The sequence below is a fragment of the Pezoporus flaviventris genome, unplaced genomic scaffold (genome assembly GCF_033815535.1).
Source record: "Pezoporus flaviventris isolate CSIRO_AGI_PZ_B2104156 unplaced genomic scaffold, CSIRO_AGI_Pfla_v1 ptg000154l, whole genome shotgun sequence".
NCBI classification, from domain to species: domain Eukaryota; kingdom Metazoa; phylum Chordata; class Aves; order Psittaciformes; family Psittacidae; genus Pezoporus; species Pezoporus flaviventris.
Window position 1 is genome coordinate 54,947 of NW_026892702.1, and position 137,067 is coordinate 192,013.

The following is a 137,067-nucleotide window of genomic DNA, read 5'->3' on the forward strand; positions in this document are numbered from 1 at the left end:
CTGACCTGAACTAGCCACAGAGATATTCCAGACCACAGCATGTTATGACCCGTATAGAAACTGGGGGAGTTGGACGGAAAGGACCGTTTGATGCTGGATCAGGCTGGGTATTGGTCAGCGGGTGCTGAGCAATTGTATTGGGCAACACTTGTGTTTTCTGGATTTTCATTTCTTTTTTTCTGTTGCTTCTTAGTATTATTATAATTTCTGTTATTGTTGGTATTATTTATATTATCACTGTATTTTACTTGCTTTCAATTATTAAACTGTTCTTATCTCCACGTACAGGTTTTCTATTCTTCCGATTCCCGTCACCGTCCCACCAGGGGATGGGCGAGCGGCTGCCTGGTGCTGAGTTACCAGCTGGGTTTAAACCAGGACAGAGGGACGCTCCAGTTTGCCCTCATCTGCCCTTACCTGGGGCACACGGTGTGTGGGAAGGGAATCTCCTTTACACAGACACCACAGGAGCCCACACTCCCTCAGCCACTCTGCTCACTGTGGTGATGCAGCCAGAGAGGATCCAGGCATGCGGCCGCTGGCAGAGGAGAGGGGGCACAGACACAGGCACACAGAGCGCAGCTTTGCTGAACGGGTTTATTGATCATGAGAGGGAAATGGCCCAGGGCTCCCCAGGGCTCAGGTGGGGTCCTCCAGGGACGACCACCTCCTCATGCCGCTGGAGGGGGACACGATAAGGATGTCACCACCACTTCCGGTCCTGAAAAACAGATCCCAAAATGAAACAGTCGCCCATGGTGTCTGCTGGCACATGAGAGGGGCCGTGTCCCCAGTGTCTCTCTCTGCAGAGACCTGGGGAAGGAGAAGGGAATTGGAGACCCCAGTAAGCCTAGGATAGGGCTTGGCTCTTGTGAGATCCATAGGGCACCCAGAATCCCTTACAACAGGATGCCTTGAAACCTCCCGGAGCCCTGCCCAGCCCTCACGGTGATCCTGGGGGTCTGCATGGCACCAGAGCCCTTGCCTGTCCGGCACGGTGATCCTCTGGGTCTGCTGAGCCCCGCTGAGTGCAAGGAAAGGCAGCTCTGTCCAGCTTGCCCTGGCACATGGATCATGGACAGTCCCCTCTGTTTCCGTCTTCCATACCCAAGCTCTGGCCACCCCTGAGGGCTCAGCGATTTCCTGGGTCTCAGAATCCCTTGTGGGGCTGGAAATGCCCTGATGCTGGGATGCCCTGCTCAACTAGACACGAAGACCTACAGCCAGGCGTTTTTGGCGGAGAAGCACCTCGAAAGGAACCTGGGGAGAAAGGGAGGGTTAGGGACACCCTTGGGTGCACTGGGGTGTACTGGCAGGCAGGGAAAGCAGTGAGCAATGGGGTCCTTGGAGAAGGTGCTTTCAGGGAGAAATTGGGTATGTGAATTTGTACGGTGGCACAGAGAAAGCAGTGGGGATCCTGGGGAAGGGGCCCACCTGGGTGCATGGCCGTGTATTGGGGCATCCTGGGGTGCTCTGGGTTGTAATGGGATGGATGGGAGTGCAAGGGGGACCCAGGGGAAGGGGGCCTCCCTGGAAAAACACTGGGGTGTGGGGCTGCTCTCGAGGGTTGTAGTGGGATGCACTGGGCTGCGCAGGGGCACACTGGGATGTCCTGGAGTGTTGTGGCCGTGAGGGGAGCATCTGGGGACAGCAGAACTCATGGTACCTACCTCAGGCTTCTTCCCTTCCTCTATTTTGATTTCCCCCTGTAGAGAGACCACAAAAGCTCACTGGTCACTGGTATGTCCCAGTACCAGCAAGGGACCAGCAAGGGATGGGAGGCGCAAACTGCCATCTAGTTCCCCAGACTGGTTGCCCTCTGAGTCCACCCCAGTACTTACATTCAGGCTATCATCTCCACTTTCTTCTAAGACTGCCTGGGAAAGAGAGCAAAGAGCTTGTCCGGATTGGACCTTGGTGGGGCTTTGTGTGGGGTACAGGGGTCCCCAGCCTCCCCAGGCCCATGGCTTCCATCTGGTCTGAGCAGGAAGATCCCTTCTGCTCCCCCCACCCCATTGCTCCAAGTTGCACCTGGGATACCTGTTCATGCAGTGACCAGGGGTGAGGACAGAGGGAAGGACAGCCTGGGGAATTAGGGATCTCCAAAGGGGATGGGATGACTGGGACGCAAAGACAGGGCACTGGCGTGAATTAACCATGCTGATGGCGTTGAAGGGACAGGACTGTATGGGATGTTAATGTCGGGTAGAGGAATTCAAGTGCGGAAGATACGGGGACTTCAAGCGTGGTGGTTGGTAGAGGCAGAAGGACGACTGCAGAGGACCAAAGTGAGGGGACTGGGAGAGTGTTTGGGAGCTGGGGTTCAAGGAAGTGTTTTTGGGGACATTACCACAGTGGACAGGATGAAAGGCAAAGGACTGAGGGGGGCGACGTCCCAAAGGCATTGGGAACGATCAAAGGGAGGGCATCTGGGGACCCTAGGTAGGATAGAGAGGAGATCCCAGGGAGGAGATGCCTGAGGGGACCAAAAGGACGAAGGGGCCCAAAAGGGAGGGGTGTGGGGGCACCGAGAGAAGGAATGGGTCAGGCCCTCCTAGGGCGACCTCCATAGGTCCGACCATTCAGGGAAGAAGCTGGGCTCTGGGTATCAGGAGCTATACTGCGCGGAAGCTTGGGAACAAACAGAACTGTGGAAGGCAGAAAGCTGCATCACCTGGGGCTTCTCCCTTTCCTCTTGCTTGGGAAAGGGAGAAGCCAACTCAAGGGGTTTCATGCTCACCACTATGATTTCATCCTGCAGGGGAGCTGATATCTTGCAGCCAAGACCTGTTCCCAGCCTTGAGCCCCTCCACGAGGCACTGGGGACTCACCTGAGCATCTGCTGGGGTGCACAGCAGGATGGTGAAGAGCAGGGCCATGCTGAGCACTGTGACCTTCAGGTTTCTCTGCGGTTTGGTGAGTCCTGGATGAGGCTGGAGAAGGTGAGGGGCAGATTTATCCCTCCCAGGACTCCTCCTTGCCCTCCCTGAGAGCTCCCAGGGCAAAGCCAGACTTGGCAGAGACACCAGACCTGGCAGCAAGCCTGGCCTAGGCACAGAGTCACCCCTGCCTCCAGCATGGCTTCAGCCACCTTTGCTGGCATCAGTCCAGCTTCCTGCACAGGGCATCTGGACATGCAAGTGCCCAGGCATCTGGGGGTGGTGAAGGGGAACAAAGGACCCCTGACAGCCAGGCGTCCTATGGTGTCTGCTCACTGCTCCAACACAAAAGCACCTTCCAACAGCCCCCAAAGCCAGATCCCCCTATCTCCCAGTGCCCCTCACCTCCCAGCACTACCATCTCCCAGCACCGCCTGGCATCAGCTTAGGACGGTAGCTGGGACACGGCCTAATACAGCCAGCAGGTCATGGATCAGCATGGGGAAGCTGACAGACGCTTCTGCGCAAGAGCCCTGTGCATTGCCCACCCCCCTTCTGGTGGGCCGTGGCTGAAAGCATGGCTTGCTCTCCCAGCAAGCACTGCGAGCAATCGGCATCTTTTTTGTTTTCCTCCCACAGGAGCCTTTTCACAGAGGTGGAGCTGGTGAAACGCCTTCCTCAGTCCACTCCCAGCTCATCCTCTCCAGGGCCACCCAAGCGTCATGACAAGGCCACAGCACTTGCAAGTAAGCTCAGCACTGGTTCTTGCTGCAAAGTCCTTGGGGTGAACTCAGAGCGCTGCACTGTGCCAGAAGTCTGGCAAAATGTCACAAGTGGCTGGAGAAATGCAGGCTGCTCTGCTCTTCACCCCAGAGAGGTGGTGCCTAGGCCTCGGTGCTTGCCTCCCTGCAGGGAGCCAAAACGCTCTTGGCTGAGCATCCTGGAGAAGACACCGCAAGACAGAGGCCTAACTTTTCCCTGGTTTCTTTGCCCAGGGACGGTCTTCAGCCTTGTTTGCCATGCGGCAGGTACCCTTGCATCCCTGTGGAGATACCTGCTGATCGTGTGTATCTTCACTGTGTACATACTGCTTGTTTCTGTAGTTAGGCTTTTGGGGAGGGAGCAGCCTCATGCTGCAGGGGTCAGGGTGCAGGGAGGGAGCGGGTGAGAATTGGGTTGTGCTGCCGGCTGTGCTTCGAGCAGTGGGGACTGGGAAGGGAGGCGCAGTCCCCAGCAGGCCAGGTTCCAGAGGGTGTCTTCTCCCTTCCCGTGCCTCCAGTCTCTGCAGGAGCCCTGGTACCAGCAGTGAGCCTCAGATGCCTACAGCCACTCCTACCCACTTTTGGAAGCTTGTTCCTGAGCAGGAGCAGGGCGGGCAGGGGGAGAAACGTCAATTGCACCGTCACACTTAACACCTCAGTTTTCTTGTCACTCTCTTCACAGAACACGCACAGAGCCTTTGCGCACATCAAACTTATTGTGAAGAGCAACTGGGGAAACACGGCCTACACCTGCATTTATCGAGTGCAGGTTCATGGAAAGATGGAAGAACAAGAAAACCTCAGCTGAAACCAGACAAGAAAAAGAACACGAATAAAAAAGAGAAATGGGGGAGGAGGGATAAATGGTTTGTCAGATCAGAGTGGTGTAGAGGATCTGTCTCTAAAGTAAGGTGTGCAGGAAGGTCCATTGGGGGATGGGTAGCAGCACCCGGTCACAGGGTACAGGGCAGCCTGCAGGCAGCGGATGTGGGTCACCCACAATCCTTGGGACAGCTCCTTGGGGCTGCCAGGGGCTTGTGAGCTTCCTCTTTTAATTTCCCAGTAGCGGGGCTGGAGAAGCATTGGATTCCCCAGTGCACCATCAAAGGGGTGTGTGTGATGCCTGCCTTCTCCCGGGGGTGGTTTCAGGGGTGTGCAGCCAGCTGTGCAGCCAGGGGTACCGCGGGTTGTCATTCCAAGTAGGGTCCCTGCACCCCAGGGGCTGCGAGTTGGAGCAGCCTGGGTGAAGTCATCTCCCTGCTGAAAGAGCCAACGCAGGGCAGCTGAGACCAAAGCTGATGGACAGGTGAGATCTTCTGAAAAGCTCTTTGATATCTCGTGTGAATTTCATTTGACACAACAGCCCCATATGCGCTCCTGCCGTGTTTCTCTTTCCTTACTGCTGGAGGGCAGGACTGGCTCTGCCAGAGCCCCAGCAGAGCCCCCTCCTTCCAGGGACACCCTCAGCCTGCACCAACCAGAGCTCATGGAAGGGACCTGCCAAAAGTCTTCCTGAAACCAGAGAAGAGGCAGATTCAGGGTGCTCTGTGAGAAATGCATCAGGTTTCACCCAGAGAATTCTCCCCTAAATTGTCACTGTCTTTTCCCTTTTGGAAAGCCCCCCATAACAGGTTCTTGCAAATATCCAGTGGCAGCTCCGTCACCCATTTCCTCCTTCTGCCATTTGCAGGCACGTGGGAGCTGCAGCTCTTGGATGTCTGACTCTTCCTCGGCATCTACCTGACTGTACTCCTGGGCAACGAACTCCTCATCACCACCACAGCCTGCAACCAGTGCCTTCACACCCCATGGACTTCTTCCTCCTCGACCTCCCCCTGCTGGACCTGTGCTCCATGTCCACCGCTGTCACTAAAGCCATTGCCAGGTCCCTCTGGAACACCAGGGCCACCTTCTTCCTGGGATGTGCTGCCCAGGTCTTTTTCTTTCTCTCCTCAAACGCACACGAGTTTTATCTTCTCACCATCACGCCCTACAACCACTATGTGTCTATCTGCCAGCCCCTGCATGACGGGACCCTCCTGGGCAGCACAGCTTTTGTGTCCACAATGGCAGCAGCTGCCTGGGCCAGAGGGTTCCCCAGTTCTCGGCTGCACACTGTGGGACTTTGTCACTTCCCTCTGCTAAGGCAATGCCCAAAGGACCAAAGCTGGGGGGGCAGAGTGGGTTCCTGTCCCCTCTCTGCCTGTTCTGGGGCAGTTCTGCCACTTTCCAGAAGCTCTGGGAGAGCTTGGGAGCCCTTCCCTGAGGCCATGTATGAGGAGATCGGTTACAGCTCAGCATGGAAGAAGCAGGCAAGGTTCAGTTGCCCATGTTCAGTGGCTCCCCTCCATGGGGCACATCTGCCAGGCTTTTCCCCCTTACTCCCTGTCCTGGGTTCAGCAGTAGCAGTCATTTTTCTCCTTCTTGGTAGCTGGTGCAGTGCTGTGTTTTGACTTTCGGCCTGGGAACAGAGCTGATAGCGATGTTTTGGTTTGGCCAAGGAATTTGTGAGCCTCATGCTCTGCCAGGGAGGAGGGGAAGCCGGGAGGAAGCAGAGACAGGACACCTGACCCAAACTGACCAAAGAGGTATTCCATACCACAGCACGTCATGCCCAGGATGTAACTGGGAGTTAGCCGGAAGGGCTGGGACTGCAGGGTGGGAGGAGGTATGGGTCGGTGCTTGGTCGGGCCTGGGGGGTGAGTTATCGGTTGGCTGGTGGTGAGGTGATGTATTCTCTTCCCTTGTTATTTCCTTTATCATTGTTGTTATTGGTGGTAGCAGCAGTGATCTGTGTTATACCTTAGTTACTAAACTGTTCTTATCTCAAGCCGTGGGAGTTGCATTCTTTTCGATTCTCCTCTCTGTCCCTCCGGGAGTAGGGGGAGAGCAAGAAGGGGGGGGAAGTGAGTGAACAAGCTGTCTGACTGGGTTTAAACCACGACACTCCCCCACCCATGGCTGACCCCCTGCGCTGGGGTCTGCGGGCAGAGCAGCAAGGTCCTGGGCCCAATGTCCTGGGCCCTTCATCTCACCAGTTCTTCCTGTCCAAGCCAGGGACAGCCCCTGTCTGTGTGCTCCTGCCTGCTGTGTGACACCTGAGGGTTGAGGGAAGGTCCAGTACCAGGGCAGCTCTGGGAGACCCGTTGAGACAGGGCTTGTCCCAGGGGAGCAGGGCGAGTCCTGAGCCCTCCTCCCACTCAGCCTTTTCTCTGTGGGTCCCCCCAGCAGCGAGCACAAGCTTCGTCACCAGAGCACATCCCATAACATCACAAGGTTCCTATTCAAAGAGGTCCCCGACTTCCAAGATTCTAGGAGTCTTTCAGACTGTAATTTGCGATTCTCTCTCCTTAACTGTTGGTGTTCCGGGGGACTTGTCTGTGGCATTTAACCCATGGCAAAGGTCATGCAGAGCATCTGCGCTTCTGGCTACACCCTTCAGAGAAGCCACCTGTGTGCACTGCAAAGGGGAGTGTTGAGATGGGCTGTGTCCTTGGCGAAACCCCTGTTCCTGCGGGACACACAGCCCTGCCTGGGAGAGAGCATGTAGAGAAGGGCTGTGCTGCATTCACAGGGCAGTGTTTAGCTCCACTCAAGTGACATGATGCTCTCAGAGCTCTCTGCCTTGCTCACGCTGCTCCTCTCCCTTCGTCCTCACCTTGCTGGGTTTTGGCTGCGGCACAGACATGGAATGAAGACAGACAGTCATCCTCAGCCATGCACTCCCCCTTGCACTGCAGCTGAAGGCAAGAGACCAGCTCTTTGGGAGTGTTTTTTATTAGACTCATATTGGAAGTAGTAGAGGAGCCATGCAGAGGGAATGTCGGAGGCCAAAAGAGAGAGCAGGTATTCCAAAACTGAATACAAGAGACTGTATAAAGTGTCAGTGTTCAAATGTCTCCTTCATTCATCTTTTAGAAAAAGAAGAGGCTACTTTATATTAAAACACGGCTCACTGTTGCTCTGTGGGAAGGCATATTGACCCTTGCAGGAATACGAATGACTTGCCAGCATGTAAAAAAAATCAAGCCATTTCTAGAACTGCTCACTGTAATTTTATTTATGTCAGAAATTCCCAAATTACTCACTTCCAGGGTAACTGCAAGACATACCTCCTCTCTGGATTTTAAAGAGAAGTCTGCTGAGGACAAGGCCTGCTGCATGCAGTATGTTTTGGAACGAGGTTTTGGTTTTCCTCTACTTTTTGTTATGGAAGCTGCTGCTCTTTAGCAACAGCCCTGCTGAATTCCTCACCCTAGGGACTGGTGGTGAAAACACAAACCTAACTGGAGATCCTCCAGCACTCTGGTTCTACTACAGTGCTCAGAAATAACCAAAAGACAGGGTCTACAGCAACAAGAAGAAGAAAAAACTGATAAATTAATCCCTCTGGGTAGCCTAAATAAGTGTATAGCAGCATCCTTTAACAGCATGGTACAAGACCTCCCACTGGAGAAGATACATGCTCTCTATGAGCCGTTGGCTGAGCAGAGGAATTCCAGCAAAGCATGTTTTGTCAGTTTGGGGGCATCAGTAAGATGTAGCTTCTGTTTTCTTCACGCTCAAAAGTCCAGTCTGTGAACCTGTGCCACAAGCTACACACAGCATCATATCTAGAAGACATGTACCTTCCATTTGGAACATCTGGATTTCTCCTTTAGAATTAAAAAAAAAAGTTATCTCTTTTGCTGGAGGAAGTGTTGTGTGGGGGTATTTTCTGAAAGACTGCAAAGCACCTCAAACCAAAACAGCAATTGTCACTTACAGGAGTTAACCCTGCAAGCCGTGTGCACTCTGAAGGGTCCAAAGGAAGGCTATTGGCTTTATCCTAGCCCAATTTCAGCATAAAGTAGTAATGCAATATTAAATGAAAATGGTAACTGCAGTTACCTGAGCAAAACTGTTTTTTTGAGATACCAGCTCCTCTACTTTACAGGATTTAAGCTCCCTGCTTAGCTTGTCTGGAATGTTAAAATATTGTAGTGAAGATAAAAGGGAAAAGGAAGATGTTAGAACCAGGGTCATGTAAGATAGATAATGTGTATTATGATATGATAGAAATGTGTATTATGTGTGAGCAACCATACCGGGAGCTATCCCTCTGGTGGTTATGTAGCATGTTACTTTAAATTCCATTAACGTCTGCTATTTTTTCCCTGCCCCTCTCAGGGCACAAAGCGAAGAGTGCTCAGACTTCAGTATTTTGTCTCGCTTCCTATGCTTAATGTGGGATACTAAACCGTTTGTGTTGCAAATTACTCCCTGAATCCAGCATTATTGATTTCTTTTCTTTCTTTTCAACGAAAGGCTTAATTACAGAATCTGTGAGTTTCACACACACACAAAATAATTAACTTTCATAGGACTTCCGTGAGATCAGCAGGCTGTGTTACGATCTGAGGTTCAGGGAGATTATGCCACTTAGAGGTACTCACTACTTTTGAAAGCCTCTTTTGGAGTTACTTGATGTGGTTTCAGCAAGTAAGAATGTTTTATGTTTGCCGGCAGGTAACTCTGAGCACATGAGTTCCACAAATCACTTCCCAGGCTGTCAGAAAAGTCATCTACACAGTGAGGTGCATCCACTGATAAGCCAGTGCCTCCTGGTGGTGGTCGTTAGGCGGACGTGAGGATGAAGGCCTGTAGTTCCTCTTCATCACCGCGAGTAACCTCTTGCTTTCAGGCAGATTCAATAGGGTTTCAGCTCCTATCCAAACCTCAGGTTGGGTACAAGCTGGTTTTATGTATCTTGAAGCAGAAACTTGTCAGGTTTGCAAATTTTGTTACTCTGGCTATCTTTTGTTCCTTTTCTTTCTAAAGATACTATTTAAACAAGAATGTCTTAAATATTAAGCTATGAAATCTTATCTACTACAATTCTGCCTAGCAGCTGTAACTCCTACAATTCTGCTTCACCGTTCTTGCAACTTTGACTCCTACGGTTCTGCTTCACCAAGCACAGCGACTGCTTAAGCAAGCAGGCACAATGTTAACCCTTTATTTCCCGGTATCAAATCGATTGGAACAGCTGTATGGGTCTGGTACACTGGCAGCGTGGTCAAGGTTGAGCAAGTCGGCCAGGAGAGCTGCGAGAGCCTGCAGAAGAGACAAGGACCGCTGGCGAAAAAAGCAGGTCAAACGGCTGGAGTGAGCACGGCCAGCCTCGCGGTTAGACCTGCTGCTCCAGACGGTACTGCCGCGGCCGCGAGCGCAGCCCGGCCGAGCTTCGCGAGAGCAGTGCGGGGGGGGGCGGCGGCGCAGGGTGGCTACGCGAGCCTCCCTTTAGGTCCCAGCTCCTGGCGGGGCCGCCGGGGTGTCCACGGCAACGCGCGGGCCATGCATGATACGGGGCCTGCCACGGCACCAGGCGGAGTCGGGAGTGTTGTCGGGGGCGCAGCTATGGTCGCCGACGCGGGGCGAATTTACGCTCTGCCGGCGGCCAAGGGCACGGAAGAGGCGAAGGCGGCTAGCTGTGGCCACGGCTCCAGGCAGGGCCTGCCCCGCGCGCCGGGGACCGGCGAGGTACGGGGTGCTGGTGCTGGGCTGCGCGGAGCGAGCGCCGGAGGCTCTGCCTCCCGGGTACGATCGTTCCGCGGGCCTGGGACGGCTGTCGGTGATGCGCCGTGACCGCGTGTATCCTAGCGTGCGTTCGCTGGGAGCCCTGCCCGCCCGTGGGCAGGCGAGGGGTGGTCTGGAGGCCGTGCTTCCTCCTTGTAAGGAGAGCGGCTCGGATGCCGGCTTCCCTGGGCTTTCTCTCCCTGCTCGCCCTGTACTGGTGCCAAGCCAAGTTTTCGCTTATTCTGAGTAAGGCAAGAGCTTTCAGAGCGTCCGTGTGATGTCTGAGAGCACGTTCAGCTGTTGAATCAGCCCTCGCTGCTCTTCCTGGTGTTCCTGTCAGTCCGTGGCTGGGTTGGTAACATGTCCACTGTGAAAATAAAAACAGCTCCACGTTTTCACAGTAACACCCTCTGTGCTCTCCCTTGGACCGCTGAGTCTGTCCTCAGTCCCAGAGATAACGGTAAATGGTTCCTGTGAGTGCTCTTATTAGCACCATAATGTTCTTTTGTTTTAAGCCAGGGGCACTCACTCCTTTTATGCCACAAAGTGCCAGGACTATGGCAGGGCTGCACTTTTTGATTATTTTTAATGCAATAGAAGAAGTGAAGAATTGAGATTGTTATTTAAATGTTTTTTGCTTTTAATTAACAATTTTTGATCGATTTATATAAAATATCTTCCAAATGTTTGGTTTTGCTTCAAAGTGGTGAATACCTTAAGGTGTTTGTGACTTAAATAAATGACGATCAGATTTCAGTCAGGTACAGTCAGGTGAGCAGGTTGGTAGCTAAGGTTTTCTTCACTGAAGAGAGGGGGTTATGGACAACTTTTTTACGGAGCATCTGCCACTTTTGTACAGTCCAGCACTTTGTTTACCTATGGTACAAAATTTCATCAGTGCTTTCTACGGAAGGGTGAAAGTGACAGTTCTGGAGCACTTTTAAAGCAAGTGGTGTGTAAAGTTTTAATAATCCATTCACTTCACATGCGTCTGACAGTTGAAGATTTTTACCTTTTGTTTTGAATGCAGAATGCTCAAGGTGCGTTGGCATACAGGTCTTTATGACAGCTGTTGAGTGATTGAATAGATGTTGGTTTATCCTCTGTCGTTTAGCAATGAGAATATGAACACTGAGATACATCTACTGAAGTAGTATGAACTACTGATTGCTATGTGATGGAAGAGCTTCTAGAGAAATTGGTAAAATCTTGGCTGGGCTTTGAAGACCACAGCTAAAGTGAAGTTGAGACTGTGCCCAGTCTTCACTGTGTAACAGATTCATCCTCTTCACGTGTCAGTTGCCTGCATCTTGTTAGTCCTGCTCTGTTGCAGTAAGAATGCGATTTCACTTATTTTTGTCCTACCAGTTGTATCATTCTTGTTGTCTTGTCCTCTTTTGTGGATTACAGAGATATGTGGGAAAGTTGTACGTAGGCCACTGCCACAGAAACGGGATTTACTACTGGCCTGATGGTTCCAAATTCACAGCTCTTTATCTTGGCTGTGTAGAAGGCTATGGGACGCTGGAATGGAAGGATGGCAGAAAATTTCAGGTAACTGGGAAATTGCTGTGCTAATACTGCAATTCCCGTGCCTTTCAAAGTCAGCAGTGTTTTGCTTTGGTTTGGTTTTTTTATTTATTTTTTTTTCGAGTCGCTCCCTTAGTGTTTTAGTTCTTTAGAGCAAAATTGTCATGCTTTGATCTGCCATGATTTAGGATGCTATTTCAACAGCTTAGCTTCTGCTGTACTCCACTTTTCCACGGGGAAATGTTGAAGGAGGTGATAATAGGATCATTTGAGCTGGAAAAGGCCCTTAAGACCATCAAGTCCAACCATTAACCCAGCACTGCCATGTCCACCATTAAGTGGTGTACATCCGTTAAGTGCCACATCTACATGTCTTTTTAAATACCTCCAGGATGGTGACTCTACCACTTCCCTGGGCAGGCTGTTCCGAGGCCTGACCGCCCTTTCAGTGAAGAAATGTTTCCTAATATCCAGACTAAACCTCCTGTGGTGCAACTTGAGGCCATTTTCTCTTTTTACTCTGCAAAAGAGACCAACCCCCACCTCACTACAGCCTTCTTTGAGGTAGTTGTAGGGAGTGATAAGGTCTCCCCTGAGCATCCTTTTCTCCAGGCTAAACACCCCCAGTTCCTTCACCACACTTGTGCTCCAGGCCTTTCACCAGCTCCATTGCCATTCTCTGGACCAGCTCCAGCACTTTAATGTCTTTTTTGTAGTGAGAGGCCTGAAACTGAACACAGTATTTGAGGTGCAGCCTCGCCAGTGCTGCCTGGGAAAGTTTCTTGTTCACGTATCTAATGTATATAATTTTGGTACTTATTCTCCTTCTTTGATGAAGAGCTTATTTGTTAGACAGTACTCTCAAAAGGCATATTAGGATGCCAGCAGTAAGAAACTGGAAAAGTACTGCATATTAGAATGCCAGCAGTAAGAAACTGGAAAAATACTGCATTTTAGGAAACTGTGAAGATAGCACTCTGAAGTTTCCAGGTAGCTGGTTGGCTGTTGGGCATCATTTTCAGCCCTGATGTTGCTAGTAGAAGCTGGAAATCTTGTTTTCTAAGATCGTGCAGTCCTTCTTCATTTTCCTAAGAGGTATAGCTGAAAAGTCCCAAGTGTAGGAGAGCAGTGCCCACCTGTTCCTGCTGATCCCTGGGTATCTCTGCAATTCATCAAATAATCTAAAACATAGAGAGAAACAATGTAAGAGTCTTTGCATTTAGAGGATCAATCAACACTGAGGAGACATCAACAAGTCTTTGCATTTAGAGGATCAATCAACACTGAGGAGACATCAACAAGGACACAGCATTCTTGCTCAGTGTTGATAATGTGGCATTAATTACAGATTCAGGAGAGCTTTAGTTTGGGTATATGATGTAAAATCTAAAGCTAGGGGAAAAAGAGAGACACTTCAGATCATAACCATACTCAGAATTTTATGCTTGCCAGCATATTCTGCCAGTGATAGTGCTTTTCTCCTACTCGTTTATCTTTGTAGCTAAACAGTTCAGTGTGACGTTGCTGATTTTTGCTCCAAATGGCTGTTTTGAGGTTGTGATAGCTTCGTGTGAACCTGTCTTGAGCCATCTGTGGACACTCAGAGATCATCTAATTAAACTATGTACTGAAGTACCTGGTTATTTTTCTGTCTTGGATTATCCAGCACACTGCAGATACATTGATGACAGATCTCAGAAGGAGTATATTTCACTTGAGGAAGACCCATTTCTCCATAGCTATAAACATCTCCCTTTTGATGATAAGGATATTTTACCTGAAGGAGTCTTTGCATATTCCCTTAACATGGATCATCTTGCTTTGACTCACTCCTTCCTGGAAGAGTGTGATGCTCTGTATTTTCAGAACACCTGGAAGCTTTCTGAGGAGGACCCTTGGCATGTTAGAATGCAGATGCATGTGTATAAGCACAGGTAACTGTTGATGGTTTGTTTATTATGTGTGGGTTTTTATCAGTTACTATCCATGGGTGTTCATTATTTTCGAATTTGCGTTGCAGGATAAAAGCTGCACTCCAGATTGGGTTTTGTGGCCTTGAGATTACAAGTTGTCAATAAGGTTGTTTTTTTTTTAAAAAAAGGAAGCAAATAACGTATTCACCTCTCAATTTATAGATTTTATTCCTTTAAGTTAAAGGTTAGGTTTCTCCTGGTCACATCTAGAAAAATAATCCCATTACTCATTACCAAGTCAGGGTTTGTGGAAGTCCAGTTTTGAAAAGAATTGGGAGTCAAGGGCTGTGGAGACCTGTTCTGATCTTCGCTGTCCTGAGAGTGTAGTCTTGCATGGAAATAAAAATACGGAGAAGCATAGTGCCAGGTTTTCGAAAGTACTGAAAATGTGGCTGTTGATAACTCGCTGTGGTTGTCTTGACTCTTGTTCTTCTTCAAGGCTATACAAAATACGCTGTAACAAAAAAGTCTACAGCCAGTAGAACTGCCAACTGCACATCAGTTTTTATGTAGCTTGATACTTGTATGCGGAGATGCTTTTTGAGCCCACAGAGTATTTCCTTATTTGCTTTTCTGATAGGAACACAAGCTACATATGTATATTTTATAGTCAAAGCAGGCGATGAAAATTAAATCATAAACAAATGTCATGACTCTGCATGCTAAATTGGTTCATAAAAACACATGGAAGTTACATTTTGTTTTCTTATCCATCCATCAAACATCTAAAATACTTTTAACTTGTCTACATAAAAGCTGTATGCTACTGCCAGCACCCCATTAATATAAGCAAGCTCACACTATCTAAAATAGCTCTTAAAATGATAGCTAGCCTTATTTTCCCATCTTGCTGACCAGCATATTTTATTCTTGATGCATTTTCTGTAACTGCAGTAGTGGTCTGAGAGTACCTGGCTGCTTAAACGGAGTCAGTCAAATGGAGTTCAGTTCAGATGTCAGCTTCATTCTCAGCGGAGCCCGCAATGCTTACGGGCCTCCACGCCCCAGAGAACTTGCCTCGGAGCAGCTAATTAAGAAGGCAGCAAGAGGAGAATATGATGGGGTCTGTTTGATTCTGAGGAACGGGCTTGCTCATCCAGACGTAGCTGACAAGCGTGGATACACAGCACTTGCTGCTGCAGCTGCAAGATTCTAAGCATGACTCTTTACCACATGATAAGAAAATTCCTGGGGTAGTAGGCTGGATTAAATTTTTCTCTTGTTTCTTTACATAGTACGAAGGAATGTTCAACAAGCAGGAAAACCAGAAAAGCGGTGTGGCATGAGTAGTGTCCGTAATGACTGGTATCGTGCCAACCCCTGTGGTGAATAAATAACCTAAAAGAAGCCCTTCAGTAAATATTAGCAGTGATTTCGAATGCCAGGTTTGATTTCAGGTTGTGATTATGCGGTGTTACGTTCTTGGATGTGACTGTGCCCTTATTATTTTTTCTCCTATTTGAAATCAGATGCACACAGAGTTGTTTTGGTTTTGCTGAAAAGTGGTGGTGGCTGAAGCTATGCGTGTACAACTCCGATTTCTGTCGGAGGGGGATGCAGTCTCTCCCCCTGCCTTTTTTCTTTGTTTTGCTGTCAGCTGTACTCAGTATTCACTGTAAATGCCAAGCAGAAGCTAGATAATTTCAAACGCTGTATTTCTCCTATAGCCATCTCAGTCATTTCTAGTCTCTCTGTGCACGAATCCTCGATGAATTCCTGCAAAATCCATTAGTTTAAAATTAACCAAAAAATGTTCTGTTCTGAACCCTGTAAGACATTGAGCTTCTGTTTTGAGGAAAATATAAATGTGAATTAGACAAACAGTGTAGAGCATCATTACCTCAAAATTGTGTTGTCAGTTCTGTCCATGTCCCACGCTAGAAGTGTGTGCAAATATGGATGTTTCCCCTCTACAGGTTCATTCCCATAATGCTGTTGTCAATCTTCTTCTTCATAGTGGAGCTGATGTGAGTAAGTGTAGTGATGAAGGATTATCTGCTCTCTCCATGTGTTTTATTCTCATTTATCCAGAAGAATCTTTTAAGGGTAATACTGCTGAGAGGAGCTTGCACAGTTACAAGGTTTGTTTACTTCTAATCTAAAATAACAGAATCATAATGCATTATTTTGTCAACCTGTAAGCTTGCTTTTAAAATTTACTGTATATACTCCCTAGGACAAACTCAGAAGTTTAATACATTTTGCACTCTGAGACTGCAGAATAATCTCTGCTCTCACTGCTGACTCCTAACTCGAAGGAACATGCCCCTGTGCAGTTAGTTACAAGCTTACTCAGCAATTGAAATAAGGCACTGTGTCCATAGCAGAATGCGAGGCTATGCTGGCGAGGTGTTTAACACGGTGAGGATGCAGTGGGAGAGTTAATGGGAATTACAAAAGTGTAAGTAGAACAGTAGGATGTAGGTGATTCTCCTGGTGCTAGGTAACCTTGCTGGCATCATGGAGGTGGCTACTAAAAAGCAATTGTTCTGTCAGAAGTCTGCTGATGCTTGGGGAGTACTCAAAAAGGAAGAGTCGTATCCCTAACCTTTCTTCTGCCACAAAATGAAACACCTGCTCTTGCTTCCTGTGTAGGAACAGGATATGAATTTTGTAAGAGTACAAACATGGGAATGGGAAAGCAATGAAAGCAAGGATGTCGGGAATCACCAGCCAGGATGAGAAAACGGCTGAAAAAGGGGTCTGGGCAGGAACTGTGTGGTCTTAGAAGTGTTTCAACGTAGTCTAGAAATGGAAAGGGTGCCTCTGGGACTTTCGCATGAGGTTAGACAGATTAGGCCCATGCTTCGAGGAAACTTGTTGGAAATTAAGTCCCAAGTAATCCTTGGTTGCTCTGAAGTCACTCTTCCAGTGCCAAGAGTATGATCATGTGATCATGCGAAACACTGCTGAAGTTGCAAGGCAATTATGGGAAAGGGAGAAGGGGAGTGAGAGAGAGCTGCTGCTGGAAACTGCACAGAAAATCAGTGTAGAGCTGGTAACTCTCATAGTACTTTCTTTTTTTTTTTTTAATCTTTAAGTGGACTGAAAAATCAGAATCCTCAGAAACTGTCAGTGATGCTGAAGGCATAATGTCAGAGTAAGTCTCATGCGCTAGGAATGGGAGACCAACTCTCATAAATGGTTTTGCAAAAAGGAGGTAACATTTTTTCACATATGTCACATAAGCGTGCATCCATTGCAAGGAAAGATATTTTTTGATTGTTTAACTGTACAAATCTTGCTTTCAAGTAGAAACCACTAATTGTTTATACACTCTAATGTGGCTCATGGCAGCAGCGACAAAGATTATAAGTTGAAAAATGCAGTTCAAGCAAAGGACATCGTGCTTGAGCAAGACGTCTTGTTAGAAGAGTGTGAAAAGCTTCTAAATATGCCATGGACACTTGCAGTGTAGTGCAGAGCTGAGGAAGGAGAATATATTTGTTTGTTACTTGAAGTCTTGACTGCATATGAACTTGCTTGTTGTGTTCTGCAAGTGTCTGTTCAGCAGTGATAACTGAAACGTAGGCCAACTGTTTCGCATCTGTGGATCTTTGAAAGGGGCACTTTTTGCTTTGCTTACAGAGCAGTCACCAAAGATGTCAAAATTTTTGTGTGGGTTTTATGGCAGTGTAGGTCATTTTGACATCTCAAAACCCCCAGACTGAAAGTTCATGGTTGGCCTTCTGACCTTCATCCCTTACTTGTGCCACATTTTACTTTTGTGGCACATCCTCCCACCTCCCATGATTCTTGTTGTCTGAAATAGTGTGCATACTGCATATCGTTCATTGGAATATAGAGATCCGCTGAATGTAGGGCTTGTGGGTAAAGCAGAGTTACTACAATACCTGAAAAGATGAGTATACCGTGAGAACACTTTGTGATGCAATTTCTGGGTGATATCCAAGTATTGGTGATATCCAAGTGCTGTTTGCTTTATTTTGTTGGGGTGTCAGATTCTTTTGTGTGTGTGTGTGTGGATAGTTTGCCTCCATAGAAATGCAGATGGCACCTGGAATATACTGTCCTAATCTAGCATAGCTCCAGTGCCAGCTTTTGTTTAAGAGAAACACTGTACCTTTGTTTTGTTGGGATGGATGGGTAAATGAAGTTTACTTGAGGAAAGAAACTTCCAAGCAGTCTTTGATGGCAGGAAGGAGGACTCTGTTTCTTTCATTAAACAATACTAAGATTAAATGTTTTACAAGTCACATGTGAGATGGGTGAAGATGCAGAGAACCTTGCCTAGCTTCTTTTATCTGTCCCCATGCTGCAGCTTTTCATGACTGCAGAGGATGCTCTTTGCATGCCACTGCTTTAGTTTAGAGGGCTGAGATACACTGACTGTACCATCTCCTCTTCAGGTCATAATATTGTTGCCTGCTTGGGGTATGACAGTTGTGATGTGGTCCTAAAAACTGCCATGTCTTCCCTCTGCTAAGTGACAGTTATAGTCTATTACCTGCAAGCCATTTTAGTCCACTAGCTTTTAGAGTTTTCTTGGAAAGTGCCAAGATGTTATTCTGGTATTTTCTATGTCAATTCTAGACGACAGAAGAGATGGGAAACAATCCAGCTACTGCTTCGTCGAGGTGCAGATCGCAGCGCATCCTGGGCCCCACCACACCTCCTGTTCTTTGCTGTTAAAGGTGCAGATGCAGAAGCAGTGGAACTCCTCTTAAAAAGGGGAGCCAGGTCTGATGTGCGGCTTCCATCGAAGGTTTTACTGAATGGTAATTCATAATAATGGGATTCTAGATGTGTACTGCAGCTTCAGTGCCCTACCGTAAAATATCTTGCACGTCAGAATCAGCTTTAGAACGGCCAGAAAGCTGTTTAAAGCAATTATCCTATTCAAAGATTTATTTTTTTTTTTTTAGTAGAAAGAACTCAAAGCTCCTTACTGTCCAAGTATTTTTTTCTTATTATGTTTTCTGGTTGCCAAGCTTGTGAGTGGTTGAGGAATATTTGCAAAGCTGCTCCTCACGTTGGTTACAGCTGTTGTGATATTTAACAGGCTAAGCGTCTGGGGCCTTTAGTATTCCACAGTCTTATAAGTCCGGGCTCTAGATTTCTGGTGGCCATTCTGAGGCACAGCATATGGGAAGAGTGAGCTTGGATTATTCTTAAAATACTATTTATCACTACTTAAGTGCTGCTTCTGGTAAACAGGAGTCTTAATGCTATGTTTGTGTTTTCAGTTAGGGGGGTTAACTCCTCTCCACATGGCTGCCTCGATTCCTGGGGAGGAAGGGGTCCAGGTAACCCAGTACCTCCTGCATTCTGCCCCAGATCTTAATGCAAGGGCAGAAGATGGAAATGAGATAAATGGTCCAGACAAGGTATGTTGCTTTTTGAGCTCATCTTTCAGCTCTTGAAATTCAGATTGCAGAGGACCTGAGCAGGCAGTTGAGATTACTGCCTGCCTGTTCTTATAGTGAAAGCTTTGCATTTCACTGAAAGAACCTTAAAAAAAAAGAAAACCAACCCCCCCCAAAACCCCCAAACTAAATTCACTTTGAGGTCTATTGTATTAAGTTGTAAATAACACATCCTTCTGGTGCCCCAGAACACTCTGCTATCATGTCTTTTATATAAGACAGAGTCTTATATAAGACAGAGGTTTCTTATGTGTAGTCCAGTACAAATCATAAAATCATTGAATCATAGAATAGTTACGGAAAGGACCTGAAAATCATCTAGTTCCCCCCCCCTGCCATGGGCAGGGACACCTCACCCTAGATCATATCACCCAAGGCTCTGTCCTGATTTCATCAGGTTCCATGGGCTTGCGCACGTTCAGGTTCTTAAGATGATCTTGAACCTGATCCTCTCCTACAGTGGGCCTAAGGTCTTCATTCTCACAGTCCCTGTGTCTGCCTTCCAAGACTTGGGCAGCGTGGTCAGAGCACTTGCTGGTGGAGACTGAGGCAAAGAAGTCATTGCAAACCTCAGCCTTCTCGAAATCCAGGGTAGCCAGTTCTTCTGATAGTTTCTGGAGAGGGCCTACATTATCCCTAGTCTGTGTTTTGTTTGCTCCATACCTATAGAAGCCCTTCGCGTTATCTTTCACATCCCTTGCCAGATTTAATTCTAACTGGGCCTTAGCTTTCCTAACCTGGTCCCTAGCTTCCCGGACGATGTCCCTGTATTCTGCACAGGCTGCCTGTCCTTGCTTCCACCTTTTATAAGCTTCTTTTTTCCTTCTAAGTTTTCTCAGCTGTTTCTTATCCACCCATGGAGGTCTCCTGGCCTTCCTGCCACATTTCCTTCTAGTCCTTACACAACACTCCTGAGTTTGTAGGTCAGGATACAAGCATCCCTTTCCTCAAGCCGGTTGATCGTTGAATATAGACCAGCAGTCTTGGGCCCTCCTGCCCTTCAGGGCTTTATCCTGTGGAACCTTACTAAGCAGGTTCCAGAAGAGGCCAAAGTCTGCTTTCGTGAAGCCCAGGGCAGTGAGCTTGCTGTATACCCTTCTTACTGTCCTGAGGATCTCAAACTCAACCATCTCGTGATTGCTACAGCCAAGGCTGCCCTGGAGTATCCCTTTCCCAACCAGCCGCTCCTTGGTGAGTACAAGATAAAGCATGGCACCTCTCCTTGTTGGCTCCTCTATTACTTGCAAGAGGACGTTGCAGATGCAGAGGATCACCGTGCCGGACAGGCAAGGGCTCTGGTGCCATGCAGACCCCCAGGATCACCGTGAGGGCTGGGCAGGGCTCCGGGAGGTTTCAAGGCATCCTGTTGTAAGGGATTCTGGGTGCCCTATGGATCTCACAAGAGCCAAGCCCTATCCTAGGCTTACTGGGGTCTCCAATTCCCTTCTCCTTCCCCAGGTCTCTGCAGAGAGAGACACTGGGGACAAGGCCCCTCTCATGTGCCAGCAGACACCATGGGCGACTGTTTCATTTTGGGATCTGTTTTTCAGGACCGGAAGTGGTGGTGACATCCTTATCGTGTCCCCCTCCAGCGGCATGAGGAGGTGGTCGTCCCTGGAGGACCCCACCTGAGCCCTGGGGAGCCCTGGGCCATTTCCCTCTCATGATCAATAAACCCGTTCAGCAAAGCTGCGCTCTGTGTGCCTGTGTCTGTGCCCCCTCTCCTCTGCCAGCGGCCGCATGCCTGGATCCTCTCTGGCTGCATCACCACAGTGAGCAGCGTGGCTGAGGGAGTGTGGGCTCCTGTGGTGTCTGTGTAAAGGAGATTCCCTTCCCACACACCGTGTGCCCCAGGTAAGGGCAGATGAGGGCAAACTGGAGTGTCCCTCTGTCCTGATTTAAATACAGCTGGTAACTCAGCACCAGGCAGCCGCTCGCCCATCCCCTGGTGGGATGGTGGTGGGAATCGGAAGAATAGAAAACCTGTACGTGGAGGTAAGAACAGTTTAATAATTGAAAGCAAGTAAAATACAGTGATAATATAAATAATACCAACAATAACAGAAACTGTAATAATTTAGGGGAGAATTCTCTGGGTGAAACCTGATGCATTTCTCACAGAGCACCCTGAAACTGCCTCTTCTCTGGTTTCAGGAAGACTTTTGGCAGGTCCCTTCCCTGAGCTCTGGTACTTTATGCTGAAATTGGGCTAGGATAAAGCCAATAGCCTTCCTTTGGGCACTTCAGAGTGCACACAGCTTGCAGGGTTAACTCCTGTAAGTGACAATTGCTGTTTTGGTTTGAGGTGCTTTGCAGTCTTTCAGAAAATACCCCCACACAACACTTCCTCCAGCAAAAGAGATAACTTTTTTTTTAATTCTAAAGGAGAAATCCAGATGTTCCAAATGGAAGGTACATGTCTTCTAGATATGATGCTGTGTGTAGCTTGTGGCACAGGTTCACAGACTGGACTTTTGAGCGTGAAGAAAACAGAAGCTACATCTTACTGATGCCCCCAAACTGACAAAACATGCTTTACTGGAATTCCTCTGCTCAGCCAACGGCTCATAGAGAGCATGTATCTTCTCCAGTGGGAGGTCTTGTACCATGCTGTTAAAGGATGCTGCTATACACTTATTTAGGCTACCCAGAGGGATTAATTTATCAGCTTTTTCTTCTTCTTGCTGCTGTAGACCCTGTCTTTTGGTTATTTCTGAGCACTGTAGTAGAACCAGAGAGCTGGAGGATCTCCAGTTAGGTTTGTGTTTTCACCACCAGTCCCTAGGGTGAGGAATTCAGCAGGGCTGTTGCTAAAGAGCAGCAGCTTCCATAACAAAAAGTAGAGGAAAACCAAAACCTCGTTCCAAAACATACTGCATGCAGCAGGCCTTGTCCTCAGCAGACTTCTCTTTAAAATCCAGAGAGGAGGTATGTCTTGCAGTTACCCTGGAAGTGAGTAATTTGGGAATTTCTGACATAAATAAAATTACAGTGAGCAGTTCTAGAAATGGCTTGATTTTTTTTACATGCTGGCAAGTCATTCGTATTCCTGCAAGGGTCAATATGCCTTCCCACAGAGCAACAGTGAGCCGTGTTTTAATATAAAGTAGCCTCTTCTTTTTCTAAAAGATGAATGAAGGAGACATTTGAACACTGACATTTTATACAGTCTCTTGTATTCAGTTTTGGAATACCTGCTCTCTCTTTTGGCCTCCGACATTCCCTCTGCATGGCTCCTCTACTACTTCCAATGTGAGTCTAATAAAAAACACTCCCCAAGAGCTGGTCTCTTGCCTTCAGCTGCAGTGCGAGGGTGAGTGCATGGCTGAGGATGACTGTCTGTCTTCATTCCATGTCTGTGCCGCAGCCAAAACCCAGCAAGGTGAGGACGAAGGGAGAGGAGCAGCGTGAGCAAGGCAGAGAGCTCTGAGAGCATCATGTCACTTGAGTGGAGCTAAACACTGCCCTGTGAATGCAGCACAGCCCTTCTCTACATGCTCTCTCCCAGGCAGGGCTGTGTGTCCCGCAGGAACAGGGGTTTCGCCAAGGACACAGCCCATCTCAACACTCCCCTTTGCAGTGCACACAGGTGGCTTCTCTGAAGGGTGTAGCCAGAAGCGCAGATGCTCTGCATGACCTTTGCCATGGGTTAAATGCCACAGACAAGTCCCCCGGAACACCAACAGTTAAGGAGAGAGAATCGCAAATTACAGTCTGAAAGACTCCTAGAATCTTGGAAGTCGGGGACCTCTTTGAATAGGAACCTTGTGATGTTATGGGATGTGCTCTGGTGACGAAGCTTGTGCTCGCTGCTGGGGGGACCCACAGAGAAAAGGCTGAGTGGGAGGAGGGCTCAGGACTCGCCCTGCTCCCCTGGGACAAGCCCTGTCTCAACGGGTCTCCCAGAGCTGCCCTGGGACAGGACCTTCCCTCAACCCTCAGGTGTCACGCAGCAGGCAGGAGCACACAGACAGGGGCTGTCCCTGGCTTGGACAGGAAGAACTGGTGAGATGAAGCTCCACTCTTGGGCCCAGGACCTTGCTGCTCTCCCCGCAGACCCCAGCGCAGGGGGTCAGCCATGGGTGGGGGAGTGTCGTGGTTTAAACCCAGTCAGACAGCTTTTTCACTCACTTCCCCCCCCTTCTTGCTCTCCCCCTACTCCCGGAGGGACAGAGAGGAGAATCGAAAAGAATGCAACTCCCACGGCTTGAGATAAGAACAGTTTAGTAACTAAGGTATAACACAGATCACTGCTGCTACCACCAATAACAACAATGATAAAGGAAATAACAAGGGAAGAGAATACATCACCTCACCACCAGCCGACCGATAACTCACCCCCCAGGCCCGACCAAGCACCGACCCATACCTCCTCCCACCCTGCAGTCCCAGCCCTTCCGGCTAACTCCCAGTTACATCCTGGGCATGACGTGCTGTGGTATGGAATACCTCTTTGGTCAGTTTGGGTCAGGTGTCCTGTCTCTGCTTCCTCCCGGCTTCCCCTCCTCCCTGGCAGAGCATGAGGCTCACAAAGTCCTTGGCCAAACCAAAACATCGCTATCAGCTCTGTTCCCAGGCCGAAAGTCAAAACACAGCACTGCACCAGCTACCAAGAAGGAGAAAAATGACTGCTACTGCTGAACCCAGGACAGGGAGTAAGGGGGAAAAGCCTGGCAGATGTGCCCCATGGAGGGGAGCCACTGAACATGGGCAACTGAACCTTGCCTGCTTCTTCCATGCTGAGCTGTAACCGATCTCCTCATACATGGCCTCAGGGAAGGGCTCCCAAGCTCTCCCAGAGCTTCTGGACAGTGGCAGAACTGTCCCAGAACAGGCAGAGTGGGGACAGGAACCCACTCTGCTCCACCAGCTTTGGTCCTTTGGGCATTGCCTTAGCAGAGGGAAGTGACAAAGTCCCACAGTGTGCAGCCGAGAACTGGGGAACCCTCTGGCCCAGGCAGCTGCTGCCATTGTGGACACAAAAGCTGTGCTGCCCAGGAGGGTCCCGTCATGCAGGGGCTGGCAGATGGACACATAGTGGTTGTAGGGCGTGATGGTGAGAAGATAAAACTCGTGTGTGTTTGAGGAGAGAAAGAGGGAGGTCGAGGAGGAAGTCCATGGGGTGTGAAGGCACTGGTTGCAGGCTGTGGTGGTGATGAGGAGTTCGTTGCCCAGGAGTACAGTCAGGTAGATGCCGAGGAAGAGTCAGACATCCAAGAGCTGCAGCTCCCACGTGCCTGCAAATGGCAGGAGGAGGAAGTGGGTGACGGAGCTGCCACTGGACATTTGCTTGAGCCTGTTATGGGGGGCTTTCCAAAAGGGAAAGGACAGTGACAATTTAGGGGAGAATTCTCTGGGTGAAACCTGATGCATTTCTCACAGAGCACCCTGAAACTGCCTCTTCTCTGGTTTCAGGAAGACTTTTGGCAGGTCCCTTCCATGAGCTCTGGTTGGTGCAGGCTGAGGGTGTCCCTGGAAGGAGGGGGCTCTGCCGGGGCTCTGGCAGAGCCAGTCCTGCCCTCCAGCAGTAAGGAAAGAGGAACACGGCAGGAGCGCATATGGGGCTGTTGTGTCAAATGAAATTCACACGAGATATCAAAGAGCTTTTCAGAAGATCTCACCTGTCCATCAGCTTTGGTCTCAGCTGCCCTGCGCTGGCTCTTTCAGCAGGGAGATGACTTCACCCAGGCTGCTCCAACTCGCAGCCCCTGGGGTGCAGGGACCCTACTTGGAATGACAACCCGCGGTACCCCTGGCTGCACAGCTGGCTGCACACCCCTGAAACCACCCCCGGGAGAAGGCAGGCATCACACACACCCCTTTGATGGTGCACTGGGGAATCCAATGCTTCTCCAGCCCCGCTACTGGGAAATTAAAAGAGGAAGCTCACAAGCCCCTGGCAGCCCCAAGGAGCTGTCCCAAGGATTGTGGGTGACCCACATCCGCTGCCTGCAGGCTGCCCTGTAGCCCTGTGAGCGGCTGCTGCTACCCATCCCCCAATGGACCTTCCTGCACACCTTACTTTAGAGACAGATCCTCTACACCACTCTGATCTGACAAACCATTTATTCCTCCTCCCCCATTTCTCTTTTTTACTTGTGTTCTTTTTCTTGTCTGGTTTCAGCTGAGGTTTTCTTGTTCTTCCATCTTTCCATGAACCTGCACTCGATAAATGCAGGTGTAGGCCGTGTTTCCCCAGTTGCTCTTCACAATAAGTTTGATGTGCGCAAAGGCTCTGTGTGTGTTCTGTGAAGAGAGTGACAAGAAAACTGAGGTGTTAAGTGTGACGGTGCAATTGACGTTTCTCCCCCTGCCTGCCCTGCTCCTGCTCAGGAACAAGCTTCCAAAAGTGGGTAGGAGTGGCTGTAGGCATCTGAGGCTCACTGCTGGTACCAGGGCTCCTGCAGAGACTGGAGGCACGGGAAGGGAGAAGACACCCTCTGGAACCTGGCCTGCTGGGGACTGCGCCTCCCTTCCCTTTGCCCCCTTCCCTCTGCAGCTTGCTGTGTGCTGACAGAGAGGCTGGGGAGGTCCTCCTATGCGTGAGACAGTTGGTGTGAAAGTCCATTAAGCTCCCGCCATGCTCTCTGCCTGCCTTCCTCCTGGCAGGTGTGAGGGCACCAGGAGAAAAGGGACGTGTTGTGCTGGGAGGAAAGGACACTGTCCAGCCTGTCAGCAGGCCAAAGGGTGGAGCGACAATGCTGTCCGGCAGCTTTCCCCACCAGGTATCCCTATTTCTCCTGGCACAAAGATGTTGCTTTGGTGGAGAGGCCATGTGTGCAGCTGGCTCTGCTGAAGGCAGCAGCTGCAGCCAGGGGTCTCTCAGGACTTAAGCTCCCACAGGAACAACCCTGCCCTTGCAAACCTGTTGCTGCTACCCCCACGGCATGCTACTCAGTCCTCCCAGCTCCACCAGGCCTCCTCGGCAGTGGTCTGGGCCCCTGCGCCAGGGGAGAGAGCATTCACGCTCTTCCTGCCACGGACTTGCAGGCACTGCTGGTTTTCTCCTGGGCATCTTGCCTTCATGCACAGACTGTACCTTCAGAGGGAAGGTTTGAATAGCCTCTTTTGCCACGTTGTACACGAACATCCCAAGGAGAGTTTCCTCTTCTCTGTCTGCATTCAATCCCTCAAGGGAAAAGCACAAGGAGGAAGGAGAGAAGCTCAGACTTGTCCCGGCAAAGAGGATGTTTGTATGTGCTGGATCAGCATATACTGCATGGGCTGTTACCTACTGAGCCTCTCCTGGGGCTCTAGCAGTAGTTAAGCACTGTCTCCACCTTGTGTTTTATTCAAGAGCCCTGAGGTGCTCTCACCAGAATGAGTCTTGAGAGGGATGGAACCCCTAGAGCCCCTGAAGTATCCTGCAAGTGCACTGCAGGGCTTAGGAGAAAGCAGGACACAAATCTCCAAGGACTTGCTTGCACAAAGCTTGCACAAAGCAAGCAAGTTCCAGTCACGGCTTTGCCCCAGGGCCACGTGCCAGCCAGAAGCACCCAGCAGAGACTTACAAAGACAGCGATGTCTCGGGGGGCACTGGTGACGGTCCCAGATGGAGAGACCTCTTTGTAGGTGTGCTGCACACTGACAGCAGTCAGATGGACTCGTGCTGGCAACCTGATGACCACCTGGCCCTGGTGCCCTTGTAATGGCCAGCAGTTTCCTGGGGAAATATCCGGCTGCAATCAGAATGTGAGAGTTAATGAAACGTGAGCCCATGTTCAGTTCAACACAGCTGCTCATGTAGCCTGAAGCACAGGTGCTGGTGTGTCTGGGGGGTCTAGTCCATCTTGAAAATGAGGCTTGAAAATGAGACACAAGCAGCAGCCTCTCAGTATTATGAAAAGAGGAGAATACCTGTTACTAAGCCAACCTAGTCAGGCCCTTACAGACACAGCTCTCTGCCCAGTGGCTCTGCAGAGGACCCCCTGCCTCCCACCCCAGAAAGGAACTGCTAGGGCTGAGTATGGAAATGAGGTCACCAGGGAGAAAGTCGTTCACCCGGCTGTGACTGAGGACTGTGGGCAAGATGCTGCAGTTGAGCTCTGTTCCCCTCCTGAGGGGAGCCACTGCTTTCTATCGAGGCCAGCCCTGAGTCCAAGCTTTGGCTTCAGGCAACAGATCAGCACTGTGGGCTTGAGCATTACCACTGGACTGAGAGGACAATGCCCAAGGTCAGTCCCCAGCTTCTCAGGAAGGAAACATGCACTGGTGGTTTCTGCTACAATACCTCCAAAATCGTATCAGGAGGGTTGGGAGTGTGGAAGAACCATAAAACCCTGCAGCCCCAATTCTCTTTGCAGTCATAGGTCTTTGAAGTTCTCTGCATGTCAATGGTGGCACCTGTAAGGAAGGGAGAGCAGGTGACTGCACGAGGCCACCGAGTAGGAGGACCCTGTGCTCAGACGCCCTTTCTGATGCTGCTGGACAGCTCCACGTCTGTCAGTCCTCTCCTCATCTCCATGCTGGTAGGGGTGCCTAGCTGCGCAGGATGACAGCACCCATATGCCTGGTGTCTGCTCCTCTCAGCGCCACAAGTAGAAGGCCTGAGGGTGCTGGTGAATGAGGGCAGACCAAAGCTGAGGGCAGTGCCAGAGGCAGGACCAGGAGAGAATCAGACCTCATGAAGCTCCCCTGCTTTCAGCTCCCCTGCTTAGGAGAGCAGCACCTGGAGGACATCCTCCTTTGGGGAGTGCTACAGACAAGTGCATGGCAAGGAGAATGGGCTGCTGTGTCCATACCAGAACTTTTCAGGGCCCAGTCAGATCTTCTGATGTAGACTTCCGAAGCCAACTCCAGGGCTGCCTGGTTCACCTCCTGCCTCTCCTGGGAAGCACACAAACAAGCACAGAAAATGAGCACGTCAGCAGTCAGTTCAGCATGGCTACCAGCACCCAGAAAGGCAGAGGGTCAGTGTCAGAAACACAAGGCAAGCCTTGTCCAGTAAGCTGTGAGACTGCAGCTGACGTAAGCCACAAGCACAGTATATATGGCCACGACCATGGGGTCCTCACTGCCTTGTTCCCACCTTCCATGCTCAGGCCATGTCCACAAAGGCTGGCCATGGGAGTGGGCCTGGGTCTCCCTGCTGCTCAGGGCCCAGCCAGAGCAGCCAAAGGTGCCCGTGCCAAGGGAAGAATGCTGGAAGATTCCTACTGCCTGAAGCACCAGTTAACCTGGGCCCAGAGAAGGGCCTGGGCAGTGCCAAAGCTCACCCAGCAATCCCCTGGCACAAGCTGGCTTGCTGCGCTCAGCAGGCTGAGCCCACTACTAATCCCAGGTAGTGCTTCCTCAGGGCTTCTGCCCAGCCAAGCCTTCTTCTCCAAAATGCAGGGTTACCTTCTTCAAACGGCTTATCTCCACCTTCAGCTGAGCCACCTCCTCCAGCAGAAGCTGCAACTTTTGGGTTTGCTCTGTCAACAAGGTGTGCAAATTCCTGCAGGAACAGGAAAGCAGATGTTGTCAGAGAGCAGCCCATTCCCTCTGCAAGGAGCAGAGACACAGGGCTTTCTGGTTTGTGAATGCTTCCCTTGCTCCCCACGCTGAAAGAAAGGCAATGGCCAGAGGGAAGTACAGGAGCCGTGGCTGTTAGAAAAATGGGTGCAGGTAGCACGAGGTTGTCCTGGGTTCAGCCGTAGCAGGAATTTTTCTCCTTCTCAGTAGCTGGTGCAGCACTGTGGTTTTGACTTTCAGCCTGGGAACAGCGCTGATAACACCGCTGGTTTTAGTTGGTGCTCAGTAATGTTTACTCTGACCAAGGACATTCTGAGTCTCATGCTTTGCCAGGGAGGAGGGGAAGCCGGGAGGAAGCAGAGAGAGGACGCTGCACCCAAACTAGCCAAAGAGGTATTCCATACCACGGCACGTCATGCCCAGTATATAAACGGGGCAGTTACCCGGAAGGGCTAGATCACGGCTCTGGTCGGGCTGGGAACCATTAAGCCGGTGGGGAGCGGTTGTATTCTCTTCCCTTGTTATTCCCTTTATCATTATTATTACTGGTGGTAGCAGCAGTGGTTTGTGTTACACCTTAGTTACTGGAGTGTTCTTGTCTCAACCCGCGGGAGTTACATTCTCTTGATTCTCCTCCCCATCCCTCGGGGAGCAGGGGGACAGAGAAGAGGGGGAGTGAGCGAGCGGCTGCGTGGTTCTGAGTTACGGGCTGGGCTTAAACCATGACAGGTTGGCTGATGCTGTTTGCATAGGTCCAATTCCAGCTCAGGAAACATCTCTTACCTCAGCATCTTTGTTTCTGCTGCGGCTGCCCGTGTCAGAGCCTGAAAGGGAAAAACTCTCTGTTAGAGTATCCACCACCAGAGCTGCTGGGGCTTCCCAGGAGAGGCTTCCCTAGGAAGCCCCGGCAAAAGCCACTGCTTCTTTGGCTCACTCTGTGTGGACACAGAAAAGCCCACGATTTAGCCAGCCACTGTCAGCAATGCTCCCTTGCAGGAGCTGCCTGTCCCAGAGGGTCCACCAACCTCTCTCTGTGCCTTTGCCTGCATTGTCCACGCTGGCAGTGAGGTCCCACAGTAAACACCAGCTGCAATTCACATCACCAAGAGACAGTCACTTGACCTGGGTTGCTAGTGGTCCCTGAAGCACCGTGGTCTCCTCCTGGTTGCCTTGTGGATGGGGCAGCAGCTAAGCTGAGGAGGTGGGGAACACAGGGTGCAGAGACAGGAGGTGCCTCTGACTGGAAACCATCACCACAGGCTTCAGGGCATTGTGTAGCCATGAGCTTCAGGTGTGCTCGGTGACCCAGAGCTCTTTCCCATTTCCCCTTACTGCTCCTGTGAGCCCTGAGACCAGGCTGCATCAGCCAGGAGAAGTATCAGGAGGGGCATCAGTCACCCTGCACAGCCCCTCTGGGTATCCCCCAGTTCAGGCTTGGAAATACATACTCCCTTCTCTCGCAGGCTTGCAGACTAAGCAAGCCCTTTGGTCCTGTGGCCAGTGCAGCAGCATGGCTGGGAGGCTACCAGTCTTACTGGTAGCTAAAAAGCAAGTCCTTGTCAAGGACGCACACCAGAAGCACTTCGACCATGCGAGTTTCCACACATATGGGCCAAAAAGAAAAGCTGGCACCCAGCACAACCAGGCTGTTACTCTCAAATGGTTGCTCACACAGACTCACCAAGAACCACTGGAAGCAAGAAGACAATGAATCTCAAGAACCTCTTCTTGTGCACGGCCATCTTTTGCCTGAAAAAGGAGGGTGTCCTATGTCTGTCAATGAGCCAGGTTTCGAGCAAACCAGCTGGATTACCACTTCCAGGCACGAAAGCCACTGTTTTGGAAGCCTGCTGCTGACAGACACTGCCAGGGAAGAGCCCAGGAGGAACACTTTCTGTCCACACCTTTCAAAACTGCCAGCAGCTCTTCCCCCAAAGAAGAACTCCAGGACTCACTACTCCCCGAAAGTAAAGAGGTTGAGCAAATCAAGACTTCCGCCTCCGCACCCCTGCGTCTGGCTACACAGCAGGTTGTCCTACCATGACCAAAGTCTGGGCCTCTGGTGAATGTGTGGCAGGGAGACTGCCCAGTGGCTTTACTCTTGGCTCTCCCTGAGAACGGCCACAACATGAGCAGTGCTTGTGAGAGTGGGGAGCTGGCTGAGGAACACCCCTTGCTCTCCCCTTTGCTTGCACTGGCCCTCAGACATCTCCTTTCTCCCCGTGTCCAACACAGAAACACGGAGTACATACATACTCCTTTCCCCATCTCTGCTTGACAGCAAAGATGCAGCCTGCAGCGGAGGAACAGGAAGAAGCTGGCGGCGGCAGCAGCAGTCCCCATTGCTCGAAGCACAGCCGGCAGCACAGCCCAATTCTCACCCGCTCCCTCCCTGCACCCTGACCCCTGCAGCATGAGGCTACCGCCTCCCCAAAAGCCCAACAGCAGAAACAGGTAGTACGTACACAGTGAAGATGCACACGATCAGCAGGTATCTCCACAGGGATGCAAGGGTACCTGCCGCATGGCAAACAAGGCTGAAGACCGTCCCTGGGCAAAGAAACCAGGGAAAAGTTAGGCCTCTGTCTTGAGGTCTCTTCTCCAGGATGCTCAGCCAAGAGCGTTTTGGCTCCCTGCAGGGAGGCAAGCACCGAGGCCTAGGCACCACCTCTCTGGGGTGAAGAGCAGAGCAGCCTGCATTTCTCCAGCCACTTGTGACATTTTGCCAGACTTCTGGCACAGTGCAGCGCTCGGAGTTCACCCCAAGGACTTTGCAGCAAGAGCCAGTGCTGAGCTTACTTGCAAGTGCAGTGGCCTTGTCATGACGCTTTGGTGGCCCTGGAGAGGATGAGCTGGGAGTGGACTGAGGAAGGCGTTTCACCAGCTCCACCTCTGTGAAAAGGCTCCTGTGGGAGGAAAACAAAAAAGATGCCGATTGCTCTCAGTGCTTGCTGGGAGAGCAAGCCATGCTTTCAGCCACGGCCCACCAGAAAGGGGGTGGGCAATGCACAGGGCTCTTGCGCAGAAGCGTCTGTCAGCTTCCCCATGCTGATCCGTGACCTGCTGGCTGTATTAGGCCGTGTCCCAGCTACCGTCCTAAGCTGATGCCCCATGCATGAGCAGCCAACTTCGTACCTACTCGCCTGGCTGTGGCTCCGCCCTGCAGCATCTCGTGCTGACCGTTGGTCAGCTGTGGTCTCAAAGGAGACATTTAAGGTCTCTTGGTCTCTTTTCCACGGTGCCTTTCTCCTTGCCATCTCTGGGCAAAGGCAGCCTCCCTGCTCAGTTCTTCCTCCTAAGCCTCAGCAGTCTGGGCTCCTCAGGCAAAACCAGTTCCAGCAGCAGCTCCACGCCGCCCTTCCACGGGAGTGTCCCTGCCCCGGGCAACAGTCATGTGCAGCTGTGGGCTCTTTCCCTGCCCCACAACGCTGTATGGGTGCCCAGTTCTGCGTCAAGATTGGCGGCTCTGATGTCACAGTGGGGCTGAGCAGGGCTCCCTCTGGGCTCCCCTGGGGCAACATGGGGACTGGACCAGACTGGGGCCTGCAGGGTATGGGAAATGGGGTGGGCTGGAGCTGGGCACCGTGACCACCCCAGCACTTCCTGGCCCTAGGCAAATAAAGCTTATCAGCTACACACAGACAGGAGGGATGACAAGAACAAACATCTCTCCTGTTGCCATGGGAACTATGTTGTCCCTGCAATTAGCTCCAAGTGGCTGCCTGAGGACAAGCATCTGCTTCACGGTGTCCCTCCGGGTGGCCACATCCTGCTCGGGGACAGAGCTGGCCTGGCCAAGGATGAGGGCATTGAAGGGACATCCCTTGGGGACAAGGGCCTTGGGTGACCAGTGTCCGAGTGCCACCCAGGGAGCCAGAGCCTTGCTGGGGACAGAGTCATTGGGACCCACCATCTGGAGGCAGCTCTGCAGAGTGGGACTCCAGTGACCTGGGTGGGTATGGTGGCCCCAGGCAGTGGCAGGCTGGTGGTCAGGGCAGGGGATATTCTGCTCCGTTCTCTGCACTGGGGAGGCCATGGCTGTGGACTGCCCAAGACTGGGGACTACAGTGCATGGGAAATGGGGTGGGCTGGAGCTGGGCCTTCTGACCACCCCAGCACTCCTTCAAGCCGAACCCTCATCTCCCTGTGCCCAGCATTCACCAGTGCTCCCCATCGCCTCCTGTGACTGAAGATCCCAGTCACCCGGCAGTATCCCCACCTGCCAGTGCACCGCAGCTGTCCTCCCACCTCCCAGTGTTCCCTAATCCCGGGATCCTTCATGCCCCAGGAAGAGGGGTCATTCCCAGCCCCCTGGCTACCCAAGGAATGGAGAGGGGGCAGGGAGAGTCCTGCTCAGAGACCCCTGGTCTGAGGCTAGCAACATTCCTGGGGGAGTCCTGGGGGAAAACACAGTCCTGGGAGGCAGGCGGGGCTGGGAGATGGTAGTGCTGGGAGGTGAGGGGCACTGGGAGATAGGGGGATCTGGCTTTGGGGGCTGTTGGAAGGTGCTTTTGTGTTGGAGCAGTGGGCAGACACCATAGGAGGCCTGGCTGTCAGGGGTCCTTTGTTCCCCTTCACCAGCCCCAGATGCCTGGGCACTTGCATGTCCAGCTGCCCTGTGCAGGAAGCTGGACTGATGCCAGCAAAGGTGGCTGAAGCCATGCTGGAGGCACGGGTGACTCTGTGCCTAGGCCGGGCTTGCTGCCAGGGCTGGTGTCTCTGCCAAGTCTGGCTTTGCCCTGGGGGCTCTCGGGGAGGGCAAGGAGGAGTCCTGGGAGGGATAAATCTGCCCCTCACCTTCTCCAGCCTCATCCAGGACTCACCACACCGCAGAGAAACATGAAGGTCGCAGTGCTCAGCATGGCCCTGCTCTTCACCATCCTGCTGTGCACCCCAGCAGATGCTCAGGTGAGTCCCCAGTGCCTCGTGGAGGGGCTCAAGGCTGGGAACAGGTCTTGGCTGCAAGATATCAGCTCCCCTGCAGGATGAAATCATAGTGGTGAGCATGAAACCCCTTGAGTTGGCTTCTCCCTTTCCCAAGCAAGAGGAAAGGGAGAAGCCCCAGGTGATGCAGCTTTCTGCCTTCCACAGTTCTGTTTGTTCCCAAGCTTCCGCGCAGTATAGCTCCTGATACCCAGAGCCCAGCTTCTTCCCTGAATGGTCGGACCTATGGAGGTCGCCCTAGGAGGGCCTGACCCATTCCTTCTCTCGGTGCCCCCACACCCCTCCCTTTTGGGCCCCTTCGTCCTTTTGGTCCCCTCAGGCATCTCCTCCCTGGGATCTCCTCTCTATCCTACCTAGGGTCCCCAGATGCCCTCCCTTTGATCGTTCCCAATGCCTTTGGGACGTCGCCCCCCTCAGTCCTTTGCCTTTCATCCTGTCCACTGTGGTAATGTCCCCAAAAACGCTTCCTTGAACCCCAGCTCCCAAACACTCTCCCAGTCCCCTCACTTTGGTCCTCTGCAGTCGTCCTTCTGCCTCTACCAACCACCACGCTTGAAGTCCCCGTATCTTCCGCACTTGAATTCCTCTACCCGACATTAACATCCCATACAGTCCTGTCCCTTCAACGCCATCAGCCGGGTTAATTCACGCCAGTGCCCTGTCTTTGCGTCCCAGTCATCCCATCCCCTTTGGAGATCCCTAATTCCCCAGGCTGTCCTTCCCTCTGTCCTCACCCCTGGTCACTGCATGAACAGGTACCCCAGGTGCAACTTGGAGCAATGGGGTGGGGGGAGCAGAAGGGATCTTCCTGCTCAGACCAGATGGAAGCCATGGGCCTGGGGAGGCTGGGGACCCCTGTACCCCACACAAAGCCCCACCAAGGTCCAATCCGGACAAGCTCTTTGCTCTCTTTCCCAGGCAGTCTTAGAAGAAAGTGGAGATGATAGCCTGAATGTAAGTACTGGGGTGGACTCAGAGGGCAACCAGTCTGGGGAACTAGATGGCAGTTTGCGCCTCCCATCCCTTGCTGGTCCCTTGCTGGTACTGGGACATACCAGTGACCAGTGAGCTTTTGTGGTCTCTCTACAGGGGGAAATCAAAATAGAGGAAGGGAAGAAGCCTGAGGTAGGTACCATGAGTTCTGCTGTCCCCAGATGCTCCCCTCACGGCCACAACACTCCAGGACATCCCAGTGTGCCCCTGCGCAGCCCAGTGCATCCCACTACAACCCTCGAGAGCAGCCCCACACCCCAGTGTTTTTCCAGGGAGGCCCCCTTCCCCTGGGTCCCCCTTGCACTCCCATCCATCCCATTACAACCCAGAGCACCCCAGGATGCCCCAATACACGGCCATGCACCCAGGTGGGCCCCTTCCCCAGGATCCCCACTGCTTTCTCTGTGCCACCGTACAAATTCACATACCCAATTTCTCCCTGAAAGCACCTTCTCCAAGGACCCCATTGCTCACTGCTTTCCCTGCCTGCCAGTACACCCCAGTGCACCCAAGGGTGTCCCTAACCCTCCCTTTCTCCCCAGGTTCCTTTCGAGGTGCTTCTCCGCCAAAAACGCCTGGCTGTAGGTCTTCGTGTCTAGGTGAGCAGCATCAGGGCATTTCCAGCCCCACAAGGGATTCTGAGACCCAGGAAATCCCTGAGCCCTCAGGGGTGGCCAGAGCTTGGGTATGGAAGACGGAAACAGAGGGGACTGTCCATGATCCATGTGCCAGGGCAAGCTGGACAGAGCTGCCTTTCCTTGCACTCAGCGGGGCTCAGCAGACCCAGAGGATCACCGTGCCGGACAGGCAAGGGCTCTGGTGCCATGCAGACCCCCAGGATCACCGTGAGGGCTGGGCAGGGCTCCGGGAGGTTTCAAGGCATCCTGTTGTAAGGGATTCTGGGTGCCCTATGGATCTCACAAGAGCCAAGCCCTATCCTAGGCTTACTGGGGTCTCCAATTCCCTTCTCCTTCCCCAGGTCTCTGCAGAGAGAGACACTGGGGACAAGGCCCCTCTCATGTGCCAGCAGACACCATGGGCGACTGTTTCATTTTGGGATCTGTTTTTCAGGACCGGAAGTGGTGGTGACATCCTTATCGTGTCCCCCTCCAGCGGCATGAGGAGGTGGTCGTCCCTGCAGGACCCCCCCTGAGCCCTGGGGAGCCCTGGGCCATTTCCCTCTCATGATCAATAAACCCGTTCAGCAAAGCTGCGCTCTGTGTGCCTGTGTCTGTGGCCCCTCTCCTCTGCCAGCGGCCGCATGCCTGGATCCTCTCTGGCTGCATCACCACAGTGAGCAGAGTGGCTGAGGGAGTGTGGGCTCCTGTGGTGTCTGTGTAAAGGAGATTCCCTTCCCACACACCGTGTGCCCCAGGTAAGGGCAGAGGAGGGCAAACTGGAGCGTCCCTCTGTCCTGGTTTAAACCCAGCTGGTAACTCAGCACCAGGCAGCCGCTCGCCCATCCCCTGGTGGGACGGTGACGGGAATCGGAAGAATAGAAAACCTGTACGTGGAGGTAAGAACAGTTTAATAATTGAAAGCAAGTAAAATACAGTGATAATATAAATAATACCAACAATAACAGAAATTATAATAATACTAGGAAGCAACAGAAAAAAAGAAATGAAAATCCAGAAAACACAAGTGTTGCCCAATACGATTGCTCAGCTTTGTAGGGTTTCCTAGTGTCATGAAATGTGGTGAGAGCATCTAGTACCTCCCTGCGGTACCTGAATAGAAACTTCCAAGCAGCAGCTTGTAGTTTTTACTGGAATCACTCCAATTCATCCTCGGGATACTCTCCCCGCTACCAGAATCTTCTCCCTACAGCTCCTACAATTTTCCACCAGCGCTCTTGTGTCTGCCAATCCTCCTTGCTATGTTGCTAACACTCTTCATACCCAAACCCCTCTACAGTTCATCCATCAACCTTCCCAAGCCTGTTTTTCCTGGTTGCCATTCATTTGGTTAGAGCTCTTGAAAACTAATCCGTTATTTGTTATGTGCTGACAGGCTCATGGGCTTTCAGATCATCTAAGGGCACAGTTTTCTAGTTTCCGTGTAGGCAGCAGTTGGTTGCGTATGTCTCTTTTTTATTCATAAAACAGCTTTAATTCTTGAGGGATGGGGAAACAGAAAATCTGACAAGGGCTCAAGCAGACACAGAGATGGCAATTTCGTGTTAGCTTTGCTTCCTGTAAGAAACTGATATAGCAAATCTTGGACAGCACAGAGATGTGATCATAAAACTGACTCTCCATGGGATAACGCTGTAGGAGAGAAAGGGGAAAAGATCCAATCGTCTGTTGGTATAACAAGCATCTGCAGAGCTAGGACTCCACCCGTGCTGTTTGAAATATTTATCCAAACTGACACTGTGTGCAGGCTATTTGCCTTTGTTTTATGACTGGAAGGTTAAAATATTGTAGTGAAGATAAAAGGGAAAAGGAAGATGTTAGAACCAGGGTCATGTAAGATAGATAATGTGTATTATGATATGATAGAAATGTGTACTTTTAGCTTAACTTAGGTAGAAGATAAAGAACAATGTTTGTGTTGTAAGTCTGTGGTGAGATAACAGGATTTAGTGGCCCCACTAAACATGAGGGAATTATTTCACACCACCCTTCTACTTATCAGTTAGAGACAGTGCCTCCCAAACATCTGCTGGTTTTGGATACTCCTTGTCTGCCCATCCTGTTTTGCTTGCAATAAATTTTGCACGAAGGTCACACTGTTCTGAATCTTTGCCAGCTATACGAAGAATTACAGATACGGCTGGTTTCAGCTAGTTTTGTGATTACTGGGGCATCCAACTGTGCCAAAGGTGAAAAGTACAATGAGCTTCCTAACGGTTCCACCGACACAGCAAGGCGCTCTCGCTTTGGCACATAAAACTGCACGTGCATTCTGCTTTCCTGGTGAGCACTTCCAGCTGTCCTGGGGCACGACCCACAGAGTGCAGACTTCCAGCCTCCGCTCAAACAGCCGAGATGCCAGGACAGGAAGCTATTGCTAGCCATCGCGCGCACACAACGTGAGCTCCACAGCAGTGCCACCAACACGGTAATCCGCCCGTGTTTTGGCACTTGAAACTGCATGTGCGTTCTACTTTGGTGAGCACTTTTGGCTGTCCTGGACCATGGCTTACACTTTCTCCGACAAAAAAGAAGAAACCTTCTCAAAAAAGAAAAAGATACGGCGTACAAACAGCCCCCATCCCCAGCCCACGGCTGTGTGCGCCAAGCTCCTGCCTGCGTGCAGCCGCCAGCACTGAGCGCGGGACTCGTCCCCCGGCAAGAGCAACCCCCCTTTCCTCGCGGGTGGCGGGAGACTCGCTTGCTGGGCTCGGGGAGCGAGCGCGCAGGCGCAGAGCATGAGGCCGCGGACCCCCGCCCCACCGCCCAGCTGCTCCGGGGCGGTGCTGCTCTCCGGGGACTGGGGCTGCCCCCAGCGGCCGGCGGGTCCGGAGCGGCAGCAGGGAGGGGGGTGTATACACAGGGCTCTGTGTGTGTGTGTATGTGTGTGTGTGTGTGTGTGTGTGCGCGTGTGCGTGTGCGCGTGTGCGTGCGCGTGTGTCCGTGTGTGCGTGTGTGCGCATGCCGCGGGGGGTGCTTGCGGGGGGTGGGTGTGGCGGCGTCTGCAGAATGCCAGATGCAAACGCTACTATATTTCAGTGTCAACCAAAACTAGGCTGACTAAATGAAACTTGATACCAGAGAGCTCTCGGCTGTCCTGCCGCGTGGCTCACAGAGCGTGAATGTCCAGCCCCTGCTCCCACAGCTGAAGAGCTACGACAGAAAGACGGTGCTGGGCATCACCTACACACGGGGAGGTCCGCAAGGGCGCCACCAACATGGCAATCTGCCCTGGCTTTGTGCATGTGTGTGTGCCGCGGGGGGCGGTGTGTGGGGGTGGGGTGCGCACGCCGCAGAATCCCAGGTGCATCAGCGCCTGTATTTCAGTGCGTCCCGGGTTCAGCAGCAGCAGCAGTCATTTTTCTGCACTGACGGTGCAGTGCTGTGTTTTCGAATTTAGTCTGGGAGCAGTGCTGATGATAACACAGTGATGCTTTTAGTTCTTGCTAAGTAATGTTTACTCCGATCAAGGACTTTCTCAGTCTCAGGCTCTGCCAGTGAGGAGGGGCACGGGAAGCTAGGAGGAAGCAGAGACAGGAGACATGACCCAAACTACGGTATCGTGGTATTCTGTTGTGGTATTGTGGTGTTCCATCCCACAGCACGTCATGCCCACTACATAAACTCGGGGAACTATACAGAAGGCCTAGAAGGAGGAACGGGTGTGTGGAGAACAATGGTCAAGGATGATCCTCCCAAGAAAGTTGCTGCTCCAGTCCTTGGTGAGCAGCTTCCCAGATGGAGTGGAAGAGCTGATTTTACTCCAACTCCTGTGATAAGGAATACTAATCCCTTTCTAGTCTGCTGAACCCAGGACAACAAGACATAAGTGGACAATCTTATGATCATTGGAGGGGCCCTGCCTCCAGCCATGTAGAGGAGCGGGAAAATCGGGTTTGCTGGACTGTGTGGATCAGATGGCCTGGCACATCAGTCCCACAGAAGTATAAGGCTTTGGTAAATACCAGTGCACAGTGCACCCTGACGCCACCAAACTGTTGAGGGGAGGAACCCATTTGTATCTCTGGAGTGACAGGAGGATCCCAAGAGTTGACTGTACTGGAGGCTGAAATCAGCCTAATTGTGAAGGAGTGGCAAAAGCACCCTATTGTGACGGGTTCAGAGGCTCCATGCGTCCTTGGCATAGACTGTCTGAGGAGATGGTACTTCAAAGACCCAGAAGGGTACCGGTGGGCTTTTGGTATAGCTGCCTTGGAGGAAATTAAGCTAGGCTGGGTGTCAGTGGGTGGGTGATGAGCAATTGTATTGTGCATCACTTGTGTTTATTGTTGGGTTTTTTCCTTATCCCCTTTTAGTTCTGTATTATCTCCCCTTGTTATTTCCCTTATCATTATTATTATTAGTGGTAGTAGTAGCAGTGTTATATTATACTTTAGTTATTGGAATGTTCTTACCTCAACTGATGGGATTTACATTTTTTCAGTTCTCCCCATCGCTCCAGGAGTGGGGAAAAGGGAAGAACTGGGGGGGGGGGGGGGGGGGGGGGGGGGAATGAGCTAGCAGCTGCATGGGTCTGAGTTACCAACTGGGCTTAAACCACAACACACAGAGAAGAAGTTGCTGCAGAATCATTTATTTCCCTTAAGTACAGTGAGAGCCCCCCACTGACACAAAGTCTGCAGGTCACACAAGATGGGCAGATACTGAAGTAGCAGGGGATGAAAATTGACATGTCTTAGAGGACAACATCACAAGTGGAAAAAGGAAAACAAATGTAAAGGAGGAAAGACAGACATGGCCTGTCATGACCTACACTTGGAGCCCTTTGCAGAGGAAAGCAGGCAGTGTATGGCTGCTGAAACACATCCAGTCATCAGCATCCCCAGAACATCCTTGAGCTCCTAGTTCCTCAGGCTGAAGAGGAGGGGGTTCACTGTTGGAGGCACCACCGAGTACAGCACGACACCACCAGATCTAGGGATGGGGAGGAGCTGGAGGGGTGCTTCAGGTAGGCAAATGTGCCAGTGCTGACAAAGAGGGAGACCACGGCCAGCTGAGGGAGGCGCATGGAAAAGGCTTTGTGGCATCCCTGCTCAGAGGGGATCCTCAGCACGGCCCTGAAGGTCTGCACATAGTACCCCACAGCGAAAACAAAACACCCACATGTTATAGAGGTACCAACCACAAGAAGCCCAGCTTTTCTGAGATATGATTCTGAGCAGGAGAGCTTGAGGATCTGGGAAAATTCACAGAAGCACTGCTCCACAGCATTGCCTTGGCAGAAAGGTAAAGAAAATGTATTAGCTGTTTGCAGCCCTGCACAGAGAAACCCACTGCCTCATGCAGCTGCTGCTATGTGGACACAAGCTCTGCTGCCCTGAAGGGTCCTGTAGTGCAGGGATTTGCAAATGGCCACGTAGTGGCCATAGGACATGACATTGAGAAGAGAAAATTCTGCTGAAATAAAAAAGACAAACAGAAGAACCTGTGCAGCACATCCCAGGTAGAAGATGGCCCCGGTGTTCTGGAGGGAATTGGCCATGGATTTAGGGACAATGGTAGAGGTGGAGCCCAGGTCCAGGAGGGAGGGGCTGAGGAGGAAGAAGTACATGGGGGTGTGGAGGTGCTGGTCGCAGGCTGTGCTGCTGCTGCTGAGGCCGTTGCGCAGGAGCGCAGCCAGGAGTATGCCCCGGAAGAGCCAGAAGTTCCGGAGCTGCAGCTCCCGCTTGTCTGAGAATGGCAGGAGGAGGAGCTGGGTGATGGAGCTGCTGTTGGACATTTACTGCCTCTGGGCATGGGGCGCTGTCATCGGAGAAAAAGGCAGTGACAGGTTAGGACAGGAGGGATGTCCGATACAGAAGTTCAATTTACACACGACTCTGCTCCCACTGCCCAACCTACTCACCAAGAGTAAAAAAACATCAATGCTCAGGATCCTTCCCTAGCAGGTAAATGCTGCCTCAGTGTCTTTCAGAAGGATGCTCTGAAGAAGTGCTCAGAGGGACTGGAAATTGGAGCAGCATCACCCACAAAGCACTTTAACACAGGGTTAAAATACTTTTAGACTAACTTAGGTCGAAGATAAAGAACAATGTTTGCCTGGCAGAACGAGTTGCTGAATGTGCATTTGCCTTTTGCTGTGTGTTGCTGTGTGCATGCCTGGGCACCTTTAGCTAAAGTCCCCCTGTCACAGCGGCATGCTTGATGGAAAACTCCCGTGTTACCAGGACATTGCTAATGGTCTGCTGCTGTTACTGACTGGCATTTCTCCCCTCTTTGGTGAGGAAGGTAAAGGCAAGAGAGACAAAGCCAAGGGGCAGATAAAATACATCCCTCAAGGGCTTTTAGAAGGCCTCCCAAAGGAAAGATCTAGTCTCTGATACAGACTGGACTGACATGCCCTGTCCATGTGGCAGGGCAAGCTCATGGCTGGAACTGAGCTGGCACTGGAACTGGTTCCAAGTCCAGAGCCCTCCTAGCTCCAGCCAGACATTGCTGGATGTCCCTGCTTTGACAGCTGATCCCCAGTGTGTGAGAAGTGTCTGATCCACCGTCTGCTTATGCCCTTTGAACAGCTTGTGATGTGTGAGCGCGCATCAGCATTGAATAGCTGAGCTAGTGAAAGGCAAAGATGTGTTCCTTGGCCTCCCTCTGGGCCAAGGCAGGGGAGCAGGCCTGCTATGCTGTGGCTGGTCACTCTGCTAAGGTGGTCGTGTGTTCTCAGAAGCCCCAACAGAAGGTGGGGATGCTCAAGGGCTGGTAGCTGCAAAGCAGAGGAGGAGGGGCGGGCAGACTGCCTTACCTTACCCAGGTAGTAGTCCTGGTTTTGGCTGAGTTCATTCTCTTCCCTGTAGCTGGTGCAGTGCTCTCTTTTGGCTTTAGTCTGAGAACAATGCTGGTAACACACCAGTGGTTTAGTTGTTGCTGGGTAGCACTTACCCTGATCAAGGACTTTTCAGTCTCTCATGCTCTGCCAGTGAGGAGGGGCACAAGAAGCCAGGAGGAACCTGACCTGAACTAGCCACAGAGGTATTCCAGACCACAGCATGTTATGACCGGTATAGAAACTGGGGGAGCTGGACAGAAAGGACCGTTTGATGCTGGATCAGGCTGGGTATTGGTCAGCGGGTGCTGAGCAATTGTATTGGGCAACACTTGTGTTTTCTGGATTTTCATTTCTTTTTTTTTCTGTTGCTTCCTAGTATTATTATCATTTCTGTTATTGTTGGTATTATTTATATTATCACTGTATTTTACTTGCTTTCAATTATTAAACTGTTCTTATCTCCACGTACAGGTTTTCTATTCTTCCGATTCCCACCACCGTCCCACCAGGGGATGGGCGAGCGGCTGCCTGGTGCTGAGTTACCAGCTGGGTTTAAACCAGGACAGAGGGACGCTCCAGCCAGGCGTCCTATGGTGTCTGCCCACTGCTCCAACACAAAAGCACCTTCCAACAGCCCCCAAAGCCAGATCCCCCTATCTCCCAGTGCCCCTCACCTCCCAGCACTACCATCTCCCAGCCCCGCCTGCCTCCCAGGACTGTGTTTTCCCCCAGGACTCCCCCAGGAATGTTGCTAGCCTCAGACCAGGGGTCTCTGAGCAGGACTCTCCCTGCCCCCTCTCCATCCCTTGGGTAACCAGGGGGCTGGGAATGACCCCTCTTCCTGGGGCATGAAGGATCCCGGGATTAGGGAACACTGGGAGGTGGGAGGACAGCTGCGGTGCACTGGCAGGTGGGGATACTGCCGGGTGACTGGGATCTTCAGTCACAGGAGGCGATGGGGAGCACTGGTGAATGCTGGGCACAGGGAGATGAGGGTTCGGCTTGAAGGAGTGCTGGGGTGGTCAGAAGGCCCAGCTCCAGCCCACCCCATTTCCCATGCACTGTAGTCCCCAGTCTTGGGCAGTCCACAGCCATGGCCTCCCCAGTGCAGAGAACGGAGCAGAATATCCCCTGCCCTGACCACCAGCCTGCCACTGCCTGGGGCCACCATACCCACCCAGGTCACTGGAGTCCCACTCTGCAGAGCTGCCTCCAGATGGTGGGTCCCAATGACTCTGTCCCCAGCAAGGCTCTGGCTCCCTGGGTGGCACTCGGACACTGGTCACCCAAGGCCCTTGTCCCCAAGGGATGTCCCTTCAATGCCCTCATCCTTGGCCAGGCCAGCTCTGTCCCCGAGCAGGATGTGGCCACCCGGAGGGACACCGTGAAGCAGATGCTTGTCCTCAGGCAGCCACTTGGAGCTAATTGCAGGGACAACAGAGTTCCCATGGCAACAGGAGAGATGTTTGTTCTTGTCATCCCTCCTGTCTGTGTGTAGCTGATAAGCTTTATTTGCCTAGGGCCAGGAAGTGCTGGGGTGGTCACGGTGCCCAGCTCCAGCCCACCCCATTTCCCATACCCTGCAGGCCCCAGTCTGGTCCAGTCCCCATGTTGCCCCAGGGGAGCCCAGAGGGAGCCCTGCTCAGCCCCACTGTGACATCAGAGCCGCCAATCTTGACTCAGAACTGGGCACCCATACAGCGTTGTGGGGCAGGGAAAGAGCCCACAGCTGCACGTGACTGTTGCCCCGGGCAGGGAAACTCCCGTGGAAGGGCAGCGTGGAGCTGCTGCTGGAACTGGTTTTGCCTGAGGAGCCCAGACTGCTGAGGCTTAGGAGGAAGAACTGAGCAGGGAGGCTGCCTTTGCCCAGAGATGGCAAGGAGAAAGGCACCGTGGAAAAGAGACCAAGAGACCTTAAATGTCTCCTTTGAGACCACAGCTGACCAACGGTCAGCACGAGATGCTGCAGGGCGGAGCCACAGCCAGGCGAGTAGGTACGAAGTTGGCTGCTCGTGCATGGGGCATCAGCTTAGGACGGTAGCTGGGACACGGCCTAATACAGCCAGCAGGTCACGGATCAGCATGGGGAAGCTGACAGACGCTTCTGCGCAAGAGCCCTGTGCATTGCCCACCCCCTTTCTGGTGGGCCGTGGCTGAAAGCATGGCTTGCTCTCCCAGCAAGCACTGAGAGCAATCGGCATCTTTTTTGTTTTCCTCCCACAGGAGCCTTTTCACAGAGGTGGAGCTGGTGAAACGCCTTCCTCAGTCCACTCCCAGCTCATCCTCTCCAGGGCCACCAAAGCGTCATGACAAGGCCACTGCACTTGCAAGTAAGCTCAGCACTGGCTCTTGCTGCAAAGTCCTTGGGGTGAACTCCGAGCGCTGCACTGTGCCAGAAGTCTGGCAAAATGTCACAAGTGGCTGGAGAAATGCAGGCTGCTCTGCTCTTCACCCCAGAGAGGTGGTGCCTAGGCCTCGGTGCTTGCCTCCCTGCAGGGAGCCAAAACGCTCTTGGCTGAGCATCCTGGAGAAGAGACCTCAAGACAGAGGCCTAACTTTTCCCTGGTTTCTTTGCCCAGGGACGGTCTTCAGCCTTGTTTGCCATGCGGCAGGTACCCTTGCATCCCTGTGGAGATACCTGCTGATCGTGTGCATCTTCACTGTGTACGTACTACCTGTTTCTGCTGTTGGGCTTTTGGGGAGGCGGTAGCCTCATGCTGCAGGGGTCAGGGTGCAGGGAGGGAGCGGGTGAGAATTGGGCTGTGCTGCCGGCTGTGCTTCGAGCAATGGGGACTGCTGCTGCCGCCGCCAGCTTCTTCCTGTTCCTCCGCTGCAGGCTGCATCTTTGCTGTCAAGCAGAGATGGGGAAAGGAGTATGTATGTACTCCGTGTTTCTGTGTTGGACACGGGGAGAAAGGAGATGTCTGAGGGCCAGTGCAAGCAAAGGGGAGAGCAAGGGGTGTTCCTCAGCCAGCTCCCCACTCTCACAAGCACTGCTCATGTTGTGGCCGTTCTCAGGGAGAGCCAAGAGTAAAGCCACTGGGCAGTCTCCCTGCCACACATTCACCAGAGGCCCAGACTTTGGTCATGGTAGGACAACCTGCTGTGTAGCCAGACGCAGGGGTGCGGAGGCGGAAGTCCTGATTTGCTCAACCTCTTTACTTTCGGGGAGTAGTGAGTCCTGGAGTTCTTCTTTGGGGGAAGAGCTGCTGGCAGTTTTGAAAGGTGTGGACAGAAAGTGCCCCTCCTGGGCTCTTCCCTGGCAGCTGTCTGTCAGCAGCAGGCTTCCAAAACAGTGGCTTTCGTGCCTGGAAGTGGTAATCCAGCTGGTTTGCTCGAAACCTGGCTCATTGACAGACATAGGACACCCTCCTTTTTCAGGCAAAAGATGGCCGTGCACAAGAAGAGGTTCTTGAGATTCATTGTCTTCTTGCTTCCAGTGGTTCTTGGTGAGTCTGTGTGAGCAACCATTTGAGAGTAACAGCCTGGTTGTGCTGGGTGCCAGCTTTTCTTTTTGGCCCATATGTGTGGAAACTCGCATGGTCCAAGTGCTTCTGGTGTGCATCCTTGACAAGGACTTGCTTTTCAGCTAGCAGTAAGACTGGTAGCCTCCCAGCCATGCTGCTGCACTGGCCACAGGACCAAAGGGCTTGCTTAGTCTGCAAGCCTGCGAGAGAAGGGAGCATGTATTTCCAAGCCTGAACTGGGGGATACCCAGAGGGGCTGTGCAGGGTGACTGATGCCCCTCCTGATACCTCTCCTGGCTGATGTAGCCTGCTCTCAGGGCTCACAGGAGCAGTAAGGGGAAATGGGAAAGAGCTCTGGGTCACCGAGCACACCTGAAGCTCATGGCTACACAATGCCCTGAAGCCTGTGGTGATGGTTTCCAGTCAGAGGCACGTCCTGTCTCTGCACCCTGTGTTCCCCACCTCCTCAGCTTAGCTGCTGCCCCATCCACAAGGCAACCAGGAGGAGACCACGGTGCTTCAGGGACCACTAGCAACCCAGGTCAAGTGACTGTCTCTTGGTGATGTGAATTGCAGCTGGTGTTTACTGTGGGACCTCACTGCCAGCGTGGACAATGCAGGCAAAGGCACAGAGAGAGGTTGGTGGACCCTCTGGGACAGGCAGCTCCTGCAAGGGAGCATTGCTGACAGTGGCTGGCTAAATCGTGGGCTTTTCTGTGTCCACACAGAGTGAGCCAAAGAAGCAGTGGCTTTTGCCGGGGCTTCCTAGGGAAGCCTCTCCTGGGAAGCCCCAGCAGCTCTGGTGGTGGATACTCTAACAGAGAGTTTTTCCCTTTCAGGCTCTGACACGGGCAGCCGCAGCAGAAACAAAGATGCTGAGGTAAGAGATGTTTCCTGAGCTGGAATTGGACCTATGCAAACAGCATCAGCCAACCTGTCATGGTTTAAGCCCAGCCCGTAACTCAGAACCACACAGCCGCTCGCTCACTCCCCCTCTTCTCTGTCGCCCTGCTCCCCGAGGGATGGGGAGGAGAATCAAGAGAATGTAACTCCCACGGGTTGAGACAAGAACGCTCCAGTAACTAAGGTGTAGCACAAACCACTGCTGCTACCACCAGTAATAATAATGATAAAGGGAATAACAAGGGAAGAGAATACAACCGCTCCCCACCAGCTAATGGTTCCCAGCCCGACCAGAGCCGTGATCTAGCCCTTCCGGGTAACTGCCCCGTTTATATACTGGGCATGACGTGCTGTGGTATGGAATACCTCTTTGGCTAGTTTGGGTGCAGCGTCCTCTCTCTGCTTCCTCCCGGCTTCCCCTCCTCCCTGGCAAAGCATGAGACTCAGAATGTCCTTGGTCAGAGTAAACATTACTGAGCACCAACTAAAACCAGCGGTGTTATCAGCGCTGTTCCCAGGCTGAAAGTCAAAACCACAGTGCTGCACCAGCTACTGAGAAGGAGAAAAATTCCTGCTACGGCTGAACCCAGGACAACCTCGTGCTACCTGCACCCATTTTTCTAACAGCCACGGCTCCTGTACTTCCCTCTGGCCATTGCCTTTCTTTCAGCGTGGGGAGCAAGGGAAGCATTCACAAACCAGAAAGCCCTGTGTCTCTGCTCCTTGCAGAGGGAATGGGCTGCTCTCTGACAACATCTGCTTTCCTGTTCCTGCAGGAATTTGCACACCTTGTTGACAGAGCAGACCCAAAAGTTGCAGCTTCTGCTGGAGGAGGTGGCTCAGCTGAAGGTGGAGATAAGCCGTTTGAAGAAGGTAACCCTGCATTTTGGAGAAGAAGGCTTGGCTGGGCAGAAGCCCTGAGGAAGCACTACCTGGGATTAGTAGTGGGCTCAGCCTGCTGAGCGCAGCAAGCCAGCTTGTGCCAGGGGATTGCTGGGTGAGCTTTGGCACTGCCCAGGCCCTATTCTGGGCCCAGGTTAACTGGTGCTTCAGGCAGTAGGAATCTTCCAGCATTCTTCCCTTGGCACGGGCACCTTTGGCTGCTCTGGCTGGGCCCTGAGCAGCAGGGAGACCCAGGCCCACTCCCATGGCCAGCCTTTGTGGACATGGCCTGAGCATGGAAGGTGGGAACAAGGGAGTGAGGACCCCATGGTCGTGGCCACATATACTGTGCTTGTGGCTCACGTCAGCTGCAGTCTCTCAGCTTACTGGACAAGGCTTGCCTTGTGTTTCTGACACTGACCCTCTGCCTTTCTGGGTGCTGGTAGCCATGCTGAACTGACTGCTGACGTGCTCATTTTCTGTGCTTGTTTGTGTGTTTCCCAGGAGAGGCAGGAGGTGAACCAGGCAGCCCTGGAGTTGGCTTCGGAAGTCTACATCAGAAGATCTGACTGGGCCCTGAAAAGTTCTGGTATGGACACAGCAGCCCATTCTCCTTGCCATGCACTTGTCTGTAGCACTCCCCAAAGGAGGATGTCCTCCAGGTGCTGCTCTCCTAAGCAGGGGAGCTGAAAGCAGGGGAGCTTCATGAGGTCCGAGAGCATGTCTGTGGCAGTGGCTCTCTTGGATTCCCTCCTGGTCCCGCTTCTGCGCAGGTGCCTCTGGCACTGCCCCCCCCACATTCCAGGCCTGACGGAGGGGCTCTCTTCCTCATCAATGCATTTGGAAAGAGAACGGATGGGTCATCCTTTATTGCCCACACAGCAAGCCCTCAGCTTTGGTCTGCCCTCATTCACCAGCACCCTCAGGCCTTCTACTTGTGGCGCTGAGAGGAGCAGACACCAGGCATATGGGTGCTGTCATCCTGCGCAGCTAGGCACCCCTACCAGCATGGAGATGAGGAGAGGACTGACAGACGTGGAGCTGTCCAGCAGCATCAGAAAGGGCATCTGAGCACAGGGTCCTCCTACTCGGTGGCCTCGTGCAGTCACCTGCTCTCCCTTCCTTACAGGTGCCACCATTGACATGCAGAGAACTTCAAAGACCTATGACTGCAAAGAGAATTGGGGCTGCAGGGTTTTATGGTTCTTCCACACTCCCAACCCTCCTGATACGATTTTGGAGGTATTGTAGCAGAAACCACCAGTGCATGTTTCCTTCCTGAGAAGCTGGGGACTGACCTTGGGCATTGTCCTCTCAGTCCAGTGGTAATGCTCAAGCCCACAGTGCTGATCTGTTGCCTGAAGCCAAAGCTTGGACTCAGGGCTGGCCTCGATAGAAAGCAGTGGCTCCCCTCAGGAGGGGAACAGAGCTCAACTGCAGCATCTTGCCCACAGTCCTCAGTCACAGCCGGGTGAACGACTTTCTCCCTGGTGACCTCATTTCCATACTCAGCCCTAGCAGTTCCTTTCTGGGGTGGGAGGCAGGGGGTCCTCTGCAGAGCCACTGGGCAGAGAGCTGTGTCTGTAAGGGCCTGACTAGGTTGGCTTAGTAACAGGTATTCTCCTCTTTTCATAATACTGAGAGGCTGCTGCTTGTGTCTCATTTTCAAGCCTCATTTTCAAGATGGACTAGACCCCCCAGACACACCAGCACCTGTGCTTCAGGCTACATGAGCAGCTGTGTTGAACTGAACATGGGCTCACGTTTCATTAACTCTCACATTCTGATTGCAGCCGGATATTTCCCCAGGAAACTGCTGGCCATTACAAGGGCACCAGGGCCAGGTGGTCATCAGGTTGCCAGCACGAGTCCATCTGACTGCTGTCAGTGTGCAGCACACCTACAAAGAGGTCTCTCCATCTGGGACCGTCACCAGTGCCCCCCGAGACATCGCTGTCTTTGTAAGTCTCTGCTGGGTGCTTCTGGCTGGCACGTGGCCCTGGGGCAAAGCCGTGACTGGAACTTGCTTGCTTTGTGCAAGCTTTGTGCAAGCAAGTCCTTGGAGATTTGTGTCCTGCTTTCTCCTAAGCCCTGCAGTGCACTTGCAGGATACTTCAGGGGCTCTAGGGGTTCCATCCCTCTCAAGACTCATTCTGGTGAGAGCACCTCAGGGCTCTTGAATAAAACACAAGGTGGAGACAGTGCTTAACTACTGCTAGAGCCCCAGGAGAGGCTCAGTAGGTAACAGCCCATGCAGTATATGCTGATCCAGCACATACAAACATCCTCTTTGCCGGGACAAGTCTGAGCTTCTCTCCTTCCTCCTTGTGCTTTTCCCTTGAGGGATTGAATGCAGACAGAGAAGAGGAAACTCTCCTTGGGATGTTCGTGTACAACGTGGCAAAAGAGGCTATTCAAACCTTCCCTCTGAAGGTACAGTCTGTGCATGAAGGCAAGATGCCCAGGAGAAAACCAGCAGTGCCTGCAAGTCCGTGGCAGGAAGAGCGTGAATGCTCTCTCCCCTGGCGCAGGGGCCCAGACCACTGCCGAGGAGGCCTGGTGGAGCTGGGAGGACTGAGTAGCATGCCGTGGGGGTAGCAGCAACAGGTTTGCAAGGGCAGGGTTGTTCCTGTGGGAGCTTAAGTCCTGAGAGACCCCTGGCTGCAGCTGCTGCCTTCAGCAGAGCCAGCTGCACACATGGCCTCTCCACCAAAGCAACATCTTTGTGCCAGGAGAAATAGGGATACCTGGTGGGGAAAGCTGCCGGACAGCATTGTCGCTCCACCCTTTGGCCTGCTGACAGGCTGGACAGTGTCCTTTCCTCCCAGCACAACACGTCCCTTTTCTCCTGGTGCCCTCACACCTGCCAGGAGGAAGGCAGGCAGAGAGCATGGCGGGAGCTTAATGGACTTTCACACCAACTGTCTCACGCATAGGAGGACCTCCCCAGCCTCTCTGTCAGCACACAGCAAGCTGCAGAGGGAAGGGGGCAAAGGGAAGGGAGGCGCAGTCCCCAGCAGGCCAGGTTCCAGAGGGTGTCTTCTCCCTTCCCGTGCCTCCAGTCTCTGCAGGAGCCCTGGTACCAGCAGTGAGCCTCAGATGCCTACAGCCACTCCTACCCACTTTTGGAAGCTTGTTCCTGAGCAGGAGCAGGGCAGGCAGGGGGAGAAACGTCAATTGCACCGTCACACTTAACACCTCAGTTTTCTTGTCACTCTCTTCACAGAACACGCACAGAGCCTTTGCGCACATCAAACTTATTGTGAAGAGCAACTGGGGAAACACGGCCTACACCTGCATTTATCGAGTGCAGGTTCATGGAAAGATGGAAGAACAAGAAAACCTCAGCTGAAACCAGACAAGAAAAAGAACACAAATAAAAAAGAGAAATGGGGGAGGAGGAATAAATGGTTTGTCAGATCAGAGTGGTGTAGAGGATCTGTCTCTAAAGTAAGGTGTGCAGGGAGGTGCATTGGGGGATGGGTAGCAGCACCCGCTGACAGGGCTACAGGGCAGCCTGCAGGCAGCGGATGTGGGTCACCCACAATCCTTGGGACAGCTCCTTGGGGCTGCCAGGGGCTTGTGAGCTTCCTCTTTTAATTTCCCAGTAGCGGGGCTGGAGAAGCATTGGATTCCCCAGTGCACCATCAAAGGGGTGTGTGTGATGCCTGCCTTCTCCCGGGGGTGGTTTCAGGGGTGTGCAGCCAGCTGTGCAGCCAGGGGTACCGCGGGTTGTCATTCCAAGTAGGGTCCCTGCACCCCAGGGGCTGCGAGTTGGAGCAGCCTGGGTGAAGTCATCTCCCTGCTGAAAGAGCCAGCGCAGGGCAGCTGAGACCAAAGCTGATGGACAGGTGAGATCTTCTGAAAAGCTCTTTGATATCTCGTGTGAATTTCATTTGACACAACAGCCCCATATGCGCTCCTGCCGTGTTCCTCTTTCCTTACTGCTGGAGGGCAGGACTGGCTCTGCCAGAGCCCCAGCAGAGCCCCCTCCTTCCAGGGACACCCTCAGCCTGCACCAACCAGAGCTCATGGAAGGGACCTGCCAAAAGTCTTCCTGAAACCAGAGAAGAGGCAGTTTCAGGGTGCTCTGTGAGAAATGCATCAGGTTTCCCCCAGAGAATTCTCCCCTAAATTGTCACTGTCTTTTCCCTTTTGGAAAGCCCCCCATAACAGGCTCAAGCAAATGTCCAGTGACAGCTCCGTCACCCACTTCCTCCTCCTGCCATTTGCAGGCACGTGGGAGCTGCAGCTCTTGGATGTCTGACTCTTCCTCGGCATCTACCTGACTGTACTCCTGGGCAACGAACTCCTCATCACCACCACAGCCTGCAACCAGTGCCTTCACACCCCATGTACTTCTTCCTCCTCGACCTCCCCCTGCTGGACCTGTGCTCCATGTCCACCGCTGTCACTAAAGCCATTCCAGGTCCCTCTGGAACACCAGGGCCACCTTCTTCCTGGGATGTGCTGCCCAGGTCTTTTTCTTTCTCTCCTCAAACACACACGAGTTTTATCTTCTCACCATCACGCCCTACAACCACTATGTGTCCATCTGCCAGCCCCTGCATGACGGGACCCTCCTGGGCAGCACAGCTTTTTTGTCCACAATGGCAGCAGCTGTCTGGGCCAGAGGGTTCCCCAGTTCTCGGCTGCACACTGTGGGACTTTGTCACTTCCCTCTGCTAAGGCAATGCCCTTAGGACCAAAGCTGGGGGAGCAGAGTGGGTTCCTGTCCCCTCTCTGCCTGTTCTGGGACAGTTCCGCCACTGTCCAGAAGCTCTGGGAGAGCTTGGGAGCCCTTCCCTGAGGCCATGTATGAGGAGATCGGTTACAGCTCAGCATGGAAGAAGCAGGCAAGGTTCAGTTGCCCATGTTCAGTGGCTCCCCTCCATGGGGCAGATCTGCCAGGCTTTTCCCCCTTACTCCCTGTCCTGGGTTCAGCAGTAGCAGTCATTTTTCTCCTTCTTGGTAGCTGGTGCAGTGCTGTCTTTTGACTTTTGGCCTGGGAACAGAGCTGATAGCGATGTTTTGGTTTGGCCAAGGACTTTGTGAGCCTCATGCTCTGCCAGGGAGGAGGGGAAGCCGGGAGGAAGCAGAGACAGGACACCTGACCCAAACTGACCAAAGAGGTATTCCATACCACAGCACGTCATGCCCAGGATGTAACTGGGAGTTAGCCGGAAGGGCTGGGACTGCAGGGTGGGAGGAGGTATGGGTCGGTGCTTGGTCGGGCCTGGGGGGTGAGTTATCGGTCGGCTGGTGGTGAGGTGATGTATTCTCTTCCCTTGTTATTTCCTTTATCATTGTTGTTATTGGTGGTAGCAGCAGTGATCTGTGTTATACCTTAGTTACTAAACTGTTCTTATCTCAAGCCGTGGGAGTTGCATTCTTTTCGATTCTCCTCTCTGTCCCTCCGGGAGTAGGGGGAGAGCAAGAAGGGGGGGGAAGTGAGTGAACAAGCTGTCTGACTGGGTTTAAACCAGGACAGTTCTTTTTGGCGCCCAACGTGGGGCTCGAAGGGTTGAGATAACAACAGATCTGACTGGATTAATAGTCATTCGTCACAATGCTGATTTATTGGCTCTCAGAGTTGTTCTTGTTGATCTCACAGCTTCAGACCGTTGTAACTTACTTAGAGCCGGTATTTGCTGTATTAGTGTTTATCAAGTGTGGGGCCTGGGCTAAGGTTCTTGTCTCACTGTGCTTTATGGCAATGGCTTGTAACACGGGTGGGCTCCAGCAGCATGGCGGGACGGACGTGGCCGTGGACTTGTACCTGGCCGTCCGGCTGCTCTTCACCGTCCTGGCCCTCGCCCTACTCTCCATCTTCGTGAGGCCGCGGGGAGCCGAGGGGGAGCGGCCCCGGGAGCCGGCGGCAGCCGAAGCGGCTCAGGAGAGCGGCCCCGGGGACCAGGCGGCGGCGGGAGCGGGGCCGGAGGCCGCGAGGGGACGGCTGCCGGTGGAGGAGGTCGGGGCGGTCGAGGAGCAGAAGGAAGCGGCTGCCGAGCAGCGGGAGAAGGCGGTGGAGGAGCCGAGCCCCACGGCCGAGCCCAGCCCCGCGGCCGAACCCAGCCCCGCGGCCGAGCCCAGCCCTGCGACGGCCGAGAGCCTTTCCCGGAAGCCGCCCGCCGAGCCCCAGGAGGATGCAGGAGACCACGCAGCATTTCCCAGCAAGGCAGAGGAGGAAGAGCTGGACTCAGGAAAAGAGAAGCTGGTGGTGGGAGAGCCGGGAGGCACAGCAGCTACAGCAGCCCCAGTGACAAGTACAGCAGCATCAACTGAGAGTTCTGAAGGTTTTGAATGGCCTTTGGGTATCCTTGGGACCTGCCTGCTGATTGTGATGGGGATCAGCATGTTGGCACACACACAGGCTGTGTTCTACCCACAACCATTTTGTCTGATCTCAAAAGTTAAGCAGAGTCAGGTTTGGGTCTTGTCTGGGGTTAGACGACGATGCAGGGGGACCAAGAGGTTTTCCCCAAGGCTGGACAGTCATGAGTGGCAGGGTGTGTGGGACAGTATGGGCAAGTATCTAGTCCACTGGGCCCCTCCAGTGCTTTGGAAGCATCGGAGATGGAAGGCAGCTGTATGGAGTCCCCAGCAGCAAGCTGCAGAAACTGCTTAAGGGGACAGTGAATTATTTTAAGCCTGGTGGGCCCATGGCACTTCAGGCCATCAGAGCAGAGATGCAACATAGAGATGGACTCATGATCGAGGGGTGGACTTAGCAATGGACACTATTGCCCAGGTTATTCACGAGGGTGAACACTGCACACAGTCTCTCCTGCTCTGGAAGACTGTTACAAGAGATGGAGCCTGAAATCATGGACCAGATGGACTCAGCAGCTTTATAGCTACTGGTCCATGCACTTAGATAAGAGTGATGGTATATTGAAAATGTGGGATCTGAGCATGACGTGAATGATATGGAATAAGGGGTGGATAATGTCCTTGGTTCAGCAGTAGCAGTCATTTTTCTCCTTCTTGGTAGCTGGTGCAGTGCTGTGTTTTGACTTTCGGCCTGGGAACAGAGCTGATAGCGATGTTTTGGTTTGGCCAAGGACTTTGTGAGCCTCATGCTCTGCCAGGGAGGAGGGGAAGCCGGGAGGAAGCAGAGGCCTGCTGCATGCAGTATGTTTTGGAACGAGGTTTTGGTTTTCCTCTACTTTTTGTTATGGAAGCTGCTGCTCTTTAGCAACAGCCCTGCTGAATTCCTCACCCTAGGGACTGGTGGTGAAAACACAAACCTAACTGGAGATCCTCCAGCACTCTGGTTCTACTACAGTGCTCAGAAATAACCAAAAGACAGGGTCTACAGCAACAAGAAGAAGAAAAAACTGATAAATTAATCCCTCTGGGTAGCCTAAATAAGTGTATAGCAGCATCCTTTAACAGCATGGTACAAGACCTCCCACTGGAGAAGATACATGCTCTCTATGAGCCGTTGGCTGAGCAGAGGAATTCCAGCAAAGCATGTTTTGTCAGTTTGGGGCATCAGTAAGATGTAGCTTCTGTTTTCTTCACGCTCAAAAGTCCAGTCTGTGAACCTGTGCCACAAGCTACACACAGCATCATATCTAGAAGACATGTACCTTCCATTTGGAACATCTGGATTTCTCCTTTAGAATTAAAAAAAAAAGTTATCTCTTTTGCTGGAGAAAGTGTTGTGTGGGGGTATTTTCTGAAAGACTGCAAAGCACCTCAAACCAAAACAGCAATTGTCACTTACAGGAGTTAACCCTGCAAGCCGTGTGCACTCTGAAGGGTCCAAAGGAAGGCTATTGGCTTTATCCTAGCCCAATTTCAGCATAAAGTAGTAATGCAATATTAAATGAAAATGGTAACTGCAGTTACCTGAGCAAAACTGTTTTTTTGAGATACCAGCTCCTCTACTTTACAGGATTTAAGCTCCCTGCTTAGCTTGTCTGGAATGTTAAAATATTGTAGTGAAGATAAAAGGGAAAAGGAAGATGTTAGAACCAGGGTCATGTAAGATAGATAATGTGTATTATGATATGATAGAAATGTGTATTATGTGTGAGCAACCATACCGGGAGCTATCCCTCTGGTGGTTATGTAGCATGTTACTTTAAATTCCATTAACGTCTGCTATTTTTTCCCTGCCCCTCTCAGGGCACAAAGCGAAGAGTGCTCAGACTTCAGTATTTTGTCTCGCTTCCTATGCTTAATGTGGGATACTAAACCGTTTGTGTTGCAAATTACTCCCTGAATCCAGCATTATTGATTTCTTTTCTTTCTTTTCAACGAAAGGCTTAATTACAGAATCTGTGAGTTTCACACACACACAAAATAATTAACTTTCATAGGACTTCCGTGAGATCAGCAGGCTGTGTTACGATCTGAGGTTCAGGGAGATTATGCCACTTAGAGGTACTCACTACTTTTGAAAGCCTCTTTTGGAGTTACTTGATGTGGTTTCAGCAAGTAAGAATGTTTTATGTTTGCCGGCAGGTAACTCTGAGCACATGAGTTCCACAAATCACTTCCCAGGCTGTCAGAAAAGTCATCTACACAGTGAGGTGCATCCACTGATAAGCCAGTGCCTCCTGGTGGTGGTCGTTAGGCGGACGTGAGGATGAAGGCCTGTAGTTCCTCTTCATCACCGCGAGTAACCTCTTGCTTTCAGGCAGATTCAATAGGGTTTCAGCTCCTATCCAAACCTCAGGTTGGGTACAAGCTGGTTTTATGTATCTTGAAGCAGAAACTTGTCAGGTTTGCAAATTTTGTTACTCTGGCTATCTTTTGTTCCTTTTCTTTCTAAAGATACTATTTAAACAAGAATGTCTTAAATATTAAGCTATGAAATCTTATCTACTACAATTCTGCCTAGCAGCTGTAACTCCTACAATTCTGCTTCACCGTTCTTGCAACTTTGACTCCTACGGTTCTGCTTCACCAAGCACAGCGACTGCTTAAGCAAGCAGGCACAATGTTAACCCTTTATTTCCCGGTATCAAATCGATTGGAACAGCTGTATGGGTCTGGTACACTGGCAGCGTGGTCAAGGTTGAGCAAGTCGGCCAGGAGAGCTGCGAGAGCCTGCAGAAGAGACAAGGACCGCTGGCGAAAAAAGCAGGTCAAACGGCTGGAGTGAGCACGGCCAGCCTCGCGGTTAGACCTGCTGCTCCAGACGGTACTGCCGCGGCCGCGAGCGCAGCCCGGCCGAGCTTCGCGAGAGCAGTGCGGGGGGGGGCGGCGGCGCAGGGTGGCTACGCGAGCCTCCCTTTAGGTCCCAGCTCCTGGCGGGGCCGCCGGGGTGTCCACGGCAACGCGCGGGCCATGCATGATACGGGGCCTGCCACGGCACCAGGCGGAGTCGGGAGTGTTGTCGGGGGCGCAGCTATGGTCGCCGACGCGGGGCGAATTTACGCTCTGCCGGCGGCCAAGGGCACGGAAGAGGCGAAGGCGGCTAGCTGTGGCCACGGCTCCAGGCAGGGCCTGCCCCGCGCGCCGGGGACCGGCGAGGTACGGGGTGCTGGTGCTGGGCTGCGCGGAGCGAGCGCCGGAGGCTCTGCCTCCCGGGTACGATCGTTCCGCGGGCCTGGGACGGCTGTCGGTGATGGGAGCCCTGCCCGCCCGTGGGCAGGCGAGGGGTGGTCTGGAGGCCGTGCTTCCTCCTTGTAAGGAGAACGGCTCGGATGCCGGCTTCCCTGGGCTTTCTCTCCCTGCTCGCCCTGTACTGGTGCCAAGCCAAGTTTTCGCTTATTCTGAGTAAGGCAAGAGCTTTCAGAGCGTCCGTGTGATGTCTGAGAGCACGTTCAGCTGTTGAATCAGCCCTCGCTGCTCTTCCTGGTGTTCCTGTCAGTCCGTGGCTGGGTTGGTAACATGTCCACTGTGAAAATAAAAACAGCTCCACGTTTTCACAGTAACACCCTCTGTGCTCTCCCTTGGACCGCTGAGTCTGTCCTCAGTCCCAGAGATAACGGTAAATGGTTCCTGTGAGTGCTCTTATTAGCACCATAATGTTCTTTTGTTTTAAGCCAGGGGCACTCACTCCTTTTATGCCACAAAGTGCCAGGACTATGGCAGGGCTGCACTTTTTGATTATTTTTAATGCAATAGAAGAAGTGAAGAATTGAGATTGTTATTTAAATGTTTTTTGCTTTTAATTAACAATTTTTGATCGATTTATATAAAATATCTTCCAAATGTTTGGTTTTGCTTCAAAGTGGTGAATACCTTAAGGTGTTTGTGACTTAAATAAATGACGATCAGATTTCAGTCAGGTACAGTCAGGTGAGCAGGTTGGTAGCTAAGGTTTTCTTCACTGAAGAGAGGGGGTTATGGACAACTTTTTTACGGAGCATCTGCCACTTTTGTACAGTCCAGCACTTTGTTTACCTATGGTACAAAATTTCATCAGTGCTTTCTACGGAAGGGTGAAAGTGACAGTTCTGGAGCACTTTTAAAGCAAGTGGTGTGTAAAGTTTTAATAATCCATTCACATGCGTCTGACAGTTGAAGATTTTTACCTTTTGTTTTGAATGCAGAATGCTCAAGGTGCGTTGGCATACAGGTCTTTATGACAGCTGTTGAGTGATTGAATAGATGTTGGTTTATCCTCTGTCGTTTAGCAATGAGAATATGAACACTGAGATACATCTACTGAAGTAGTATGAACTACTGATTGCTATGTGATGGAAGAGCTTCTAGAGAAATTGGTAAAATCTTGGCTGGGCTTTGAAGACCACAGCTAAAGTGAAGTTGAGACTGTGCCCAGTCTTCACTGTGTAACAGATTCATCCTCTTCACGTGTCAGTTGCCTGCATCTTGTTAGTCCTGCTCTGTTGCAGTAAGAATGCGATTTCACTTATTTTTGTCCTACCAGTTGTATCATTCTTGTTGTCTTGTCCTCTTTTGTGGATTACAGAGATATGTGGGAAAGTTGTACGTAGGCCACCGCCACAGAAACGGGATTTACTACTGGCCTGATGGTTCCAAATTCACAGCTCTTTATCTTGGCTGTGTAGAAGGCTATGGGACGCTGGAATGGAAGGATGGCAGAAAATTTCAGGTAACTGGGAAATTGCTGTGCTAATACTGCAATTCCCGTGCCTTTCAAAGTCAGCAGTGTTTTGCTTTGGTTTGGTTTTTTTATTTATTTTTTTTTCGAGTCGCTCCCTTAGTGTTTTAGTTCTTTAGAGCAAAATTGTCATGCTTTGATCTGCCATGATTTAGGATGCTATTTCAACAGCTTAGCTTCTGCTGTACTCCACTTTTCCACGGGGAAATGTTGAAGGAGGTGATAATAGGATCATTTGAGCTGGAAAAGGCCCTTAAGACCATCAAGTCCAACCATTAACCCAGCACTGCCATGTCCACCATTAAGTGGTGTACATCCGTTAAGTGCCACATCTACATGTCTTTTTAAATACCTCCAGGATGGTGACTCTACCACTTCCCTGGGCAGGCTGTTCCGAGGCCTGACCGCCCTTTCAGTGAAGAAATGTTTCCTAATATCCAGACTAAACCTCCTGTGGTGCAACTTGAGGCCATTTTCTCTTTTTACTCTGCAAAAGAGACCAACCCCCACCTCACTACAGCCTTCTTTGAGGTAGTTGTAGGGAGTGATAAGGTCTCCCCTGAGCCTCCTTTTCTCCAGGCTAAACACCCCCAGTTCCTTCACCACACTTGTGCTCCAGGCCTTTCACCAGCTCCATTGCCATTCTCTGGACCAGCTCCAGCACTTTAATGTCTTTTTTGTAGTGAGAGGCCTGAAACTGAACACAGTATTTGAGGTGCAGCCTCGCCAGTGCTGCCTGGGAAAGTTTCTTGTTCACGTATCTAATGTATATAATTTTGGTACTTATTCTCCTTCTTTGATGAAGAGCTTATTTGTTAGACAGTACTCTCAAAAGGCATATTAGGATGCCAGCAGTAAGAAACTGGAAAAGTACTGCATATTAGAATGCCAGCAGTAAGAAACTGGAAAAATACTGCATTTTAGGAAACTGTGAAGATAGCACTCTGAAGTTTCCAGGTAGCTGGTTGGCTGTTGGGCATCATTTTCAGCCCTGATGTTGCTAGTAGAAGCTGGAAGTCTTGTTTTCTAAGATCGTGCAGTCCTTCTTCATTTTCCTAAGAGGTATAGCTGAAAAGTCCCAAGTGTAGGAGAGCAGTGCCCACCTGTTCCTGCTGATCCCTGGGTATCTCTGCAATTCATCAAATAATCTAAAACATAGAGAGAAACAATGTAAGAGTCTTTGCATTTAGAGGATCAATCAACACTGAGGAGACATCAACAAGGACACAGCATTCTTGCTCAGTGTTGATAATGTGGCATTAATTACAGATTCAGGAGAGCTTTAGTTTGGGTATATGATGTAAAATCTAAAGCTAGGGGAAAAAGAGAGACACTTCAGATCATAACCATACTCAGAATTTTATGCTTGCCAGCATATTCTGCCAGTGATAGTGCTTTTCTCCTACTCGTTTATCTTTGTAGCTAAACAGTTCAGTGTGACGTTGCTGATTTTTGCTCCAAATGGCTGTTTTGAGGTTGTGATAGCTTCGTGTGAACCTGTCTTGAGCCATCTGTGGACACTCAGAGATCATCTAATTAAACTATGTACTGAAGTACCTGGTTATTTTTCTGTCTTGGATTATCCAGCACACTGCAGATACATTGATGACAGATCTCAGAAGGAGTATATTTCACTTGAGGAAGACCCATTTCTCCATAGCTATAAACATCTCCCTTTTGATGATAAGGATATTTTACCTGAAGGAGTCTTTGCATATTCCCTTAACATGGATCATCTTGCTTTGACTCACTCCTTCCTGGAAGAGTGTGATGCTCTGTATTTTCAGAACACCTGGAAGCTTTCTGAGGAGGACCCTTGGCATGTTAGAATGCAGATGCATGTGTATAAGCACAGGTAACTGTTGATGGTTTGTTTATTATGTGTGGGTTTTTATCAGTTACTATCCATGGGTGTTCATTATTTTCGAATTTGCGTTGCAGGATAAAAGCTGCACTCCAGATTGGGTTTTGTGGCCTTGAGATTACAAGTTGTCAATAAGGTTGTTTTTTTTTTAAAAAAAGGAAGCAAATAACGTATTCACCTCTCAATTTATAGATTTTATTCCTTTAAGTTAAAGGTTAGGTTTCTCCTGGTCACATCTAGAAAAATAATCCCATTACTCATTACCAAGTCAGGGTTTGTGGAAGTCCAGTTTTGAAAAGAATTGGGAGTCAAGGGCTGTGGAGACCTGTTCTGATCTTCGCTGTCCTGAGAGTGTAGTCTTGCATGGAAATAAAAATACGGAGAAGCATAGTGCCAGGTTTTCGAAAGTACTGAAAATGTGGCTGTTGATAACTCGCTGTGGTTGTCTTGACTCTTGTTCTTCTTCAAGGCTATACAAAATACGCTGTAACAAAAAAGTCTACAGCCAGTAGAACTGCCAACTGCACATCAGTTTTTATGCAGCTTGATACTTGTATGCGGAGATGCTTTTTGAGCCCACAGAGTATTTCCTTATTTGCTTTTCTGATAGGAACACAAGCTACATATGTATATTTTATAGTCAAAGCAGGCGATGAAAATTAAATCATAAACAAATGTCATGACTCTGCATGCTAAATTGGTTCATAAAAACACATGGAAGTTACATTTTGTTTTCTTATCCATCCATCAAACATCTAAAATACTTTTAACTTGTCTACATAAAAGCTGTATGCTACTGCCAGCACCCCATTAATATAAGCAAGCTCACACTATCTAAAATAGCTCTTAAAATGATAGCTAGCCTTATTTTCCCATCTTGCTGACCAGCATATTTTATTCTTGATGCATTTTCTGTAACTGCAGTAGTGGTCTGAGAGTACCTGGCTGCTTAAACGGAGTCAGTCAAATGGAGTTCAGTTCAGATGTCAGCTTCATTCTCAGCGGAGCCCGCAATGCTTACGGGCCTCCACGCCCCAGAGAACTTGCCTCGGAGCAGCTAATTAAGAAGGCAGCAAGAGGAGAATATGATGGGGTCTGTTTGATTCTGAGGAACGGGCTTGCTCATCCAGACGTAGCTGACAAGCGTGGATACACAGCACTTGCTGCTGCAGCTGCAAGATTCTAAGCATGACTCTTTACCACATGATAAGAAAATTCCTGGGGTAGTAGGCTGGATTAAATTTTTCTCTTGTTTCTTTACATAGTACGAAGGAATGTTCAACAAGCAGGAAAACCAGAAAAGCGGTGTGGCATGAGTAGTGTCCGTAATGACTGGTATCGTGCCAACCCCTGTGGTGAATAAATAACCTAAAAGAAGCCCTTCAGTAAATATTAGCAGTGATTTCGAATGCCAGGTTTGATTTCAGGTTGTGATTATGCGGTGTTACGTTCTTGGATGTGACTGTGCACTTATTATTTTTTCTCCTATTTGAAATCAGATGCACACAGAGTTGTTTTGGTTTTGCTGAAAAGTGGTGGTGGCTGAAGCTATGCGTGTACAACTCCGATTTCTGTCGGAGGGGGATGCAGTCTCTCCCCCTGCCTTTCTTCTTTGTTTTGCTGTCAGCTGTACTCAGTATTCACTGTAAATGCCAAGCAGAAGCTAGATAATTTCAAACGCTGTATTTCTCCTATAGCCATCTCAGTCATTTCTAGTCTCTCTGTGCACGAATCCTCGATGAATTCCTGCAAAATCCATTAGTTTAAAATTAACCAAAAAATGTTCTGTTCTGAACCCTGTAAGACATTGAGCTTCTGTTTTGAGGAAAATATAAATGTGAATTAGACAAACAGTGTAGAGCATCATTACCTCAAAATTGTGTTGTCAGTTCTGTCCATGTCCCACGCTAGAAGTGTGTGCAAATATGGATGTTTCCCCTCTACAGGTTCATTCCCATAATGCTGTTGTCAATCTTCTTCTTCATAGTGGAGCTGATGTGAGTAAGTGTAGTGATGAAGGATTATCTGCTCTCTCCATGTGTTTTATTCTCATTTATCCAGAAGAATCTTTTAAGGGTAATACTGCTGAGAGGAGCTTGCACAGTTACAAGGTTTGTTTACTTCTAATCTAAAATAACAGAATCATAATGCATTATTTTGTCAACCTGTAAGCTTGCTTTTAAAATTTACTGTATATACTCCCTAGGACAAACTCAGAAGTTTAATACATTTTGCACTCTGAGACTGCAGAATAATCTCTGCTCTCACTGCTGACTCCTAACTCGAAGGAACATGCCCCTGTGCAGTTAGTTACAAGCTTACTCAGCAATTGAAATAAGGCACTGTGTCCATAGCAGAATGCGAGGCTATGCTGGCGAGGTGTTTAACACGGTGAGGATGCAGTGGGAGAGTTAATGGGAATTACAAAAGTGTAAGTAGAACAGTAGGATGTAGGTGATTCTCCTGGTGCTAGGTAACCTTGCTGGCATCATGGAGGTGGCTACTAAAAAGCAATTGTTCTGTCAGAAGTCTGCTGATGCTTGGGGAGTACTCAAAAAGGAAGAGTCGTATCCCTAACCTTTCTTCTGCCACAAAATGAAACACCTGCTCTTGCTTCCTGTGTAGGAACAGGATATGAATTTTGTAAGAGTACAAACATGGGAATGGGAAAGCAATGAAAGCAAGGATGTCGGGAATCACCAGCCAGGATGAGAAAACGGCTGAAAAAGGGGTCTGGGCAGGAACTGTGTGGTCTTAGAAGTGTTTCAACGTAGTCTAGAAATGGAAAGGGTGCCTCTGGGACTTTCGCATGAGGTTAGACAGATTAGGCCCATGCTTCGAGGAAACTTGTTGGAAATTAAGTCCCAAGTAATCCTTGGTTGCTCTGAAGTCACTCTTCCAGTGCCAAGAGTATGATCATGTGATCATGCGAAACACTGCTGAAGTTGCAAGGCAATTATGGGAAAGGGAGAAGGGGAGTGAGAGAGAGCTGCTGCTGGAAACTGCACAGAAAATCAGTGTAGAGCTGGTAACTCTCATAGTACTATAATGTAATGAGGAGTAGAGAGGGGATCTTTCTATGTTGGTCCGTGTCTGTAACAGTTGTGAGATTTGACGAGTAGACATACACTGCTTTCACTTTTCCTCTGAGTTGAACGTGCACCCAGATTTGGAAGAATTAACCTTGTAGATCCTAGTATCAGATTCTCATGCAAGCTAATGCAGGTTGAAAATCTGTGTGTGTCTCGTTTTATTTCAGCAATTCTTTTTCTCTTAAATTAGGTGATGTATACTGGAAGAAAGATTTAACTGTTCTAAACATGCTTTAGACACCATGGAATCATAGTAAAATTAGGGTTGGAAACGACCTTAAGATCATCCAGTTCCAACCCCCCCTGCCATGGGCAGGGATGCCTCACCCTAGACCGTGTTGCCCAAGGCTCTGTCCAACCTGGCGTTGAACACTGCCAGGGTTGGAGCGTTTACCCACTTCTTTTTTGGGCAACCTGTTCCAGTGCCTCACCACCCTCACAGTAAAGAACTTCTTCCTTATATCTGACCTGAACTTCCCCTGAAATTGAAGAAGAAAAATATTCTGTTATTTTAAGAAATTAAACCAAACGAACAAGCAAAAACGTAGTTACAATTTACTTCTAAATTATTTCCCTAACAGTGGTTAACAAAATTCCAGTATCATTATACGCTGTATAGGTATACAGCGTATATTAAAGGTGTGATTAACAGGTGTGTTAGTATACTCAGTCATGCACAGGAAGAAGATTTTTTTAACCTTTTTAGTAACCTTTCTTTTCTTTTTTTTTTTTTTAATCTTTAAGTGGACTGAAAAATCAGAATCCTCAGAAACTGTCAGTGATGCTGAAGGCATAATGTCAGAGTAAGTCTCATGCGCTAGGAATGGGAGACCAACTCTCATAAATGGTTTTGCAAAAAGGAGGTAACATTTTTTCACATATGTCACATAAGCGTGCATCCATTGCAAGGAAAGATATTTTTTGATTGTTTAACTGTACAAATCTTGCTTTCAAGTAGAAACCACTAATTGTTTATACACTCTAATGTGGCTCATGGCAGCAGCGACAAAGATTATAAGTTGAAAAATGCAGTTCAAGCAAAGGACATTGTGCTTGAGCAAGACGTCTTGTTAGAAGAGTGTGAAAAGCTTCTAAATATGCCATGGACACTTGCAGTGTAGTGCAGAGCTGAGGAAGGAGAATATATTTGTTTGTTACTTGAAGTCTTGACTGCATATGAACTTGCTTGTTGTGTTCTGCAAGTGTCTGTTCAGCAGTGATAACTGAAACGTAGGCCAACTGTTTCGCATCTGTGGATCTTTGAAAGGGGCACTTTTTGCTTTGCTTACAGAGCAGTCACCAAAGATGTCAAAATTTTTGTGTGGGTTTTATGGCAGTGTAGGTCATTTTGACATCTCAAAACCCCCAGACTGAAAGTTCATGGTTGGCCTTCTGACCTTCATCCCTTACTTGTGCCACATTTTACTTTTGTGGCACATCCTCCCACCTCCCATGATTCTTGTTGTCTGAAATAGTGTGCATACTGCATATCGTTCATTGGAATATAGAGATCTGCTGAATGTAGGGCTTGTGGGTAAAGCAGAGTTACTGCAATGCCTGAAAAGATGAGTATACCGTGAGAACACTTTGTGATGCAATTTCTGGGTGATATCCAAGTATTGGTGATATCCAAGTGCTGTTTGCTTTATTTTGTTGGGGTGTCAGATTCTTTTGTGTGTGTGTGTGTGGATAGTTTGCCTCCATAGAAATGCAGATGGCACCTGGAATATACTGTCCTAATCTAGCATAGCTCCAGTGCCAGCTTTTGTTTAAGAGAAACACTGTACCTTTGTTTTGTTGGGATGGATGGGTAAATGAAGTTTACTTGAGGAAAGAAACTTCCAAGCAGTCTTTGATGGCAGGAAGGAGGACTCTGTTTCTTTCATTAAACAATACTAAGATTAAATGTTTTACAAGTCACATGTGAGATGGGTGAAGATGCAGAGAACCTTGCCTAGCTTCTTTTATCTGTCCCCATGCTGCAGCTTTTCATGACTGCAGAGGCTGCTCTTTGCATGCCACTGCTTTAGTTTAGAGGGCTGAGATACACTGACTGTACCATCTCCTCTTCAGGTCATAATATTGTTGCCTGCTTGGGGTATGACAGTTGTGATGTGGTCCTAAAGACTGCTATGTCTTCCCTCTGCTAAGTGACAGTTATAGTCTATTACCTGCAAGCCATTTTAGTCCACTAGCTTTTAGAGTTTTCTTGGAAAGTGCCAAGATGTTATTCTGGTATTTTCTATGTCAATTCTAGACGACAGAAGAGATGGGAAACAATCCAGCTACTGCTTCGTCGAGGTGCAGATCGCAGCGCATCCTGGGCCCCACCACACCTCCTGTTCTTTGCTGTTAAAGGTGCGGATGCAAAAGCAGTGGAACTCCTCTTAAAAAGGGGAGCCAGGTCTGATGTGCGGCTTCCATCGAAGGTTTTACTGAATGGTAATTCATAATAATGGGATTCTAGATGTGTACTGCAGCTTCAGTGCCCTACCGTAAAATATCTTGCACGTCAGAATCAGCCTTAGAACGGCCAGAAAGCTGTTTAAAGCAATTATCCTATTCAAAGATTTATTTTTTTTTTTTTAGTAGAAAGAACTCAAAGCTCCTTACTGTCCAAGTATTTTTTTCTTATTATGTTTTCTGGTTGCCAAGCTTGTGAGTGGTTGAGGAATATTTGCAAAGCTGCTCCTCACGTTGGTTACAGCTGTTGTGATATTTAACAGGCTAAGCGTCTGGGGCCTTTAGTATTCCACAGTCTTATAAGTCCGGGCTCTAGATTTCTGGTGGCCATTCTGAGGCACAGCATATGGGAAGAGTGAGCTTGGATTATTCTTAAAATACTATTTATCACTACTTAAGTGCTGCTTCTGGTAAACAGGAGTCTTAATGCTATGTTTGTGTTTTCAGTTAGGGGGGTTAACTCCTCTCCACATGGCTGCCTCGATTCCTGGGGAGGAAGGGGTCCAGGTAACCCAGTACCTCCTGCATTCTGCCCCAGATCTTAATGCAAGGGCAGAAGATGGAAATGAGATAAATGGTCCAGACAAGGTATGTTGCTTTTTGAGCTCATCTTTCAGCTCTTGAAATTCAGATTGCAGAGGACCTGAGCAGGCAGTTGAGATTACTGCCTGCCTGTTCTTATAGTGAAAGCTTTGCATTTCACTGAAAGAACCTTAAAAAAAAAGAAAACCAACCCCCCCCAAAACCCCCAAACTAAATTCACTTTGAGGTCTATTGTATTAAGTTGTAAATAACACATCCTTCTGGTGCCCCAGAACACTCTGCTATCATGTCTTTTATATAAGACAGAGTCTTATATAAGACAGAGGTTTCTTATGTGTAGTCCAGTACAAATCATAAAATCATTGAATCATAGAATAGTTACGGAAAGGACCTGAAGATCATCTAGTTCCCCCCCCCTGCCATGGGCAGGGACACCTCACCCTAGATCATATCACCCAAGGCTCTGTCCTGATTTCATCAGGTTCCATGGGCTTGCGCACGTTCAGGTTCTTAAGATGATCTTGAACCTGATCCTCTCCTACAGTGGGCCTAAGGTCTTCATTCTCACAGTCCCTGTGTCTGCCTTCCAAGACTTGGGCAGCGTGGTCAGAGCACTTGCTGGTGGAGACTGAGGCAAAGAAGTCATTGCAAACCTCAGCCTTCTCGAAATCCAGGGTAGCCAGTTCTTCTGATAGCTTCTGGAGAGGGCCTACATTATCCCTAGTCTGTGTTTTGTTTGCTCCATACCTATAGAAGCCCTTCGCGTTATCTTTCACATCCCTTGCCAGATTTAATTCTAACTGGGCCTTAGCTTTCCTAACCTGGTCCCTAGCTTCCCGGACGATGTCCCTGTATTCTGCACAGGCTGCCTGTCCTTGCTTCCACCTTTTATAAGCTTCTTTTTTCCTTCTAAGTTTTCTCAGCTGTTTCTTATCCACCCATGGAGGTCTCCTGGCCTTCCTGCCACATTTCCTTCTAGTCCTTACACAACACTCCTGAGTTTGTAGGTCAGGATACAAGCATCCCTTTCCTCAAGCCGGTTGATCGTTGAATATAGACCAGCAGTCTTGGGCCCTCCTGCCCTTCAGGGCTTTATCCTGTGGAACCTTACTAAGCAGGTTCCAGAAGAGGCCAAAGTCTGCTTTCGTGAAGCCCAGGGCAGTGAGCTTGCTGTATACCCTTCTTACTGTCCTGAGGATCTCAAACTCAACCATCTCGTGATTGCTACAGCCAAGGCTGCCCTGGAGTATCCCTTTCCCAACCAGCCGCTCCTTGGTGAGTACAAGATAAAGCATGGCACCTCTCCTTGTTGGCTCCTCTATTACTTGCAAGAGGACGTTGCAGACGCAGAGGATCACCGTGCCGGACAGGCAAGGGCTCTGGTGCCATGCAGACCCCCAGGATCACCGTGAGGGCTGGGCAGGGCTCCGGGAGGTTTCAAGGCATCCTGTTGTAAGGGATTCTGGGTGCCCTATGGATCTCACAAGAGCCAAGCCCTATCCTAGGCTTACTGGGGTCTCCAATTCCCTTCTCCTTCCCCAGGTCTCTGCAGAGAGAGACACTGGGGACAAGGCCCCTCTCATGTGCCAGCAGACACCATGGGCGACTGTTTCATTTTGGGATCTGTTTTTCAGGACCGGAAGTGGTGGTGACATCCTTATCGTGTCCCCCTCCAGCGGCATGAGGAGGTGGTCGTCCCTGGAGGACCCCACCTGAGCCCTGGGGAGCCCTGGGCCATTTCCCTCTCATGATCAATAAACCCGTTCAGCAAAGCTGCGCTCTGTGTGCCTGTGTCTGTGCCCCCTCTCCTCTGCCAGCGGCCGCATGCCTGGATCCTCTCTGGCTGCATCACCACAGTGAGCAGAGTGGCTGAGGGAGTGTGGGCTCCTGTGGTGTCTGTGTAAAGGAGATTCCCTTCCCACACACCGTGTGCCCCAGGTAAGGGCAGATGAGGGCAAACTGGAGCGTCCCTCTGTCCTGGTTTAAATCCAGCTGGTAACTAAGCACCAGGCAGCCGCTCGCCCATCCCCTGGTGGGACGGTGACGGGAATCGGAAGAATAGAAAACCTGTACGTGGAGATAAGAACAGTTTAATAATTGAAAGCAAGTAAAATACAGTGATAATATAAATAATACCAACAATAACAGAAATTGTAATAATTTAGGGGAGAATTCTCTGGGTGAAACCTGATGCATTTCTCACAGAGCACCCTGAAACTGCCTCTTCTCTGGTTTCAGGAAGACTTTTGGCAGGTCCCTTCCCTGAGCTCTGGTACTTTATGCTGAAATTGGGCTAGGATAAAGCCAATAGCCTTCCTTTGGGCACTTCAGAGTGCACACAGCTTGCAGGGTTAACTCCTGTAAGTGACAATTGCTGTTTTGGTTTGAGGTGCTTTGCAGTCTTTCAGAAAATACCCCCACACAACACTTTCTCCAGCAAAAGAGATAACTTTTTTTTTAATTCTAAAGGAGAAATCCAGATGTTCCAAATGGAAGGTACATGTCTTCTAGATATGATGCTGTGTGTAGCTTGTGGCACAGGTTCACAGACTGGACTTTTGAGCGTGAAGAAAACAGAAGCTACATCTTACTGATGCCCCCAAACTGACAAAACATGCTTTGCTGGAATTCCTCTGCTCAGCCAACGGCTCATAGAGAGCATGTATCTTCTCCAGTGGGAGGTCTTGTACCATGCTGTTAAAGGATGCTGCTATACACTTATTTAGGCTACCCAGAGGGATTAATTTATCAGTTTTTTCTTCTTCTTGTTGCTGTAGACCCTGTCTTTTGGTTATTTCTGAGCACTGTAGTAGAACCAGAGAGCTGGAGGATCTCCAGTTAGGTTTGTGTTTTCACCACCAGTCCCTAGGGTGAATAATTCAGCAGGGCTGTTGCTAAAGAGCAGCAGCTTCCATAACAAAAAGTAGAGGAAAACCAAAACCTCGTTCCAAAACATACTGCATGCAGCAGGCCTTGTCCTCAGCAGACTTCTCTTTAAAATCCAGAGAGGAGGTATGTCTTGCAGTTACCCTGGAAGTGGGTAATTTGGGAATTTCTGACATAAATAAAACTACAGTGAGCAGTTCTAGAAATGGCTTGATTTTTTTTACATGCTGGCAAGTCATTCGTATTCCTGCAAAGGTCAATATGCCTTCCCACAGAGCAACAGTGAGCCGTGTTTTAATATAAAGTAGCCTCTTCTTTTTCTAAAAGATGAATGAAGGAGACATTTGAACACTGACACTTTATACAGTCTCTTGTATTCAGTTTTGGAATACCTGCTCTCTCTTTTGGCCTCCGACATTCCCTCTGCATGGCTCCTCTACTACTTCCAATATGAGTCTAATAAAAAACACTCCCAAAGAGCTGGTCTCTTGCCTTCAGCTGCAGTGCGAGGGGGTGTGCATGGCTGAGGATGACTGTCTGTCTTCATTCCATGTCTGTGCCGCAGCCAAAACCCAGCAAGGTGAGGACGAAGGGAGAGGAGCAGCGTGAGCAAGGCAGAGAGCTCTGAGAGCATCATGTCACTTGAGTGGAGCTAAACACTGCCCTGTGAATGCAGCACAGCCCTGGGTGGGGGAGTGTCGTGGTTTAAACCCAGTCAGACAGCTTGTTCACTCACTTGCCCCCCCTTCTTGCTCTCCCCCTACTCCCGGAGGGACAGAGAGGAGAATCGAAAAGAATGCAACTCCCACGGCTTGAGATAAGAACAGTTTAGTAACTAAGGTATAACACAGATCACTGCTGCTACCACCAATAACAACGATAAAGGAAATAACAAGGGAAGAGAATACATCACCTCACCACCAGCCGACCGATAACTCACCCCGCAGGCCCGACCAAGCACTGGCCCATACCTCCTCCCACCCTGCAGTCCCAGCCCTTCCGGCTAACTCCCAGTTACATCCTGGGCATGACGTGCTGTGGTATGGAATACCTCTTTGGTCAGTTTGGGTCAGGTGTCCTGTCTCTGCATCCTCCTGGCTTCCCCTCCTCCCTGGCAGAGCATGAGGCTCACAAAGTCCTTGGCCAAACCAAAACATCGCTATCAGCTCTGTTCCCAGGCCGAAAGTCAAAACACAGCACTGCACCAGCTACCAAGAAGGAGAAAAATGACTGCTACTGCTGAACCCAGGACAGGGAGTAAGGGGGAAAAGCCTGGCAGATGTGCCCCATGGAGGGGAGCCACTGAACATGGGCAACTGAACCTTGCCTGCTTCTTCCATGCTGAGCTGTAACCGATCTCCTCATACATGGCCTCAGGGAAGGGCTCCCAAGCTCTCCCAGAGCTTCTGGACAGTGGCAGAACTGTCCCAGAACAGGCAGAGTGGGGACAGGAACCCACTCTGCTCCACCAGCTTTGGTCCTTTGGGCATTGCCTTAGCAGAGGGAAGTGACAAAGTCCCACAGTGTGCAGCCGAGAACTGGGGAACCCTCTGGCCCAGTCAGCTGCTGCCATTGTGGACACAAAAGCTGTGCTGCCCAGGAGGGTCCCGTCATGCAGGGGCTGGCAGATGGACACATAGTGGTTGTAGGGCGTGATGGTGAGAAGATAAAACTCGTGTGTGTTTGAGGAGAGAAAGAAAAAGACCTGGGCAGCACATCCCAGGAAGAAGGTGGCCCTGGTGTTCCAGAGGGACTTGGCGATGGCTTTAGTGACAGCGGTGGACATGGAGCACAGGTCCAGCAGGGGGAGGTCGAGGAGGAAGAAGTCCATGGGGTGTGAAGGCACTGGTTGCAGGCTGTGGTGGTGATGAGGAGTTCGTTGCCCAGGAGTACAGTCAGGTAGATGCCGAGGAAGAGTCAGACATCCAAGAGCTGCAGCTCCCATGTGCCTGCAAATGGCAGGAGGAGGAAGTGGGTGACGGAGCTGCCACTGGACATTTGCTTGAGCCTGTTATGGGGGGCTTTCCAAAAGGGAAAGGACAGTGACAATTTAGGGGAGAATTCTCTGGGGGAAACCTGATGCATTTCTCACAGAGCACCCTGAAACTGCCTCTTCTCTGGTTTCAGGAAGACTTTTGGCAGGTCCCTTCCATGAGCTCTGGTTGGTGCAGGCTGAGGGTGTCCCTGGAAGGAGGGGGCTCTGCTGGGGCTCTGGCAGAGCCAGTCCTGCCCTCCAGCAGTAAGGAAAGAGGAACACGGCAGGAGCGCATATGGGGCTGTTGTGTCAAATGAAATTCACACGAGATATCAAAGAGCTTTTCAGAAGATCTCACCTGTCCATCAGCTTTGGTCTCAGCTGCCCTGCGCTGGCTCTTTCAGCAGGGAGATGACTTCACCCAGGCTGCTCCAACTCGCAGCCCCTGGGGTGCAGGGACCCTACTTGGAATGACAACCCGCGGTACCCCTGGCTGCACAGCTGGCTGCACACCCCTGAAACCACCCCCGGGAGAAGGCAGGCATCACACACACCCCTTTGATGGTGCACTGGGGAATCCAATGCTTCTCCAGCCCCGCTACTGGGAAATTAAAAGAGGAAGCTCACAAGCCCCTGGCAGCCCCAAGGAGCTGTCCCAAGGATTGTGGGTGACCCACATCCGCTGCCTGCAGGCTGCCCTGTAGCCCTGTGAGCGGCTGCTGCTACCCATCCCCAAATGGACCTTCCTGCACACCTTACTTTAGAGACAGATCCTCTACACCACTCTGATCTGACAAACCATTTATTCCTCCTCCCCCATTTCTCTTTTTTACTTGTGTTCTTTTTCTTGTCTGGTTTCAGCTGAGGTTTTCTTGTTCTTCCATCTTTCCATGAACCTGCACTCGATAAATGCAGGTGTAGGCCGTGTTTCCCCAGTTGCTCTTCACAATAAGTTTGATGTGCGCAAAGGCTCTGTGTGTGTTCTGTGAAGAGAGTGACAAGAAAACTGAGGTGTTAAGTGTGACGGTGCAATTGACGTTTCTCCCCCTGCCTGCCCTGCTCCTGCTCAGGAACAAGCTTCCAAAAGTGGGTAGGAGTGGCTGTAGGCATCTGAGGCTCACTGCTGGTACCAGGGCTCCTGCAGAGACTGGAGGCACGGGAAGGGAGAAGACACCCTCTGGAACCTGGCCTGCTGGGGACTGCGCCTCCCTTCCCTTTGCCCCCTTCCCTCTGCAGCTTGCTGTGTGCTGACAGAGAGGCTGGGGAGGTCCTCCTATGCGTGAGACAGTTGGTGTGAAAGTCCATTAAGCTCCCGCCATGCTGCCTGCCTTCCTCCTGGCAGGTGTGAGGGCACCAGGAGAAAAGGGACGTGTTGTGCTGGGAGGAAAGGACACTGTCCAGCCTGTCAGCAGGCCAAAGGGTGGAGCGACAATGCTGTCCGGCAGCTTTCCCCACCAGGTATCCCTATTTCTCCTGGCACAAAGATGTTGCTTTGGTGGAGAGGCCATGTGTGCAGCTGGCTCTGCTGAAGGCAGCAGCTGCAGCCAGGGGTCTCTCAGGACTTAAGCTCCCACAGGAACAACCCTGCCCTTGCAAACCTGTTGCTGCTACCCCCACGGCATGCTACTCAGTCCTCCCAGCTCCACCAGGCCTCCTCGGCAGTGGTCTGGGCCCCTGCGCCAGGGGAGAGAGCATTCACGCTCTTCCTGCCACGGACTTGCAGGCACTGCTGGTTTTCTCTGGGCATCTTGCCTTCATGCACAGACTGTACCTTCAGAGGGAAGGTTTGAATAGCCTCTTTTGCCACGTTGTACACGAACATCCCAAGGAGAGTTTCCTCTTCTCTGTCTGCATTCAATCCCTCAAGGGAAAAGCACAAGGAGGAAGGAGAGAAGCTCAGACTTGTCCCGGCAAAGAGGATGTTTGTATGTGCTGGATCAGCATATACTGCATGGGCTGTTACCTACTGAGCCTCTCCTGGGGCTCTAGCAGTAGTTAAGCACTGTCTCCACCTTGTGTTTTATTCAAGAGCCCTGAGGTGCTCTCACCAGAATGAGTCTTGAGAGGGATGGAACCCCTAGAGCCCCTGAAGTATCCTGCAAGTGCACTGCAGGGCTTAGGAGAAAGCAGGACACAAATCTCCAAGGACTTGCTTGCACAAAGCTTACACAAAGCAAGCAAGTTCCAGTCACGGCTTTGCCCCAGGGCCACGTGCCAGCCAGAAGCACCCAGCAGAGACTTACAAAGACAGCGATGTCTCGGGGGGCACTGGTGACGGTCCCAGATGGAGAGACCTCTTTGTAGGTGTGCTGCACACTGACAGCAGTCAGATGGACTCGTGCTGGCAACCTGATGACCACCTGGCCCTGGTGCCCTTGTAATGGCCAGCAGTTTCCTGGGGAAATATCCGGCTGCAATCAGAATGTGAGAGTTAATGAAACGTGAGCCCATGTTCAGTTCAACACAGCTGCTCATGTAGCCTGAAGCACAGGTGCTGGTGTGTCTGGGGGGTCTAGTCCATCTTGAAAATGAGGCTTGAAAATGAGACACAAGCAGCAGCCTCTCAGTATTATGAAAAGAGGAGAATACCTGTTACTAAGCCAACCTAGTCAGGCCCTTACAGACACAGCTCTCTGCCCAGTGGCTCTGCAGAGGACCCCCTGCCTCCCACCCCAGAAAGGAACTGCTAGGGCTGAGTATGGAAATGAGGTCACCAGGGAGAAAGTCGTTCACCCGGCTGTGACTGAGGACTGTGGGCAAGATGCTGCAGTTGAGCTCTGTTCCCCTCCTGAGGGGAGCCACTGCTTTCTATCGAGGCCAGCCCTGAGTCCAAGCTTTGGCTTCAGGCAACAGATCAGCACTGTGGGCTTGAGCATTACCACTGGACTGAGAGGACAATGCCCAAGGTCAGTCCCCAGCTTCTCAGGAAGGAAACATGCACTGGTGGTTTCTGCTACAATACCTCCAAAATCGTATCAGGAGGGTTGGGAGTGTGGAAGAACCATAAAACCCTGCAGCCCCAATTCTCTTTGCAGTCATAGGTCTTTGAAGTTCTCTGCATGTCAATGGTGGCACCTGTAAGGAAGGGAGAGCAGGTGACTGCACGAGGCCACCGAGTAGGAGGACCCTGTGCTCAGACGCCCTTTCTGATGCTGCTGGACAGCTCCACGTCTGTCAGTCCTCTCCTCATCTCCATGCTGGTAGGGGTGCCTAGCTGCGCAGGATGACAGCACCCATATGCCTGGTGTCTGCTCCTCTCAGCGCCACAAGTAGAAGGCCTGAGGGTGCTGGTGAATGAGGGCAGACCAAAGCTGAGGGCTTGCTGTGTGGGCAATAAAGGATAGGATGACCCATCCGTTCTCTTTCCAAATGCATTGATGAGGAAGAGAGCCCCTCCGTCAGCCCTGGAATGTGGGGGGGGCAGTGCCAGAGGCACCTGCGCAGAAGCGGGACCAGGAGGGAATCCAAGAGAGCCACTGCCACAGACATGCTCTCGGACCTCATGAAGCTCCCCTGCTTTCAGCTCCCCTGCTTAGGAGAGCAGCACCTGGAGGACATCCTCCTTTGGGGAGTGCTACAGACAAGTGCATGGCAAGGAGAATGGGCTGCTGTGTCCATACCAGAACTTTTCAGGGCCCAGTCAGATCTTCTGATGTAGACTTCCGAAGCCAACTCCAGGGCTGCCTGGTTCACCTCCTGCCTCTCCTGGGAAACACACAAACAAGCACAGAAAATGAGCACGTCAGCAGTCAGTTCAGCATGGCTACCAGCACCCAGAAAGGCAGAGGGTCAGTGTCAGAAACACAAGGCAAGCCTTGTCCAGTAAGCTGAGAGACTGCAGCTGACGTGAGCCACAAGCACAGTATATGTGGCCACGACCATGGGGTCCTCACTCCCTTGTTCCCACCTTCCATGCTCAGGCCATGTCCACAAAGGCTGGCCATGGGAGTGGGCCTGGGTCTCCCTGCTGCTCAGGGCCCAGCCAGAGCAGCCAAAGGTGCCCGTGCCAAGGGAAGAATGCTGGAAGATTCCTACTGCCTGAAGCACCAGTTAACCTGGGCCCAGAATAGGGCCTGGGCAGTGCCAAAGCTCACCCAGCAATCCCCTGGCACAAGCTGGCTTGCTGCGCTCAGCAGGCTGAGCCCACTACTAATCCCAGGTAGTGCTTCCTCAGGGCTTCTGCCCAGCCAAGCCTTCTTCTCCAAAATGCAGGGTTACCTTCTTCAAACGGCTTATCTCCACCTTCAGCTGAGCCACCTCCTCCAGCAGAAGCTGCAACTTTTGGGTCTGCTCTGTCAACAAGGTGTGCAAATTCCTGCAGGAACAGGAAAGCAGATGTTGTCAGAGAGCAGCCCATTCCCTCTGCAAGGAGCAGAGACACAGGGCTTTCTGGTTTGTGAATGCTTCCCTTGCTCCCCACGCTGAAAGAAAGGCAATGGCCAGAGGGAAGTACAGGAGCCGTGGCTGTTAGAAAAATGGGTGCAGGTAGCACGAGGTTGTCCTGGGTTCAGCCGTAGCAGGAATTTTTCTCCTTCTCAGTAGCTGGTGCAGCACTGTGGTTTTGATTTTCAGCCTGGGAACAGCGCTGATAACACCGCTGGTTTTAGTTGGTGCTCAGTAATGTTTACTCTGACCAAGGACATTCTGAGTCTCATGCTTTGCCAGGGAGGAGGGGAAGCCGGGAGGAAGCAGAGAGAGGACGCTGCACCCAAACTAGCCAAAGAGGTATTCCATACCACAGCACGTCATGCCCAGTATATAAACGGGGCAGTTACCCGGAAGGGCTAGATCACGGCTCTGGTCGGGCGGGGAACCATTAGCCGGTGGGGAGCGGTTGTATTCTCTTCCCTTGTTATTCCCTTTATCATTATTATTACTGGTGGTAGCAGCAGTGGTTTGTGCTACACCTTAGTTACTGGAGCGTTCTTGTCTCAACCCGCGGGAGTTACATTCTCTTGATTCTCCTCCCCATCCCTCGGGGAGCAGGGGGACAGAGAAGAGGGGGAGTGAGCGAGCGGCTGTGTGGTTCTGAGTTACGGGCTGGGCTTAAACCATGACAGGTTGGCTGATGCTGTTTGCATAGGTCCAATTCCAGCTCAGGAAACATCTCTTACCTCAGCATCTTTGTTTCTGCTGCGGCTGCCCGTGTCAGAGCCTGAAAGGGAAAAACTCTCTGTTAGAGTATCCACCACCAGAGCTGCTGGGGCTTCCCAGGAGAGGCTTCCCTAGGAAGCCCCGGCAAAAGCCACTGCTTCTTTGGCTCACTCTGTGTGGACACAGAAAAGCCCACGATTTAGCCAGCCACTGTCAGCAATGCTCCCTTGCAGGAGCTGCCTGTCCCAGAGGGTCCACCAACCTCTCTCTGTGCCTTTGCCTGCATTGTCCACGCTGGCAGTGAGGTCCCACAGTAAACACCAGCTGCAATTCACATCACCAAGAGACAGTCACTTGACCTGGGTTGCTAGTGGTCCCTGAAGCACCGTGGTCTCCTCCTGGTTGCCTTGTGGATGGGGCAGCAGCTAAGCTGAGGAGGTGGGGAACACAGGGTGCAGAGACAGGACGTGCCTCTGACTGGAAACCATCACCACAGGCTTCAGGGCATTGTGTAGCCATGAGCTTCAGGTGTGCTCGGTGACCCAGAGCTCTTTCCCATTTCCCCTTACTGCTCCTGTGAGCCCTGAGAGCAGGCTACATCAGCCAGGAGAGGTATCAGGAGGGGCATCAGTCACCCTGCACAGCCCCTCTGGGTATCCCCCAGTTCAGGCTTGGAAATACATGCTCCCTTCTCTCGCAGGCTTGCAGACTAAGCAAGCCCTTTGGTCCTGTGGCCAGTGCAGCAGCATGGCTGGGAGGCTACCAGTCTTACTGCTAGCTGAAAAGCAAGTCCTTGTCAAGGATGCACACCAGAAGCACTTGGACCATGCGAGTTTCCACACATATGGGCCAAAAAGAAAAGCTGGCACCCAGCACAACCAGGCTGTTACTCTCAAATGGTTGCTCACACAGACTCACCAAGAACCACTGGAAGCAAGAAGACAATGAATCTCAAGAACCTCTTCTTGTGCACGGCCATCTTTTGCCTGAAAAAGGAGGGTGTCCTATGTCTGTCAATGAGCCAGGTTTCGAGCAAACCAGCTGGATTACCACTTCCAGGCACGAAAGCCACTGTTTTGGAAGCCTGCTGCTGACAGACAGCTGCCAGGGAAGAGCCCAGGAGGGGCACTTTCTGTCCACACCTTTCAAAACTGCCAGCAGCTCTTCCCCCAAAGAAGAACTCCAGGACTCACTACTCCCCGAAAGTAAAGAGGTTGAGCAAATCAGGACTTCCGCCTCCGCACCCCTGCGTCTGGCTACACAGCAGGTTGTCCTACCATGACCAAAGTCTGGGCCTCTGGTGAATGTGTGGCAGGGAGACTGCCCAGTGGCTTTACTCTTGGCTCTCCCTGAGAACGGCCACAACATGAGCAGTGCTTGTGAGAGTGGGGAGCTGGCTGAGGAACACCCCTTGCTCTCCCCTTTGCTTGCACTGGCCCTCAGACATCTCCTTTCTCCCCGTGTCCAACACAGAAACACGGAGTACATACATACTCCTTTCCCCATCTCTGCTTGACAGCAAAGATGCAGCCTGCAGCGGAGGAACAGGAAGAAGCTGGCGGCGGCAGCAGCAGTCCCCATTGCTCGAAGCACAGCCGGCAGCACAGCCCAATTCTCACCCGCTCCCTCCCTGCACCCTGACCCCTGCAGCATGAGGCTACCGCCTCCCCAAAAGCCCAACAGCAGAAACAGGTAGTACGTACACAGTGAAGATGCACACGATCAGCAGGTATCTCCACAGGGATGCAAGGGTACCTGCCGCATGGCAAACAAGGCTGAAGACCGTCCCTGGGCAAAGAAACCAGGGAAAAGTTAGGCCTCTGTCTTGAGGTCTCTTCTCCAGGATGCTCAGCCAAGAGCGTTTTGGCTCCCTGCAGGGAGGCAAGCACCGAGGCCTAGGCACCACCTCTCTGGGGTGAAGAGCAGAGCAGCCTGCATTTCTCCAGCCACTTGTGAAATTTTGCCAGACTTCTGGCACAGTGCAGCGCTCGGAGTTCACCCCAAGGACTTTGCAGCAAGAGCCAGTGCTGAGCTTACTTGCAAGTGCAGTGGCCTTGTCATGACGCTTGGGTGGCCCTGGAGAGGATGAGCTGGGAGTGGACTGAGGAAGGCGTTTCACCAGCTCCACCTCTGTGAAAAGGCTCCTGTGGGAGGAAAACAAAAAAGATGCCGATTGCTCGCAGTGCTTGCTGGGAGAGCAAGCCATGCTTTCAGCCACGGCCCACCAGAAGGGGGGTGGGCAATGCACAGGGCTCTTGCGCAGAAGCGTCTGTCAGCTTCCCCATGCTGATCCGTGACCTGCTGGCTGTATTAGGCCGTGTCCCAGCTACCGTCCTAAGCTGATGCCCCATGCACGAGCAGCCAACTTCGTACCTACTCGCCTGGCTGTGGCTCCGCCCTGCAGCCTCTCGTGCTGACCGTTGGTCAGCTGTGGTCTCCAAGGAGACATTTAAGGTCCCTTGGATAATTTTATGCGGTGCCTTTCTGCTTGCCATCTCTGGGCAAAGGCAGCCTCCCTGCTCAGCTCTTCCTCCTAAGCCTCAGCAGTCTGGGCTCCTCAGGAAAACCAGTTCCAGCAGCAGCTCCACGCTGCCCTTCCACGGGAGTTTCCCTGCCCGGGGCAACAGTCACGTGCAGCTGTGGGCTCTTTCCCTGCCCCACAACGCTGTATGGGTGCCCAGTTCTGAGTCAAGATTGGCGGCTCTGATGTCACAGTGGGGCTCAGCAGGGCTCCCTCTGGGCTCCCCTGGGGCAACGTGGGGACTGGACCAGACTGGGGCCTGCAGTGTATGGGAAATGGGGTGGGCTGGAGCTGGGCATCGTGACCACCCCAGCACTTCCTGGCCCTAGGCAAATAAAGCTTATCAGTTACACACAGACCAGAGGGATGACAAGAACAAACATCTCTCCTGTTGCCATGGGAACTCTGTTGTCCCTGCAATTAGCTCCAACTGGCTGCCTGAGGACAAGCATCTGCTTCACGGTGTCCCTCCGGGTGGCCACATCCTGCTGAGGGACAGAGCTGGCCTGGCCAAGGATGAGGGCATTGAAGGGACATCCCTTGGGGACAAGGGCCTTGGGTGACCAGTGTCCGAGTGCCATCCAGGGAGCCAGAGCCTTGCTGGGGACAGAGTCATTGGGACCCACCATCTGGAGGCAGCTCTGCAGAGTGGGACTCCAGTGACCTGGGTGGGTATGGTGGCCCCAGGCAGTGGCAGGCTGGTGGTCAGGGCAGGGGATATTCTGCTCCGTTCTCTGCACTGGGGAGGCCATGGCTGTGGACTGCCCAAGACTGGGGACTACAGTGCATGGGAAATGGGGTGGGCTAGAGCTGGGCCTTCTGACCACCCCAGCACTCCTTCAAGCCGAACCCTCATCTCCCTGTGCCCAGCATTCACCAGTGCTCCCCATCGCCTCCTGTGACTGAAGATCCCAGTCACCCGGCAGTATCCCCACCTGCCAGTGCACCGCAGCTGTCCTCCCACCTCCCAGTGTTCCCTAATCCCGGGATCCTTCATGCCCCAGGAAGAGGGGTCATTCCCAGCCCCCTGGTTACCCAAGGGATGGAGAGGGGGCAGGGAGAGTCCTGCTCAGAGACCCCTGGTCTGAGGCTAGCAACATTCCTGGGGGAGTCCTGGGGGAAAACACAGTCCTGGGAGGCAGGCGGGGCTGGGAGATGGTAGTGCTGGGAGGTGAGGGGCACTGGGAGATAGGGGGATCTGGCTTTGGGGGCTGTTGGAAGGTGCTTTTGTGTTGGAGCAGTGGGCAGACACCATAGGACGCCTGGCTGTCAGGGGTCCTTTGTTCCCCTTCACCAGCCCCAGACGCCTGGGCACTTGCATGTTCAGCTGCCCCGTGCAGGAAGCTGGACTGATGCCAGCAAAGGTGGCTGAAGCCATGCTGGAGGCAGGGGTGACTCTGTGCCTAGGCCGGGCTTGCTGCCAGGGCTGGTGTCTCTGCCAAGTCTGGCTTTGCCCTGGGGGCTCTCGGGGAGGGCAAGGAGGAGTCCTGGGAGGGATAAATCTGCCCCTCACCTTCTCCAGCCTCATCCAGGACTCACCACACCGCAGAGAAACATGAAGGTCGCAGTGCTCAGCATGGCCCTGCTCTTCACCATCCTGCTGTGCACCCCAGCAGATGCTCAGGTGAGTCCCCAGTGCCTCGTGGAGGGGCTCAAGGCTGGGAACAGGTCTTGGCTGCAAGATATCAGCTCCCCTGCAAGATGAAATCATAGTGGTGAGCATGAAACCCCTTGAGTTGGCTTCTCCCTTTCCCAAGCAAGAGGAAAGGGAGAAGCCCCAGGTGATGCAGCTTTCTGCCTTCCACAGTTCTGTTTCTTCCCAAGCTTCCACGCAGTATAGCTCCTGATACCCAGAGCCCAGCTTCTTCCCTGAATGGTCGGACCTATCTCCGCCCTAGGAGGGCCTGACCCATTCCTTCTCTCGGTGCCCCCACACCCCTCCCTTTTGGGCCCCTTCGTGCTTTTGGTCCCCTCAGGCATCTCCTCCCTGGGATCTCCTCTCTATCCTACCTAGGGTCCCCAGATGCCCTCCCTTTGATCGTTCCCAATGCCTTTGGGACGTCGCCCCCCTCAGTCCTTTGCCTTTCATCCTGTCCACTGTGGTAATGTCCCCAAAAACGCTTCCTTGAACCCCAGCTCCCAAACACTCTCCCAGTCCCCTCACTTTGGTCCTCTGCAGTCGTCCTTCTGCCTCTACCAACCACCACGCTTGAAGTCCCCGTATCTTCTGCACTTGAATTCCTCTACCCGACATTAACATCCCATACAGTCCTGTCCCTTCTGCGCCATCAGCCTGGTTAATTCACGCCAGTGCCCTGTCTTTGCGTCCCAGTCATCCCATCCCCTCTGGAGATCCCTAATTCCCCAGGCTGTCCTTCCCTCTGTCCTCACCCCTGGTCACTGCATGAACCGGTACCCCAGGTGCAACTTGGAGCAATGGGGTGGGGGGAGCAGAAGGGATCTTCCTGCTCAGACCAGAGGGAAGCCATGGGCCTGGGGAGGCTGGGGACCCCTGTACCCCACACAAAGCCCCACCAAGGTCCAATCCGGACAAGCTCTTTGCTCTCTTTCCCAGGCAGTCTTAGAAGAAAGTGGAGATGATAGCTTGAATGTAAGTACTGGGGTGGACTCAGAGGGCAACCAGTCTGGGGAACTGGATGGCAGTTTGCGCCTCCCATCCCTTGCTGGTCCCTTGCTGGTACTGGGACATGCCAGTGACCAGTGAGCTTTTGTGGTCTCTCTACAGGGGGAACTCAAAATAGAGGAAAGGAAGAAGCCTGAGGTAGGTACCATGAGTTCTGCTGTCCCCAGATGCTCCCCTCACGGCCACAACACTCCAGGACATCCCAGTGTGCCCCTGCGCAGCCCAGTGCATCCCACTACAACCCTCGAGAGCAGCCCCACACCCCAGTGTTTTTCCAGGGAGGCCCCCTTCCCCTGGGTCCCCCTTGCACTCCCATCCATCCCATTACAACCCAGAGCACCCCAGGATGCCCCAATACACGGCCATGCACCCAGGTGGGCCCCTTCCCCAGGATCCCCACTGCTTTCTCTGTGCCACCGTACAAATTCACATACCCAATTTCTCCCTGAAAGCACCTTCTCCAAGGACCCCATTGCTCACTGCCTTCCCTGCCTGCCAGTACACCCCAGTGCACCCAAGGGTGTCCCTAACCCTCCCTTTCTCCCCAGGTTCCTTTCGAGGTGCTTCTCCGCCAAAAACGCCTGGCTGTAGGTCTTCGTGTCTAGGTGAGCAGCATCAGGGCATTTCCAGCCCCACAAGGGATTCTGAGACCCAGGAAATCCCTGAGCCCTCAGGGGTGGCCAGAGCTTGGGTATGGAAGACGGAAACAGAGGGGACTGTCCATGATCCATGTGCCAGGGCAAGCTGGACAGAGCTGCCTTTCCTTGCACTCAGCGGGGCTCAGCAGACCCAGAGGATCACCGTGCCGGACAGGCAAGGGCTCTGGTGCCATGCAGACCCCCAGGATCACCGTGAGGGCTGGGCAGGGCTCCGGGAGGTTTCAAGGCATCCTGTTGTAAGGGATTCTGGGTGCCCTATGGATCTCACAAGAGCCAAGCCCTATCCTAGGCTTACTGGGGTCTCCAATTCCCTTCTCCTTCCCCAGGTCTCTGCAGAGAGAGACACTGGGGACAAGGCCCCTCTCATGTGCCAGCAGACACCATGGGCGACTGTTTCATTTTGGGATCTGTTTTTCAGGACCGGAAGTGGTGGTGACATCCTTATCGTGTCCCCCTCCAGCGGCATGAGGAGGTGGTCATCCCTGGAGGACCCCCCCTGAGCCCTGGGGAGCCCTGGGCCATTTCCCTCTCATGATCAATAAACCCGTTCAGCAAAGCTGCGCTCTGTGTGCCTGTGTCTGTGGCCCCTCTCCTCTGCCAGCGGCCGCATGCCTGGATCCTCTCTGGCTGCATCACCACAGTGAGCAGAGTGGCTGAGGGAGTGTGGGCTCCTGTGGTGTCTGTGTAAAGGAGATTCCCTTCCCACACACCGTGTGCCCCAGGTAAGGGCAGAGGAGGGCAAACTGGAGCGTCCCTCTGTCCTGGTTTAAACCCAGCTGGTAACTCAGCACCAGGCAGCCGCTCGCCCATCCCCTGGTGGGACGGTGACGGGAATCGGAAGAATAGAAAACCTGTACGTGGAGGTAAGAACAGTTTAATAATTGAAAGCAAGTAAAATACAGTGATAATATAAATAATACCAACAATAACAGAAATTATAATAATACTAGGAAGCAACAGAAAAAAAGAAATGAAAATCCAGAAAACACAAGTGTTGCCCAATACGATTGCTCAGCTTTGTAGGGTTTCCTAGTGTCATGAAATGTGGTGAGAGCATCTAGTACCTCCCTGCGGTACCTGAATAGAAACTTCCAAGCAGCAGCTTGTAGTTTTTACTGGAATCACTCCAATTCATCCTCGGGATACTCTCCCCGCTACCAGAATCTTCTCCCTACAGCTCCTACAATTTTCCACCAGCGCTCTTGTGTCTGCCAATCCTCCTTGCTATGTTGCTAACACTCTTCATACCCAAACCCCTCTACAGTTCATCCATCAACCTTCCCAAGCCTGTTTTTCCTGGTTGCCATTCATTTGGTTAGAGCTCTTGAAAACTAATCCGTTATTTGTTATGTGCTGACAGGCTCATGGGCTTTCAGATCATCTAAGGGCACAGTTTTCTAGTTTCCGTGTAGGCAGCAGTTGGTTGCGTATGTCTCTTTTTTATTCATAAAACAGCTTTAATTCTTGAGGGATGGGGAAACAGAAAATCTGACAAGGGCTCAAGCAGACAGAGAGATGGCAATTTCGTGTTAGCTTTGCTTCCTGTAAGAAACTGATATAGCAAATCTTGGACAGCACAGAGATGTGATCATAAAACTGACTCTCCATGGGATAACGCTGTAGGAGAGAAAGGGGAAAAGATCCAATCGTCTGTTGGTATAACAAGCATCTGCAGAGCTAGGACTCCACCCGTGCTGTTTGAAATATTTATCCAAACTGACACTGTGTGCAGGCTATTTGCCTTTGTTTTATGACTGGAAGGTTAAAATATTGTAGTGAAGATAAAAGGGAAAAGGAAGATGTTAGAACCAGGGTCATGTAAGATAGATAATGTGTATTATGATATGATAGAAATGTGTACTTTTAGCTTAACTTAGGTAGAAGATAAAGAACAATGTTTGTGTTGTAAGTCTGTGGTGAGATAACAGGATTTAGTGGCCCCACTAAACATGAGGGAATTATTTCACACCACCCTTCTACTTATCAGTTAGAGACAGTGCCTCCCAAACATCTGCTGGTTTTGGATACTCCTTGTCTGCCCATCCTGTTTTGCTTGCAATAAATTTTGCACGAAGGTCACACTGTTCTGAATCTTTGCCAGCTATACGAAGAATTACAGATACGGCTGGTTTCAGCTAGTTTTGTGATTACTGGGGCATCCAACTGTGCCAAAGGTGAAAAGTACAATGAGCTTCCTAACGGTTCCACCGACACAGCAAGGCGCTCTCGCTTTGGCACATAAAACTGCACGTGCATTCTGCTTTCCTGGTGAGCACTTCCAGCTGTCCTGGGGCACGACCCACAGAGTGCAGACTTCCAGCCTCCGCTCAAACAGCCGAGATGCCAGGACAGGAAGCTATTGCTAGCCATCGCGCGCACACAACGTGAGCTCCACAGCAGTGCCACCAACACGGTAATCCGCCCGTGTTTTGGCACTTGAAACTGCATGTGCGTTCTACTTTGGTGAGCACTTTTGGCTGTCCTGGACCATGGCTTACACTTTCTCCGACAAAAAAGAAGAAACCTTCTCAAAAAAGAAAAAGATACGGCGTACAAACAGCCCCCATCCCCAGCCCACGGCTGTGTGCGCCAAGCTCCTGCCTGCGTGCAGCCGCCAGCACTGAGCGCGGGACTCGTCCCCCGGCAAGAGCAACCCCCCTTTCCTCGCGGGTGGCGGGAGACTCGCTTGCTGGGCTCGGGGAGCGAGCGCGCAGGCGCAGAGCATGAGGCCGCGGACCCCCGCCCCACCGCCCAGCTGCTCCGGGGCGGTGCTGCTCTCCGGGGACTGGGGCTGCCCCCAGCGGCCGGCGGGTCCGGAGCGGCAGCAGGGAGGGGGGTGTATACACAGGGCTCTGTGTGTGTGTGTATGTGTGTGTGTGTGTGTGTGTGCGCGTGTGCGTGTGCGCGTGTGCGTGCGCGTGTGTCCGTGTGTGCGTGTGTGCGCATGCCGCGGGGGGTGCTTGCGGGGGGTGGGTGTGGCGGCGTCTGCAGAATGCCAGATGCAAACGCTACTATATTTCAGTGTCAACCAAAACTAGGCTGACTAAATGAAACTTGATACCAGAGAGCTCTCGGCTGTCCTGCCGCGTGGCTCACAGAGCGTGAATGTCCAGCCCCTGCTCCCACAGCTGAAGAGCTACGACAGAAAGACGGTGCTGGGCATCACCTACACACGGGGAGGTCCGCAAGGGCGCCACCAACATGGCAATCTGCCCTGGCTTTGTGCATGTGTGTGTGCCGCGGGGGGCGGTGTGTGGGGGTGGGGTGCGCACGCCGCAGAATCCCAGGTGCATCAGCGCCTGTATTTCAGTGCGTCCCGGGTTCAGCAGCAGCAGCAGTCATTTTTCTGCACTGACGGTGCAGTGCTGTGTTTTCGAATTTAGTCTGGGAGCAGTGCTGATGATAACACAGTGATGCTTTTAGTTCTTGCTAAGTAATGTTTACTCCGATCAAGGACTTTCTCAGTCTCATGCTCTGCCAGTGAGGAGGGGCACGGGAAGCTAGGAGGAAGCAGAGACAGGAGACATGACCCAAACTACGGTATCGTGGTATTCTGTTGTGGTATTGTGGTGTTCCATCCCACAGCACGTCATGCCCACTACATAAACTCGGGGAACTATACAGAAGGCCTAGAAGGAGGAACGGGTGTGTGGAGACCAATGGTCAAGGATGATCCTCCCAAGAAAGTTGCTGCTCCAGTCCTTGGTGAGCAGCTTCCCAGATGGAGTGGAAGAGCTGATTTTACTCCAACTCCTGTGATAAGGAATACTAATCCCTTTCTAGTCTGCTGAACCCAGGACAACAAGACATAAGTGGACAATCTTATGATCATTGGAGGGGCCCTGCCTCCAGCCATGTAGAGGAGCGGGAAAATCGGGTTTGCTGGACTGTGTGGATCAGATGGCCTGGCACATCAGTCCCACAGAAGTATAAGGCTTTGGTAAATACCAGTGCACAGTGCACCCTGACGCCACCAAACTGTTGAGGGGAGGAACCCATTTGTATCTCTGGAGTGACAGGAGGATCCCAAGAGTTGACTGTACTGGAGGCTGAAATCAGCCTAATTGTGAAGGAGTGGCAAAAGCACCCTATTGTGACGGGTTCAGAGGCTCCATGCGTCCTTGGCATAGACTGTCTGAGGAGATGGTACTTCAAAGACCCAGAAGGGTACCGGTGGGCTTTTGGTATAGCTGCCTTGGAGGAAATTAAGCTAGGCTGGGTGTCAGTGGGTGGGTGATGAGCAATTGTATTGTGCATCACTTGTGTTTATTGTTGGGTTTTTTCCTTATCCCCTTTTAGTTCTGTATTATCTCCCCTTGTTATTTCCCTTATCATTATTATTATTAGTGGTAGTAGTAGCAGTGTTATATTATACTTTAGTTATTGGAATGTTCTTACCTCAACTGATGGGATTTACATTTTTTCAGTTCTCCCCATCGCTCCAGGAGTGGGGAAAAGGGAAGAACTGGGGGGGGGGGGGGGGGGGGGGGGGGGAATGAGCTAGCAGCTGCATGGGTCTGAGTTACCAACTGGGCTTAAACCACAACACACAGAGAAGAAGTTGCTGCAGAATCATTTATTTCCCTTAAGTACAGTGAGAGCCCCCCACTGACACAAAGTCTGCAGGTCACACAAGATGGGCAGATACTGAAGTAGCAGGGGATGAAAATTGACATGTCTTAGAGGACAACATCACAAGTGGAAAAAGGAAAACAAATGTAAAGGAGGAAAGACAGACATGGCCTGTCATGACCTACACTTGGAGCCCTTTGCAGAGGAAAGCAGGCAGTGTATGGCTGCTGAAACACATCCAGTCATCAGCATCCCCAGAACATCCTTGAGCTCCTAGTTCCTCAGGCTGAAGAGGAGGGGGTTCACTGTTGGAGGCACCACCGAGTACAGCACGACACCACCAGATCTAGGGATGGGGAGGAGCTGGAGGGGTGCTTCAGGTAGGCAAATGTGCCAGTGCTGACAAAGAGGGAGACCACGGCCAGCTGAGGGAGGCGCATGGAAAAGGCTTTGTGGCATCCCTGCTCAGAGGGGATCCTCAGCACGGCCCTGAAGGTCTGCACATAGTACCCCACAGCGAAAACAAAACACCCACATGTTATAGAGGTACCAACCACAAGAAGCCCAGCTTTTCTGAGATATGATTCTGAGCAGGAGAGCTTGAGGATCTGGGAAAATTCACAGAAGCACTGCTCCACAGCATTGCCTTGGCAGAAAGGTAAAGAAAATGTATTAGCTGTTTGCAGCCCTGCACAGAGAAACCCACTGCCTCATGCAGCTGCTGCTATGTGGACACAAGCTCTGCTGCCCTGAAGGGTCCTGTAGTGCAGGGATTTGCAAATGGCCACGTAGTGGCCATAGGACATGACATTGAGAAGAGAAAATTCTGCTGAAATAAAAAAGACAAACAGAAGAACCTGTGCAGCACATCCCAGGTAGAAGATGGCCCCGGTGTTCTGGAGGGAATTGGCCATGGATTTAGGGACAATGGTAGAGGTGGAGCCCAGGTCCAGGAGGGAGGGGCTGAGGAGGAAGAAGTACATGGGGGTGTGGAGGTGCTGGTCGCAGGCTGTGCTGCTGCTGCTGAGGCCGTTGCGCAGGAGCGCAGCCAGGAGTATGCCCCGGAAGAGCCAGAAGTTCCGGAGCTGCAGCTCCCGCTTGTCTGAGAATGGCAGGAGGAGGAGCTGGGTGATGGAGCTGCTGTTGGACATTTACTGCCTCTGGGCATGGGGCGCTGTCATCGGAGAAAAAGGCAGTGACAGGTTAGGACAGGAGGGATGTCCGATACAGAAGTTCAATTTACACACGACTCTGCTCCCACTGCCCAACCTACTCACCAAGAGTAAAAAAACATCAATGCTCAGGATCCTTCCCTAGCAGGTAAATGCTGCCTCAGTGTCTTTCAGAAGGATGCTCTGAAGAAGTGCTCAGAGGGACTGGAAATTGGAGCAGCATCACCCACAAAGCACTTTAACACAGGGTTAAAGTACTTTTAGACTAACTTAGGTCGAAGATAAAGAACAATGTTTGCCTGGCAGAACGAGTTGCTGAATGTGCATTTGCCTTTTGCTGTGTGTTGCTGTGTGCATGCCTGGGCACCTTTAGCTAAAGTCCCCCTGTCACAGCGGCATGCTTGATGGAAAACTCCCGTGTTACCAGGACATTGCTAATGGTCTGCTGCTGTTACTGACTGGCATTTCTCCCCTCTTTGGTGAGGAAGGTAAAGGCAAGAGAGACAAAGCCAAGGGGCAGATAAAATACATCCCTCAAGGGCTTTTAGAAGGCCTCCCAAAGGAAAGATCTAGTCTCTGATACAGACTGGACTGACATGCCCTGTCCATGTGGCAGGGCAAGCTCATGGCTGGAACTGAGCTGGCACTGGAACTGGTTCCAAGTCCAGAGCCCTCCTAGCTCCAGCCAGACATTGCTGGATGTCCCTGCTTTGACAGCTGATCCCCAGTGTGTGAGAAGTGTCTGATCCACCGTCTGCTTATGCCCTTTGAACAGCTTGTGATGTGTGAGCGCGCATCAGCATTGAATAGCTGAGCTAGTGAAAGGCAAAGATGTGTTCCTTGGCCTCCCTCTGGGCCAAGGCAGGGGAGCAGGCCTGCTATGCTGTGGCTGGTCACTCTGCTAAGGTGGTCGTGTGTTCTCAGAAGCCCCAACAGAAGGTGGGGATGCTCAAGGGCTGGTAGCTGCAAAGCAGAGGAGGAGGGGCGGGCAGACTGCCTTACCTTACCCAGGTAGTAGTCCTGGTTTTGGCTGAGTTCATTCTCTTCCCTGTAGCTGGTGCAGTGCTCTCTTTTGGCTTTAGTCTGAGAACAATGCTGGTAACACACCAGTGGTTTAGTTGTTGCTGGGTAGCACTTACCCTGATCAAGGACTTTTCAGTCTCTCATGCTCTGCCAGTGAGGAGGGGCACAAGAAGCCAGGAGGAACCTGACCTGAACTAGCCACAGAGGTATTCCAGACCACAGCATGTTATGACCGGTATAGAAACTGGGGGAGTTGGACAGAAAGGACCGTTTGATGCTGGATCAGGCTGGGTATTGGTCAGCGGGTGCTGAGCAATTGTATTGGGCAACACTTGTGTTTTCTGGATTTTCATTTCTTTTTTTTTCTGTTGCTTCCTAGTATTATTATCATTTCTGTTATTGTTGGTATTATTTATATTATCACTGTATTTTACTTGCTTTCAATTATTAAACTGTTCTTATCTCCACGTACAGGTTTTCTATTCTTCCGATTCCCACCACCGTCCCACCAGGGGATGGGCGAGCGGCTGCCTGGTGCTGAGTTACCAGCTGGGTTTAAACCAGGACAGAGGGACGCTCCAGCCAGGCGTCCTATGGTGTCTGCCCACTGCTCCAACACAAAAGCACCTTCCAACAGCCCCCAAAGCCAGATCCCCCTATCTCCCAGTGCCCCTCACCTCCCAGCACTACCATCTCCCAGCCCCGCCTGCCTCCCAGGACTGTGTTTTCCCCCAGGACTCCCCCAGGAATGTTGCTAGCCTCAGACCAGGGGTCTCTGAGCAGGACTCTCCCTGCCCCCTCTCCATCCCTTGGGTAACCAGGGGGCTGGGAATGACCCCTCTTCCTGGGGCATGAAGGATCCCGGGATTAGGGAACACTGGGAGGTGGGAGGACAGCTGCGGTGCACTGGCAGGTGGGGATACTGCCGGGTGACTGGGATCTTCAGTCACAGGAGGCGATGGGGAGCACTGGTGAATGCTGGGCACAGGGAGATGAGGGTTCGGCTTGAAGGAGTGCTGGGGTGGTCAGAAGGCCCAGCTCCAGCCCACCCCATTTCCCATGCACTGTAGTCCCCAGTCTTGGGCAGTCCACAGCCATGGCCTCCCCAGTGCAGAGAACGGAGCAGAATATCCCCTGCCCTGACCACCAGCCTGCCACTGCCTGGGGCCACCATACCCACCCAGGTCACTGGAGTCCCACTCTGCAGAGCTGCCTCCAGATGGTGGGTCCCAATGACTCTGTCCCCAGCAAGGCTCTGGCTCCCTGGGTGGCACTCGGACACTGGTCACCCAAGGCCCTTGTCCCCAAGGGATGTCCCTTCAATGCCCTCATCCTTGGCCAGGCCAGCTCTGTCCCCGAGCAGGATGTGGCCACCCGGAGGGACACCGTGAAGCAGATGCTTGTCCTCAGGCAGCCACTTGGAGCTAATTGCAGGGACAACATAGTTCCCATGGCAACAGGAGAGATGTTTGTTCTTGTCATCCCTCCTGTCTGTGTGTAGCTGATAAGCTTTATTTGCCTAGGGCCAGGAAGTGCTGGGGTGGTCACGGTGCCCAGCTCCAGCCCACCCCATTTCCCATACCCTGCAGGCCCCAGTCTGGTCCAGTCCCCATGTTGCCCCAGGGGAGCCCAGAGGGAGCCCTGCTCAGCCCCACTGTGACATCAGAGCCGCCAATCTTGACGCAGAACTGGGCACCCATACAGCGTTGTGGGGCAGGGAAAGAGCCCACAGCTGCACATGACTGTTGCCCGGGGCAGGGACACTCCCGTGGAAGGGCGGCGTGGAGCTGCTGCTGGAACTGGTTTTGCCTGAGGAGCCCAGACTGCTGAGGCTTAGGAGGAAGAACTGAGCAGGGAGGCTGCCTTTGCCCAGAGATGGCAAGGAGAAAGGCACCGTGGAAAAGAGACCAAGAGACCTTAAATGTCTCCTTTGAGACCACAGCTGACCAACGGTCAGCACGAGATGCTGCAGGGCGGAGCCACAGCCAGGCGAGTAGGTACGAAGTTGGCTGCTCATGCATGGGGCATCAGCTTAGGACGGTAGCTGGGACACGGCCTAATACAGCCAGCAGGTCACGGATCAGCATGGGGAAGCTGACAGACGCTTCTGCGCAAGAGCCCTGTGCATTGCCCACCCCCTTTCTGGTGGGCCGTGGCTGAAAGCATGGCTTGCTCTCCCAGCAAGCACTGAGAGCAATCGGCATCTTTTTTGTTTTCCTCCCACAGGAGCCTTTTCACAGAGGTGGAGCTGGTGAAACGCCTTCCTCAGTCCACTCCCAGCTCATCCTCTCCAGGGCCACCAAAGCGTCATGACAAGGCCACTGCACTTGCAAGTAAGCTCAGCACTGGCTCTTGCTGCAAAGTCCTTGGGGTGAACTCCGAGCGCTGCACTGTGCCAGAAGTCTGGCAAAATGTCACAAGTGGCTGGAGAAATGCAGGCTGCTCTGCTCTTCACCCCAGAGAGGTGGTGCCTAGGCCTCGGTGCTTGCCTCCCTGCAGGGAGCCAAAACGCTCTTGGCTGAGCATCCTGGAGAAGAGACCTCAAGACAGAGGCCTAACTTTTCCCTGGTTTCTTTGCCCAGGGACGGTCTTCAGCCTTGTTTGCCATGCGGCAGGTACCCTTGCATCCCTGTGGAGATACCTGCTGATCGTGTGCATCTTCACTGTGTACGTACTACCTGTTTCTGCTGTTGGGCTTTTGGGGAGGCGGTAGCCTCATGCTGCAGGGGTCAGGGTGCAGGGAGGGAGCGGGTGAGAATTGGGCTGTGCTGCCGGCTGTGCTTCGAGCAATGGGGACTGCTGCTGCCGCCGCCAGCTTCTTCCTGTTCCTCCGCTGCAGGCTGCATCTTTGCTGTCAAGCAGAGATGGGGAAAGGAGTATGTATGTACTCCGTGTTTCTGTGTTGGACACGGGGAGAAAGGAGATGTCTGAGGGCCAGTGCAAGCAAAGGGGAGAGCAAGGGGTGTTCCTCAGCCAGCTCCCCACTCTCACAAGCACTGCTCATGTTGTGGCCGTTCTCAGGGAGAGCCAAGAGTAAAGCCACTGGGCAGTCTCCCTGCCACACATTCACCAGAGGCCCAGACTTTGGTCATGGTAGGACAACCTGCTGTGTAGCCAGACGCAGGGGTGCGGAGGCGGAAGTCCTGATTTGCTCAACCTCTTTACTTTCGGGGAGTAGTGAGTCCTGGAGTTCTTCTTTGGGGGAAGAGCTGCTGGCAGTTTTGAAAGGTGTGGACAGAAAGTGCCCCTCCTGGGCTCTTCCCTGGCAGCTGGCTGTCAGCAGCAGGCTTCCAAAACAGTGGCTTTCGTGCCTGGAAGTGGTAATCCAGCTGGTTTGCTCGAAACCTGGCTCATTGACAGACATAGGACACCCTCCTTTTTCAGGCAAAAGATGGCCGTGCACAAGAAGAGGTTCTTGAGATTCATTGTCTTCTTGCTTCCAGTGGTTCTTGGTGAGTCTGTGTGAGCAACCATTTGAGAGTAACAGCCTGGTTGTGCTGGGTGCCAGCTTTTCTTTTTGGCCCATATGTGTGGAAACTCGCATTGTCCAAGTGCTTCTGGTGTGCATCCTTGACAAGGACTTGCTTTTCAGCTAGCAGTAAGACTGGTAGCCTCCCAGCCATGCTGCTGCACTGGCCACAGGACCAAAGGGCTTGCTTAGTCTGCAAGCCTGCGAGAGAAGGGAGCATGTATTTCCAAGCCTGAACTGGGGGATACCCAGAGGGGCTGTGCAGGGTGACTGATGCCCCTCCTGATACCTCTCCTGGCTGATGTAGCCTGGTCTCAGGGCTCACAGGAGCAGTAAGGGGAAATGGGAAAGAGCTCTGGGTCACCGAGCACACCTGAAGCTCATGGCTACACAATGCCCTGAAGCCTGTGGTGATGGTTTCCAGTCAGAGGCACGTCCTGTCTCTGCACCCTGTGTTCCCCACCTCCTCAGCTTAGCTGCTGCCCCATCCACAAGGCAACCAGGAGGAGACCATGGTGCTTCAGGGACCACTAGCAACCCAGGTCAAGTGACTGTCTCTTGGTGATGTGAATTGCAGCTGGTGTTTACTGTGGGACCTCACTGCCAGCGTGGACAATGCAGGCAAAGGCACAGAGAGAGGTTGGTGGACCCTCTGGGACAGGCAGCTCCTGCAAGGGAGCATTGCTGACAGTGGCTGGCTAAATCGTGGGCTTTTCTGTGTCCACACAGAGTGAGCCAAAGAAGCAGTGGCTTTTGCCGGGGCTTCCTAGGGAAGCCTCTCCTGGGAAGCCCCAGCAGCTCTGGTGGTGGATACTCTAACAGAGAGTTTTTCCCTTTCAGGCTCTGACACGGGCAGCCGCAGCAGAAACAAAGATGCTGAGGTAAGAGATGTTTCCTGAGCTGGAATTGGACCTATGCAAACAGCATCAGCCAACCTGTCATGGTTTAAGCCCAGCCCGTAACTCAGAACCACACAGCCGCTCGCTCACTCCCCCTCTTCTCTGTCCCCCTGCTCCCCGAGGGATGGGGAGGAGAATCAAGAGAATGTAACTCCCGCGGGTTGAGACAAGAACGCTCCAGTAACTAAGGTGTAGCACAAACCACTGCTGCTACCACCAGTAATAATAATGATAAAGGGAATAACAAGGGAAGAGAATACAACCGCTCCCCACCGGCTAATGGTTCCCAGCCCGACCAGAGCCGTGATCTAGCCCTTCCGGGTAACTGCCCCGTTTATATACTGGGCATGACGTGCTGTGGTATGGAATACCTCTTTGGCTAGTTTGGGTGCAGCGTCCTCTCTCTGCTTCCTCCCAGCTTCCCCTCCTCCCTGGCAAAGCATGAGACTCAGAATGTCCTTGGTCAGAGTAAACATTACTGAGCACCAACTAAAACCAGCGGTGTTATCAGCGCTGTTCCCAGGCTGAAAGTCAAAACCACAGTGCTGCACCAGCTACTGAGAAGGAGAAAAATTCCTGCTACGGCTGAACCCAGGACAACCTCGTGCTACCTGCACCCATTTTTCTAACAGCCACGGCTCCTGTACTTCCCTCTGGCCATTGCCTTTCTTTCAGCGTGGGGAGCAAGGGAAGCATTCACAAACCAGAAAGCCCTGTGTCTCTGCTCCTTGCAGAGGGAATGGGCTGCTCTCTGACAACATCTGCTTTCCTGTTCCTGCAGGAATTTGCACACCTTGTTGACAGAGCAGACCCAAAAGTTGCAGCTTCTGCTGGAGGAGGTGGCTCAGCTGAAGGTGGAGATAAGCCGTTTGAAGAAGGTAACCCTGCATTTTGGAGAAGAAGGCTTGGCTGGGCAGAAGCCCTGAGGAAGCACTACCTGGGATTAGTAGTGGGCTCAGCCTGCTGAGCGCAGCAAGCCAGCTTGTGCCAGGGTATTGCTGGGTGAGCTTTGGCACTGCCCAGGCCCTTCTCTGGGCCCAGGTTAACTGGTGCTTCAGGCAGTAGGAATCTTCCAGCATTCTTCCCTTGGCACGGGCACCTTTGGCTGCTCTGGCTGGGCCCTGAGCAGCAGGGAGACCCAGGCCCACTCCCATGGCCAGCCTTTGTGGACATGGCCTGAGCATGGAAGGTGGGAACAAGGGAGTGAGGACCCCATGGTCGTGGCCACATATACTGTGCTTGTGGCTCACGTCAGCTGCAGTCTCTCAGCTTACTGGACAAGGCTTGCCTTGTGTTTCTGACACTGACCCTCTGCCTTTCTGGGTGCTGGTAGCCATGCTGAACTGACTGCTGACGTGCTCATTTTCTGTGCTTGTTTGTGTGTTTCCCAGGAGAGGCAGGAGGTGAACCAGGCAGCCCTGGAGTTGGCTTCGGAAGTCTACATCAGAAGATCTGACTGGGCCCTGAAAAGTTCTGGTATGGACACAGCAGCCCATTCTCCTTGCCATGCACTTGTCTGTAGCACTCCCCAAAGGAGGATGTCCTCCAGGTGCTGCTCTCCTAAGCAGGGGAGCTGAAAGCAGGGGAGCTTCATGAGGTCCGAGAGCATGTCTGTGGCAGTGGCTCTCTTGGATTCCCTCCTGGTCCCGCTTCTGCGCTGGTGCCTCTGGCACTGCCCCCCCCACATTCCAGGGCTGACGGAGGGGCTCTCTTCCTCATCAATGCATTTGGAAAGAGCACGGATGGGTCATCCTTTATTGCCCACACAGCAAGCCCTCAGCTTTGGTCTGCCCTCATTCACCAGCACCCTCAGGCCTTCTACTTGTGGCGCTGAGAGGAGCAGACACCAGGCATATGGGTGCTGTCATCCTGCGCAGCTAGGCACCCCTACCAGCATGGAGATGAGGAGAGGACTGACAGACGTGGAGCTGTCCAGCAGCATCAGAAAGGGCGTCTGAGCACAGGGTCCTCCTACTCGGTGGCCTCGTGCAGTCACCTGCTCTCCCTTCCTTACAGGTGCCACCATTGACATGCAGAGAACTTCAAAGACCTATGACTGCAAAGAGAATTGGGGCTGCAGGGTTTTATGGTTCTTCCACACTCCCAACCCTCCTGATACGATTTTGGAGGTATTGTAGCAGAAACCACCAGTGCATGTTTCCTTCCTGAGAAGCTGGGGACTGACCTTGGGCATTGTCCTCTCAGTCCAGTGGTAATGCTCAAGCCCACAGTGCTGATCTGTTGCCTGAAGCCAAAGCTTGGACTCAGGGCTGGCCTCGATAGAAAGCAGTGGCTCCCCTCAGGAGGGGAACAGAGCTCAACTGCAGCATCTTGCCCACAGTCCTCAGTCACAGCCGGGTGAACGACTTTCTCCCTGGTGACCTCATTTCCATACTCAGCCCTAGCAGTTCCTTTCTGGGGTGGGAGGCAGGGGGTCCTCTGCAGAGCCACTGGGCAGAGAGCTGTGTCTGTAAGGGCCTGACTAGGTTGGCTTAGTAACAGGTATTCTCCTCTTTTCATAATACTGAGAGGCTGCTGCTTGTGTCTCATTTTCAAGCCTCATTTTCAAGATGGACTAGACCCCCCAGACACACCAGCACCTGTGCTTCAGGCTACATGAGCAGCTGTGTTGAACTGAACATGGGCTCACGTTTCATTAACTCTCACATTCTGATTGCAGCCGGATATTTCCCCAGGAAACTGCTGGCCATTACAAGGGCACCAGGGCCAGGTGGTCATCAGGTTGCCAGCACGAGTCCATCTGACTGCTGTCAGTGTGCAGCACACCTACAAAGAGGTCTCTCCATCTGGGACCGTCACCAGTGCCCCCCGAGACATCGCTGTCTTTGTAAGTCTCTGCTGGGTGCTTCTGGCTGGCACGTGGCCCTGGGGCAAAGCCGTGACTGGAACTTGCTTGCTTTGTGCAAGCTTTGTGCAAGCAAGTCCTTGGAGATTTGTGTCCTGCTTTCTCCTAAGCCCTGCAGTGCACTTGCAGGATACTTCAGGGGCTCTAGGGGTTCCATCCCTCTCAAGACTCATTCTGGTGAGAGCACCTCAGGGCTCTTGAATAAAACACAAGGTGGAGACAGTGCTTAACTACTGCTAGAGCCCCAGGAGAGGCTCAGTAGGTAACAGCCCATGCAGTATATGCTGATCCAGCACATACAAACATCCTCTTTGCCGGGACAAGTCTGAGCTTCTCTCCTTCCTCCTTGTGCTTTTCCCTTGAGGGATTGAATGCAGACAGAGAAGAGGAAACTCTCCTTGGGATGTTCGTGTACAACGTGGCAAAAGAGGCTATTCAAACCTTCCCTCTGAAGGTACAGTCTGTGCATGAAGGCAAGATGCCCAGAGAAAACCAGCAGTGCCTGCAAGTCCGTGGCAGGAAGAGCGTGAATGCTCTCTCCCCTGGCGCAGGGGCCCAGACCACTGCCGAGGAGGCCTGGTGGAGCTGGGAGGACTGAGTAGCATGCCGTGGGGGTAGCAGCAACAGGTTTGCAAGGGCAGGGTTGCTCCTGTGGGAGCTTAAGTCCTGAGAGACCCCTGGCTGCAGCTGCTGCCTTCAGCAGAGCCAGCTGCACACATGGCCTCTCCACCAAAGCAACATCTTTGTGCCAGGAGAAATAGGGATACCTGGTGGGGAAAGCTGCCGGACAGCATTGTCGCTCCACCCTTTGGCCTGCTGACAGGCTGGACAGTGTCCTTTCCTCCCAGCACAACACGTCCCTTTTCTCCTGGTGCCCTCACACCTGCCAGGAGGAAGGCAGGCAGAGAGCATGGCGGGAGCTTAATGGACTTTCACACCAACTGTCTCACGCATAGGAGGACCTCCCCAGCCTCTCTGTCAGCACACAGCAAGCTGCAGAGGGAAGGGGGCAAAGGGAAGGGAGGCGCAGTCCCCAGCAGGCCAGGTTCCAGAGGGTGTCTTCTCCCTTCCCGTGCCTCCAGTCTCTGCAGGAGCCCTGGTACCAGCAGTGAGCCTCAGATGCCTACAGCCACTCCTACCCACTTTTGGAAGCTTGTTCCTGAGCAGGAGCAGGGCAGGCAGGGGGAGAAACGTCAATTGCACCGTCACACTTAACACCTCAGTTTTCTTGTCACTCTCTTCACAGAACACACACAGAGCCTTTGCGCACATCAAACTTATTGTGAAGAGCAACTGGGGAAACACGGCCTACACCTGCATTTATCGAGTGCAGGTTCATGGAAAGATGGAAGAACAAGAAAACCTCAGCTGAAACCAGACAAGAAAAAGAACACAAGTAAAAAAGAGAAATGGGGGAGGAGGAATAAATGGTTTGTCAGATCAGAGTGGTGTAGAGGATCTGTCTCTAAAGTAAGGTGTGCAGGAAGGTCCATTGGGGGATGGGTAGCAGCACCCGCTGACAGGGCTACAGGGCAGCCTGCAGGCAGCGGATGTGGGTCACCCACAATCCTTGGGACAGCTCCTTGGGGCTGCCAGGGGCTTGTGAGCTTCCTCTTTTAATTTCCCAGTAGCGGGGCTGGAGAAGCATTGGATTCCCCAGTGCACCATCAAAGGGGTGTGTGTGATGCCTGCCTTCTCCCGGGGGTGGTTTCAGGGGTGTGCAGCCAGCTGTGCAGCCAGGGGTACCGCGGGTTGTCATTCCAAGTAGGGTCCCTGCACCCCAGGGGCTGCGAGTTGGAGCAGCCTGGGTGAAGTCATCTCCCTGCTGAAAGAGCCAGCGCAGGGCAGCTGAGACCAAAGCTGATGGACAGGTGAGATCTTCTGAAAAGCTCTTTGATATCTCGTGTGAATTTCATTTGACACAACAGCCCCATATGCGCTCCTGCCGTGTTCCTCTTTCCTTACTGCTGGAGGGCAGGACTGGCTCTGCCAGAGCCCCGGCAGAGCCCGCTCCTTCCAGGGACACCCTCAGCCTGCACCAACCAGAGCTCATGGAAGGGACCTGCCAAAAGTCTTCCTGAAACCAGAGAAGAGGCAGTTTCAGGGTGCTCAGTGAGAAATGCATCAGGTTTCCCCCAGAGAATTCTCCCCTAAATTGTCACTGTCCTTTCCCTTTTGGAAAGCCCCCCATAACAGGCTCAAGCAAATGTCCAGTGGCAGCTCCGTCACCCACTTCCTCCTCCTGCCATTTGCAGGCACATGGGAGCTGCAGCTCTTGGATGTCTGACTCTTCCTCGGCATCTACCTGACTGTACTCCTGGGCAACGAACTCCTCATCACCACCACAGCCTGCAACCAGTGCCTTCACACCCCATGGACTTCTTCCTCCTCGACCTCCCCCTGCTGGACCTGTGCTCCATGTCCACCGCTGTCACTAAAGCCATTGCCAGGTCCCTCTGGAACACCAGGGCCACCTTCTTCCTGGGATGTGCTGCCCAGGTCTTTTTCTTTCTCTCCTCAAACACACACGAGTTTTATCTTCTCACCATCACGCCCTACAACCACTATGTGTCCATCTGCCAGCCCCTGCATGACGGGACCCTCCTGGGCAGCACAGCTTTTGTGTCCACAATGGCAGCAGCTGACTGGGCCAGAGGGTTCCCCAGTTCTCGGCTGCACACTGTGGGACTTTGTCACTTCCCTCTGCTAAGGCAATGCCCAAAGGACCAAAGCTGGTGGAGCAGAGTGGGTTCCTGTCCCCACTCTGCCTGTTCTGGGACAGTTCTGCCACTGTCCAGAAGCTCTGGGAGAGCTTGGGAGCCCTTCCCTGAGGCCATGTATGAGGAGATCGGTTACAGCTCAGCATGGAAGAAGCAGGCAAGGTTCAGTTGCCCATGTTCAGTGGCTCCCCTCCATGGGGCACATCTGCCAGGCTTTTCCCCCTTACTCCCTGTCCTGGGTTCAGCAGTAGCAGTCATTTTTCTCCTTCTTGGTAGCTGGTGCAGTGCTGTGTTTTGACTTTCGGCCTGGGAACAGAGCTGATAGCGATGTTTTGGTTTGGCCAAGGACTTTGTGAGCCTCATGCTCTGCCAGGGAGGAGGGGAAGCCAGGAGGATGCAGAGACAGGACACCTGACCCAAACTGACCAAAGAGGTATTCCATACCACAGCACGTCATGCCCAGGATGTAACTGGGAGTTAGCCGGAAGGGCTGGGACTGCAGGGTGGGAGGAGGTATGGGTCAGTGCTTGGTCGGGCCTGCGGGGTGAGTTATCGGTCGGCTGGTGGTGAGGTGATGTATTCTCTTCCCTTGTTATTTCCTTTATCGTTGTTATTGGTGGTAGCAGCAGTGATCTGTGTTATACCTTAGTTACTAAACTGTTCTTATCTCAAGCCGTGGGAGTTGCATTCTTTTCGATTCTCCTCTCTGTCCCTCCGGGAGTAGGGGGAGAGCAAGAAGGGGGGGCAAGTGAGTGAACAAGCTGTCTGACTGGGTTTAAACCACGACACTCCCCCACCCATGGCTGACCCCCTGCGCTGGGGTCTGCGGGGAGAGCAGCAAGGTCCTGGGCCCAAGAGTGGAGCTTCATCTCACCAGTTCTTCCTGTCCAAGCCAGGGACAGCCCCTGTCTGTGTGCTCCTGCCTGCTGCGTGACACCTGAGGGTTGAGGGAAGGTCCTGTCCCAGGGCAGCTCTGGGAGACCCGTTGAGACAGGGCTTGTCCCAGGGGAGCAGGGCGAGTCCTGAGCCCTCCTCCCACTCAGCCTTTTCTCTGTGGGTCCCCCCAGCAGCGAGCACAAGCTTCGTCACCAGAGCACATCCCATAACATCACAAGGTTCCTATTCAAAGAGGTCCCCGACTTCCAAGATTCTAGGAGTCTTTCAGACTGTAATTTGCGATTCTCTCTCCTTAACTGTTGGTGTTCCGGGGGACTTGTCTGTGGCATTTAACCCATGGCAAAGGTCATGCAGAGCATCTGCGCTTCTGGCTACACCCTTCAGAGAAGCCACCTGTGTGCACTGCAAAGGGGAGTGTTGAGATGGGCTGTGTCCTTGGCGAAACCCCTGTTCCTGCGGGACACACAGCCCTGCCTGGGAGAGAGCATGTAGAGAAGGGCTGTGCTGCATTCACAGGGCAGTGTTTAGCTCCACTCAAGTGACATGATGCTCTCAGAGCTCTCTGCCTTGCTCACGCTGCTCCTCTCCCTTCGTCCTCACCTTGCTGGGTTTTGGCTGCGGCACAGACATGGAATGAAGACAGACAGTCATCCTCAGCCATGCACACCCCCTCGCACTGCAGCTGAAGGCAAGAGACCAGCTCTTTGGGAGTGTTTTTTATTAGACTCATATTGGAAGTAGTAGAGGAGCCATGCAGAGGGAATGTCGGAGGCCAAAAGAGAGAGCAGGTATTCCAAAACTGAATACAAGAGACTGTATAAAGTGTCAGTGTTCAAATGTCTCCTTCATTCATCTTTTAGAAAAAGAAGAGGCTACTTTATATTAAAACACGGCTCACTGTTGCTCTGTGGGAAGGCATATTGACCTTTGCAGGAATACGAATGACTTGCCAGCATGTAAAAAAAATCAAGCCATTTCTAGAACTGCTCACTGTAGTTTTATTTATGTCAGAAATTCCCAAATTACCCACTTCCAGGGTAACTGCAAGACATACCTCCTCTCTGGATTTTAAAGAGAAGTCTGCTGAGGACAAGGCCTGCTGCATGCAGTATGTTTTGGAACGAGGTTTTGGTTTTCCTCTACTTTTTGTTATGGAAGCTGCTGCTCTTTAGCAACAGCCCTGCTGAATTATTCACCCTAGGGACTGGTGGTGAAAACACAAACCTAACTGGAGATCCTCCAGCTCTCTGGTTCTACTACAGTGCTCAGAAATAACCAAAAGACAGGGTCTACAGCAACAAGAAGAAGAAAAAACTGATAAATTAATCCCTCTGGGTAGCCTAAATAAGTGTATAGCAGCATCCTTTAACAGCATGGTACAAGACCTCCCACTGGAGAAGATACATGCTCTCTATGAGCCGTTGGCTGAGCAGAGGAATTCCAGCAAAGCATGTTTTGTCAGTTTGGGGGCATCAGTAAGATGTAGCTTCTGTTTTCTTCACGCTCAAAAGTCCAGTCTGTGAACCTGTGCCACAAGCTACACACAGCATCATATCTAGAAGACATGTACCTTCCATTTGGAACATCTGGATTTCTCCTTTAGAATTAAAAAAAAAGTTATCTCTTTTGCTGGAGAAAGTGTTGTGTGGGGGTATTTTTTGAAAGACTGCAAAGCACCTCAAACCAAAACAGCAATTGTCACTTACAGGAGTTAACCCTGCAAGCTGTGTGCACTCTGAAGTGCCCAAAGGAAGGCTATTGGCTTTATCCTAGCCCAATTTCAGCATAAAGTACCAGAGCTCAGGGAAGGGACCTGCCAAAAGTCTTCCTGAAACCAGAGAAGAGGCAGTTTCAGGGTGCTCTGTGAGAAATGCATCAGGTTTCACCCAGAGAATTCTCCCCTAAATTATTACAATTTCTGTTATTGTTGGTATTATTTATATTATCACTGTATTTTACTTGCTTTCAATTATTAAACTGTTCTTATCTCCACGTACAGGTTTTCTATTCTTCCGATTCCCGTCACCGTCCCACCAGGGGATGGGCGAGCGGCTGCCTGGTGCTGAGTTACCAGCTGGATTTAAACCAGGACAGAGGGACGCTCCAGTTTGCCCTCATCTGCCCTTACCTGGGGCACACGGTGTGTGGGAAGGGAATCTCCTTTACACAGACACCACAGGAGCCCACACTCCCTCAGCCACTCTGCTCACTGTGGTGATGCAGCCAGAGAGGATCCAGGCATGCGGCCGCTGGCAGAGGAGAGGGGCCACAGACATAGGCACACAGAGCGCAGCTTTGCTGAACGGGTTTATTGATCATGAGAGGGAAATGGCCCAGGGCTCCCCAGGGCTCAGGTGGGGTCCTCCAGGGATGACCACCTCCTCATGCCGCTGGAGGGGGACACGATAAGGATGTCACCACCACTTCCGGTCCTGAAAAACAGATCCCAAAATGAAACAGTCGCCCATGGTGTCTGCTGGCACATGAGAGGGGCCTTGTTCCCAGTGTCTCTCTCTGCAGAGACCTGGGGAAGGAGAAGGGAATTGGAGACCCCAGTAAGCCTAGGATAGGGCTTGGCTCTTGTGAGATCCATAGGGCACCCAGAATCCCTTACAACAGGATGCCTTGAAACCTCCCGGAGCCCTGCCCAGCCCTCACGGTGATCCTGGGGGTCTGCATGGTACCAGAGCCCTTGCCTGTCCGGCACGGTGATCCTCTGCGTCTGCAACGTCCTCTTGCAAGTAATAGAGGAGCCAACAAGGAGAGGTGCCATGTTTTATCTTGTACTCACCAAGGAGCGGCTGGTTGGGAAAGGGATACTCCAGGGCAGCCTTGGCTGTAGCAATCACGAGATGGTTGAGTTTGAGATCCTCAGGACAGTAAGAAGGGTATACAGCAAGCTCACTGCCCTGGGCTTCACGAAAGCAGACTTTGGCCTCTTCTGGAACCTGCTTAGTAAGGTTCCACAGGATAAAGCCCTGAAGGGCAGGAGGGCCCAAGACTGCTGGTCTATATTCAACGATCAACCGGCTTGAGGAAAGGGATGCTTGTATCCTGACCTACAAACTCAGGAGTGTTGTGTAAGGACTAGAAGGAAATGTGGCAGGAAGGCCAGGAGACCTCCATGGGTGGATAAGAAACAGCTGAGAAAACTTAGAAGGAAAAAAGAAGCTTATAAAAGGTGGAAGCAAGGACAGGCAGCCTGTGCAGAATACAGGGACATCGTCCGGGAAGCTAGGGACCAGGTTAGGAAAGCTAAGGCCCAGTTAGAATTAAATCTGGCAAGGGATGTGAAAGATAACGCGAAGGGCTTCTATAGGTATGGAGCAAACAAAACACAGACTAGGGATAATGTAGGCCCTCTCCAGAAACTATCAGAAGAACTGGCTACCCTGGATTTCGAGAAGGCTGAGGTTTGCAATGACTTCTTTGCCTCAGTCTCCACCAGCAAGTGCTCTGACCACGCTGCCCAAGTCTTGGAAGGCAGACACAGGGACTGTGAGAATGAAGACCTTAGGCCCACTGTAGGAGAGGATCAGGTTCAAGATCATCTTAAGAACCTGAACGTGCGCAAGCCCATGGAACCTGATGAAATCAGGACAGAGCCTTGGGCGATATGATCTAGGGTGAGGTGTCCCTGCCCATGGCAGGGGGGGGGAACTAGATGATCTTCAGGTCCTTTCCGTAACTATTCTATGATTCAATGATTTTATGATTTGTACTGGACTACACATAAGAAACCTCTGTCTTATATAAGACTCTGTCTTATATAAAAGACATGATAGCAGAGTGTTCTGGGGCACCAGAAGGATGTGTTTATTTACAACTTAATACAATAGACCTCAAAGTGAATTTAGTTTGGGGGTTTTGGGGGGGGTTGGTTTTCTTTTTTTTTAAGGTTCTTTCAGTGAAATGCAAAGCTTTCACTATAAGAACAGGCAGGCAGTAATCTCAACTGCCTGCTCAGGTCCTCTGCAATCTGAATTTCAAGAGCTGAAAGATGAGCTCAAAAAGCAACATACCTTGTCTGGACCATTTATCTCATTTCCATCTTCTGCCCTTGCATTAAGATCTGGGGCAGAATGCAGGAGGTACTGGGTTACCTGGACCCCTTCCTCCCCAGGAATCGAGGCAGCTATGTGGAGAGGAGTTAACCCCCCTAATTGAAAACACAAACATAGCATTAAGACTCCTGTTTACCAGAAGCAGCACTTAAGTAGTGATAAATAGTATTTTAAGAATAATCCAAGCTCACTCTTCCCATATGCTGTGCCTCAGAATGGCCACCAGAAATCTAGAGCCCGGACTTATAAGACTGTGGAATACTAAAGGCCCCAGACGCTTAGCCTGTTAAATATCACAACAGCTGTAACCAACGTGAGGAGCAGCTTTGCAAATATTCCTCAACCACTCACAAGCTTGGCAACCAGAAAACATAATAAGAAAAAAATACTTGGACAGTAAGGAGCTTTGAGTTCTTTCTACTAAAAAAAAAAAAATAAATCTTTGAATAGGATAATTGCTTTAAACAGCTTTCTGGCCGTTTTAAAGCTGATTCTGACGTGCAAGATATTTTACGGTAGGGCACTGAAGCTGCAGTACACATCTAGAATCCCATTATTATGAATTACCATTCAGTAAAACCTTCGATGGAAGCCGCACATCAGACCTGGCTCCCCTTTTTAAGAGGAGTTCCACTGCTTCTGCATCTGCACCTTTAACAGCAAAGAACAGGAGGTGTGGTGGGGCCCAGGATGCGCTGCGATCTGCACCTTGACGAAGCAGTAGCTGGATTGTTTCCCATCTCTTCTGTCGTCTAGAATTGACATAGAAAATACCAGAATAACATCTTGGCACTTTCCAAGAAAACTCTAAAAGCTAGTGGACTAAAATGGCTTGCAGGTAATAGACTACAACTGTCACTTAGCAGAGGGAAGACATGGCAGTCTTTAGGACCACATCACAACTGTCATACCCCAAGCAGGCAACAATATTATGACCTGAAGAGGAGATGGTACAGTCAGTGTATCTCAGCCCTCTAAACTAAAGCAGTGGCATGCAAAGAGCAGCCTCTGCAGTCATGAAAAGCTGCAGCATGGGGACAGATAAAAGAAGCTAGGCAAGGTTCTCTGCATCTTCACCCATCTCACATGTGACTTGTAAAACATTTAATCTTAGTATTGTTTAATGAAAGAAACAGAGTCCTCCTTCCTGCCATCAAAGACTGCTTGGAAGTTTCTTTCCTCAAGTAAACTTCATTTACCCATCCATCCCAACAAAACAAAGGTACAGTGTTTCTCTTAAACAAAAGCTGGCACTGGAGCTATGCTAGATTAGGACAGTATATTCCAGGTGCCATCTGCATTTCTATGGAGGCAAACTATCCACACACACACACACAAAAGAATCTGACACCCCAACAAAATAAAGCAAACAGCACTTGGATATCACCAATACTTGGATATCACCCAGAAATTGCATCACAAAGTGTTCTCACGGTATACTCATCTTTTCAGGCATTGCAGTAACTCTGCTTTACCCACAAGCCCTACATTCAGCAGATCTCTATATTCCAATGAACGATATGCAGTATGCACACTATTTCAGACAACAAGAATCATGGGAGGTGGGAGGATGTGCCACAAAAGTAAAATGTGGCACAAGTAAGGGATGAAGGTCAGAAGGCCAACCATGAACTTTCAGTCTGGGGGTTTTGAGATGTCAAAATGACCTACACTGCCATAAAACCCACACAAAAATTTTGACATCTTTGGTGACTGCTCTGTAAGCAAAGCAAAAAGTGCCCCTTTCAAAGATCCACAGATGCGAAACAGTTGGCCTACGTTTCAGTTATCACTGCTGAACAGACACTTGCAGAACACAACAAGCAAGTTCATATGCAGTCAAGACTTCAAGTAACAAACAAATATATTCTCCTTCCTCAGCTCTGCACTACACTGCAAGTGTCCATGGCATATTTAGAAGCTTTTCACACTCTTCTAACAAGACGTCTTGCTCAAGCACAATGTCCTTTGCTTGAACTGCATTTTTCAACTTATAATCTTTGTCGCTGCTGCCATGAGCCACATTAGAGTGTATAAACAATTAGTGGTTTCTACTTGAAAGCAAGATTTGTACAGTTAAACAATCAAAAAATATCTTTCCTTGCAATGGATGCACGCTTATGTGACATATGTGAAAAAATGTTACCTCCTTTTTGCAAAACCATTTATGAGAGTTGGTCTCCCATTCCTAGTGCATGAGACTTACTCTGACATTATGCCTTCAGCATCACTGACAGTTTCTGAGGATTCTGATTTTTCAGTCCACTTAAAGATTAAAAAAAAAAAAAAGAAAAGAAAGGTTACTAAAAAGGTTAAAAAAATCTTCTTCCTGTGCATGACTGAGTATACTAACACACCTGTTAATCACACCTTTAATGCAATACAGCGTATAATGATACTGGAATTTTGTTAACCACTGTTAGGGAAATAATTTAGAAGTAAATTGTAACTACGTTTTTGCTTGTTCGTTTGGTTTCATTTCTTAAAATAACAGAATATTTTTCTTCTTCAATTTCAGGGGAAGTTCAGGTCAGATATAAGGAAGAAGTTCTTTACTGTGAGGGTGGTGAGGCACTGGAACAGGTTGCCCAAAAAAGAAGTGGGTAAATGCTCCAACCCTGGTAGTGTTCAACGCCAGGTTGGACAGAGCCTTGGGCAACACGGTCTAGGGTGAGGCATCCCTGCCCATGGCAGGGGGGGTTGGAACTGGATGATCTTAAGGTCGTTTCCAACCCTAATTTTACTATGATTCCATGGTGTCTAAAGCATGTTTAGAACAGTTAAATCTTTCTTCCAGTATACATCACCTAATTTAAGAGAAAAAGAATTGCTGAAATAAAACGAGACACACACAGATTTTCAACCTGCATTAGCTTGCATGAGAATCTGATACTAGGATCTACAAGGTTAATTCTTCCAAATCTGGGTGCACGTTCAACTCAGAGGAAAAGTGAAAGCAGTGTATGTCTACTCGTCAAATCTCACAACTGTTACAGACACGGACCAACATAGAAAGATCCCCTCTCTACTCCTCATTACATTATAGTACTATGAGAGTTACCAGCTCTACACTGATTTTCTGTGCAGTTTCCAGCAGCAGCTCTCTCTCACTCCCCTTCTCCCTTTCCCATAATTGCCTTGCAACTTCAGCAGTGTTTCGCATGATCACATGATCATACTCTTGGCACTGGAAGAGTGACTTCAGAGCAACCAAGGATTACTTGGGACTTAATTTCCAACAAGTTTCCTCGAAGCATGGGCCTAATCTGTCTAACCTCATGCGAAAGTCCCAGAGGCACCCCTTCCATTTCTAGACTACGTTGAAACACTTCTAAGACCACACAGTTCCTGCCCAGACCCCTTTTTCAGCCGTTTTCTCATCCTGGCTGGTGATTCCCGACATCCTTGCTTTCATTGCTTTCCCATTCCCATGTTTGTACTCTTACAAAATTCATATCCTGTTCCTACACAGGAAGCAAGAGCAGGTGTTTCATTTTGTGGCAGAAGAAAGGTTAGGGATACGACTCTTCCTTTTTGAGTACTCCCCAAGCATCAGCAGACTTCTGACAGAACAATTGCTTTTTAGTAGCCACCTCCATGATGCCAGCAAGGTTACCCAGCACCAGGAGAATCACCTACATCCTACTGTTCTACTTACACTTTTGTAATTCCCATTAACTCTCCCACTGCATCCTCACCGTGTTAAACACCTCGCCAGCATAGCCTCGCATTCTGCTATGGACACAGTGCCTTATTTCAATTGCTGAGTAAGCTTGTAACTAACTGCACAGGGGCATGTTCCTTCGAGTTAGGAGTCAGCAGTGAGAGCAGAGATTATTCTGTAGTCTCAGAGTGCAAAATGTATTAAACTTCTGAGTTTGTCCTAGGGAGTATATACAGTAAATTTTAAAAGCAAGCTTACAGGTTGACAAAATAATGCATTATGATTCTGTTATTTTAGATTAGAAGTAAACAAACCTTGTAACTGTGCAAGCTCCTCTCAGCAGTATTACCCTTAAAAGATTCTTCTGGATAAATGAGAATAAAACACATGGAGAGAGCAGGTAATCCTTCATCACTACACTTACTCACATCAGCTCCACTATGAAGAAGAAGATTGACAACAGCATTATGGGAATGAACCTGTAGAGGGGAAACATCCATATTTGCACATATAAGAACACACTTCTAGCGTGGGACATGGAAAGAACTGACAACACAATTTTGAGGTAATGATGCTCTACACTGTTTGTCTAATTCACATTTATATTTTCCTCAAAACAGAAGCTCAGTGTCTTACAGGGTTCAGAACAGAACATTTTTTGGTTAATTTTAAACTAATGGATTTTGCAGGAATTCATCGAGGATTCGTGCACAGAGAGACTAGAAATGACTGAGATGGCTATAGGAGAAATACAGCGTTTGAAATTATCTAGCTTCTGCTTGGCATTTACAGTGAATACTGAGTACAGCTGACAGCAAAACAAAGAAGAAAGGCAGGGGGAGAGACTGCATCCCCCTCCGACAGAAATCGGAGTTGTACACGCATAGCTTCAGCCACCACCACTTTTCAGCAAAACCAAAACAACTCTGTGTGCATCTGATTTCAAATAGGAGAAAAAATAATAAGGGCACAGTCACATCCAAGAACGTAACACCGCATAATCACAACCTGAAATCAAACCTGGCATTCGAAATCACTGCTAATATTTACTGAAGGGCTTCTTTTAGGTTATTTATTCACCACAGGGGTTGGCACGATACCAGTCATTACGGACACTACTCATGCCACACCGCTTTTCTGGTTTTCCTGCTTGTTGAACATTCCTTCGTACTATGTAAAGAAACAAGAGAAAAATTTTATCCAGCCTACTACCCCAGGAATTTTCTTATCATGTGGTAAAGAGTCATGCTTAGAATCTTGCAGCTGCAGCAGCAAGTGCTGTGTATCCACGCTTGTCAGCTACGTCTGGATGAGCAAGCCCGTTCCTCAGAATCAAACAGACCCCATCATATTCTCCTCTTGCTGCCTTCTTAATTAGCTGCTCCGAGGCAAGTTCTCTGGGGCGTGGAGGCCCGTAAGCATTGCGGGCTCCGCTGAGAATGAAGCTGACATCTGAACTGAACTCCATTTGACTGACTCCGTTTAAGCAGCCAGGTACTCTCAGACCACTACTGCAGTTACAGAAAATGCATCAAGAATAAAATATGCTGGTCAGCAAGATGGGAAAATAAGGCTAGCTATCATTTTAAGAGCTATTTTAGATAGTGTGAGCTTGCTTATATTAATGGGGTGCTGGCAGTAGCATACAGCTTTTATGTAGGCAAGTTAAAAGTATTTTAGATGTTTGATGGATGGATAAGAAAACAAAATGTAACTTCCATGTGTTTTTATGAACCAATTTAGCATGCAGAGTCATGACATTTGTTTATGATTTAATTTTCATCGCCTGCTTTGACTATAAAATATACATATGTAGCTTGTGTTCCTATCAAAAAAGCAAATAAGGAAATACTCTGTGGGCTCAAAAAGCATCTCCGCATACAAGTATCAAGCTACATAAAAACTGATGTGCAGTTGGCAGTTCTACTGGCTGTAGGCTTTTTTGTTACAGCGTATTTTGTATAGCCTTGAAGAAGAACAAGAGTCAAGACAACCACAGCGAGTTATCAACAGCCACATTTTCAGTACTTTTGAAAACCTGGCACTATGCTTCTCCGTATTTTTATTTCCATGCATGACTACACTCTCAGGACAGCGAAGATCAGAACAGGTCTCCACAGCCCTTGACTCCCAATTCTTTTCAAAACTGGACTTCCACAAACCCTGACTTGGTAATGAGTAATGGGATTATTTTTCTAGGTGTGACCAGGAGAAACCTAACCTTTAACTTAAAGGAATAAAATCTATAAATTGAGAGGTGAATACGTTATTTGCTTCCTTTTTTTTAAAAAAAAAACAACCTTATTGACAACTTGTAATCTCAAGGCCACAAAACCCAATCTGGAGTGCAGCTTTTATCCTGCAACGCAAATTCGAAAATAATGAACACCCATGGATAGTAACTGATAAAAACCCACACATAATAAACAAACCATCAACAGTTACCTGTGCTTATACACATGCATCTGCATTCTAACATGCCAAGGGTCCTCCTCAGAAAGCTTCCAGGTGTTCTGAAAATACAGAGCATCACACTCTTCCAGGAAGGAGTGAGTCAAAGCAAGATGATCCATGTTAAGAGAATATGCAAAGACTCCTTCAGGTAAAATATCCTTATCATCAAAAGGGAGATGTTTATAGCTATGGAGAAATGGGTCTTCCTCAAGTGAAATATACTCCTTCTGAGATCTGTCATCAATGTATCTGCAGTGTGCTGGATAATCCAAGACAGAAAAATAACCAGGTACTTCAGTACATAGTTGATTCAGTCAGCTGATCGGAGCTAGCCTAGCTAGAGCCACAGCCGGCACGCTTCAGCGACGCGAGGGTCATCGGAGATTAGGAAAATCAGAGGGGATAGCGCAGAGACATCGCGATTCCCAACATCTCCCGATCCCCGAAGCCCCAGCAGCCCTTGCGAGAGAGGCTGACGTGGCGGGGGGCGTTTCCACGGTGACGGCGGGAGATTTAAACGCGGCCCAAACTCGCTACTAGCATTCAGTCAGCTGATCGGAGCTAGCCTAGCTAGAGCCACAGCCGGCACGCTTCAGCGACGCGAGGGTCAACGGAGATTAGGAAAATCAGAGGGGATAGCGCAGAGACATCGCGATTCCCGACATCTCCCGATCCCCGAAGCGCCAGCAGCCCTTGCGAGAGAGAGGCTGACGTGGCGGGGGGCGTTCCCACGGTGACGACGACCACTCCCCTGCTGCTTGCCTTGAAAAAGCCTTTGAGAGAGCAGCGACAGGTCGCTGCCCACCGGGCACAGGGAGGAACACGCAGGTCGTGTTGCTGGTGTCCCAGACTGCGCACCAATATGGTTGCCTCCAGAAAGAGAGCTTGCAGTAAGGTGACTGCAGCAACTCAGACAGAGACCCCGTCCCAGACCGTGGCTGTTCAGGTCTCTGGGTGCAGGGAGTGCCAGAGCCTGCTGCTGCCGGGGGAGGGAGGACAGCACTCCACCTGTGTGAGGTGTGAGCAGGTAGAAGATCTGCTTAGCCTGGTGGCAAGACTTAAGGAGGAGGTTGAGACACTGAGGACCATCAGGGAGTGTGAAAGGGAGATCGACTGGTGAAGTAACTCCCTGGCGGGCCAGTCGAAATGGTTCCAGGGAGATACCCCCCAAAAGGGGAAGGACCCCCTGCCTTCTCACACAGAGGGGGATGGCCCAAGGCAGCCCCTGCCCTGCAGCTGTTGCGCAGAGGTAGGGGACCAAAAAGACGACGAGGGTTGGAAGCGAGTTCCAGTTCGACGTCATGGGAAACCCTCCCCCCTTCCTGCCCTGCTTCCCCAGGTGTCCCTCCATAATAGGTTCGAGGCCCTGGATCTTGAAGGAGAGGTAGGTGAGAATGTGGGGCAAGGCCAGCCCACAATGCCACATAGGAAAAGGGAGTCGACTTTGCACCTCAAGACTGCCTCTGTTAAGAAAGAAAGAAGGGTCATTGTAGTAGGGGATTCCCTTCTGAGAGGAACAGAGGGCCCGATATGCAGAGTTGACCCTCATCATAGGGAAGTGTGTAGTCTGCCTGGAGCCCGGATCAGGGATATCACCAGGGCGCTCCCCAACCTGGTGCACCCGACAGACTACTACCCGCTGCTGGTCTTCCAGACAGGTGGGGAGGAAGCTGCTTCCCGCAGTCTGAGGGGGATGAAGAAAGACTACAGGGCCTTGGGGCGGATGGTGAAAGAGTCTGGGGCTCAAGTGATCTTCTCCTCTCTCCTTCCATCTTCCACTGATGTGGGAAGGAATGGGAAGATTCAGTTCATGAACAATTGGCTTCGAGACTGGTGCTACAGGCAGGGCTTTGGATTCTTTGATAACGGCTAGTTTTATAGGGCACCAGTCTGGACAATGACAAGTGAGAAAGGTTTGTCTCACAGAGGGAAAAGGATGCTGGGGCACGAATTAGCAGGGCTCATTTGGAGAGCTTTAAAGTAGATTCGAAGGGGGATGGGCTTGTAGCTGGGCTTGCCCCAGTGGGGCAGCGCTCCAGAATTAATGAAGACTGGGAGGCCTCCTACAATCCTAGGGTGAAATCGGTGTGCTCAGCTCGCTCCCTGAAATGCCTGTACACCAATGCGCGCAGCATGGGAAATAAGCAGGAGGAGTTGGAAACCTGTGTTAAGTCAGGAGATTATGATCTGGTGGCAATTACAGAGACGTGGTGGGACAGCTCACATGACTGGAATATAGTCATGGAAGGCTATGTCCTTTTCAGGAAAGACAGGCCAGCCAGGTGGGGTGGTGGGGTTGCTCTTTATATGCGGGAGGAACTACAATGCACCGAGTTCTGTCCAGGGACAGATGATGAGCGAGTTGAGAGTCTGTGGGTGAGAATTAAGGGGCAGGCTGGCAGGGGGGATACTGTTGTAGGTGTCTGTTACAGACCACCAGATCAGGGTGAGGAAGTTGACGAGGCCTTCTACAGGCAGCTGAGAGCAGCCTCACAGTCACAGGCCGTGGTCGTCGTGGGGGATTTTAACTTCCCTGATGTTTGCTGGAAGGACCACTCGGCAACCCAGCCGCAGTCCAGGAGGTTCCTCCAGTGTATGGATGATAACTTCCTCCTGCAAATGGTGGATGAGCCGACCAGGAGAGGAGCGCTGCTGGATCTCATCCTCACTAACAAGGAGGATCTGGTCGAAGCAGTAAGGGTTGAGGGCTGCCTTGGTTGCAGCGACCACGAGATGGTGGAGTTCAGGATCTTGTGTGGCAGGACTAGTAGAATACCAAGTAGAATTGCAACCCTGGACTTTAGCAGGGCAAACTTTGGCCTTTTCAAGCAATTGCTAGGGGAAATCCCATGGGCAGGGCTGCTTGAAGGTAAAGGGGCCCAAGATAGTTGGTTGACATTCAAGGACTGCTTTTTCCGTGCTCAAGATCGGAGCATCCCGACACGTAGGAAGTCAAGGAAGAGGGCCAAGAGACCTGCGTGGCTAAATAGGGAATTGCTGGGTATGCTCAAGTGGAAGAGGAGAGTTTACAGGTCATGGAAGGAGGGGCTGGCCACTTGGGAGGAATATAAGGCTGCTGCTAGAGGATGTAGGAAGGCAGCTAGGAGGACTAAGGCATCCTTAGAATTAAACCTGGCAAGAAGGGTCAAGGACAGCAAAAAGAACTTTTTCAAATACATGGCAGACAAAACTAACACCAGAGGCAATGTAGGCCCACTGATGAACGAGATGGGTGCCCTGGTGACAGAAGATAAAGAGATGGCAGAGTTACTGAATGCCTTCTTTGTCTCTGTCTACTCTGCTGCGGGCAGTCCTGAAGAGCCCTGTACCCCTGAGACCTTAGATGAAGTCAGGTCGATGGAGCGGTTTGCCTTAGTCGATGAGGAATGGGTTAGAGAACAGTTGAGCAATCTGGACATCCATAAATCCATGGGTCCAGATGGGATGCACCCGTGGGTGCTGAGGGAACTGGCAGAAGTCATTGCTAGACCACTCTCCATCATCTTTACCAAGTCTTGGGAAACGGGAGAGGTGCCTGAGGACTGGAGGAAAGCAAATGACACTCCAGTCTTCAAAAAGGGCAAGAAGGAGGACCTGGGTAACTATAGACCAGTCAGCCTCACCTCCATCCCTGGGAAAGTGATGGAACACCTTATCCTTGGTACCATCTTAAGGCATATCAAGGATAAGAAGGTTATGAGGGGCAGTCAACATGGCTTCACCAGGGGGAAATCATGTTTGACCAATCTCTTAGCCTTTTATGAGGAAATAACACGGTGGATGGATGATGGCAGAGCGGTGGATGTGGTCTACCTTGACCTCAGCAAAGCATTTGACACAGTCTCCCACAGCATCCTCACGGCTAAAATGAGGAAGTGTGGACTGGATGATCAGGTAGTGAGGTGGACTGCGAACTGGCTGAAGGAGAGAAGCCAGAGAGTTGTAGTCTATGGGGCTGAGTCTAGTTGGAGGCCTGTAACTAGTGGAGTGCCTCAAGGGTCAGTACTGGGACCGGTATTTAATATATTCATCAATGATTTAGATGAGGGAATTGAGTGTACTATCAGCAAGTTTGATGATGACACTAAGCTGGGAGGAGTGGCTGACACGCCAGAAGGCTGTGCTGCCATCCAGCGAGACCTGGACAGGCTGGAGAGTTGGGCAGGGAGTAACTTGATGAAATATAACAAGGGAAAGTGTAGAGTCCTGCATCTGGGCAGGAACAACCCCAGGTTCCAGTATAGGTTGGGGAACGACCTGTTAGAGAGCAGTGTAGGAGAGAGGGACCTGGGGGTCCTAGTGGACAACAGGATGACCATGAGCCAACACTGTGCCCTTGTGGCTAAGAAGGCCAATGGCATCCTGGGGTGTATTAGAAGGGCGGTGGTTAGTAGGTCGAGAGAGGTCCTCCTTCCCCTCTACTCTGCCCTGGTGAGACCGCATCTGGAGTATTGTGTCCAGTTCTGGGCCCCTCAGTTCAAGAAGGACAGGGAGCTGCTGGAGAGAGTCCAGCGCAGGGCAACGAAGATGATTAGGGGAGTGGAACATCTCCCTTATGAGGAAAGACTGAGGGAGCTGGGTCTCTATAGTTTGGAGAAGAGGAGACTGAGGGGTGACCTTATAAGTGTCTATAAATATATAAAGGGGGAGTGTCACGAGGACGGAGCCAGGCTCTACTCAGTGGCAAACAATGATAGGACAAGGGGTAATGGGTACAAACTGGAACACAAGAGGTTCCACTTAAACTTGAGAAGAAACTTCTTCTCAGTGAGGGTGACGGAACACTGGAACAGGCTGCCCAGGGAGGTTGTGGAGTCTCCTTCCCTGGAGACATTCAAAACCCGCCTGGACACATTCCTGTGTAACATTATCTAGGTGTTCCTGCTCCGGCAGGGGGATTGGACTAGATGATCTTTCGAGGTCCCTTCCAATCTCTAACATACTGTGATACTGTGATAGTTTAATTAGATGATCTCTGAGTGTCCACAGATGGCTCAAGACAGGTTCACACGAAGCTATCACAACCTCAAAACAGCCATTTGGAGCAAAAATCAGCAACGTCACACTGAACTGCTTAGCTACAAAGATAAACGAGTAGGAGAAAAGCACTATCACTGGCAGAATATGCTGGCAAGCATAAAATTCTGAGTATGGTTATGATCTGAAGTGTCTCTCTTTTTCCCCTAGCTTTAGATTTTACATCATATACCCAAACTAAAGCTCTCCTGAATCTGTAATTAATGCCACATTATCAACACTGAGCAAGAATGCTGTGTCCTTGTTGATGTCTCCTCAGTGTTGATTGATCCTCTAAATGCAAAGACTCTTACATTGTTTCTCTCTATGTTTTAGATTATTTGATGAATTGCAGAGATACCCAGGGATCAGCAGGAACAGGTGGGCACTGCTCTCCTACACTTGGGACTTTTCAGCTATACCTCTTAGGAAAATGAAGAAGGACTGCACGATCTTAGAAAACAAGATTTCCAGCTTCTACTAGCAACATCAGGGCTGAAAATGATGCCCAACAGCCAACCAGCTACCTGGAAACTTCAGAGTGCTATCTTCACAGTTTCCTAAAATGCAGTATTTTTCCAGTTTCTTACTGCTGGCATTCTAATATGCAGTACTTTTCCAGTTTCTTACTGCTGGCATCCTAATATGCCTTTTGAGAGTACTGTCTAACAAATAAGCTCTTCATCAAAGAAGGAGAATAAGTACCAAAATTATATACATTAGATACGTGAACAAGAAACTTTCCCAGGCAGCACTGGCGAGGCTGCACCTCAAATACTGTGTTCAGTTTCAGGCCTCTCACTACAAAAAAGACATTAAAGTGCTGGAGCTGGTCCAGAGAATGGCAATGGAGCTGGTGAAAGGCCTGGAGCACAAGTGTGGTGAAGGAACTGGGGGTGTTTAGCCTGGAGAAAAGGAGGCTCAGGGGAGACCTTATCACTCCCTACAACTACCTCAAAGAAGGCTGTAGTGAGGTGGGGGTTGGTCTCTTTTGCAGAGTAAAAAGAGAAAATGGCCTCAAGTTGCACCACAGGAGGTTTAGTCTGGATATTAGGAAACATTTCTTCACTGAAAGGGCGGTCAGGCCTCGGAACAGCCTGCCCAGGGAAGTGGTAGAGTCACCATCCTGGAGGTATTTAAAAAGACATGTAGATGTGGCACTTAACGGATGTACACCACTTAATGGTGGACATGGCAGTGCTGGGTTAATGGTTGGACTTGATGGTCTTAAGGGCCTTTTCCAGCTCAAATGATCCTATTATCACCTCCTTCAACATTTCCCCGTGGAAAAGTGGAGTACAGCAGAAGCTAAGCTGTTGAAATAGCATCCTAAATCATGGCAGATCAAAGCATGACAATTTTGCTCTAAAGAACTAAAACACTAAGGGAGCGACTCGAAAAAAAAAAAATAAAAAAACCAAACCAAAGCAAAACACTGCTGACTTTGAAAGGCACGGGAATTGCAGTATTAGCACAGCAATTTCCCAGTTACGTGAAATTTTCTGCCATCCTTCCATTCCAGCGTCCCATAGCCTTCTACACAGCCAAGATAAAGAGCTGTGAATTTGGAACCATCAGGCCAGTAGTAAATCCCGTTTCTGTGGCGGTGACCTACGTACAACTTTCCCACATATCTCTGTAATCCACAAAAGAGGATAAGACAACAAGAATGATACAACTGGTAGGACAAAAATAAGTGAAATTGCATTCTTACTGCAACAGAGCAGGACTAACAAGATGCAGGCAACTGACACGTGAAGAGGATGAATCTGTTACACAGTGAAGACTGGGCACAGTCTCAACTTCACTTTAGCTGTGGTCTTCAAAGCCCAGCCAAGATTTTACCAATTTCTCTAGAAGCTCTTCCATCACATAGCAATCAGTAGTTCATACTACTTCAGTAGATGTATCTCAGTGTTCATATTCTCATTGCTAAACGACAGAGGATAAACCAACATCTATTCAATCACTCAACAGCTGTCATAAAGACCTGTATGCCAACGCACCTTGAGCATTCTGCATTCAAAACAAAAGGTAAAAATCTTCAACTGTCAGACGCATGTGAAGTGAATGGATTATTAAAACTTTACACACCACTTGCTTTAAAAGTGCTCCAGAACTGTCACTTTCACCCTTCCGTAGAAAGCACTGATGAAATTTTGTACCATAGGTAAACAAAGTGCTGGACTGTACAAAAGTGGCAGATGCTCCGTAAAAAAGTTGTCCATAACCCCCTCTCTTCAGTGAAGAAAACCTTAGCTACCAACCTGCTCACCTGACTGTACCTGACTGAAATCTGATCGTCATTTATTTAAGTCACAAACACCTTAAGGTATTCACCACTTTGAAGCAAAACCAAACATTTGGAAGATATTTTATATAAATCGATCAAAAATTGTTAATTAAAAGCAAAAAACACTTAAATAACAATCTCAATTCTTCACTTCTTCTATTGCATTAGAAATAATCAAAAAGTGCAGCCCTGCCATAGTCCTGGCACTTTGTGGCATAAAAGGAGTGAGTGCCCCTGGCTTAAAACAAAAGAACATTATGGTGCTAATAAGAGCACTCACAGGAACCATTTACCGTTATCTCTGGGACTGAGGACAGACTCAGCGGTCCAAGGGAGAGCACAGAGGGTGTTACTGTGAAAACGTGGAGCTGTTTTTATTTTCACAGTGGACATGTTACCAACCCAGCCACGGACTGACAGGAACACCAGGAAGAGCAGCGAGGGCTGATTCAACAGCTGAACGTGCTCTCAGACATCACACGGACGCTCTGAAAGCTCTTGCCTTACTCAGAATAAGCGAAAACTTGGCTTGGCACCAGTACAGGGCGAGCAGGGAGAGAAAGCCCAGGGAAGCCGGCATCCGAGCCGCTCTCCTTACAAGGAGGAAGCACGGCCTCCAGACCACCCCTCGCCTGCCCACGGGCGGGCAGGGCTCCCATCACCGACAGCCGTCCCAGGCCCGCGGAACGATCGTACCCGGGAGGCAGAGCCTCCGGCGCTCGCTCCGCGCAGCCCAGCACCAGCACCCCGTATCTCGCCGGTCCCCGGCGCGCGGGGCAGGCCCTGCCTGGAGCCGTGGCCACAGCTAGCCGCCTTCGCCTCTTCCGTGCCCTTGGCCGCCGGCAGAGCGTAAATTCGCCCCGCGTCGGCGACCATAGCTGCGCCCCCGACAACACTCCCGACTCCGCCTGGTGCCGTGGCAGGCCCCGTATCATGCATGGCCCGCGCGTTGCCGTGGACACCCCGGCGGCCCCGCCAGGAGCTGGGACCTAAAGGGAGGCTCGCGTAGCCACCCTGCGCCGCCGCCCCCCCCCGCACTGCTCTCGCGAAGCTCGGCCGGGCTGCGCTCGCGGCCGCGGCAGTACCGTCTGGAGCAGCAGGTCTAACCGCGAGGCTGGCCGTGCTCACTCCAGCCGTTTGACCTGCTTTTTTCGCCAGCGGTCCTTGTCTCTTCTGCAGGCTCTCGCAGCTCTCCTGGCCGACTTGCTCAACCTTGACCACGCTGCCAGTGTACCAGACCCATACAGCTGTTCCAATCGATTTGATACCGGGAAATAAAGGGTTAACATTGTGCCTGCTTGCTTAAGCAGTCGCTGTGCTTGGTGAAGCAGAACCGTAGGAGTCAAAGTTGCAAGAACGGTGAAGCAGAATTGTAGGAGTTACAGCTGCTAGGCAGAATTGTAGTAGATAAGATTTCATAGCTTAATATTTAAGACATTCTTGTTTAAATAGTATCTTTAGAAAGAAAAGGAACAAAAGATAGCCAGAGTAACAAAATTTGCAAACCTGACAAGTTTCTGCTTCAAGATACATAAAACCAGCTTGTACCCAACCTGAGGTTTGGATAGGAGCTGAAACCCTATTGAATCTGCCTGAAAGCAAGAGGTTACTCGCGGTGATGAAGAGGAACTACAGGCCTTCATCCTCACGTCCGCCTAACGACCACCACCAGGAGGCACTGGCTTATCAGTGGATGCACCTCACTGTGTAGATGACTTTTCTGACAGCCTGGGAAGTGATTTGTGGAACTCATGTGCTCAGAGTTACCTGCCGGCAAACATAAAACATTCTTACTTGCTGAAACCACATCAAGTAACTCCAAAAGAGGCTTTCAAAAGTAGTGAGTACCTCTAAGTGGCATAATCTCCCTGAACCTCAGATCGTAACACAGCCTGCTGATCTCACGGAAGTCCTATGAAAGTTAATTATTTTGTGTGTGTGTGAAACTCACAGATTCTGTAATTAAGCCTTTCGTTGAAAAGAAAGAAAAGAAATCAATAATGCTGGATTCAGGGAGTAATTTGCAACACAAACGGTTTAGTATCCCACATTAAGCATAGGAAGCGAGACAAAATACTGAAGTCTGAGCACTCTTCGCTTTGTGCCCTGAGAGGGGCAGGGAAAAAATAGCAGACGTTAATGGAATTTAAAGTAACATGCTACATAACCACCAGAGGGATAGCTCCCGGTATGGTTGCTCACACATAATACACATTTCTATCATATCATAATACACATTATCTATCTTACATGACCCTGGTTCTAACATCTTCCTTTTCCCTTTTATCTTCACTACAATATTTTAACATTCCAGACAAGCTAAGCAGGGAGCTTAAATCCTGTAAAGTAGAGGAGCTGGTATCTCAAAAAAACAGTTTTGCTCAGGTAACTGCAGTTACCATTTTCATTTAATATTGCATTACTACTTTATGCTGAAATTGGGCTAGGATAAAGCCAATAGCCTTCCTTTGGACCCTTCAGAGTGCACACGGCTTGCAGGGTTAACTCCTGTAAGTGACAATTGCTGTTTTGGTTTGAGGTGCTTTGCAGTCTTTCAGAAAATACCCCCACACAACACTTCCTCCAGCAAAAGAGATAACTTTTTTTTTTAATTCTAAAGGAGAAATCCAGATGTTCCAAATGGAAGGTACATGTCTTCTAGATATGATGCTGTGTGTAGCTTGTGGCACAGGTTCACAGACTGGACTTTTGAGCGTGAAGAAAACAGAAGCTACATCTTACTGATGCCCCAAACTGACAAAACATGCTTTGCTGGAATTCCTCTGCTCAGCCAACGGCTCATAGAGAGCATGTATCTTCTCCAGTGGGAGGTCTTGTACCATGCTGTTAAAGGATGCTGCTATACACTTATTTAGGCTACCCAGAGGGATTAATTTATCAGTTTTTTCTTCTTCTTGTTGCTGTAGACCCTGTCTTTTGGTTATTTCTGAGCACTGTAGTAGAACCAGAGTGCTGGAGGATCTCCAGTTAGGTTTGTGTTTTCACCACCAGTCCCTAGGGTGAGGAATTCAGCAGGGCTGTTGCTAAAGAGCAGCAGCTTCCATAACAAAAAGTAGAGGAAAACCAAAACCTCGTTCCAAAACATACTGCATGCAGCAGGCCTCTGCTTCCTCCCGGCTTCCCCTCCTCCCTGGCAGAGCATGAGGCTCACAAAGTCCTTGGCCAAACCAAAACATCGCTATCAGCTCTGTTCCCAGGCCGAAAGTCAAAACACAGCACTGCACCAGCTACCAAGAAGGAGAAAAATGACTGCTACTGCTGAACCAAGGACATTATCCACCCCTTATTCCATATCATTCACGTCATGCTCAGATCCCACATTTTCAATATACCATCACTCTTATCTAAGTGCATGGACCAGTAGCTATAAAGCTGCTGAGTCCATCTGGTCCATGATTTCAGGCTCCATCTCTTGTAACAGTCTTCCAGAGCAGGAGAGACTGTGTGCAGTGTTCACCCTCGTGAATAACCTGGGCAATAGTGTCCATTGCTAAGTCCACCCCTCGATCATGAGTCCATCTCTATGTTGCATCTCTGCTCTGATGGCCTGAAGTGCCATGGGCCCACCAGGCTTAAAATAATTCACTGTCCCCTTAAGCAGTTTCTGCAGCTTGCTGCTGGGGACTCCATACAGCTGCCTTCCATCTCCGATGCTTCCAAAGCACTGGAGGGGCCCAGTGGACTAGATACTTGCCCATACTGTCCCACACACCCTGCCACTCATGACTGTCCAGCCTTGGGGAAAACCTCTTGGTCCCCCTGCATCGTCGTCTAACCCCAGACAAGACCCAAACCTGACTCTGCTTAACTTTTGAGATCAGACAAAATGGTTGTGGGTAGAACACAGCCTGTGTGTGTGCCAACATGCTGATCCCCATCACAATCAGCAGGCAGGTCCCAAGGATACCCAAAGGCCATTCAAAACCTTCAGAACTCTCAGTTGATGCTGCTGTACTTGTCACTGGGGCTGCTGTAGCTGCTGTGCCTCCCGGCTCTCCCACCACCAGCTTCTCTTTTCCTGAGTCCAGCTCTTCCTCCTCTGCCTTGCTGGGAAATGCTGCGTGGTCTCCTGCATCCTCCTGGGGCTCGGCGGGCGGCTTCCGGGAAACGCTCTCGGCCGTCGCAGGGCTGGGCTCGGCCGCGGGGCTGGGCTCGGCCGCGGGGCTCGGCTCGGCCGCGGGGCTGGGCTCGGCCGCGGGGCTGGGCTCTTCCGCGGGGCTCGGCTCCTCCACCGCCTTCTCCCGCTGCTCGGCAGCCGCTTCCTTCTGCTCCTCGACCGCCCCGACCTCCTCCACCGGCAGCCGTCCCCTCGCGGCCTCCGGCCCCGCTCCCGCCGCCGCCTGGTCCCCGGGGCCGCTCTCCTGAGCCGCTTCGGCTGCCGCCGGCTCCCGGGGCCGCTCCCCCTCGGCTCCCCGCGGCCTCACGAAGATGGAGAGTAGGGCGAGGGCCAGGACGGTGAAGAGCAGCCGGACGGCCAGATACAAGTCCACGGCCACGTCCGTCCCGCCCTGCTGCTGGAGCCCACCCGTGTTACAAGCCATTGCCATAAAGCACAGTGAGACAAGAACCTTAGCCCAGGCCCCACACTTGATAAACACTAATACAGCAAATACCGGCTCTAAGTAAGTTACAACGGTCTGAAGCTGTGAGATCAACAAGAACAACTCTGAGAGCCAATAAATCAGCATTGTGACGAATGACTATTAATCCGGTCAGATCTGTTGTTATCTCAACCCTTCGAGCCCCACGTTGGGTGCCAAAAAGAACTGTCCTGGTTTAAACCCAGTCAGACAGCTTGTTCACTCACTTCCCCCCCCTTCTTGCTCTCCCCCTACTCCCGGAGGGACAGAGAGGAGAATCGAAAAGAATGCAACTCCTACGGCTTGAGATAAGAACAGTTTAGTAACTAAGGTATAACACAGATCACTGCTGCTACCACCAATAACAACAATGATAAAGGAAATCACAAGGGAAGAGAATACATCACCTCACCACCAGCCAAACGATAACTCACCCCCCAGGCCCGACCAAGCACCGACCCATACCTCCTCCCACCCTGCAGTCCCAGCCCTTCCGGCTAACTCCCAGTTACATCCTGGGCATGACGTGCTGTGGTATGGAATACCTCTTTGGTCAGTTTGGGTCAGGTGTCCTGTCTCTGCCTCCTCCATGGCAGAGCATGAGGCTCACAAAGTCCTTGGCCAAACCAAAGCATCGCTATCAGCTCTGTTCCCAGGCCGAAAGTCAAAACACAGCACTGCACCAGCTACCAAGAAGGAGAAAAATGACTGCTACTGCTGAACCCAGGACAGGGAGTAAGGGGGAAAAGCCTGGCAGATGTGCCCCATGCAGGGGAGTCACTGAACATGGGCAACTGAACCTTGCCTGCTTCTTCCATGCTGAGCTGTAACCAATCTCCTCATACATGGCCTCAGGGAAGGGCTCCCAAGCTCTCCCAGAGCTTCTGGACAGTGGCAGAACTGTCCCAGAACAGGCAGAGAGGGGACAGGAACCCACTCTGCTCCACCAGCTTTGGTCCTTTGGGCATTGCCTTAGCAGAGGGAAGTGACAAAGTCCCACAGTGTGCAGCCGAGAACTGGGGAACCCTCTGGCCCAGACAGCTGCTGCCATTGTGGACACAAAAGCTGTGCTGCCCAGGAGGGTCCCGTCATGCAGGGGCTGGCAGATGGACACATAGTGGTTGTAGGGCGTGATGGTGAGAAGATAAAACTCGTGTGTGTTTGAGGAGAGAAAGAAAAAGACCTGGGCAGCACATCCCAGGAAGAAGGTGGCCCTGGTGTTCCAGAGGGACCTGGCAATGGCTTTAGTGACAGCAGTGGACATGGAGCACAGGTCCAGCAGGGGGAGGTCGAGGAGGAAGAAGTCCATGGGGTGTGAAGGCACTGGTTGCAGGCTGTGGTGGTGATGAGGAGTTCGTTGCCCAGGAGTACAGTCAGGTAGATGCCGAGGAAGAGTCAGACATCCAAGAGCTGCAGCTCCCACGTGCCTGCAAATGGCAGGAGGAGGAAGTGGGTGACGGAGCTGCCACTGGACATTTGCTTGAGCCTGTTATGGGGGGCTTTCCAAAAGGGAAAAGACAGTGACAATTTAGGGGAGAATTCTCTGGGTGAAACCTGATACATTTCTCACAGAGCACCCTGAAACTGCCTCTTCTCTGGTTTCAGGAAGACTTTTGGCAGGTCCCTTCCATGAGCTCTGGTTGGTGCAGGCTGAGGGTGTCCCTGGAAGGAGGGGGCTCTGCTGGGGCTCTGGCAGAGCCAGTCCTGCCCTCCAGCAGTAAGGAAAGAGGAACACGGCAGGAGCGCATATGGGGCTGTTGTGTCAAATGAAATTCACACGAGATATCAAAGAGCTTTTCAGAAGATCTCACCTGTCCATCAGCTTTGGTCTCAGCTGCCCTGCGCTGGCTCTTTCAGCAGGGAGATGACTTCACCCAGGCTGCTCCAACTCGCAGCCCCTGGGGTGCAGGGACCCTACTTGGAATGACAACCCGCGGTACCCCTGGCTGCACAGCTGGCTGCACACCCCTGAAACCACCCCCGGGAGAAGGCAGGCATCACACACACCCCTTTGATGGTGCACTGGGGAATCCAATGCTTCTCCAGCCCTGCTACTGGGAAATTAAAAGAGGAAGCTCACAAGCCCCTGGCAGCCCCAAGGAGCTGTCCCAAGGATTGTGGGTGACCCACATCCGCTGCCTGCAGGCTGCCCTGTAGCCCTGTCAGCGGGTGCTGCTACCCATCCCCCAGTGGACCTTCCTGCACACCTTACTTTAGAGACACATCCTCTACACCACTCTGATCTGACAAACCATTTATCCCTCCTCCCCCATTTCTCTTTTTTATTTGTGTTCTTTTTCTTGTCTGGTTTCAGCTGAGGTTTTCTTGTTCTTCCATCTTTCCATGAACCTGCACTCGATAAATGCAGGTGTAGGCCGTGTTTCCCCAGTTGCTCTTCACAATAAGTTTGATGTGCGCAAAGGCTCTGTGCGTGTTCTGTGAAGAGAGTGACAAGAAAACTGAGGTGTTAAGTGTGACGGTGCAATTGACGTTTCTCCCCCTGCCTGCCCTGCTCCTGCTCAGGAACAAGCTTCCAAAAGTGGGTAGGAGTGGCTGTAGGCATCTGAGGCTCACTGCTGGTACCAGGGCTCCTGCAGAGACTGGAGGCACGGGAAGGGAGAAGACACCCTCTGGAACCTGGCCTGCTGGGGACTGCGCCTCCCTTCCCTTTGCCCCTTTCCCTCTGCAGCTTGCTGTGTGCTGACAGAGAGGCTGGGGAGGTCCTCCTATGCGTGAGACAGTTGGTGTGAAAGTTCATTAAGCTCCCGCCATGCTCTCTGCCTGCCTTCCTCCTGGCAGGTGTGGGGGCACCAGGAGAAAAGGGACGTGTTGTGCTGGGAGGAAAGGACACTGTCCAGCCTGTCAGCAGGCCACAGGGTGGAGCGATAGTGCTGCCCGGCAGCTTTCCCCACCAGGCATCCCTATTTCTCCTGGCACGAAGATGTTGCTTTGGTGGAGAGGCCATGTGTGCAGCTGGCTCTGCTGAAGGCAGCAGCTGCAGCCAGGGGTCTCTCAGGACTTAAGCTCCCACAGGAACAACCCTGCCCTTGCAAACCTGTTGCTGCTACCCCCACGGCATGCTACTCAGTCCTCCCAGCTCCACCAGGCCTCCTCGGCAGTGGTCTGGGCCCCTGCGCCAGGGGAGAGAGCATTCACGCTCTTCCTGCCACGGACTTGCAGGCACTGCTGGTTTTCTCCTGGGCATCTTGCCTTCATGCACAGACTGTACCTTCAGAGGGAAGGTTTGAATAGCCTCTTTTGCCACGTTGTACACGAACATCCCAAGGAGAGTTTCCTCTTCTCTGTCTGCATTCAATCCCTCAAGGGAAAAGCACAAGGAGGAAGGAGAGAAGCTCAGACTTGTCCCGGCAAAGAGGATGTTTGTATGTGCTGGATCAGCATATACTGCATGGGCTGTTACCTACTGAGCCTCTCCTGGGGCTCTAGCAGTAGTTAAGCACTGTCTCCACCTTGTGTTTTATTCAAGAGCCCTGAGGTGCTCTCACCAGAATGAGTCTTGAGAGGGATGGAACCCCTAGAGCCCCTGAAGTATCCTGCAAGTGCACTGCAGGGCTTAGGAGAAAGCAGGACACAAATCTCCAAGGACTTGCTTGCACAAAGCTTGCACAAAGCAAGCAAGTTCCAGTCACGGCTTTGCCCCAGGGCCACGTGCCAGCCAGAAGCACCCAGCAGAGACTTACAAAGACAGCGATGTCTCGGGGGGCACTGGTGACGGTCCCAGATGGAGAGACCTCTTTGTAGGTGTGCTGCACACTGACAGCAGTCAGATGGACTCGTGCTGGCAACCTGATGACCACCTGGCCCTGGTGCCCATGTAATGGCCAGCAGTTTCCTGGGGAAATATCCGGCTGCAATCAGAATGTGAGAGTTAATGAAACGTGAGCCCATGTTCAGTTCAACACAGCTGCTCATGTAGCCTGAAGCACAGGTGCTGGTGTGTCTGGGGGGTCTAGTCCAGCTTGAAAATGAGGCTTGAAAATGAGACACAAGCAGCAGCCTCTCAGTATTATGAAAAGAGGAGAATACCTGTTACTAAGCCAACCTAGTCAGGCCCTTACAGACACAGCTCTCTGCCCAGTGGCTCTGCAGAGGACCCCCTGCCTCCCACCCCAGAAAGGAACTGTTAGGGCTGAGTATGGAAATGAGGTCACCAGGGAGAAAGTCGTTCACCCAGCTGTGACTGAGGACTGTGGGCAACATGCCGCAGTTGAGCTCTGTTCCCCTCCTGAGGGGAGCCACTGCTTTCTATCGAGGCCAGCCCTGAGTCCAAGCTTTGGCTTCAGGCAACAGATCAGCACTGTGGGCTTGAGCATTACCACTGGACTGAGAGGACAATGCCCAAGGTCAGTCCCCAGCTTCTCAGGAAGGAAACATGCACTGGTGGTTTCTGCTACAATACCTCCAAAATCGTATCAGGAGGGTTGGGAGTGTGGAAGAACCACAAAACCCTGCAGCCCCAATTCTCTTTGCAGTCATAGGTCTTTGAAGTTCTCTGCATGTCAATGGTGGCACCTGTAAGGAAGGGAGAGCAGGTGACTGCACGAGGCCACCGAGTAGGAGGACCCTGTGCTCAGACGCCCTTTCTGATGCTGCTGGACAGCTCCACATCTGTCAGTCCTCTCCTCATCTCCATGCTGGTAGGGGTGCCTAGCTGAGCAGGATGACAGCACCCATATGCCTGGTGTCTGCTCCTCTCAGCGCCACAAGTAGAAGGCCTGAGGGTGCTGGTGAATGAGGGCAGACCAAAGCTGAGGGCTTGCTGTGTGGGCAATAAAGGATGACCCATCCGTTCTCTTTCCAAATGCATTGATGAGGAAGAGAGCCCCTCCGTCAGCCCTGGAATGTGGGGGGGGCAGTGCCAGAGGCACCTGTGCAGAAGCGGGACCAGGAGGGAATCCAAGAGAGCCACTGCCACAGACATGCTCTCGGACCTCATGAAGCTCCCCTGCTTTCAGCTCCCCTGCTTAGGAGAGCAGCACCTGGAGGACATCCTCCTTTGGTGAGTGCTACAGACAAGTGCATGGCAAGGAGAATGGGCTGCTGTGTCCATACCAGAACTTTTCAGGGCCCAGTCAGATCTTCTGATGTAGACTTCCGAAGCCAACTCCAGGGCTGCCTGGTTCACCTCCTGCCTCTCCTGGGAAAGACACAAACAAGCACAGAAAATGAGCACGTCAGCAGTCAGTTCAGCATGGCTACCAGCACCCAGAAAGGCAGAGGGTCAGTGTCAGAAACACAAGGCAAGCCTTGTCCAGTAAGCTGAGAGACTGCAGCTGACGTGAGCCACAAGCACAGTATATGTGGCCACGACCATGGGGTCCTCACTGCCTTGTTCCCACCTTCCATGCTCAGGCCATGTCCACAAAGGCTGGCCATGGGAGTGGGCCTGGGTCTCCCTGCTGCTCAGGGCCCAGCCAGAGCAGCCAAAGGTGCCCGTGCCAAGGGAAGAATGCTGGAAGATTCCTACTGCCTGAAGCACCAGTTAACCTGGGCCCAGAGAAGGGCCTGGGCAGTGCCAAAGCTCACCCAGCAATCCCCTGGCACAAGCTGGCTTGCTGCGCTCAGTAGGCTGAGCCCACTACTAATCCCAGGTAGTGCTTCCTCAGGGCTTCTGCCCAGCCAAGCCTTCTTCTCCAAAATGCAGGGTTACCTTCTTCAAACGGCTTATCTCCACCTTCAGCTGAGCCACCTCCTCCAGCAGAAGCTGCAACTTTTGGGTTTGCTCTGTCAACAAGGTGTGCAAATTCCTGCAGGAACAGGAAAGCAGATGTTGTCAGAGAGCAGCCCATTCCCTCTGCAAGGAGCAGAGACACAGGGCTTTCTGGTTTGTGAATGCTTCCCTTCCTCCCCACGCTGAAAGAAAGGCAATGGCCAGAGGGAAGTACAGGAGCCGTGGCTGTTAGAAAAATGGGTGCAGGTAGCATGAGGTTGTCCTGGGTTCAGCCGTAGCAGGTATTTTTCTCCTTCTCAGTAGCTGGTGCAGCACTGTGGTTTTGACTTTCAGCCTGGGAACAGCGCTGATAACACCGCTGGTTTTAGTTGGTGCTCAGTAATGTTTACTCTGACCAAGGACATTCTGAGTCTCATGCTTTGCCAGGGAGGAGGGGAAGCCGGGAGGAAGCAGAGAGAGGACACTGCACCCAAACTAGCCAAAGAGGTATTCCATACCACGGCACGTCATGCCCAGTATATAAACGGGGCAGTTACCCGGAAGGGCTAGATCACGGCTCTGGTCGGGCTGGGAACCATTAAGCCGGTGGGGAGCGGTTGTATTCTCTTCCCTTGTTATTCCCTTTATCATTATTATTACTGGTGGTAGCAGCAGTGGTTTGTGTTACACCTTAGTTACTGGAGTGTTCTTGTCTCAACCCGCGGGAGTTACATTCTCTTGATTCTCCTCCCCATTCCTCGGGGAGCAGGGGGACAGAGAAGAGGGGGAGTGAGCGAGCGCCTGCGTGGTTCTGAGTTACGGGCTGGGCTTAAACCATGACAGGTTGGCTGATGCTGTTTGCATAGGTCCAATTCCAGCTCAGGAAACATCTCTTACCTCAGCATCTTTGTTTCTGCTGCGGCTGCCCGTGTCAGAGCCTGAAAGGGAAAAACTCTCTGTTAGAGTATCCACCACCAGAGCTGCTGGGGTTTCCCAGGAGAGGCTTCCCTAGGAAGCCCCGGCAAAAGCCACTGCTTCTTTGGCTCACTCTGTGTGGACACAGAAAAGCCCACGATTTAGCCAGCCACTGTCAGCAATGCTCCCTTGCAGGAGCTGCCTGTCCCAGAGGGTCCACCAACCTCTCTCTGTGCCTTTGCCTGCATTGTCCACGCTGGCAGTGAGGTCCCACAGTAAACACCAGCTGCAATTCACATCACCAAGAGACAGTCACTTGACCTGGGTTGCTAGTGGTCCCTGAAGCACCGTGGTCTCCTCCTGGTTGCCTTGTGGATGGGGCAGCAGCTAAGCTGAGGAGGTGGGGAACACAGGGTGCAGAGACAGGACGTGCCTCTGACTGGAAACCATCACCACAGGCTTCAGGGCATTGTGTAGCCATGAGCTTCAGGTGTGCTCGGTGACCCAGAGCTCTTTCCCATTTCCCCTTACTGCTTCTGTGAGCCCTGAGACCAGGCTGCATCAGCCAGGAGAGGTATCAGGAGGGGCATCAGTCACCCTGCACAGCCCCTCTGGGTATCCCCCAGTTCAGGCTTGGAAATACATGCTCCCTTCTCTCGCAGGCTTGCAGACTAAGCAAGCCCTTTGGTCCTGTGGCCAGTGCAGCAGCATGGCTGGGAAGCTACCAGTCTTACTGGTAGCTAAAAAGCAAGTCATTGTCAAGGATGCACACCAGAAGCACTTGGACCATGCGAGTTTCCACACATATGGGCCAAAAAGAAAAGCTGGCACCCAGCACAACCAGGCTGTTACTCTCAAATGGTTGCTCACACAGACTCACCAAGAACCACTGGAAGCAAGAAGACAATGAATCTCAAGAACCTCTTCTTGTGCACGGCCATCTTTTGCCTGAAAAAGGAGGGTGTCCTATGTCTGTCAATGAGCCAGGTTTCGAGCAAACCAGCTGGATTACCACTTCCAGGCACGAAAGCCACTGTTTTGGAAGCCTGCTGCTGACAGACAGCTGCCAGGGAAGAGCCCAGGAGGAACACTTTCTGTCCACACCTTTCAAAACTGCCAGCAGCTCTTCCCCCAAAGAAGAACTCCAGGACTCACTACTCCCCGAAAGTAAAGAGGCTGAGCAAATCAAGACTTCCGCCTCCGCACCCCTGCGTCTGGCTACACAGCAGGTTGTCCTACCATGACCAAAGTCTGGGCCTCTGGTGAATGTGTGGCAGGGAGACTGCCCAGTGGCTTTACTCTTGGCTCTCCCTGAGAACGGCCACAACATGAGCAGTGCTTGTGAGAGTGGGGAGCTGGCTGAGGAACACCCCTTGCTCTCCCCTTTGCTTGCACTGGCCCTCAGACATCTCCTTTCTCCCCATGTCCAACACAGAAACACGGAGTACATACATACTCCTTTCCCCATCTCTGCTTGACAGCAAAGATGCAGCCTGCAGCGCAGGAACAGGAAGAAGCTGGGGGCGGCAGCAGCAGTCCCCATTGCTCGAAGCACAGCCGGCAGCACAGCCCAATTCTCACCCGCTCCCTCCCTGCACCCTGACCCCTGCAGCATGAGGCTACCGCCTCCCCAAAAGCCCAACAGCAGAAACAGGTAGTACGTACACAGTGAAGATACACACGATCAGCAGGTATCTCCACAGGGATGCAAGGGTACCTGCCGGATGGCAAACAAGGCTGAAGACCGTCCCTGGGCAAAGAAACCAGGGAAAAGTTAGGCCTCTGTCTTGAGGTCTCTTCTCCAGGATGCTCAGCCAAGAGCGTTTTGGCTCCCTGCAGGGAGGCAAGCACTGAGGCCTAGGCACCACCTCTCTGGGGTGAAGAGCAGAGCAGCCTGCATTTCTCCAGCCACTTGTGACATTTTGCCAGACTTCTGGCACAGTGCAGCGCTCGGAGTTCACCCCAAGGACTTTGCAGCAAGAACCAGTGCTGAGCTTACTTGCAAGTGCAGTGGCCTTGTCATGACGCTTGGGTGGCCCTGGAGAGGATGAGCTGGGAGTGGACTGAGGAAGGCGTTTCACCAGCTCCACCTCTGTGAAAAGGCTCCTGTGGGAGGAAAACAAAAAAGATGCCGATTGCTCGCAGTGCTTGCTGGGAGAGCAAGCCATGCTTTCAGCCACGGCCCACCAGAAGGGGGGCGGGCAATGCACAGGGCTCTTGCGCAGAAGCGTCTGTCAGCTTCCCCATGCTGATCCGTGACCTGCTGGCTGTATTAGGCCGTGTCCCAGCTACCGTCCTAAGCTGATGCCCCATGCACGAGCAGCCAACTTCGTACCTACTCGCCTGGCTGTGGCTCCGCCCTGCAGCCTCTCGTGCTGACCGTTGGTCAGCTGTGGTCTCCAAGGAGACATTTAAGGTCTCTTGGTCTCTTTTCCGTGGTGCCTTTCTGCTTGCCATCTCTGGGCAAAGGCAGCCTCCCTGCTCAGCTCTTCCTCCTAAGCCTCAGCAGTCTGGGCTCCTCAGGAAAACCAGTTCCAGCAGCAGCTCCACGCTGCCCTTCCACGGGAGTTTCCCTGCCCGGGGCAACAGTCACGTGCAGCTGTGGGCTCTTTCCCTGCCCCACAACGCTGTATGGGTGCCCAGTTCTGAGTCAAGATTGGCGGCTCTGATGTCACAGTGGGGCTCAGCAGGGCTCCCTCTGGGCTCCCCTGGGGCAACATGGGGACTGGACCAGACTGGGGCCTGCAGAGTATGGGAAATGGGGTGGGCTGGAGCTGGGCACCGTGACCACCCCAGCACTTCCTGGCCCTAGGCAAATAAAGCTTATCAGCTACACACAGACAGGAGGGATGACAAGAACAAACATCTCTCCTGTTGCCATGGGAACTCTGTTGTCCCTGCAATTAGCTCCAAGTGGCTGCCTGAGGACAAGTGTCTGCTTCACGGTGTCCCTCCGGGTGGCCACATCCTGCTCGGGGACAGAGCTGGCCTGGCCAAGGATGAGGGCATTGAAAGGACATCCCTTGGGGACAAGGGCCTTGGGTGACCAGTGTCCGAGTGCCACCCAGGGAGCCAGAGCCTTGCTGGGGACAGAGTCATTGGGACCCACCATCTGGAGGCAGCTCTGCAGAGTGGGACTCCAGTGATCTGGGTGGGTATGGTGGCCCCAGGCAGTGGCAGGCTGGTGGTCAGGGCAGGGGATATTCTGCTCCGTTCTCTGCACTGAGGAGGCCATGGCTGTGGACTGCCCAAGACTGGGGACCTCAGTGCATGGGAAATGGGGTGGGCTGGAGCTGGGCCTTCTGACCACCCCAGCACTCCTTCAAGCCGAACCCTCATCTCCCAGTGCCCAGCATTCACCAGTGCTCCCCATCGCCTCCTGTGACTGAAGATCCCAGTCACCCGGCAGTATCCCCACCTGCCAGTGCACCGCAGCTGTCCTCCCACCTCCCAGTGTTCCCTAATCCCGGGATCCTTCATGCCCCAGGAAGAGGGGTCATTCCCAGCCCCCTGGTTACCCAAAGGATGGAGAGGGGGCAGGGAGAGTTCTGCTCAGAGACCCCTGGTCTGAGGCTAGCAACATTCCTGGGGGAGTCCTGGGGGAAAACACAGTCCTGGGAGGCAGGCGGGGCTGGGAGATGGTAGTGCTGGGAGGTGAGGGGCACTGGGAGATAGGGGGATCTGGCTTTGGGGGCTGTTGGAAGGTGCTTTTGTGTTGGAGCAGTGGGCAGACACCATAGGAGGCCTGGCTGTCAGGGGTCCTTTGTTCCCCTTCACCAGCCCCAGACGCCTGGGCACTTGCATGTCCAGCTGCCCCGTGCAGGAAGCTGGACTGATGCCAGCAAAGGTGGTTGAAGCCATGCTGGAGGCAGGGGTGACTCTGTGCCTAGGCCGGGCTTGCTGCCAGGGCTGGTGTCTCTGCCAAGTCTGGCTTTGCCCTGGGGGCTCTCGGGGAGGGCAAGGAGGAGTCCTGGGAGGGATAAATCTGCCCCTCACCTTCTCCAGCCTCATCCAGGACTCACCACACCGCAGAGAAACATGAAGGTCGCAGTGCTCAGCATGGCCCTGCTCTTCACCATCCTGCTGTGCACCCCAGCAGATGCTCAGGTGAGTCCCCAGTGCCCCGTGGAGGGGCTCAAGGCTGGGAACAGGTCTTGGCTGCAAGATATCAGCTCCCCTGCAGGATGAAATCATAGTGGTGAGCATGAAACCCCTTGAGTTGGCTTCTCCCTTTCCCAAGCAAGAGGAAAGGGAGAAGCCCCAGGTGATGCAGCTTTCTGCCTTCCACAGTTCTGTTTGTTCCCAAGCTTCCACGCAGTATAGCTCCTGATACCCAGAGCCCAGCTATTGGTCCCCTCAGGCATCTCCTCCCTGGGATCTCCTCTCTGTCCTACCTAGGGTCCCCAGATGCCCTCCCTTTGATCGTTCCCAATGCCTTTGGGACGTCACCCCCCTCAGTCCTTTGCCTTTCATCCTGTCCACTGTGGTAATGTCCCCAGAAACGCTTCCTTGAACCCCAGCTCCCAAACACTCTCCCAGTCCCCTCACTTTGGTCCTCTGCAGTCATCCTTCTGCCTCTACCAACCACCACGCTTGAAGTCCCCGTATCTTCTGCACTTGAATTCCTCTACCCGACATTAACATCCCATACAGTCTTGTCCCTTCTGCGCCATCAGCCTGGTTAATTCACGCCAGTGCCCTGTCTTTGCGTCCCAGTCATCGTATCCCCTTTGGAGATCCCTAATTCCCCAGGCTGTCCTTCCCTCTGTCCTCACCCCTGGTCACTGCATGAACAGGTATCCCAGGTGCAACTTGGAGCAATGGGGTGGGGGGAGCAGAAGGGATCTTCCTGCTCAGACCAGAGGGAAGCCATGGGCCTGGGGAGGCTGGGGACCCCTGTACCCCACACAAAGCCCCACCAAGGTCCAATCCGGACAAGCTCTTTGCTCTCTTTCCCAGGCAGTCTTAGAAGAAAGTGGAGATGATAGCCTGAATGTAAGTACTGGGGTGGACTCAGAGGGCAACCAGTCTGGGGAACTGGATGGCAGTTTGCGCCTCCCATCCCTTGCTGGTCCCTTGCTGGTACTGGGACATGCCAGTGACCAGTGAGCTTTTGTGGTCTCTCTACAGGGGGAACTCAAAATAGAGGAAGGGAAGAAGCCTGAGGTAGGTACCATGAGTTCTGCTGTCCCCAGATGCTCCCCTCACGGCCACAACACTCCAGGACATCCCAGTGTGCCCCTGCGCAGCCCAGTGCATCCCACTACAACCCTCGAGAGCAGCCCCACACCCCAGTGTTTTTCCAGGGAGGCCCCCTTCCCCTGGGTCCCCCTTGCACTCCCATCCATCCCATTACAACCCAGAGCACCCCAGGATGCCCCAATACACGGCCATGCACCCAGGTGGGCCCCTTCTCCAGGATCCCCGCTGCTTTCTCTGTGCCACCGTACAAATTCACATACCCAATTTCTCCCTGAAAGCACCTTCTCCAAGGACCCCATTGCTCACTGCTTTCCCTGCCTGCCAGTACACCCCAGTGCACCCAAGGGTGTCCCTAACCCTCCCTTTCTCCCCAGGTTCCTTTCGAGGTGCTTCTCCGCCAAAAACGCCTGGCTGCAGGTCTTCGTGTCTAGGTGAGCAGCATCAGGGCATTTCCAGCCCCACAAGGGATTCTGAGACCCAGGAAATCCCTGAGCCCTCAGGGGTGGCCAGAGCTTGGGTATGGAAGACGGAAACAGAGGGGACTGTCCATGATCCATGTGCCAGGGCAAGCTGGACAGAGCTGCCTTTCCTTGCACTCAGCGGGGCTCAGCAGAACCAGAGGATCACCGTGCCGGACAGGCAAGGGCTCTGGTGCCATGCAGACCCCCAGGATCACCGTGAGGGCTGGGCAGGGCTCCGGGAGGTTTCAAGGCATCCTGTTGTAAGGGATTCTGGGTGCCCTATGGATCTCACAAGAGCCAAGCCCTATCCTAGGCTTACTGGGGTCTCCAATTCCCTTCTCCTTCCCCAGGTCTCTGCAGAGAGAGACACTGGGGACAAGGCCCCTCTCATGTGCCAGCAGACACCATGGGCGACTGTTTCATTTTGGGATCTGTTTTTCAGGACCGGAAGTGGTGGTGACATCCTTATTGTGTCCCCCTCCAGCGGCATGAGGAGGTGGTCGTCCCTGGAGGACCCCCCCTGAGCCCTGGGGAGCCCTGGACCATTTCCCTCTCATGATCAATAAACCCGTTCAGCAAAGCTGCGCTCTGTGTGCCTGTGTCTGTGCCCCCTCTCCTCTGCCAGCGGCCGCATGCCTGGATCCTCTCTGGCTGCATCACCACAGTGAGCAGAGTGGCTGAGGGAGTGTGGGCTCCTGTGGTGTCTGTGTAAAGGAGATTCCCTTCCCACACACCGTGTGCCCCAGGTAAGGGCAGATGAGGGCAAACTGGAGCGTCCCTCTGTCCTGGTTTAAATCCAGCTGGTAACTCAGCACCAGGCAGCCGCTCGCCCATCCCCTGGTGGGACGGTGACGGGAATCGGAAGAATAGAAAACCTGTACGTGGAGGTAAGAACAGTTTAATAATTGAAAGCAAGTAAAATACAGTGATAATATAAATAATACCAACAATAACAGAAATTATAATAATACTAGGAAGCAACAGAAAAAAAGAAATGAAAATCCAGAAAACACAAGTGTTGCCCAATACGATTGCTCAGCTTTGTAGGGTTTCCTAGTGTCATGAAATGTGGTGAGAGCATCTAGTACCTCCCTGCGGTACCTGAATAGAAACTTCCAAGCAGCAGCTTGTAGTTTTTACTGGAATCACTCCAATTCATCCTCAGGATACTCTCCCCGCTACCAGAATCTTCTCCGTACAGCTCCTACAATTTTCCACCAGCGCTCTTGTGTCTGCCAATCCTCCTTGCTATGTTGCTAACACTCTTCATACCCAAACCCCTCTACAGTTCATCCATCAACCTTCCCAAGCCTGTTTTTCCTGGTTGCCATTCATTTGGTTAGAGCTCTTGAAAACTAATCCGTTATTTGTTATGTGCTGACAGGCTCATGGGCTTTCAGATCATCTAAGGGCACAGTTTTCTAGTTTCCGTGTAGGCAGCAGTTGGTTGCGTATGTCTCTTTTTTATTCATAAAACAGTTTTAGTTCTTGAGGGATGGGGAAACAGAAAATCTGACAAGGGCTCAAGCAGACACAGAGATGGCAATTTCGTGTTAGCTTTGCTTCCTGTAAGAAACTGATATAGCAAATCTTGGACAGCACAGAGATGTGATCATAAAACTGACTCTCCATGGGATAACGCTGTAGGAGAGAAAGGGGAAAAGATCCAATCGTCTGTTGGTATAACAAGCATCTGCAGAGCTAGGACTCCACCAGTGCTGTTTGAAATATTTATCCAAACTGACACTGTGTGCAGGCTATTTGCCTTTGTTTTATGACTGGAAGGTTAAAATATTGTAGTGAAGATAAAAGGGAAAAGGAAGATGTTAGAACCAGGGTCATGTAAGATAGATAATGTGTATTATGATATGATAGAAATGTGTACTTTTAGCTTAACTTAGGTAGAAGATAAAGAACAATGTTTGTGTTGTAAGTCTGTGGTGAGATAACAGGATTTAGTGGCCCCACTAAACATGAGGGAATTATTTCACACCACCCTTCTACTTATCAGTTAGAGACAGTGCCTCCCAAACATCTGCTGGTTTTGGATACTCCTTGTCTGCCCATCCTGTTTTGCTTGCAATAAATTTTGCACGAAGGTCACACTGTTCTGAATCTTTGCCAGCTATACGAAGAATTACAGATACGGCTGGTTTCAGCTAGTTTTGTGATTACTGGGGCATCCAACTGTGCCAAAGGTGAAAAGTACAATGAGCTTCCTAACGGTTCCACCGACACAGCAAGGCGCTCTCGCTTTGGCACATAAAACTGCACGTGCATTCTGCTTTCCTGGTGAGCACTTCCAGCTGTCCTGGGGCACGACCCACAGAGTGCAGACTTCCAGCCTCCGCTCAAACAGCCGAGATGCCAGGACAGGAAGCTATTGCTAGCCATCGCGCGCACACAACGTGAGCTCCACAGCAGTGCCACCAACACGGTAATCCGCCCGTGTTTTGGCACTTGAAACTGCATGTGCGTTCTACTTTGGTGAGCACTTTTGGCTGTCCTGGACCATGGCTTACACTTTCTCCGACAAAAAAGAAGAAACCTTCTCAAAAAAGAAAAAGATACGGCGTACAAACAGCCCCCATCCCCAGCCCACGGCTGTGTGCGCCAAGCTCCTGCCTGCGTGCAGCCGCCAGCACTGAGCGCGGGACTCGTCCCCCGGCAAGAGCAACCCCCCTTTCCTCGCGGGTGGCGGGAGACTCGCTTGCTGGGCTCGGGGAGCGAGCGCGCAGGCGCAGAGCATGAGGCCGCGGACCCCCGCCCCACCGCCCAGCTGCTCCGGGGCGGTGCTGCTCTCCGGGGACTGGGGCTGCCCCCAGCGGCCGGCGGGTCCGGAGCGGCAGCAGGGAGGGGGGTGTATACACAGGGCTCTGTGTGTGTGTGTATGTGTGTGTGTGTGTGTGTGTGCGCGTGTGCGTGTGCGCGTGTGCGTGCGCGTGTGTCCGTGTGTGCGTGTGTGCGCATGCCGCGGGGGGTGCTTGCGGGGGGTGGGTGTGGCGGCGTCTGCAGAATGCCAGATGCAAACGCTACTATATTTCAGTGTCAACCAAAACTAGGCTGACTAAATGAAACTTGATACCAGAGAGCTCTCGGCTGTCCTGCCGCGTGGCTCACAGAGCGTGAATGTCCAGCCCCTGCTCCCACAGCTGAAGAGCTACG

At 51.5% G+C, this 137,067-nt stretch overlaps 7 protein-coding genes, 1 long non-coding RNA gene and 4 pseudogenes across 15 annotated transcripts; 6 read left to right on the top strand and 6 right to left on the bottom strand.

Moving 5' to 3' along the window:
• The first annotated feature begins 13,102 nt into the window (after positions 1-13,102).
• On the top strand, positions 13,103-14,931 carry LOC133283150 (ankyrin repeat and MYND domain-containing protein 1-like; annotated as a pseudogene).
• A 692-nt stretch (positions 14,932-15,623) lies between these two features.
• LOC133283178 (ankyrin repeat and MYND domain-containing protein 1-like) lies at positions 15,624-19,044 on the top strand. The gene is made up of 4 exons (XM_061479713.1): positions 15,624-15,782; positions 16,743-16,801; positions 18,256-18,402; positions 18,909-19,044. The coding sequence occupies exons 1-4, from the start codon at positions 15,708-15,710 to the stop codon at positions 18,910-18,912; spliced, it is 285 nt and encodes a 94-aa protein (XP_061335697.1). The 5' UTR covers positions 15,624-15,707; the 3' UTR covers positions 18,913-19,044.
• Positions 19,045-25,088: 6,044 nt separating this feature from the next.
• On the bottom strand, positions 25,089-31,450 carry LOC133283169 (sperm-associated antigen 4 protein-like). Of its 4 annotated transcripts, none has more exons than XM_061479683.1 (9): positions 31,007-31,272; positions 30,223-30,290; positions 29,325-29,365; positions 28,428-28,524; positions 27,830-27,914; positions 27,319-27,431; positions 26,600-26,767; positions 26,128-26,217; positions 25,089-25,334 (listed from the first exon to the last, which is right to left on the bottom strand). In XM_061479683.1, the coding sequence occupies exons 3-9, from the start codon at positions 29,330-29,332 to the stop codon at positions 25,209-25,211; spliced, it is 687 nt and encodes a 228-aa protein (XP_061335667.1). In that variant the 5' UTR covers positions 29,333-29,365; positions 30,223-30,290; positions 31,007-31,272; the 3' UTR covers positions 25,089-25,208. The 4 variants fall into 4 exon arrangements, with proteins under 4 accessions (XP_061335667.1, XP_061335668.1, XP_061335664.1 ...); XM_061479680.1 differs by lacking the exon at positions 25,089-25,334 and adding an exon at positions 31,341-31,450 and having other exon boundaries at positions 25,822-26,217; positions 31,007-31,091; XM_061479684.1 differs by lacking the exon at positions 26,128-26,217 and having other exon boundaries at positions 31,007-31,273.
• Positions 31,451-39,724: 8,274 nt separating this feature from the next.
• On the bottom strand, positions 39,725-40,856 carry LOC133283157 (olfactory receptor 14A16-like; annotated as a pseudogene).
• Positions 40,857-44,123: 3,267 nt separating this feature from the next.
• Positions 44,124-49,893, top strand: LOC133283158 (sperm-associated antigen 4 protein-like). 2 transcript variants are annotated; one of them, XM_061479664.1, is made up of 9 exons: positions 44,124-44,233; positions 44,483-44,567; positions 45,285-45,352; positions 46,210-46,250; positions 47,050-47,146; positions 47,660-47,744; positions 48,285-48,397; positions 48,949-49,116; positions 49,499-49,893. In XM_061479664.1, exons 4-9 carry the CDS (start codon positions 46,243-46,245, stop codon positions 49,751-49,753), a joined length of 726 nt encoding a protein of 241 aa, XP_061335648.1. In that variant the 5' UTR covers positions 44,124-44,233; positions 44,483-44,567; positions 45,285-45,352; positions 46,210-46,242; the 3' UTR covers positions 49,754-49,893. The 2 variants fall into 2 exon arrangements, with proteins under 2 accessions (XP_061335648.1, XP_061335649.1); XM_061479665.1 differs by lacking the exon at positions 44,124-44,233 and having other exon boundaries at positions 44,299-44,567.
• Positions 49,894-51,969: 2,076 nt separating this feature from the next.
• On the top strand, positions 51,970-58,502 carry LOC133283151 (uncharacterized). The gene is made up of 4 exons (XM_061479659.1): positions 51,970-52,016; positions 56,176-56,644; positions 58,050-58,193; positions 58,374-58,502. Exons 1-4 carry the CDS (start codon positions 51,970-51,972, stop codon positions 58,479-58,481), a joined length of 768 nt encoding a protein of 255 aa, XP_061335643.1. The 3' UTR covers positions 58,482-58,502.
• Positions 58,503-59,047: 545 nt separating this feature from the next.
• On the top strand, positions 59,048-66,380 carry LOC133283152 (ankyrin repeat and MYND domain-containing protein 1-like; annotated as a pseudogene).
• Positions 66,381-71,812: 5,432 nt separating this feature from the next.
• On the bottom strand, positions 71,813-76,661 carry LOC133283177 (sperm-associated antigen 4 protein-like). 2 transcript variants are annotated; one of them, XM_061479711.1, is made up of 7 exons: positions 76,140-76,660; positions 75,244-75,340; positions 74,646-74,730; positions 73,988-74,100; positions 73,269-73,436; positions 72,797-72,886; positions 71,814-72,008 (listed from the first exon to the last, which is right to left on the bottom strand). In XM_061479711.1, the coding sequence occupies exons 1-7, from the start codon at positions 76,145-76,147 to the stop codon at positions 71,883-71,885; spliced, it is 687 nt and encodes a 228-aa protein (XP_061335695.1). In that variant the 5' UTR covers positions 76,148-76,660; the 3' UTR covers positions 71,814-71,882. The 2 variants fall into 2 exon arrangements, with proteins under 2 accessions (XP_061335696.1, XP_061335695.1); XM_061479712.1 differs by lacking the exon at positions 72,797-72,886 and having other exon boundaries at positions 71,813-72,008; positions 76,140-76,661.
• Positions 76,662-86,527: 9,866 nt separating this feature from the next.
• LOC133283144 (olfactory receptor 14A16-like) lies at positions 86,528-87,666 on the bottom strand (annotated as a pseudogene).
• Positions 87,667-90,933: 3,267 nt separating this feature from the next.
• On the top strand, positions 90,934-97,675 carry LOC133283174 (sperm-associated antigen 4 protein-like). Of its 3 annotated transcripts, XM_061479693.1 has the most exons (10): positions 90,934-91,043; positions 91,293-91,377; positions 92,095-92,162; positions 93,020-93,060; positions 93,860-93,956; positions 94,470-94,554; positions 95,095-95,207; positions 95,759-95,926; positions 96,309-96,398; positions 97,191-97,674. In XM_061479693.1, exons 4-10 carry the CDS (start codon positions 93,053-93,055, stop codon positions 97,314-97,316), a joined length of 687 nt encoding a protein of 228 aa, XP_061335677.1. In that variant the 5' UTR covers positions 90,934-91,043; positions 91,293-91,377; positions 92,095-92,162; positions 93,020-93,052; the 3' UTR covers positions 97,317-97,674. The 3 variants fall into 3 exon arrangements, with proteins under 3 accessions (XP_061335677.1, XP_061335676.1, XP_061335678.1); XM_061479692.1 differs by lacking the exon at positions 90,934-91,043 and having other exon boundaries at positions 91,109-91,377; XM_061479694.1 differs by lacking the exons at positions 90,934-91,043; positions 96,309-96,398 and having other exon boundaries at positions 91,109-91,377; positions 97,191-97,675.
• Positions 97,676-103,361: 5,686 nt separating this feature from the next.
• LOC133283200 (ankyrin repeat and MYND domain-containing protein 1-like) lies at positions 103,362-110,042 on the bottom strand (the record flags this gene model as incomplete). Its single annotated transcript, XM_061479789.1, is given in 5 exon segments — positions 103,362-104,377; positions 105,832-105,890; positions 107,604-107,768; positions 108,551-108,761; positions 109,729-110,042. Coding segments are annotated over 5 exon segments (945 nt in total), but the record flags the coding sequence as incomplete, so codon positions are not given.
• An 18,308-nt stretch (positions 110,043-128,350) lies between these two features.
• On the bottom strand, positions 128,351-130,348 carry LOC133283163 (uncharacterized). Its single transcript, XR_009747759.1, has 3 exons — positions 130,239-130,348; positions 129,905-129,989; positions 128,351-129,187 (listed from the first exon to the last, which is right to left on the bottom strand). It is a non-coding gene; the product is annotated as an uncharacterized LOC133283163 (long non-coding RNA).
• Between the last annotated feature and the right edge of the window lie 6,719 nt (positions 130,349-137,067).

What these genes read in the sequence shown, in the direction of transcription:
- LOC133283178 (XM_061479713.1), top strand. Translation starts at nt 15,708, where the DNA reads ATGTGTTTTATTCTCATTTATCCAGAAGAATCTTTTAAGGGTAATACT. An exon ending in GGAGCTTGCACAGTTACAAG is followed by an intron (nt 15,783 to 16,742) that starts GTTTGTTTACTT and finishes TTAATCTTTAAG; the next exon opens with TGGACTGAAAAATCAGAATC. An exon ending in GCTGAAGGCATAATGTCAGA is followed by an intron (nt 16,802 to 18,255) that starts GTAAGTCTCATG and finishes TGTCAATTCTAG; the next exon opens with ACGACAGAAGAGATGGGAAA.
- LOC133283169 (XM_061479680.1), bottom strand. An exon ending in AGATAAGCCGTTTGAAGAAG is followed by an intron (nt 27,915 to 28,427) that starts GTAACCCTGCAT and finishes TGTGCTTCCCAG; the next exon opens with GAGAGGCAGGAGGTGAACCA. An exon ending in CTGGGCCCTGAAAAGTTCTG is followed by an intron (nt 27,432 to 27,829) that starts GTATGGACACAG and finishes CCTTCCTTACAG; the next exon opens with GTGCCACCATTGACATGCAG.
- LOC133283158 (XM_061479664.1), top strand. An exon ending in AGATAAGCCGTTTGAAGAAG is followed by an intron (nt 47,147 to 47,659) that starts GTAACCCTGCAT and finishes TGTGTTTCCCAG; the next exon opens with GAGAGGCAGGAGGTGAACCA. An exon ending in CCCGAGACATCGCTGTCTTT is followed by an intron (nt 49,117 to 49,498) that starts GTAAGTCTCTGC and finishes TTTTCCCTTGAG; the next exon opens with GGATTGAATGCAGACAGAGA.
- LOC133283151 (XM_061479659.1), top strand. Translation starts at nt 51,970, where the DNA reads ATGTATGAGGAGATCGGTTACAGCTCAGCATGGAAGAAGCAGGCAAG. An exon ending in GCGCGCCGGGGACCGGCGAG is followed by an intron (nt 56,645 to 58,049) that starts GTACGGGGTGCT and finishes TGTGGATTACAG; the next exon opens with AGATATGTGGGAAAGTTGTA. An exon ending in AGGATGGCAGAAAATTTCAG is followed by an intron (nt 58,194 to 58,373) that starts GTAACTGGGAAA and finishes CTATTTCAACAG; the next exon opens with CTTAGCTTCTGCTGTACTCC.
- LOC133283177 (XM_061479711.1), bottom strand. An exon ending in CTCCTGATACGATTTTGGAG is followed by an intron (nt 73,437 to 73,987) that starts GTATTGTAGCAG and finishes TTCTGATTGCAG; the next exon opens with CCGGATATTTCCCCAGGAAA. An exon ending in CCCGAGACATCGCTGTCTTT is followed by an intron (nt 72,887 to 73,268) that starts GTAAGTCTCTGC and finishes TTTTCCCTTGAG; the next exon opens with GGATTGAATGCAGACAGAGA.
- LOC133283174 (XM_061479693.1), top strand. An exon ending in AGATAAGCCGTTTGAAGAAG is followed by an intron (nt 93,957 to 94,469) that starts GTAACCCTGCAT and finishes TGTGTTTCCCAG; the next exon opens with GAGAGGCAGGAGGTGAACCA. An exon ending in TTCAAACCTTCCCTCTGAAG is followed by an intron (nt 96,399 to 97,190) that starts GTACAGTCTGTG and finishes CTCTCTTCACAG; the next exon opens with AACACACACAGAGCCTTTGC.